At 34.5% G+C, this 144179-nt stretch overlaps 1 protein-coding gene across 1 annotated transcript; it reads right to left on the bottom strand.

Moving 5' to 3' along the window:
* Nucleotides 1-54640: 54640 nt before the first annotated feature.
* LOC147065618 (uncharacterized) lies at nucleotides 54641-122992 on the bottom strand. Its single transcript, XM_085956534.1, has 7 exons — nucleotides 122473-122992; nucleotides 101773-102084; nucleotides 82600-82660; nucleotides 68411-68677; nucleotides 62226-62286; nucleotides 56624-58090; nucleotides 54641-56495 (listed from the first exon to the last, which is right to left on the bottom strand). Exons 1-7 carry the CDS (start codon nucleotides 122521-122523, stop codon nucleotides 56384-56386), a joined length of 2331 nt encoding a protein of 776 aa, XP_085812660.1. The 5' UTR covers nucleotides 122524-122992; the 3' UTR covers nucleotides 54641-56383.
* Between the last annotated feature and the right edge of the window lie 21187 nt (nucleotides 122993-144179).

Raw genomic sequence — 144179 nt, 5'->3', positions numbered from 1 at the left:
AGCTCATAAACATAATACAAAGGCCTCCTTATTATATACGAGCGCGACACCGGTGTCCCGTCTGAAACGGGCGTAAGTCGCTCAATTCTCAAGATATTGATGATCTGTTACGACTGGCCCAAGAGAGAAAGCTATAAGTATTGCAAGTTGGCCACCAACCTTCGATATAAGATGACACCAAAAGAAGTAGTTCTATAGTCAATGAAAAGAAATCAAGCGTCAATGTGATCTAGTTCGTAGCGGAATCGTTCCATGTAATTGCTGTTTAGGTTGACAATAAATTTCTGACGTACGATTCGTCAAATCTGCGAGTTTGGTGGTGTATTTAGACCTTAATTATTACAGTATTGTCACTTAATTGAAAAAGTATGTGTAACAAGCTCAAATTTATACCCAAACACTCATGGGCGTATTGTTGTTTTAATTTAATAAAACGCATTTTTTTTTGTAGCACTTATTCCACTTTTAATCAATAGATTAGGACCGGTTTCGTCCGCTTCAGAGGGACATTTTCAACTTAGCAAGAGTTGAAAATGTTCCTCTGAGGCGGACGAAACCGGTCCTAATATATTGATTAAAAGTGGAATAAGTACTACAAAAAAAATCGTTTTATTAAATTAAAACAACATACAATACAGTTCCACCATGAATTGACAGTTAACAAAATAAAAGACACATGAGCATAGCATGGTATTTTATTACTCGGGGATTTAACAAAAGTATGCCCTTTACGTAATGGAAAATTTGTAGATACATAATGCCGGGTCCACACTGGCAACATGACGCGCAACAACCTCGTTAAATTTTACGATAAGTATGATAATTATTGTAAAATTTCTTAAGCAATTAATAGTAAAATCTAACGAGGTTGTCACGCGACATGTTGCCAGTGTGGACCTGGCATAATATGCACATTTACTACCAGCCTTTAAATATGTATTAAGTTTGATGGTGGTTGGTTACCATCAACAAAATTAGATTACCCATTTTTAATAACTAATAGTATTTTCAAAAATGTATGGCCTCCTAAAACTGAAAAAAAATCAAGATACCCAATTTTTTTGATAGTATAAAAATCATAATTAATTCAGACAGTGAATTTTCAACATTATATATTATATAAATAACCAGACGAAAGACTAAACAATCGATAAACGATAATCAAGAACGTAATATTTAGTAGGTACCAATAACACGACAACAACAAAAATCATGATAATTAATACCAACAAGATTAACTCGGCAGGCGATTTTTTATGATAACATACTACTTACCTTTTATCATAATCATAAGAAGGTGTATTCTTCCATGATTTGGTCATTCTTGTATGTTCAACGAAATCCCACTTTTGCGCCCCCATCCGAGCTGCGCATGAAGCGGCTCCACCGATGTGGCTATATCGGTGGAGCCGTCCTCGGTCCTCGTAAAATAAACTATAAATTTTCCATATTGCTTCAGTGCCTTATGGTTTCTTTAAAAAAAATGTTCATAATTGACAATTTATTGTGATATTATAATAAATTGTTGTTACACCGCACGCCACTGATCAGACGATCGATTTTACACGTTGCATACAAATTAATATACAATTACTTAGTATTTGTGTTTGTTACTACAATGAAAGTTTATGCAATAGCTCAAATAGTCGTTTTCAAAAATCATCTACCCACTAATCTCTCATTATTTCAAATTCCAATAAAATTCAAGGTGTAAATAGATATTGCATTTTGCAGACACTCCAAAATTGGTAAGGTCAAAAAATAAATTCCTGCAGATTTGTATGCCTATGCTAAATTTATAATTTATGTTATTATACCAATTTTATTTATAATACTTATATTATTTCTTGTGTATCTAAGATGGCGAATCTTCTTCGAAATGGAGCCTTCTGTGATTTTCATATAAATATGCTGAATCCTAGTTTGATGAAGATAATACATCTTGTTTGTAGGAAAATTTAAGAAAAAAACGTATAGCTACTAACAATTAAGCGCATCAAAAGCTGCGTACTTCAATTCACAATTTCAAGCTCATAATGCAGAAAAAGGTGATGAGCAGCAGAAACGTAGGCGGATAGAGATTCTCTTGGCTAACAATATCCGTAAACGGCTCGATATCCAAGGCGTTAGCCGGCTCTCACATCTAAACTCGCATCGTCTGCCGCACAGCCATAAATAAAACCTTCCAACAACGTCGATCCGGTGTTGCATTTATGAAGATCGCGCACGTCTACCTAGCGACAGTCGCACGCAACCTTCGAAACGTATAGATATTTGAATGCGGCAATCAGCGAGCCGGTATAGGAATGACCAATTCTTGGGTGTTCGTAAGGAACTTCGGTTCTTCGACCGCATCCCGAGAAGCATGCGACTTGTTGATTGCAACAATAGATTTTTTTAAACTAAAAAGTCGCATTCAACCAATCTGCGGAGCTCCATTTGGCAACGTGTGTTTTGTGAATAATGATGACGTCACATCTACGTATTCGACACGTTGCAGGCGAGACGAGTTTTGATGTGAGAGTAGGCTTAGGGGTGTGATGAGACTGTTAATGGGGAGAGGAGAACTGCAAGTTGTTCGACAATCTTGGATAAAAGGCGGTATAATGTTATTACATAGGTCCTAGAGGTACTGTTTCATATGCTTAGGCTCCGTTGTGTATGTAGAGATGGTTTTCTACAACGTTTTTGTAGTGTATCATATAAAATAGTACCACTGTTGTCAACGCTCGAAATGGAAAATTTTGAGAACCGGAACGCTCGTTAATTTTCTGAAAATATTGACACACCTAGTTATCTAATTTTATGTGCGTTTTATAAAAAACATGAGTTTGTTCATTTTTTGTTATGTGGCCCATCTAGCTCAAACGGTAAAATACTTTTATCCACGAGACGGAGCGATAATTTTGTCGATTTCAGGAACCGGAACGGCGCTCCGGTGTGCTCCGGTCCATTTCGAGCCCTGACTATGTTATACAACCATGTTATATAGATTTATTATTATTTTTTCATAATAAAATTGTTATAATGATGTGTTGCGAGCTACGTATACCTACTAATTTTGTAAAGACATTATTTTATTAACCATAATATTATTATGAAATTGGTAGTCACAAAACAATGTCATTTGTAAGTTTGCTAATAATCAACACTATCTGCAAGCTGTTTTCTTAGATTAGTTAAATGAAAACAATAATACGTATGCCGTATGCCTGACAAAGTTTAGTGTGTACTATTTATGATGGATCTTAACAACCTACCTCGACCCTTCGCCACTGCTATACCCCTATGGATTGACAATCTATCTATAACGAATGATATTGGAGAACCGGTGTACTGAGCGGTTATCAGTCACTATTATTAACGGATATTTTACTACTTCTTTACTATAAGGTATAAACAACATAAAGTAATGCAGGTAGGTAGATTGTAGGTATATTATTTAATTTTCGTGACTAGTTCGAATTTTGAAATATCATTCCATTTTGTATCATTTAAAAATATTTACCGTTAAAAGTTGGGCGTATAATTCTTACATAGTTTTTTGCCGCATTTTTCAAATTTGACACTTTATTTGACAGATTTGATTCGCTTTTTGTGCCACTGATATTTGGACACGAATATCTGTGGATAACTTATAATAAAAATAAATACTTACATTTTTTTTAAATTCTTTTACTATTTGGCTGTTTCGCAAGTTGTCGTCATCATTGGTTCTACAATCCAATGATTGTTGTTCTTATATACCTATTATTTTTTAAACATGGTTGTTCACTATTCAACCAACCTATGATTGTGGTTGAGGTTTTCAAGATGAGTCTATACAGCAGTGGAGAATGGTGGAGGTAGGCTTTTAAGAACCGACATAAATAGTCCACAAAAAACGTTGTCAGTCATACGTATTTTGTTTTAATTGAACTAAGACTTCAATTTACATATTATGATGCTGATTAGTTTTTAAAAATCAAGAACAGAGTTGAGAAACGAATTTAGTATTTTACAACGAATGTCAAAAAAAATAAAAATGAGTCATCATTTTATATGTACCTAGCTAACATTTAGTTTATTAATTATAATATTATATAATAACAAATATATCTTGATTTACATATCTGTAACGCAACTCTCTCTCTCTCTCTGAGCATTGAACACATTGAACGCATCGACAAGAATGTTGACAGGTTGCACTACCACCCGGCATTTATTTCCAGTAAGTTACTACAAGTTAGTACAAAAGACCAGAAGGTTGATTTTCAAGCGAATATGGTAGCAATATTTTAGCTTTATTATGAAAAGTTTTATGTTGTTTGCGTTACCGAAAAACGTTAGATTTAAAGCCATACGTCAGATGCGAATTTTGCAAGCACGAAAATGCTAGAAAGTAAAACGCTAAATTGGCAACGCTTGTTACCAACAATCGCAGAAGGGCTGCATACTTCAGCCATATTTTCCACAGTTATTCCAAGTATTGACGAACTTAGCCAGATCATAACGTAGGGACATGTAGATGGAAGAAGATGAATAGGCAGAAGAATATTATATTAGTACAACATGTGGATGTATGTCTAAGGCGTTGATTATGACTGTAAGGATAGGGAGATGTACTGGAGACGGCACCAAACGAAGAATATTATATGTAGCCATCAATGAAACAGTTTGTTATGGCGTATGCCGTATACCAGGGGTTCACAAACTTTTTCGTTAAAGGGACAATTTTGTAAAAATATTTGGCGGGCCGCCCTTTCTTCTGTAAATATTTTATGTTTTTAAAAAACACAAGGCAAACAAATAAAAAAAATATTAACTAAACATACATTATTATTACTCTTATTAATTACTAAAAAATAATATTTAAATTTTGTCACCTTGTGATTTATGCAATTGTTTGTTTGACACTAAATCCTGCAATATATGCTCAAATTTTGTGTTGTGAATACGTAAAACAGTTGCGATATGATTGTCTGTTAATTTTGATTTTAAGTTTGATTAATTATTAATGCTCATTGTAGAAAATGTTTTCAGAAATCTTGGTACTTCCAGAGAAGCCATTTGATGAGCATGTTTAACTATATTCGGATATACCTCAAGTGAAAGTCCTTTGTAGAATTCAATTAAATTCTTATCACGATAAGATGCTTTTGTTTCCACGTCCTCTTGCAAATCTATTGATTCAAACTGCATATTTACGATAACAGTGTCCGGGTTGCGTGAAAAGGGATCTTGAGAAATATTAAAATAATTAATACAGATTTAACATAAATCTTGCGAGACACATAAAAAGTCACGCGGGACACACTTTGTGAACCCCTGCCGTACCTATACCTACTATATTAAATATAATATATTTGAATTATCGCAACACCTTCGACTGAACAAAATCATACTAGAAAAAATAAAATCCTTGGCATGGGATTACACCCACACAATTATTTTGTAAAAAAAAGATGGCCACCTACTTATGTAAAAAAAAACTGAAATAACTGCTTATCGTAGAGACTTCATAATATTATTATAATAAAATAAAATTAATGGCACAAGACGCGTCAAATCAATTTAGTTTGTATTGCGATCGTAATAATAGTGGGTCGTTTGTTGCAAATGATATATTTTTATTTCATTTTAAAATGATAGAAGCATAATTTAATTATTGTAATATATAAATATGAAGGATTATAAATAATGCAAATTAACTAGTATAGTATAGTTAATAGTATATACCTACCTTTAATATTTAAATTATTTTGTATTTATTATTATAGAATATCGACTATAGAAAGGAAAAAAGGCATAACCCTCATTTTTTTCAAAATAGGGTTTATTGCATAATAATGTTGTACCTACACGACTAAATAAATACACATGTCCAAAGAAAGTAAGCTGCAAATGCTGATTTTTTTATCTAAATTTAGGTAGCAATTTAAAAAAAGAAGGAAGTGACGTGGGAAAAACGACTTAACAATCATCCTTGTAGGTTTTTTTTTTAATTAACTCATAAATTAATATCAGATTAGGGATATAAAACCAAATTATTAATTATCATGCACTTCAAAGCAATCTCTATCTTATATTATTTTAACTTTGACCGAAAACCGTAATAAAACCATTTTTGTACCTCCTGTAACATTTTATTTGTGTGGATTACGCCCTTTTTCTTTTCCAAAGTCGATATAGAGCCTGACTTTGGAGTCAAAAATGAAGATAGTTTGCAGTCAGTGACGTCCCGTGGAGGTAAGCAGATTGAGCGTCGCTTGGGAGCGGCAGTTGCTTGAAGGGCGGCAAACCTATGAGAATCATTAGGTATATATAGAAATAGGTACCTAAACTTAGTATTAATGGAAATATCTTTTCATTAAAAAATTGAGCTCACTGGTTGGAATCAAAATGTATTGATTAACATGAATGGTTTAACAGGACTGTAATTTTTTGTCGGGTTCGCGATGTCTAGTTTACGTCCATGTGATGAAGAACTACAATATTCAAATCACATCCTCTGTGAATGTCCGATAATGTGCTTCGAAAGAGAAGAGATACTTAAGTCGGTGCAATCTCAACTATTGGGCCCATCGTCCAACCTGGTCGCCACAAAGGCCAATTTTGTTGCGTTTAAAAAGTTTGCGACGTTATACTGTCAACGTGAAGATCTCTTCACTTAGATTGTACAGCACTTTTGAATTAGCTTTTGTTATTTACTCTTTTTTATTCTTTTTTCTATGTGTACCTCTCTTCCATGGGCACTTTTTACTTAAAGTCATGTAGATTCAGTCTAAACACACTCGAGTGAATTGTGAACTAAGTATCGAGTAACTGCTTCTTAAACATACCCAGTAATAAAAGTACTAAGTATATTTATAATTATATTTGTTAGTTCCCCGTGCTCCTCTCTCCCATTTGCATTTTTTATTAGATTACATCTTTGTAAACTCAGTCAAAGCACACTTGAATACGTGGCGACCTAAGTCTTGGGTAACTGCTCTTGAGACATTCTTAGGCACATACTACTGCTGATGCTACACATAGGTACAACGTAGGGCCTCGTGGTATGCTTGATTAAGACCGAGTATGGTTCGATGCGGGTTGGTTTGGAGGAGTCTATGATTGTGTTGTTTTGTATGTGCAACGAATTGACCTGTCGTCGCTGCAGGATTGGTTTGTCGAATAGACCAAATGTCAAATGTTCAGGAGACGAAAAACAAATTTGATTATCTTATATTTAAATACATGAAGGTATTTAAATTGTTGTTTTTACAGCATATGATACAAAGCAATTTAAAGTAAATGATGGTTCTGGTCCATTTAGGTACAAAAAATCATTCTGCATTAAAAGGTCGATTTCGACAAAAACGGATATTCGACAAACCAATCTATAGCGACGCGTGTATCGACTAGCTCAGATTTTTTCTCAGATCGGTTTGGGCGACTCAAATTGCCTGGTCCATGATTCCATCGGAATACCGGATTGGAAGTGGATTGCGTAGGATAGGTCGGGCTTGGGACGATAACTTGGAGAGGCCAGGGTCCACCACGGGCTGTTGTACCATGAGTGATAATATGTGATTGTCATTTTTGTTTATTGGAAACGATGAAAGGTACAAAATATAAGTTTTGCACTTATCATAAATTAACCACAGATATGTATACAAGTAGGGAGCAGGTATCAGGAGCGCATTAAAATGCAAGAGATAGAAATCTCTTATTTATAATACCAATTTCACCTCGGCGTCTCCGCGTTTTTTTTTTGTTTGGATTATTTATTCGTATGGTAGGGGTCAAGAGTGGACCGGGGAAATATTTCAATTAATAACCAAACGGGGATCGACAATTACAAAAGGCTTCGTAAGCTCGCTACCCCGCTGGGAGTGGGTAGGGTATGGGATACCTATTACACGGATAAACAAAAGCAACGGTGGGTATGATTTTCGATTAATATGGAACAAAATATTAGTCTCACAAAATACTCTAAATCATTTTGATTCAGCATCTTGCATAAATTAAGCGTATTTAAAAATGGGAATATCCCACGATCTTAAAAAAATTCTAATCGTAAAATAGTTTACACCTATTACGAAAGATGTTGAATAAAATCTTTTTTATCCCAATATGATCACAATTCAGTGGGGTACATTGACAAGTGTTTTTTCAAACTCGCCGAGTTCAAATAAACTCATAATTCAAAGTTTCGCTCAAAATTAATAACCAGCTGCAAATCATTTCGTGTTAGGTTCATTTATAGCAGGCATGTTCAATACGATGATGAAGGGATGGATTTTGATCAATCTCACCAGATAGAAAATGAGTAATGAACATGTAAAAGAACCTTAACTAGCTAACGTAAAAGTCGTTTTCAAATTAACCACGAGGAAGTCCGCATATCGCTTGATTCGTATTGCATCACTCACGGCGTACTGCAGGAGTGAGAGAAAGAAAAGATATTAATCATCTTATTTTAAGCTTAGGTGTAGCTTCCACTTACCGCTACGCAGTAGGCTCTTTAGTAGTTTTGTAGTTTACCTAGTTTGTTCAGGTTGACGTATGACAATGTTGCTCTAAAATATACTTGCTAAGCTAAACAGAGATTCTTCTTTGTATGTGGTATCCGTGACAGTATTGGTAACAAGAAGAGAAAATCGCTGGACTTATTTACTCATTCAGTATTGTACATAGTAGGTGGAAATCATCTGAAAGGTAGATCGTGCCGGATCCATAGGATACTTATATAATTAAGTTCTGCTGAAATACGTGGCAATTCAAGTCAGAAGACAGATAGGTGTGGAAGCTTGAGCAGGCCTTCATCTGGCTATAACAGAATATAGATGGGGAAACTCCACTCCAATGATTCAACCCGCTCTTATACAAAGAAACACACACAACATGTTTCAAGATTGACAATTTATTCTCTTGACATTTAAGCTCAAACATAGGTATTGATAATCGGTTTTTATTCCATCGTTATGATATAATTCCTACATAAAACAAGGAAGGCTTCACACGAATATTATTTCGAAGCAGACGATAAATTTCGAAGCTGCCAATATGTTCGACCTTACGACGGAAGTCTATCGATCGAGCAGCTATGTCAAGGTCTTGACGAACGCAAACAACACAGCCAGCTATCGAACAATCAATTACTCAATTTGTACCGCGAAAGATGATTAGCAAGGTCAAAGATTACCTGATGTTACTTACCTACACGTAAAAGCTGGTATTGTGATTTCGACATCGAAATCCGGCTACGATTTGAATTCGTTTATATTGAATCATGTATGGAATTCGGAGAACATCCTCATTTTACAATAGTTTTAACATGGTTATTCATTTAAGACAGCTAATTTTTCGTGACCACTCTTTAAATATAAATGTTACTGTAAAAGCGCAAAACCCGGTTAAATTTCATTTTAACACGTAAATCCTGTGATTCAATAAATACGTACCAACTTTATTTTAAGAATTATAGATTAATCAAGATTTAACCGGTGGCCGTTATGCGATATAGCGAGCTGAAATTTGGTAGGCATATGATATACACATAGCCCCAATCTCCTTATTAAGAAAAAAATCCCTTATATCCAAATAAGATAGGAACAATTTTGCGGGGCGATCGAGTTCATTAGTTGTTTTATGTTTACGATACATATTTCGTCTATCTTGGTATGAAATATTATAAACAAGCATTATTTCGATTGTAAGATTAAAACTAAAAATTTGAGAAGAAAAAAAATGTGGTTATTTTCATTTACTTACCGTTAAAAAATAGGTAGCGTTCGGAGTATCATTATTCATTACACGTGACTTACATACCCACTAACGAAAATATATTTATTTTGATTTGAAATAATATTCTTGATACATTTAATGAATTAGTATATAATATGATCAACTAGGTACTGATATATGATGCTACAATTCACCGCGTGAGAGCAATATAATCGTCATATTTGGTAAACTCTGGTAAATGCGTGTCTGGAAATTTATATAATCAATGCAGTTGACCGTAACACAGTTCATAATATGCACAATTTACATGTAATCTGGTAAACGTAAAAGATAATCCACATCCACACCTTGAAGTTGACAAATTAACGAGAACGGGAACTCTACCGTACTCTGCAATCTGTAAATCCTGGAATTAACACGTCAATTATATAATTAAATTGATTTCGCACGTTTACCGCGGCATTATAAAATATTTACTGCATAGTTTCGGCCAATAGGTATCTCAATTCATACAGTATTACATGAATTGTTGTATCCGGAAAATCCTTAAGTATTGGTCACAATAATTGTTTGATGAGTAGCCTACATCCATATAGTGTTCTAGAATCTTACACGGTACCTACTACTGCAGTCATTATATACGAATTTTAAATTGGTGATAGGTTATGTGTGTGTTTGATGAGCAGTGATTGATGTGGGAGGCATAAAAGGATCAATGAGCAGTGAAATTATAATCAAAAGAAGTTTGTATAAAGCCCTCTTTAAACAGAACTCACTACTGAATGTGAGATTGCCAAAAAATATGTTAAGTTTAAACTCTACCTACTTATTATATTTTCAAAGTATTAATGTATAGGATCAAAGTATTGTATACGCATACATAATACAATTATCTTAAAATAGTTAGGTACATTCTGTCAATGTTTGTTCGTACCTATATAGTTTTTTTATCCACGGAGTATCATTGTATGTGAACGGTTCATTTTATTCTACTACCTACTATGGGGTGAGGTAGAAACAGCACTTGAATAAGCTTAATGTTCTATTTCATTTCGTGGATCTCAAATCGATCGGGTCAACAACTACGTCTATCTCGGACAACAAAATGTTAATTGACAGTAGAATGTGTGACGGGGTTTCTCGCAGAAACAAACCGGCATAGAGTGCATTTGGGCACCTGCATAGTATCTTCAAAAGTGACTTCCCATTTGAGTCTTAAGCGTAAAGTATTCAACCAACGCTCACGTATGAATGTGAAACATGCACTTTTAATGTAACGCAACGAGTCATGGAAAGGTGCATATTGGGCAAAAGGCGAAAAGATCACAAAATAAACCAATGGATAAGGAAGCAAAGAAGTGCACGCTGTGATATCTAGGTCGCTAAGCACATGAAATATCAATGGGCTTGCATGTACAACAAATACCGTCATATAGTGGTACCCAAGCGGTACTAAACGTCCACAGAAATCAAAATTCAAAATTCAAAATTTCAGTGGATGTACGTGGCAGCAAAGAACTAGGGACGGAAGGAAGAGCGGATGGAGCTGGGGGAGGCCTTCATTCAGCATCAGATCGACCCCGAATGATGATCTGTATTTAAAGTGAACGGTTCTATCTTTCACCTATTTTCTGTTTACCCAAAGATTTAAAATTCAGTCCACAGACGCCAACGCGATGACAATACATTTTAATTACATTTGGGGGCGATCCAGTGCTTCATACACGAAACGGTTGGTAATGTAATGAATAAATACAATTACTCATCTATAACGATGACTTATGTAAGATGTGTTTCTTTATCAATATTGTACATTTAAAATATACCTACTAACTATCTAGCGATTTCGATTCAACTACTAACTAAAACGTCTTGGACTTTAATTTGTACCCTTACTTGGATTACTTGTCCCCATAATATAGTAAGCTTCAGGCAATTACAGTTTCACGTAAGTGCAATTTTTTTAAGTAAAAAAAAAATATAAAATAATGAACCCAATCTTTTCAGAAGTTTGTATGAAAATTACTGCTCTTCGTGGTGCCTTTTTGCACGCATACGTTTAGGCACCGTTTCTATAGGATAAGGATTTTCTTCGACAACTTTGTATTCAACATTGCCAGCACTGTCAGATGGGCTAGTAGGTTCTATTAGTTACTACCGTCGTAATAAATATATAATAAATCCTGAACATCTATCCGAGAGATGAAAAAGTATCAAAAAGCTGGTTTGAAATTAATTTGACCTCCGGCTGACCCCTGCTTCCTTGCTCGCCTCGGGTGGCTGTACTTTTCGTCTATCAAAAGATGGTGCGTTTATATACAGGGCTATTCAATTAGCGGCCATTACTTCTTTATAATAATTACCCTCACGACTAATCAGATAAACGGTGCGAAGAGATATTTATCATGTTCATCAGCCGAGGATGATCCACTATTATTTGAAGGCCTCCAATAACTTATTTTACTTTCTTCACTCCGTAGATTTTAGCGTATCCACCTATTTCCGCAAACATTCATTCGGGGGTTTTTAGGACAGCATTGTAGTAATTTAAAGCCTGAACAAAATCTAGCTATAAGTGCGAGTGAGAAAGAATTCGACACGCGTATAATCTTCGCAATATGCGTTAGAGTAAGATAGAAGACAAAAGAGTTAAATTTTAGGACGTAAAGCCGGTAAATATTAGTTTGACGTATGCGTTTAGGGCTAACATTGCGAGTACGTTTTGCTGAAATATTTATGTGCGAAATATAAAATTAATTTCGTAGAAAAGATGGTTAACTGTGGAGAAGCAAGGTTGTTGTATAACGTTTCATCTTCTTCTTATTGAGCCATCCCCTAGCGGAGGTCGGCCACCTTCAAGGCGATCTTATCTTTGTCGTCTGCTACACTGAACAGTTCGGTGGAGCTGCACTCGTACCAATCACGGAGGTTCTTAAGCCACGAAATGCGGCGCCGTCCTCTGCTACGCTTCCCATTGATCTTTCCTTGAACGACAAGTTGGGGAATGCTGTATTTTTGTCCTCTCATAATGTGGCCGAGGTATTGTAGGTAAGTTCATAGGTAAGTTAATAATAATAAAATTGAGATTTTACTGTGTATCGTATTCAAAGAAAACGGCTTTATATAGCCGGATAATACCCTCTCTCTTTTATATTATTGCTCTGAGAGTGCCACTGTATGAGCGGCATGTCCAGCATATTGCTATTTCATCAGTTTGATATGGGGGTGTTGGGGGTGCAGAGTACCCGAGCCGTAGCTTTCAGAGCTTTCAAATAATATTATATTGAAATATATGAAGTACGTATAACGTATATGTATCATCCACCGTGGACAACATTATTTCTAAAGGGGCGGCAAATCATTCAGTATATATAGTGCAGGATCCCATAGACTTTTCGTATACATAATATGCGGAACGCATTTTGACAGGTGGGTTATAAGAAAAAAAATTAAAACCTCAATAAAAAAAAATTTACCACTAATATCACCTGGCAACATCGACATAATATATATCTTTGTGACCCCTAAAACCTATTCCAATTGTCAGAATGCGTTCCGCATATTATGTATACGAAAAGTCTAATGCCAGCGCTCCATTGGCGAGCCAAAAGTCCGAGGGCAATAAATCGTCCGATTTGTCTATGCTCTGCTACAGATCAACGAACGAATAATAAGGCAGTGAAAACAACACAAGTTTTACGTTTCATTTTATGAATTTCATAAATACAAATTAAAAAAATAGGTAATTGATAAATCTCTCATTTTTTAATGCGTAAATTAACAAATTAATCAACGAAAATGTTTAAAACAATTACAGATTTTTTTCGGTGAGAATAATCGCGTAATTATTTCAAATCGAGTTTATATAGTGACGGCTATAATCGACGGATGAAGTCTGGCAACTCGGAGAGTAAAATATCAAACATGCTTGAAATCCAGCAAGCCTGGTCTGCGGATTAAAAAGTCCGCAGATCTGGGGTGCTCCACGCGAAAAAAAAGTCCGAATACTGTAAATCGTCTGACTTGCGTGCCAATGCAGCGCCGACATATGGGATCCTGCACTAATATTCCTATTTCAGAGTAAGTTTCTGTAGAAATGTGATTATTCATACGACGAAGAGCATTGGTAAAGTGATTCATAATGTCGTAAAATTTGAAAAGACAAGTTTTCTCATAAATTTGTTACACGCATACTAAAAAAATCGCCATTAAATTTGACGTTTTTACAATATACTAGCTGAAGTACCCGGCTTCGCAAGAGGTCACTTTATTGGTCGATATACATTTTTATCTTATGTGAAAAAATAATAATAATTACATTTTTTTAATATTAAAATATCTGTATCTAGGCATACACCATGTCAAAATGAAAATAATTCTGACAGCTAACTTAATCAAAATAAATTAAAATCGAATTCAAAATATTATGCAAACTTATTCTCTTGTGAAAATTCAAAATTGGAATTTGCAAAAAAGGTAATTTTATACAAATAAACATATTTTAATTTTTATAAATACTATTGTATGCGTTGTACCTATTAGCGCGATCATGGCCCCCACATCCTGAAGCGGGCCCCCAGGCTATGATGTTTGGCGGGGCCCCATACCTATCGCTAAGGGTAAAGATAAAGGCAGTGTGACGCACTGCAGTTTTCCAAATAGTGTGTACGCGGTAAAATTAACGTGTATTTTTAGCGATTTTTTGTATTTTTTTATATGTATGTACATCCATTTGAATTATGGAGTTGTCGAGTATCGGCACACAGTTAAATATTTTTAAGCAAATTTGTAGTCTGTGTTTATCTCACTTATCTGGTCGACTCGTCACGCCGGGCCGTTCCTGAGCCCAGGCCCCCAGGCTAGAGCCCTGTCACCCCCCCCCCCCTTGTGTGGGCCATGCGCGCGATACCTACTACGTATATTTTTAAATGTCGATTACAGTTTATTGAAAGTTCTGTATTTTTTATAGATTTATTTATAAATATTTCAGTGAAAATAAAATATGATTTAAACTTTTATTGTGTCCTTTATAGTTTGTTGAATTTTTAAATTTGGGGGTGGACAATTTGGGCTGGTACTTGGGCGTCAACCACTCTTGGTGCGACCCATCTCCTAATCCGTTTGTTTATTTTGTGATCATACCGCGTTATGCCGAAAATGCATATGACAATTAATCCTCGTTTACTCTGGGCAATTTGAAGAATACAAAAATTGCACTCGTATGGTTTATGATTAATGTCAACACTTGCCAATGAAAGCATAATCAGTAGTTTCCAAGACTGTATTAGCTACTATTGAGACAAATGCATAATGCAGTTTCCACGTGGACCTCACGTTAAGGCCCTCTGGCGAAATACCTATGCCTCTAGCCGGTAATTAGGAGAGTGACGTCGGATGGCTCATTATTTATTCAACGCCGGACGTTGATTTATGGTTATATAACGATTCTTTGAATTTGAAATGAGGCGATCGGCCATGAATGTTGGTAGGCCCGATCGGGATTATTGCAAGTGAACCGGCTGACGGAGCTGCATCTGGCCAAGTGTTTGATTGATGGCTACGATTGAGGGAAGACACACACGGAGATTTTAATAACAAATATTTGTTCGGCGCAATGAACAATATAAATATAAATGTTTATAGGCCCGTGAACGGATTAACTTTGTATTAGGTTACCGTTAAATTGTGTATCAGTACAATACCTTCATTTATTATATGAGTATCAATGGACCATTATTTTATCTGGGTGCCTTCATGGATACCCCACGTATACTATCAAGGACTTTGATACTAATGCAAAGGAAATAAGAAAAATGTCATCGAAAACAATTCGTCTACCCGCATCAAGTATTACTGAGGGGTCTATGAAAACCGCCTTTGCAAAAAGCCTGAAAAATTATTTATAGCGCTAGGTGGTGATGATGATTCTGATGAATATTTTTAGAAATAGACTCTTTTATCCAAACTGCGATTTACAGCCGCATTGTTGTAATTTTCTCATTGAATAAATATCACATAGGGCATGGCCTCCACAAGGGGGGGGGGGCTGATAGGGCTCTAGCCTGGGGGCCCGGGCTCAGGAGGGGCCCGGCGAGGCGAATCCACCAGATAAGTGAGATGAACACACAACACAAATTTGCTTTAATAGTATAAAAAGTGGTTGTACGATACAATTTTTAATTGTATATCAATACTCGACATCTCCATAATTCAAATGGATGTATTAAAATATACAATAAACCACTAAATAAACACATTAATTTTACCGCATACACCATTTGGAAAACGCTACTGTAAAGCGTCACACTGTCTTTATCCTTAACGATAGGTAGGGGTCCCGCTAAAGATCCTAGCCTGGGGGCCCCATGACATAGGGACTGAACTTCTGAGCATAATTAATATATCCACTTATCTTAGCCACCCATAAACCATTAAGCGAAAACAGTTGTGTTTTAGTTACAATTTTTTTTATCAATTCTCTATTTACGTTATCAATTCTGTATTATTCAGGACTGCATAAAAACTCAGCACAGGTATAATTCATTCATTTGGTTGCAAAATGAAATTGTTCAAAATTATCAAAAAATAGAACAAACTTAAAGGACACCATCGAATCTGTATTAATAAAAATATATTAGCGATTGAAGCATGCAGGTAATGTTTTGTGGTGTTGCAATGATTATTAATATAGTTTATATAGTCTATTAATATAATATAGTCTTTTAATATAGCAATGAGCATATAATAGTTGTTTTTGAATAAGTTTGTGAAACTCTCCGCACGTGCGACAAGAGTCTGGTACAAACACAGAACAGATAATAAATAGAATACCGATAGGCTATATTCAATACGCCGCACATTGATGCAAGGTTTTGAATATGTGAGTGTCCTACGAAAATGAAGCACGCATTATGCACGTACAATAGTGTGTGTAATTCACCAACATTAAATAAGCGTAAATGCATAAACCGAGAGCAGTTTTCAGTATTCGACGTAAAACGCATTCTTGACATGTGTGTAAGTTTAACCCGGATTCTTCCTTACTCGAGTCGGTTACCTGCTATCGCCTTACCCGTTATGTATTTTAGTTCCCATTATTTCTGAGTTCCCTGGGTACGAAGCTCCGTGTAGGAGAAAGGCTTGCGATCCCTTGCGCTCCGAAACTCTCACGGCATCATTGGATCTTCAGTAATGAATGTACCTATTACTGAATAATATTTTTTACTTTAACGGGTACTCTCGGAAGTACCCATAGAGATTCAGTTTGTCATAGAACTTCTCTTTGAAAACTATAATTTATTAAGACGAGTTGTGGGAATAAGCCCATTTTAAATTATTTCATCATAACTGGATATATAAATAAGTAGGTACATAAATAAGTTTGTTGAACATTAAAATATCAATAAAATTATAAAAAAAAGTTCATCGATATCCGTTTACACTTTACAGATACTCTCTTCAGTCGCAATAAAAGCGTTTATAATGCATGACGTTATAAAATAAAATAAAATACATAGTGTTTAAAGCTTATAATATGTAGTAAGTGTACCTAATACAATGAATCTTATGAAGTGCATTTGTTTACACGTAACTTGCATCTTTTTAAATGCATATGTTTATTTACTACAATTGATTATAAATACACCACACATTCATAGAAGCAAGTGGCGGGCTGCTCCTTTGGTTTTTATAAGTATACTATGTCAGCGTTCTACGAATGTATCCTGTTTTTTATATATATATATACAATATATATATAATAATATATAATATTAATATATAATAATCTATTTACATAATTTTGAAGCCTTATTATCCTTTATATTTATTTTAAACATTTGATGACTGCAAAAGTATTTTTATTACAAAAAATAGTATTCTTTTAAACCGTTCAAACACGCTCGTTATCATGATCTTACTCCCCACTTTATTTATCGTTTGTCAATTTATGGCTACAGCCGTATGTTGTAGCTTAGCCACTGGGAAATGCCAATAGAAATACCTTATTCTTAGGTCAATAATTATTATAAAGCAAACATTATTCGTAGAATGTTTATCACATTTGAATGGTCAAAGACATAACTTATAATCAGTATCTTTAAAAGTATCAATGTGTAAATCTTGCCCATTTTTTGAAAAATAAAATGCCTAATTCTTGTCAAATTTGGGATCACAGATATTATCAATATATTTTTTATTGTAAATATTTCACTATAATAATGTCGACATAAATTTTACTAATGGTTTTATAAATGCTTTTAAAAATGAATAAATATAAAAAATCTTAACACCACTTCACATGGACGTACTGAAATATGACTATATTCTAAAACATTAGAGCGAGAGGTTTAAAAGAATACTATTTTATGTAATAAAAATACTTTATGCAGTCATCAAATGTTTAAAATAAATATAAAGGATAATAAGGCTTCAAAATTATGTAAATAGATTATCTACAACGTTTAAGAAATGTCCAGGATCATGCTTTGAAAATAGCATAAAAGCTCCATTTTGACGTATGCTGAGCATGTCCCCCTTAATTGTAAGGAAATTTTATATGTACATAATTTTCCCGCGCATAATAAAATTAGGGGATTCCTAAAGTTTCAAAAAAGATTAAATTAAAAATGTTATTTATTTTTCAGTAGAGGACGCCTAGTGGTACGTTAAGGGGTAATTTTAACCCCGACCCCCCGCAGTATACCTACACCGCTGAGTTTTCACGGTAACACAAGGGAGCCTAATGAGATTTTACTATTACAGCATTCGATGGAATTTTAAAATGCAATACGATATTTTTTGCAGTTAATTTAATCATTAGTTTTAGCAGTTCTCTTTTTCAACTTCTTCTAGAGATGATTTCCTTCTACGTCCTTGATTTTGAAAAATTTTCGTAGGTAATTATTTTATAATTAACATCAGTCGTCATATTATTATTATATTTAAGAATATAATGGATTTCGAAGCGGAACTTTAGAAAGTATAAATGTATAATCGTGTTTTGGGACACCATATATTATAATTGCACCAAAAAAACTGGCCAAATTTATCAATGTCTTGCAGAAGAGATTTTTTTTAAATATTTTATACATCACCCATAAATCGTCATCATTAATTTATGAGCACGATTGAGCAAGATTTTAGTTTTATTGCATAATAATGGCATATAACGCTAACAATAATATGCACTATTATGCTCATGTTTTTGCGAAGCTCACCTAGATTGCCCACTCAGGTGAATCCATCTCCTTTGGTATGAAAAGATAGACAAAACTGTATTATTATTCACCACAAAAATCTCTTACATTATTGAAATTACAAAAACTCAGGGCTCGAAATGAACCGACGACCGGACCGGAGTATTCCAGGCACTGTGCAGAGTAAAATAAGGTGGCACCAATAAGGTGGTGCGTTCGGGTGAAATATATCATTAAAAAACCATGAGTATCTGTCTAAATGTTTGGAGAGTAATTTTTACACACCTGATTTAGATTCAGTTGAAATTTTGAAATAAGCTATACTATAAAAGAAAGTCACCGTGCTTCAGGTTTGTATGAGAAATTTTATGTTTGCTTCGATGTAGCTTCAATATTTTATACACTAAAAGCAGCGGTGGTTTTTGACTTCGACAACTTGCCGCCAGAGGCGCTAGTTTGTTGCCCATTAATTTTACTATTTTGACCAGAGCGTTGGAGCGGACCATTTTTTGAGTTGCTCCGCTCCAGCTCCGCTCCAGCTCCAGCTCCGCTCCAGCTCCGCTCCAGCTCCAGCTCCGCTCCAGCTCCGCTCCGGGACCTAATACTTGCTCCGGCTCCGCTCCTGGTAAAAAGTTTTAATAAGTATTATACTATGTAGTATACAAATGTTAAAAAAATAAAAAAATAAGTAGTTTTAAAATAATTGTCACTTTCATTATTAATAATTAAATAAATTCTATTAAACAAAATCCGGCAGCAAATCGTCTCTCATTATTTGCGTCTTCTGTCAAAAAAGTGAGGTTATTTATCACTTGGCAGTGTTGCCATATTTCAAATAATTCCAGTGTTGCAAAGTGTCAAAATATACTGTTTTCATTGGATTTTAGGACCAAATTTAATAATAAAAAAAAACATCTTGAGCACTGGATCACTGCAAATGTTGGGTGCTACGGGTAAAATCCAATTGCTCCAGTTCTCCGTGCTCCTGCTCCGTGCTCCTGCTCCAACGCTCTGATTTTGACACTCGCAGTACTCCGTTATTATTTGTTTTTAGCCTATATTATCGTTACAAGTGATATTTAACGATTTATTGTGATTTTTTAATAAATTTTATTAATATAAGGTTTTGAAAGTACACCGGAGAGTTTAACATTGTAATATCGTAATTATTAGGTATAGAATTGACGTAAATAGCTTCTTTAAGGATTCATTTGCTACTGATAGTACCTATAACAGTTACTGATAAAATATGATAATTTCATTGCCATTTTGCCAAGTTTCTCCTGTTGTCTGTTTACATGTTAATTTTAGCTGTCATTGAATCCATAGACTAAAATACATGAAATGTACGCACCCAATCTTCCATACATACATTATCGGACACCATTTAAAATACAATACTTACTTTTTTAAAGCTGACTCGCGTTTTTAAGGAAGGTGATATCTTCTATGCTACTGTTTATTTCAAAAATTCATCCCCTGCAGTGTTCTAGGTCTAGGACACTAATCAGTCAAGAGGAATGCGACGAAGAAGGAAGAAAAGTATACCGACATTTTATATTATGATACCCACGGTCGCCGCGCGGCTTAAGCGTCGGCCTATAGCGTTGTGGGTCCCAGGTTCGAATCCTGGGTCTGACAAGTACATATCGTCGGTGTTTTGTAAAAAGGGCGAATCAACCATTTTGGCGAAATCAAGATTTTAATGAAAATACAATATGTGCCCCACTAGCTTTGTTGTGTAAAAACGGCGAATTTGTATCTCCACAGGAAAGTACTTAAAAACGATAATCGACTAAGATTAAATTAATTAAAATTACGAATAAAAAGCGAATGTGACATATTATTAGGCCTTTTAAAATATTATATAATAATGCCTATTATAATGACAGTATTCTTTCTAAGCTTTATTATAAACTTGTTAGATATTTATAATCATCCACAGGTAATAAACAAAAATAAATGTCAAAAGTTAAAAATCCTCCTCCTGTAAAATAGCATTTTGGTTGATTCGCCCTTTTTACAAAACACCGACGATATATTGTTTTTCCAATTGTATATGAGTCACAGTATGGACCTAATAGGTTGAGCAAGTGGCTGACATCCATTTCTCGTAAAAACAAAATCTTTTAATACAAACATCCACTCTATGGAGGCCCATATGATCGTATTAGGATCGGACATGGTCGAAAGAAAAAAGAAGAAAAGGTTACATATTGTTATATTGATAAGATTAACGATTCACACTTTATATAATATATAGCTTCTGAGGTTAGGTAAGTATATTAATATACATATTTCAATGATAAAAACCTTCATACATATTGACTATTTATATTCATCCATCCAATATAATCATTAAAAAGGAAATCTTTAATTTTTTTTATCTTATTTTTTATAAAAAAAGCTTATAAATGTCGCATTAGCCGCTAATCGAGTTTTTTATAATATCCACTTTTTATAACTTCAATAATCAAGTATATAAATGCATCGATTTCGTATACATATTAATTATATATTACAGAAAATACCAATGCATTATGAAAAACTTGTATCTAAAAAGTTGTGTGTAAAAAAAGCGGTAAGTAACAGTGAAACATCACACGTTTTAGCTGCTTTTTTGTGAAAAAAAAATGCAACCTTATTCCCACAGAATTAATAAGCGTCGTCATTAAAGACAGCGATGACTCTTCGACAGTGCTCACTCACTTGCCACTTTATTTATGTTAACGCTAGATGAACGTTGGTGACGTTGCACTAATCCCAGCTAGTGTTGTGGACGCTTTCTGAGATTAGCGCAGTGTATACCCCACATAACAGATTAAGGCTATTTATTATACTTCAGCTGGGGCACGGTCTAAAACGACCGTGATTACGCGACGCGAAGATTGTGCAAACGACGCGTGCAGAACAAAACATAGTTTGTCATAAAAATTCAACATGCGTTCTTTGCGACATGTTTTCTTTTTCAAGTAATCGGGTAACGTTCTTTAGTCATCTTTACACGATTTAAGAACTAATACCCCCGACGCCATCACAAAACAAATTGACGTGTTCACAGCTCGACTTTCGCTCTGCAATTGGCAGCGAGTCCGAAATTTCATCGCACCTATAGTTGAAAATTGTTTGCCGTCTCACTGAAGTATGCTCTTAATAAATATAATTCCGATATGCTATACCCCAATACACTACATTTTGACGCAGGCTTTTGAGTGTGTGAGTGACCTGCGAAAATAATCCACACACTATAGACGTGCATTAGTGTGTGTTGCAACCTTCAAATACACCAATATTGAATGAGCGTCAGTGCATAAGCCAAGAGCAGTTGTCAGAACTAAGTACAAGCATATTCTTGACACGTGTTTAAGTTCATCCCATATTCTTCCACACTCGAGATCGATTACTGTTACTCCACATCCGTTAGGTATTTCAGTTCCCATTAATTCTGAGTTCATTGGTATCCCCCCCCCCCATATAGCGGGTATCTTTCATCCCACATTCGACCTGTGCGCTTCATATCGTGCAGTTTACGGACATCTAGGCTAGAGTCTACACCCCTACAGCCTAGGGTGTATCTATAGTCTCTATACTCTATATAGTCTATATCTAGACATTAAATTGTTAAATTAGATGAAGACATCATGATTTTATTTTTAGCCGGTTTAAGTAGTTAAATATCGTAATATGTATTATGTTTCAACGTGCCTAACAGTAACGTGTTGTTTAAAAAGGGCGCTTATCTAGCAACGTGCTTTCTCACTTAATCATGATGCTCCATCCTACTCTTAGGGGCTGGGAGCCTTTGTTTATTTCATCCAGAAGAGAAACTTTCTTTTTCAGACATTCGGACAGCCCTTACTCCACACATAATCTGTTTAGCCATATTGTATGCCCACATTAGCCGAGCAGCTTACGCTTCGACTTATAATGTCGTGGATCCCAGGTTCGAATCTTAAGTCTGTCAAATACACATTATTGTATTTGTGTTTGGAGGCAAAGTATGGGTCTAATAAGTTGAGCACATGGCTAACATCCATTTCTGGTAAAAAAAAAAAATGTTAATACAATCATCCACTATATGGAGACCCATATGATCTTATTAGGACCGGTCATGGTCAAAATAATCTGTTGGCTCAATATTTTTTAGGTCAGTTAGGTTAGGTAGTGACTGAATAAATTAACGCGGCACTGCCAAATATAGTGTTTTTATTTTATAATAATCCGTACCTACCCTCAAAACTGTCTTGATTATGAGATACCACCGCTTCGTTCTCTCTCATCCTCTTTCGGAGTGCCGGGTTTAGCCGACAACCAATGTCTCTGAACTAACCCAGCAGATATATTTTTGAAAGATTTATTTTGCTTTTGTCGTGCTTGTTTAGACCTACCTACAATATTAAATAATATATTATAATATCTTGTTAATAAATAGAATACAAAAAAATCTAAACAATTGATGAATTATGATCTTACAAAATGATTGACTAGTTAACTAAATTAACTAGATATTACATTATAAAAATGGTAAAGGTGCAATAAAATTCTTGACATTTTATGACCCCAATTAGAAATTTGGCCTAAGGGTGACACAACGTAAAACATGCTTTCAACCCACATAATGAGGAAGAAATATATATTATTATAATAATATTATTAACTGTAACGAAATTGTATTTTACAATACTCGGTGGGCGACATTGGAGTTAATACCGAATGAAATATTAGTATTATAAAACTACTCTGTATGTTCAGCAATTTGTACGAATATACGTGTACATAATATGTATGACTTTTTGTTGCACATAGACAACGAAATCACATCGACAAATTCGACGTATTGCAGTCGACACGAGTTCGTATGTGCGACCAGGCTAATAATATAATAATATATAGGTGTACTTACGTAAAAAAATGTTCGATATCTTGGTGTACAATATTATTTCTGTTGATAATGAATACATGACTTTGATAATAGTTGAATACAACTACAAAACTATTACACAACTATTAATTGTACAACACTGTGAAACTACATATTGATATATTTAACAGCTAGATGCCATTCGTGCTACTTACAATAAATTTGGACTCTTTTTTTATCACACAATCTTCGATAACTGTTTATGAATGCAAAGAAAAAAGACATTTACATAAACATAATAATATATGCCATCTCCATAATCATCGAAGGATTTAATGTTACGAATGCTTACAATCAGAGATGAGCTTTTATATGATTATACATCGATCAAGAAAAACGGGTCTTGTCAGTATATGAACGATCAATCTCTAAAGAGAAAAAAGATGTCCAAGATTAGATTGCCTTGTAATATTTTGATTGAACTAAAAGATAGACTACAAAACGTGTTGATACAACTTCAACACTTATCCAGGTGACGTTTTTTTGACAGTCTTCAGATATAATTGACACAAATAATGTCAAATAACATAAGAGTTTTTATATACTGCTTCATCAAATTATGCTAAACTTTGTTTACAGAAGCTTAACTATTCTAAATATAACTTCAACACTTATCCAGATGAAGTTTTAGATCTAAATGATTAAAATATAGATAAATAACTAATGAACAATGGGTTGGCATGTCGCTCTGCGAATGGACAACCGCTGGACAAATTCCGTCATACAGTAGTACCCAAAGGGCAGTAAAAGCCCATAGAGATGCCCTAAAACACGCTGGATATACGAGGTCATGAAGAACGAAAAGAGTGAAGAGAGCTAGGAAAGGACTTCATCCAGCAGTGGACCGACCCCGGCTGATGATAATGATAACGATATGACGAACAAAAGACTTATATTCTGTTGTTTAAAAGTTGAATAATTTCCGTTTTTCTTTTGGTGCCGTCTTCTATAGAAGATAAGGACTATTAAAGTAAATGACCTTACCGGACCACAACAATTTGTCATATGACTCATAAGTAATAATAATACATATATTATGTTATTTGAAGTAAATGAAACTAACATAGAAACAAACCAATCTTGCACAAAACGTCATTTTTTTATTATAATACTGAACTGTGGACTTATCGGTTTTTGTAATTAGATACTTCATAGGTATAAGGATTATGTATATTTTGTGTATTGTTTGCCTGGTGTGAACAGTTCTCGGATTGGATTATAGTGTAATAGTGGTGCGCCTGTTGTCGCATGCAAATTATCTCGACTGAGTCAGAAGCATGGGAAAGTGTTAACAGGGTGTCGCCAAGAGGAGGTGTCGCCAACACAATGTCGCTTCAATAATCTCTGTAACATTTACATAACACGGCTTATGGATACACTGTGTTGATACGATGAACGCTTCATCGATTCTACCGTTAGATAGGTTACAATGTAGCGACATGTTATTGACGAGGTAAATATTTGCAATACGTGTAACCGGTGCATAATATTATTTTGATGATAATTAAACCACACAAAAATAATTAGGTAGGTACACGATAAATCATTAAATTTTACAATATGTTGTGTATTATTTTAGTACGTTGTGTATATAGGCAATGTATTACTCATTAAATTGCATTTAATATTGTCGGAATCTTGGAATGAAAATTATAGAACAAATGTGATACCTTGTGGCCACAAAACAGATTTATAAGATAGAAATGTAAAAGCCATCGTCATGGACCAAGGTTTTGAAGCAGGGTACTTTATGACGGTCAGATCGTAAAACCTATATATTTTTTATTTATTTATTTATGCAATACACAGGGCCGCGCAAAGAGTGGTTGACGCCCGGGTCCCACTCCAAAATGCCCCCCCCCCCAAATATAAAAATGTTTTTTAAATGGAAATATTCAAGAAATGAAAATAGTTGAAATCATTATTTTATTATCATCAAAGTATGAACGAAAATTGCGTCGCAGGAGATTTTCTTGCAGTCCATTAAAATTAAACCAATTCGGTAAAATAATGTCCCTGTCATATTATGTACGTTTACATTTCGCAGAAATATTGTATATCTAGGTACTACGATAGGACACTGAACCATTTTATGAAGATTTCGAGAGAACTCTTATCAGTATATTTTATACATTTATGATGCATATCATTAGTTAGATCGAGATCTTGAAGCAATGAATAGGATTATTATTTCTGTATATATTTGAATTTAATATAATATCATGCGTAAATTCTTCGATTTGCCGCCCTTTGATATGTGCCACCCTTCGATAGTATACAATACACGTAGTACTTCATATTTTCAACATTATATTAAGTTTACGTTGTTGAATTTAATATATTGTAGGGTTACTGCCAAAAGTTGTTATTACCATCACAAGAGAAAAGAGAATAAATAAAATAATAATAATAATAAATAAAAATAAAAACATACTAAAGTAGGTAGATACCTACCTACAATTTTATACAGAAAAATAAAATTTCGAATACAAAATATATAGATATATCATAGATAGCACGTCACCGAAAATGTCTAGGTCTATGGAGAGCGCATTGACTAGTCTTGCACCCTTCACTAATGGTGCCTAATAGGCTTGACACGAGGAAACGGTTCCAATCCATAATAAATCATGGCTGCGACCACGTAGGTAATTGACAGGCGCATGTAAATTCAAATTCATTAGGACACTAAGATTGGAAACCAATTCAAGAGAAGAAGAGACCTACGAGATTCAAGAGAGTGAAAAGTAAGCATACCTTGTAGAAAGGCAGTCGGAAAATAATCATTTGACGAATTGAAAGAAAAATAGTTATATATCATAAAATAAAGACATCGAAGAAATTTCTTCTGGACGCCTTCTAAAATAAGTTTATAGGAAACCTCAAGGATTCCAGATAATCGACCCATATTCAAGAATGCTACGATGCTAACCTAAATTATCGACTTGCCAACTATTGGTAGCAACTCTACGAATAGTTTTAACAATGCATATTAGTTATTATAACACATTTTCAGCGTAATTTTTCGCACTACCAACACCCCGCTTGGCGCGTCGCTGAATATACACAATAGTTATAATTTAATACTTTTACGAGGATGAATATTTAAACTATATTTTAATATCATAACAAAATAATTGGTAGATTTTCCAAAAAGGGAGACGATTCTCAATGCCCCCTGGATCCAATTTGCTCGCTAATGAGGCCACCACAGCTCGCTTTCAATAATATAATTAGATACTTTCCAAAAACCTAGTTCAATTGAAGCAAAAACTGTGGAGATAAGAATTTATTAGTCTCCGTCACAGAGTGGTCACGTAGAAGCCATCGTTCAAGAAAAATACTACGCCTGCTTCTGACATTGCACATGAGATATATTACTGAATATGATCATGATGTATTATTTAGAACTATGACTGAAGCACATAACGTCTAGCTTGAATAATTTTCATATTTTAATCACCGTAGCACGTAACAAATAAAAAATAATTATCAATCATGGCGCTTTCCGTATCCTACTTTCCCACTATTCGAATAATTGCGCTATACAATTTCTATATCCATAGATGGATAGGAAAAATAATAATTAAATAATCATAGTCGAAGTCTTTACTACCTAATAGCCATGCAGTTAGTGACAGGCGCGTACACAAGGAGGGCGGGCATTTTGGGTCCTGACCCCCTCCCCAGAAACGAAAAAAATATAAATTATTTAGGTAAATGGAATGGCTACATGTAAATTGTACGTAAAACTTTTCATCGTGGCACACTTCGTCGTGAGCTTTCTATTAGAAAGAGATGATCATATATTATACTAATCGGTCTCCAATTTAATTAGGTTCAATATGAACATTAATTCAATTTTCATAGCTGATTTTGGCAAAACTCCTGAATTCAAGAATGAAAACTTAACCTAACCTAACAAATGATCCAGGATATCGGCTATTGTTTGAAAAACTGTTTGCTGCTGGCTTCCCGTAAAGTGTAAACCGACAAGTACCGTGTTTTATTTATGTCATTAGGGACTATACGACACAAAGAGGTTGTACGGTCTTTAATATACGGCCATATATTTCCTATACAACAATCACGGTGAAGTGTGTTACGGCGAACTGCATACGTACAAGTTTCCGGACACGAAATGGAATATTATTCTTCGTCAGGACCTCATGACTGAAGATCGTGATCTGGGTGATTTGGCTGTCGAACAGCCTATGAATGGGTTCGCTTCACTCCTCTGGCATTCTACGACACCGGAAAACCCATGGCATTCATAAATTGGTGCAACTATCTGGGACATCCAATGTTTGCTTTAATACTCCGATGCGGCATGGGTCACAGACAAGACAGCGCGGACGACACAAAGGAACACTAACAGTCCTAATAATTATGACCGTTAACCCACGCTCATTCGATTAACACTTGTAAATGCGATAATTCGTAAGTGAAACAACCCTTAGTTATATTTGAAGGCCAGGTGTTTAATTACTGTATCTACGCAAAGTGTGTAGTGTCTGGGTATGGTGAATGTATCTGGAAACGTGCGGTATTCGGTATGATTTATATATTATCGATATTACACGCATTTTCGTAATTTTAGATGTTGTCGATTATAAAAAAACAACAAACTTCAAAAGTGCAAACAAAACTTGATTCTTTGAAAGCAAGCGCGCCGACATCGAACGTTAATGTTACTCCACAACGGGTGTGTCTGGATATATCATCAATAAACAGGATTTTGTTTGTGTTTTTATATAACGGACTTCAGGCATTAACGGACACCTCCTCGCCCGCATTACTCCGTTATATAGGATGTTCTACTGCAGGGTTTCCCAAACTATGTTCCGCGGAACACCAGTGTTCCGCCGAACCTGAATAGATGTTCCGCGACCATTTGGAAAGGTTTTATACACTGCAAAAGTAGAAGTAAAATAAGTAAAACTAAAATAATTGAAGAATCTACTTTATATTAAAAGGCGAGTGATGATCAATCTCCATTGATGTTTATGACGTCAAGTATCTAGATAGGTCATGGCTCCCACAAGGGGGGAGGGGGCTGACAGGCCTCTAGCCTGGGGGCCTGGATTTACGGGGGGGCCCGGCGTGAGAAATCGACCAGCCAAGTGAGATAAACACACATCACAAACATGCACTAATAGTAAAAAACTTGTCGCCTGAGGCGCTGTTTCACTTCAAGCATACTAACATTTAATAATATGTTGTTTTGCAATGCTTACAATTTTTGATTATTGTCGATATTTGACATGTCCATAATTGTGCATATCAACATAAAAGTAGATGTATTAAAAATACAAAAAATCGCTAAAAATACCCTTAATTTTACTTAGAACACCATTTGGAATATGCAACTGTAGATCGTCACATTGCCTTTCCTTTAACCATAGCGATAAGTAGAGGGCCCGCTTCGGGATGTGGAGGCCATGATCTAGGTACAGACGGAGGGCCATCTTTTCTCACACCGTGCGCATGAAAAAGATGGGGTATATTGTTTTTAACTGACCGGCTGACAAGTCTTGTCAGTTTAACGACAGTTTCCATAATTGGCAGAACGGTTAGCTGCGCTAATAAATAACCTACTAAGTGTTCCGTTAAAATTTCCGTATTTGCGAAGTGTTCTATTGCAGAAAAAATTGAGGAAACCCTGTTCTACTGTATTATAAATAGTGGTTCAATCTTTTTGAAAATTTTCTTTAAAACTGAATTAATTAAACATAGGAAGTAGGCATAAATTGCTTGACCAAGATATATGTATGAATCAAGAAGTCCATATAGGCAGTATAACGGAATGGGAGAAATAAAAATGTTTCTCGAAGTATCCCACAGCACAGAATCCAAGCAATGGTTTGTAATTTGAAATATGGGTCCAAATATAAAAATACGTGACCGGTCGATGGCGCACTTTAAAAAAACCTGAGTAAGTATATCTTTAAAATTAAAACGTGTGACCTCTGCAGCCGAGAGGTTGAACTACTGCCTGGGATACTGGGAGTCTGGGTTCGGTTACCGACGCACACTTAATAGCCAATAATAACAAATAATAGGCACAAAAACAATAAGTTAAAATTATAGGTCCTGTTTATCTATTCCAACTACCTAAACCAAACTCCCAATAACCGATGTATAGAAGTGGGCAAACGCCGTGGCAAAGGCGGCGAGTGATGGACACAAGATAAAAAATATGATAGTAAACTATCTATGAGTGTCCGGAAAATTGTACGTATGGTCGTCTCCATATCAAAGTTCATCGTGAGCTGTTATATCACTATCAGAAACAGATGGCCGTATAGCATTAAGAGAAAATTCATGTTTAAATAAAACACTTAAAAATATGTAATTAGGTAATTAAAACGTCAGGAATACAGGGGAAAGACAGATAAAAATAGGTAGGTAAGTAAATTTGAAATACAATCATAATATAATGTATGTTTATATAGAATTTTGAATGACTTAAATGTAAGTTAGCAAGTGTGTGCTTGTAAAATGCTCCACGAAAAATGCATAATTTTTGATCTCAATGTTTTTTTAATTTTAACTGTAATACGGTGAACAGGGTTAACTGCATAAATGTACAATTTACATAATATAATATTATATACTACATATTATTATTATGTAGGTACCAAAACTGAATTTTAACGTGGATAATTGAATGGCAATTCGGTAAACGTAAATAAAAAAAATCGTATAATTGTAATAATGGTGAAATAATTTTTTTATTTAATGGCCCCACCAAATCAGATATCCTCCCGGCATCATATCCGATCTTAATCATGCGTATCATGGAACCCTACACCTGATGTGAAGTATCAGTATTTTCTTCTACGACCGTGAATGTTTCAGCGCATCTATTCTATACACAAGGCTGCTATCGGCGGCTATCGAGGGTAGTATATCATATTTATGTATTGAGGTATTATAATTGTTACAATAAGTTAGCCGTCTAAACTGTCCATTTGGAATTAAGTAAGTCCGAGTTGTGGTACTGCAGTCTGCGTCGATCATGTGTCACGGTCTTTAATATAATCATGGCTTTGGGCGTGGGTTGGTTTTTATACTTTAGAATATAGATAGAGGGTAGTCACCTAGATATACCATAATATGTCATTGGCTTTGAATTAAGTTACCATATGTTTTCTTTTCTTTAAATAACTATTTAATTGTAATGCATATTGTTTTGATTCATTACTTTTTTGTAGGTAAGTATATAATTTTGCAATTGAAAAATAATAGATGCATTTTATAAAAGTGTACTGTTATTTTTCCTATATATTTACATTTATTTTTCAGTACCTGATGAAACAGTTAAATAACTCCACGAACCGCTCATAAAAAGGTACTTTTCTATACAGACTCCAGTATTTAATAGCAGGCATTGTGAACAATCGAATAATAATATCGTTAGCATGACTAAAACTGGCATATTATACGAATGTATCTATATTTAAACTAAGTTAGTATTGATATCCATTACATTACACATAAGTATATAGGATTTATAAACGCCTACAAGCTACAAATATTCTGAGGATAGCAAATAACAAAGAAAAATACCACCCCAATTTTAAAAACCTTGTTAAATTTGGGAATTTATTTTAAAATGAAGTGGTGAGACTTCTATAAATAATATAGCGTTCGTTGTATATTGAAAATCGTCTCGCCTAGGATTGGTAAAAAATCATTAGCAGTAGGTAGTAAAACAAATAAAAACGGCGTTGCTGTCATTCATATACGCACTGAAAATAGTTATTAATTAAATTATACCAACGTGTTTATTATATGATATTGTAAAACGTAAAGGTTCCTTAAAATAATAGGGGTCATTTTTTTAAAAACTATGGAAAAGTGGAAGGTTTTAAAAGACATTAATAATTATTATTGATAATGGAGATTGGAGATAATGTTAATTAAAAATTATTATTGGAGTTGGTACAAATAGGGGCAATCTTATTCTGTTATTTTGCAAAGGCCATGCTATCATAAATTTCTTAATAATTAACAATACTTTAGACATTTTTAGTAGATACATCTTTCGATGGGCTTTCCACTATATAAGTATATTTGAATATTATACCTATCTTCTTTTTAAATAAAATGTTCACCACGGCTGAATATCGGCGTATACAGCCGGATAAAAATAATTATAGGTATCTGTTTAATTCTATCAATCGTTCTACAGTGTCGAATCGAGGATGAGGGGGCGACGCATGAAGATTGGGTATAAGACGAACTGATATCTCCCTGAAATCAATTTATGTAGCTTGATAAGAAGAAAAATCGACGGAGAATTAAATAAGATCTGTTCTTTTACAGAAAGTGAATTTAATTGAATTTAAATAATATGATTCCCTTGTAATTAATTATTAAATATCAGAATAGTATAGAATGCATTTTTTTAAATCCGTCAATTAATAATTGTTTACTACAAAGAAAATAATAATATTCCATGACCTAATCGTGGAATCGTCCGACTGTAAAAGCAGATTGCCTCCTGGTCCTTACTGGCCTTCTTATTCGGCCATGTCCGACCCATAGCTGGAATATATGAACACTACACGGCGCCTCAAATAATCCATGTTGTTTGCCAGTCTTCTTAAGTCGTTTCAGGTCATACCAGCATCGTGTAGCTCCGCCGTATGTACTCAATTCTGAAGTACCTCGGTTAATTTATTCTGGATCGGAACCGTTTCCGCCAAGCCTAGCAGGCATCATTATTGACGGGTGCAAGACTAGTCAATGCGCTCCCCAAAGACGTAGACATTTTCGGTGACGTGCTATGTATTTTGTATTCGAAATTTTATTTTTCTGTATAAAATTGTATGTTTTTTTTGTTTTCAAATATGTATTTTCGTGTATAAAATTGTACTTAATAAGTACTTACCTACTTATATATATTTTTTTAAATATTACTTAAGTATTATGATTATTTTATATATTCTCTTCTTCTCTCTTGTGTGAGTAATATTTGTTATAATGTAAATCTCATGTTGTGCACGTCTTGAATTTAGATTTGTTATGTCCACAATGTTTTGTTTTCTTAAATAAAGAAAACAAACGTAGTTATAAGAAATAATTCACACGAATCATAAACGGATCGATAGCTTAGAGCTTAGAGGCGAAGGCATTTACCCGGAAAATGAAAGATGTGTGTTCAAGTCCCACTCGGTCCAACTTTTTGTATGTTTTATCAAAATTATGTTATTTCTAAACATTGAATGATGATACTGTGTGAGTGTGACTAGAGTTTTAATTGAATTTATAGTAAAGGGTCCAACTTAAGTCATAAGACGAACGCTAATGATGTAGTACCACACTATTCAGCCACCTTTAATGGAGCAGCGCGTCTGCAGTGATTGCACCTGAACGATTATTCGTATATGATTCGTGTCTAGTCGTGACGACCGACTGGTACTCCTCAGGACTGTGTGAAACGAACAGATTGGGATTTATAATAATATTGTGTGTGTGAAACTGCTGTGCACCTTATGGAAGCCTAAAACCGCATTTTTTCTCGACGCTTATTAACTGGCAGGCGTGGCTGGCTGGACGGGAACGTGGTTTATCGGTGGAGACTCACACCAATGGCGTATCTCTGGCTAACCAATGTCCAATATCATAGTTCTTCATTTGCAGAAATATAAAAAACATCCAGGTTTTAACATATAGGATTTAAATTAAACATTCCGCAAAAAAATAAGGTACAAGTCGGTTATGGGGAAGCCAGGCGGGAACCGTGCAAATTGTCAAAGCCGATTTTGGCAAAATTCATGAATTCAAGAATGAAAACCTAACCTAACTTAATCTAACTTAAACTAACCCAACCTAACAAATAATCCAGTATATCGGCTATTTTCAAAATGTGTTTGCCGCTGGCTTCCCCATAACCGACTTGTACCAAAAATAATATTTATTTAAATGGCTTCAAATCAACAACCACGTTGACGTGTAGGTATATCTCGATATAGAAGCCGAAGTCTAGTTCCAATGAATCTCAACAAATTATAGTTGTTAGTCATTCGACCGATTTATTAATATCTAGGTTTTATGCTGTATCAAAAGATACACAATAAAGATGATTGAAAAAACAACATTTGATTTTTGCACAGTCATATAGGTAATTAGAATCTACGGTCAGTAAAACAAAAGGCTGCCGCTACAACCTTTAGGCCCGTTTCAGACGGGACACCGGTGTCACGCTCGATATAATATAGGAGGCCTTTGTATTCGAATAAAAGGGCATTTCTATTATGTCTATGAACGCCCCATAGCTAATGAGTTGACGCGTGTCCGGTACACTTTTCCGTCGACCGCTACATTCTCAAGCCACCATACACTTGTTTTTATTACCGCAGTGAGTTTTATGTTCTAATTTATAACGCGAAATTATGCGTTGACTTATTAGTTCTGGGGCATTCATTAACATAATACAAATGCCCCTTTATTCGAATACCTCCTATATTATATCGAGCGCGACACCGGTGTCCCGTTTGAAACGGGCCTTACTGGGGGACAGATACAGATCCCTCTTCACCCACTAAGATTATCTTCACTCCACCAGAGCGATTGTTAAAATTGTACCGATTAGAAAAGTGTATACTTTTTTGTAGTATTGGTTCTTTGTACGCCACTGAATGAAAAATTAAAAAACGTAGATTGAAGCGATGCCTGCATTTTTATTTATTGTTTTGAAAATAATCGAAACGGAACCTTTACCTACTTGATTTGTTATATTATTATTTTAAAATACATCCCAACTAACTATATTATAATATTATGCAGGTACTGATATTGGATATGATTAAATTATTGGCTAATTTTCATAGATTCAGATTGGTGGAGTTAGAAATATTGGGCGCCTATATTTCACGAAATTACAGTTTATGTCACACCAGATATTCCAATTGTACCACGTTTTTCTTAGCTCGTATTCTCGTTTGTCCGGTGGTTGTTTATCCAGCAATCCAGCAACAAATCCAACTATCCAGCAACAAATTTTGCAATCGATTTTTAACTAACTTCCCGACTAGCTAGACATTTGAAACTTTTAGAATATATCAGAACACGATGCCAGTGCTTTCTTTTAATACTTTTAGCCATATTTAACTAGAATTGAATTCATTTTCAGTTAATTCTGTTTTGTATGAAAAGTTATTTCGGAAGAAATCCGTAAAAAATAAAATACTTTTATTGGTTGCTACGGGGATGGTCCTAGCAACTAAATTATTAATATATACGTGCGTTACTATGTAAATCAAAATGACATTTCAGTATTCTATATTTGTTTTTGTTTGTTTGTTGCAAAATAGCAAAAAAATAATTTGGTGGCACTGGCGTTATTTGTCCTAAATTATTATAAATAATGAACATCAGGTATGATGAATCTCTAAAAACTTTTCACTGTATTGAAAGGGATTTTTTTTTATTAATACATAGAATTGTCAAGTTTATATGATTCAACAGAAAATTTGAAAACGTGGTATATAAAAAGTTCTTTTTATCTTGTAATTATTTAAATATAATATTTCTAATTATACTGAATGACAAATTTACATTTAAAAAACAAATGTATTTAGAATGTGCGATTGCATTGCGCAATGAAAATATAGTTTCTAGTTACATATATGTATATAACTACATAATATGTGTATCGGTGGCAAAGGGTGGAGGTAGGCTGTTAAGATCCGCCATAAATAGTGCACATTAAACGTTGTCAATCATACGGATTTGTTTTCTATGAAATAAGACTAGGTACAATATTTTACAAATTGTGTTGGGTAATTTTTCAAATTCAATTAAACCCTGCGAAAACCAAATCATAATAAATAATTGTCAAAAATACTAGTCTATCTATAAAATATCTAAAATTATGCAATTAAATTATACATAACTTTGGATATTTTATAGATAGAATAATACTTTTTATGTATTACTTATAGTTTGGCTTAGGCAGGGCTTAATGAATTTAAGAATATGAACTAAAAACATGTGTACCTAATATGTATTCTTAATCCAACAAAAACAAATAAGTATGAATGAAAAAGTGTGCACAATTTTGTCTTAAAAAGTAAAAATACGTACAAATTTCCGCTCGGTAAAATGCTGGACGAAGATCGTGTCATCTGGTCTCTATGCTATTCTGCCATTTGTTATTTGAATAAACATTCACGTTCATATTGCATACGTACAACTCTGTTTCTGTACAATTCACCGGACACGGTGCCAAGCACCTTTCCTTATGTCTATACAGATACACTGAACACTTCTATTGGCATAAATATTAATTACAAATTCATTATAGTATTTAGAGATTAATGGTGAGAATGTGTTTAAAAGGTAACTCAACTCCGTTTATTTGAAAACCAGTGACCCTATTTTATAATTAAAGGCATCGCCATAGTAGAACCAACCGGCATTAGAACCGCGAACCTTTTGACCTTAGCTCATCTTATAAACACTGTCGTATAGATTGTTTCACAGGAGGATTCAAGTTACTCTAAAATCCCATACAATCTGTGACATAAAACACTGATTTGAAAGAATCCGAAGAATTTATATTCATTTAAAATATCAAACTTTATTATGATTCTCCGTTCACACCGCCATAATTATATACTGACAGAAGTTAATGTGATAGTTCTCGAAATATATCTGAGATTACTTAGTGAATCTGTGTATATTCTACACTCGCAGCTAAGGATTCTGCCATACCCGCTTTCTTTATGCACCTCGACACATAATAAATAGATTGATACTGAATGTAGGTCTTCTTATTTGATAAATTGAAATTACTGCATTTTATTTTTTAGACTGTCAAATTCGCGAGTATGTTTTATTTGTATTATTAATTACACTATTTATATGAAACTACTTTTCAGTACGAAATAATAAATTTATGTTGAATATGTTCTATATAATAATATCAAATAAATGGCCGAGATAAAAAAATAAGTTAGATAATATTAATACGATGAAAATATCAAGGGTTATTGTTATTATAATATGTTATCAAATAACAATAAGTGTTTAACCCATGTGTGCTATAGTGCTCACGTATGTGTGTTAGTATGTAGTATGAAGTGCATGTTAGTCATAAGGCGGAAAGACCAAAAAAGAAACCAATAGAGAAGCAGGCAAGAGTAGGCGATGTGATAGATGTCGCTAAGCAGATGGAATGTCAATGGGTTGACGTGTCGCTCGGCAAGTGAACACACGTTGGACTGTTGCTGTCATATAGTAGTACCCAAGGGGCACTAAAACCCGCTGAATAAACAAACTCACAAAGTACTTTGAAGTTTAATTGTTAGCCGGGTCGCACATACAAACTTGTCTCGACGTCGAATTTGTCTACATGGTTTTGTTTCTTTGTCAGATGACTGAGGCACTGTCTCGCTGGAGCCCCCCACGAGGAGAAGACAATATAAACCATTAATTCCAACTACTAACGCAACGTAAAATAACATTGTACCTCTTTTCAATAAGTAATCACATCCTATAACTAAAACTAATAATTATTAAAGATGACAGTGATGACGCATAACAGTGGTATCTTTTTGTGTGCGCGTACGTATCTGCGTGAGTGGATAATATGTTATAGGTCCCTTTGACGTTACTTGAATTTTTTTAAGAATTTAGTATAATTTAATAACTGGATAGTACTGTTTCGAGACCTCATTTTAAATCATCTGATGAATCGAGCGCGTCCTCTGCATCAGATGTTCAATGACGTTTATCCGTTTTTTATCTCGGGCTGTGTGTGCGAGAGGTACTTGCAACATTACGGGCAGGAGCGATTTATGGCCATATTCGTGTTGAGTCGAATTTAGGTGTACATTGCGGCTTAGGTTTCTAAGTAAACTGTTGATGATCGTTAATTAATGATGCAGGTCATGGCCCCCACATCCTGAAGCGGGCCCCCAGGCCAGAATTTTTGGCGGCCCCCCTTACCTATCGCTAAGTTTAATGGCAGTTTTGCGCTCTACAGTGACATATTCCAAATGGTGTACGAGGTCAAATAAAATTCAGTTTATTTTTAACGATTTTTAACACATCAAATTATGGAGTTGTCGAGTATCAACACACAACATCCAAAATAGCATCGCATAACCTTATAGTTTAAAATGGTAATAACCCCGAAATAAAATAGCCGTGCAGGCGACTTTTTTACTATTAGAGCAAATTTAAGATGTGTGTTAATCTCATTTATCTGGTAGACCTGCTACGCCGGGCCCCCCTTAAGCCCGGGCCCCTATGCTAGAGTCCTGTCAGCATGGCCCCCACTTCCTGAAGCGCCCCCCCAGGCTAGGATGTTTGGTGGCCCCCCTACCTATCGCTAAATTAAGGTGTATTTTTAGCAATTTTTTGTATGTTTAATATCTACATCCATTTTTTTAATTATGGGGTTGTCAAGTATCGGCACACGGTTAAAAATTGCGTCGTAGGTTCAACCGAATATTTTAATTATTAACTCATTTAGTACTAACACCGCGACTGGCGCGTTTGGAGTTGGCCATTAGATATAATTAACGTATTTTTTAAATGTGGTAATTAAAAGGTTAGTAGTGATTGTGTTATAATTGAAGGAAAATAGCACAGCAGGCAACTTTTTTTACTATTAGAGCAAATTTGTGATCTGTGTTTATCTCACTTATCTGGTCGACTTGTCACGCCGGGCCCTTCCTGAGCCCGGGCCCCTAGACTAGAGCCCTGTCAGCCCCCCCCCTTGTGGGGGCCATGCCTATCTGCCATGATGCAGGTAATATTGTAATATAATGTTATTATCCACAAGCTATCAATTCAATTATTTTCCATCGTTACAAAACAAAGCCTCTTTAAAACGAAGAATTTTCCGTCGGTAGCGTAATCAATGGAAAAAATAACTGTATTGGATAGCTTACGATATGTTCGGCTACTTGATAAATTATAATGCAATTAATTTGTTTTGTAAGCAAAGATGTACATTCCTCGAGTGTTTGGGCTGTCAGACGTTTAATTTGACCATTGTGAAGACGCGGTGGGCGTATAAGCCTGGGCGGACGAATAAAAATATCGACACGTTTACCAAGCATCTGAGGTCTAGAGAATTAATCGTCATTTGTATTATCTTACTTAAATATTTAGCAATCACACTAATAGGTTAAAAAAACATTCAAAACAAAAAACCTAAGTATATACATAATTTTGAAAAAACTTCTGAGAAAATGTATTATAAACAATAGAAAAAATCTTTTTGAAAAAAGTGAGACACCCCGCAGGAATCAAACCTGCATGTCTTGGGTTTCGCGCCCGTGCGCATTGACCACAATGCTAAAGGCACCGTACTTAATTGCGACAAATTTTAACTAATACAAGTTTCTTATAATACTCTCTGAAGCGATTTTCAAAATTGAGCTACATTGGCTATCTACTTTGATTACTAACCGACGTCACGGATTACTATTTTGTGTTGTAACTAACTTGAACTTCCTAATAATTTTTAATTAAGTTACTATTTTTTTTATTCAACGAATAAATCGCAAGATTTAAGAATGTAATATTCTAAAGTATTGAACATATATACTTTTGAAAACACTTCTTTATGGCGCCTTTAGCATTGTTGCCAATGTGCACGGGTTCGATTCCTGCGGGGGTGTATTACTTTTTTCAAAAAGATTTTTTCTATTGGTTATAATACATTTTCTAGAAGTGTTTTCAAAATTATGTATGTTCAATAGGTAGGTAGGTACTTAGAATATTACATTCTTAAATCTTGTGAATTATTCGTTGAATAAAAATATGGTTAATTAAGAAAGGGTACGTTTAATCTTCTTTGTATGGTTTGCATTGCTAAGACCTGAGGATCGTGGTCACTGATATTCAGTGACGTCCGTATTCAAAGTGCCGCCTTTAATTATATGCAAAATTGACAGGTATATATACATACCTATTGTAATATCTCAAACAAATGCAAGAAAATTACGTAATTAGATAATTATCATCTATCAAAGATTTGAGCATTTCTATGAAACTCTCAAACAACATGTTTTAAGTGCGTGGAGATCTGAGGCACTGACAAGTTTGGAGGCCCATTATTATTTCTTAGAAGTTGATATGATTGTATTCATTCCCTAATTTGCCGCGTCTAAGTGACGCATAGCCTGCCTTCTTCCACGGGACGTCACTGCTGATATTACAGACGTTGCCAACGGTAGGGACGAGAGGGGGGGGAAATCCCTCCCAAGGAACGGAAAATATACAAATTACTTAGGCGAATGGAAGAATATTTCTTTTTTCTCTTCATCATGATCTCATAACTGAGAATCTTGAACAGACTTCTCAACGGGTTGGCCTCACTCCTCTCGGTATTCTACGACGCGCAAGGTCCGGAGCCACTGAAAGACCTGTGGCACTCATCCATTTGTACAATTATTAGCATGGCTATTCTAACATATCACTTATCCACAAAACCAATAAAAAATGCTAATATGATAATATGTTGTATACATGCAGTTAATTATTATACCTAGCGTGATATTTTCTAACAAGGCCGCCTATGATCACGTTAACCGCGAGCTGTCAAAAATATCACTGAGTAACACAATTAACAAGTTTTACTTGCTTCGAATCTGATACATTTGGAATTAAGTAAAACACAATGGTGTTAACATTTACTGTAGGTAACCGCCTTTTTATCGAATTGCTCTGAGTGATATCAGTGTTATTTTAGACTATTTTAGAGCTATAAAAAAACGGTTACCGAGTTAACTATTTAGAATAGCTGGTAGGTTACAGTTTGTATTACTGTAGTTTAACTGTTTCTTCAATAACAATACATCTTTATCAAAATAGCCATTAGCCAAAATGTTAATTATTTATATTTCCAAAGTAATTACTTAATAATTGTCAATAAGTATTTAAAAAGACGTCCGTTAAAATTGTATTTTGATAATAATGTAGCTTGACTTATACATGACAGTTTTATAACATCACGCCTGCGGAATACGTAAGTGATTTTTTTCCTGTTTCTATTTAAAACCGATAACGTGCAAAAATTTAATTAGCATAAAATGTTTTCATTTTCTCACAGGATCAACATGCCGGAAATAAGGCGCCTGATATACCTACGCAAGTAATATTGTTTCACTAATACATCGTGTTCAAAGGTTTGCATATCAGAATTTTAAAAGCTCGCGTCGTTAAAGGTTAACATGGTATGTACCTACCTGTTATTGATGTGTTTTTATTGATTTATTAATGAAATCCTGGATTTGATACCTGTTATGACATGATATAATTGAATCTATAACCATTGAGGTAAACAAAACAACTTATAAAATATGGTTACAAGTAAATTGTACATAAAACATTTCACCGTAGCACAGTTTGCCGTGAGCTTTCTTATCGGAAAGAGATGACCGTATGTATACTTACTATTCGGTCTCTAATTTTATTAGATTCAATATGAACTATGATTAATTCAATTTCCATAGTTGATTTTGGCTAAATTCATGAATTCATTAATGAAAACCTAACAAATAATTCAGTATATCGGCTATTCAAAATTTGTTTGCTGCTGGCTTCCTGTATAGGGTAAACCGACAAAAACCGTGTTTTATTTTTGTCTATACTATACGATCCAAAGAGGTTGGACGGTCTTTGTTATATGGCCATATATTTCCGATACAACATTTCACGGTGAAATGTGATACGGCGAACTGCATAAGTACAAGTTTCCGGACACGATACAATATGTACTGTTCACGCTCATTACGCAGGCTAGGCGCTGAAACTCGACGCAACGGCCTGTCGGTGGGCTAACCACCAAACGTTTTCGACGCAAAGTGGTCCTCTCATAGGTTCTTACCTCACCTCATTACTTTCACTTTACCCCACTTCACTTCTCTTCATACCTAGACAGTATTCAATCGGACACGGACTATACACGGACTGCGTGTGGTTATGCTCACCCACCGGCCATTGCGTTGAGTTCCACCGGCTGGCGATGTCTTAAAACCGGATCATAATTTTATTTATTTTGCATTCAAGACTGAATAGGTATAGCTATATAATATTTATGAATGTAGCATTCTTTATTGAAAATACATAAAACTTTTAAAACTGATGGGTAAATAATATCTATATAGTATATATTGCTGTCACCTAGTAAGCGAAAGATGTTTGTTCGAATCCTATTCGGTCGAAGATATTCTTTAAGATTTCTCTAATCAAGTCACTTTAAACAATTTACTGACGAATTTACTTTCCACGAATTAAAAATAATGTAAATAGCGGAAAAATCTATTTTATCCTGATACATAATAATGATAATGCAAATACAACATGGTAAATATTCCTCCAAGAAAGACGAAGCTGAGTCGTCGCGCTGGAGCGACCGCGTAAAGGAACTTGCTTGTGACAGCGATGAAACCCTGAGAGAAACAGAGAACCGTAAGGGGTGGAAACTACATTTCAGGGTGGTCACGATTCACAACCATGAGACAACGACCAAGAAGAAAACAGATGACATTATAATCTAATTTAAGCATTCGAAAATGAATTTTCTCCGCAAGATATAGATTACTGGGTAATAAATGGATTACAACGGTTTCACACGCACGTATGTTGTTCGATTTGTGCAGAACCCCTTATTTATATTATTATAATCTACTAAAACTAAGCATACATTCAGGGACGCGCCAAACGTTGAAGTATATGAAGTAACTTACCTACTTACTAGGTACCGAAGTGTGGCAAATCTAAAAAAATAATGTATGATTTCAAGATCTTCGATCGATGGTTAATGACATGCACACATACGTATAAAAATATACTGATAAGCATTGTCTCTAAGTCTTCATATAATGGTTCAGTGTCTTAACATGATAAACATAAAATATTTCAACAAAATGTAGGTACATATTCAGGATATTAACAGAGTCATTAAACTGCAATAATGTGAGGGGGGGCGGCTCTCGTGGTGTAGTGCGTAAGGCGCTGTTCTTCCATCCGGGAGCTCTGGGTTCGATCCCGGTGAGGACACAATATATTTATGTGATTGATTTTCTCAAAGCTTGGGTGTTTGTGATTGTTCAAAATTACTAACAATCACCTTGTACGAAAAAGCAAGGACATGGTTATTAATAATTCAAAAAAAATGTGTGGGGCATTGTTATAATGAATTCGTTTAATGAATATCAAAAAAATTGCTTGCGGCGCAATTTTCACTCATGTTATTAAACACCGTAGTAAAAAATGATAAGTACCTAATATATTTTTTGTCATATTATAAATATTTCGATGAGAATAAAATAATGATTAATTGTTGTATATTACCATTAATTATGTATATATTTTTGGGGAAGGGTGTGTCAAATTTTGAGTTGGCACCCAGTCGGCAACCACCCTTGGCGCGACCCAGCATACATCGTCCAATAATCCAATACCTCATTGAAAATTTGGCATGGCGCATTTTAGCAGTGAGTTTATAATATACCTAATAAGTTAAAATTATTACATAATATTCATGACTTTATAATAACGTAATATTATAAGTAATGCGCTTGTTAAGTCATTTCATATCCTAATACGGTTTTAAACGATTATCTCATCTCGCAAATTGCTTAGTTGGCGAAATAGAAGAACTCGCGAGTATTCAGATAGAAATTGATTACACGAATTATTATCCTTCAAAACGAGTTTTCTTAAAGTGGTTGCTAATTTTGCTAATGCTGCCCCATTAATTAGTGCTAATTTATCGAGGTAATACGTATTAAGCGATGCCCATAAAAATAATAGGTTAATTGCTGTGGTAAAAACATATTTCACTGAAAACTAAATGGAGGATATTTTATTGGAATTTAACTCGGATTAATATTACATTTCTGTACGACATCATGGCAATAATAGTTAATATTTACTGTTATATAAATATAATATGCAAATATTTTTGGCAACATCTTATTTAATGTTTAAATGTTAGTATTAATCATGTCAGTAATAATCATATAATAATATAGTCCAGTAGCGAAGACTCCTTACTAGTACCTACCTTTATAAAATAAAATTTTATACATTTTATCAGTAATCGGTCGACACCAGTGACGTCCCGTGGGGGTAGGCAGATTGAGCGTCGTTTGGGGGCGGCAGTTACTCGAAGGACGGCAAATCGAGAAGAATCATTAGGTATATATAGACATAGGTAGATACCTAAACTTTGTAATCGCGGAAATATCTCTCCAATAAAAAATCAGCTCACTGGTTGGAAACAAAATGTATTAATTAACATAAAATGTTTAACCGGAGTGTTTCTTTGTCGGGTTTGCGATGTCTAGTTTACTTCCGTTGTTCTTGGACGTCACATCCTTGATGACAAGCAATGACACGTGCAGATTTGAGAATTATATTTGAATTATCGGTAGGTACATACTTACCTAAATAATTTATCCAAATATTTTTGCCAGTCACTCGCGAGTTTTGAAAGTTGTCAGGTGTATATTTAAATGTATCTGAAAACCGTGGACTCACAATATTGTCTATTGAAGTAGAGATGATGTATAAAAAATGGGGTGGCATTTTGGCGCTGCCTAGGGGCGGCATTTTGGCTATGGACGTCACTGGTCGACACAGTTCCATATTCAAAATCACTAATTTAATGATTTCAGAGACTGCAATGGGAACTAGCCTCAGTTCAAATGACAACACCATAAGTGCGTGTAAGAAAGAGATCCATGAAATAGGAGAATACGTTATTTATAGATTGGTTAGAATATGGCTAATCCCAGATTTTATATAGTCTGTCGGGATCACACAAAGTAAAGTACTTCTAGTACTACGCAACTTCTTCAAAAATGTTATTGAAGAGAGGCGTAAATCTAGAATTGAGAACGCAAAAGATTTCCAGATATTGATGATTCATTTCATGATGATGATAATGTAAAAAAGAAACGTTTGGCCATGCTGGATTTGTTATTGCAGACAGAGTCGGAAGGAAAAATTGATGATGAGGGAAAACGATAAGAAGTAGACAGGTTTATGTTTGAGGTATTGCTTCATTTAAATCGGGGATTCCCAACTATGCCTCGCACCCCTAGGCAATGTTTGACAGATACATCGATATGTGATAACATAGTATTTACCAATAATACTCATGCGTTTAAAGGCTGTAATAATCCGTTCGGAAATCTATCATATTTTTTTACTGAATATCGTGGCATCTTATCGATATCGTAACAGATTTGCAAATTATTGTATTAAAGTTGAAGGCTCTTCATCATCAGTCCTCAAGGAAATCATATTTAATTTGATTTTTTTTAAAGAATTAATGTCATAAATAATGACAATGATATCAATCATGACATTGATATCAATTATGACATTGATTTACTTAATCAAACCTATTTTTGAAAGATTTTTTCTAGTAGGTATGTGCTATTGAGGTGTTTTGTGTTTTCAAATTATGTATGTTCCATAGAGAATGTTACATATGGAATCTCGTGAATTATTCGTTGAATAGTTTATTAAACTAATTTGGAGTTATCTGGCAGTCAGTTATTAATTAAGAGCACCTATTGATACCTTGGTTTAAAATACAACAAACGATAGCCAATTAACGATTAACGCAATTATTTGATAAGCATCTCGTGTAAAAACTGCTAGTTAATTTCGTCATAATTAGATAATATGTCGCTTAATATGTAAATCACATGCGAATCCAGTGGTTAGAGGTTGTAAGTCTAGTCGGTCGGATGCTGTATTTGTTATAAAAATATTTTTTCTTGTTATATTATGTATGTTCAATATAAATTATTATTAATTGTGTATTGTTATGTGCACAGCAATGTAATAATATGTATTAACTCATTCGTTTCGTATCACCATTTAAAACACCATTTAATTCACCATTTAAAACTGTTCAATCACCTGACAAAGTATTAGGGCGGCGGGTTGAATGAAGAGATATCCTCGCTGTTTTTTAGTCTTTGTTGTATCGTTTGACAATGCCTCGCTTCCCGTTGTATGCGTGGGACGAAAAAGCCGGTGTGTGGCATAAACCAGCGAAGGCGGGAGGACGCGGGGGGAAAGGGTTGGGACCTTTACACCTGTCCGGTGGAAACTGCACAGATTAAAGGAGGGCCCGGAAGCCATAACTACAAAGGAGGTAGCGTTTTATTAGCAGTAGTCGGGCTGTGTGATAAAGTTTTATGCGAAACTGCTCGAGCGATACGAGTAACTGCACCTGCCGAATAATACCCACTTTCGGTTGCCTCAGATGTTCTTGATAACAAACAGGACGGTTTTATGAATATGCCTATGGGACACAGGCTTTAGCAACAATTGTGGAGAAAATGAGGTGATTTACATGACATACTGCAACAGACTAAGAATTTTGAGTTTTTACTATACATAGATGGAGCCTCATACATACGTAAATTCTGTTATGGTATTTAAATTGGTTACATGTAAATTGTACGTATTACATTTCCCCGTAGCACAGTTCGCCGTAGCTTTCTTATCGTTGCCTCAGATGTTCTTGGTAACAAACAGGACGGTTTTATGAATGCCTATGGGACACAGGCTTTAGCAACAATTGTGGAGAAAATGAGGTGATTTACATGACATACTAAAACAGACTAAGAATTTTGACTGCACATAGATGGAGCCTTATACCTACCTACGTAATTTCTGTAATGGTATTTAAAATTGGTTACATGTAAATTGTGCGTATTACATTTACATTTACACCGTAGCAAAGTTCGCCGAAGCTTTCTTAATAGAAATAAATGACCGTATACTATACGGACTCCAATTTTTTTAGATTCAATATGAACATTAATTCAATTTTCATAGCCGATTTTGGCAAAATTCATGAATTCAAGAATGAAAACCTAACCTAACGTAACAAATAATCCAATATATCGGCTATTTTCAAAATTTGCTTCCTGTAAAGTGTAAACCGACAAGAACCGTGTTTTACTTAGAGTTGAATTTTATCTCAGTACTATACAACCCAGAGAGGTTGAACGGTCTTATACGACCGTATATTTCCGATACAACATTTCACGGTGACGTGTGATACGGCGAATTAGATACGTACAACTTTCTGGACACGTTTAAAATTATCTAGCAAACGCATGAAGCATTCATTGTTAAGTTAATAAACTCCATAAATATTCAGCGGAGATTTTATTTGAGGTAGATAATAGAATCGATTCGTCAGAAGATTTTAAAGCGGGCCTCGAAATAGTTCATTCAAACGCATCATTCAGTTAATAAATATTATAGCAATATCTTCACAATTTATATACATATATTTAGCAATAATTTTATTATTGTGGAGAAAATGAGGTGATTTACATAAAATATTAAAATAGGCAAAGAATTCGGATTATACATAGAATATACTTAATTTCTGTAATGACATTTGAAATTATTTAGGAAATGTATAAAGGGTAGTGTAGTAAACTCTATAAATATTCAGCAGAGATTTTCTTAGGCGCAATCGAATAGTCGGAATATGTTTTTTTTCAATGAGTGTAAATGTAATTAGATATGACGCACATTGATCACTTTATGAAGTACATTGGTGCGAATCCAGTGGATGCAGGTTGTGTCCTCTTGGGCGTTGTAATTTTTTACAATCTACGTACCTTTTCTGCCTTGAATAACAAATATACAAAACTAATCAAATTACTTTAAAGTTTCGAATTGATTTTACAGTTAAAATGTTGATGCAGCTGACTTTATGAAGGATTTCTAAGTATCGAATGACATAATGTTGTGTATATATTTTTCATGCTATATTTTAATTTACCAACAGCAGATTTTGTCTTCTGTAAATTACGCTTTGCATTTATCATTATTTGGCCAAATAATGATGCTATGCAGGCGTAAGAAACATGTAGTGTTCTGCAATAGCTATGTAAGATCAGGATCGGTTTCGCAAATAACACAATATTGTTTACATATTATTATGTTGTGTAGTTACCAGTTACCACGTTAATACAAAAATACCGAATTAACGAATGTGCAACTTCTGTGCCACGTTGCATCATGCCTCGGCTGCAAGAAGATGCCCCCTGGCATGCGAGCGCTCCGAGCGAAGACAGGTTTGGCGCCCCTCTCTTCCTGCGCCCCGTGCGACCCGGCCGATGTAATTGCGGCCCTGGATTTTTCACCAAGACCACTGACGAATTAAAGGAATTAAACGATTCTCGATGTCTAAATACTTTGCTCACGGTATTTATTCACTGATTTCAATTTGAGGAATGTTATTTTATTGCTGCCGAGGCCGTGATTTGTTGCTGTTACTATAATACCTACTCTTTAAAATAAAATTTATTGCATGATATTCATGCCAAAGTATTTTGTATTATAGCCTAATTAATAGTGTGTTGGCAACTTTGGTAACTGTGTAATATAAATTGGTGGTTAAACTATAGTTTGAATCCTTTTATTCACATCGTTTCCAATAATAATTAAGTACCTATAAATGTCTGTCTTTGAGAAAACGGAGGGAGGGACTGATATTTAAATTAACTCATTTGGTGCTAACACCGCGACTGGCGCGTTTGGAGTAGTTGGCCATTAGGTATAATTAACATGTTATTTAAATGTGGTAATTAAAAGGTCAGCAGTGATTGTGTTAAAGAGATAAATGAGAAAAATAAATCCAGATGGGAGACGGACATGAGAAAAGTAAGCAAGAGACAGGGATAAAGAAATAAATAAAAGTTGAAAAGGGAAAGCTTATTAATTATCAAAGAATATATTCGCCTATTAAATATTCCGAAAGAAAAATCGATCATTAGAGACAGCTATCAGAACACGATCCATGGATGAGTCGACCAACCATCAAACCATTATGTATATATTGAGAAATCACCCGGAATCGAACCCGGAGAACCGTACGGGATTGGAATATGCCTAAGGAGTGGCTGCTGATTATGAAATATGTCCTCTTTTTATCATCGTCAAATATGGGAACTCTAGTTTTGATTGCTTTTTTGGATGACATAGCCTGATTGACCATCTTCATTTTAGCACACGTGTACACATACTAAAGTTTGTTAACCTAAACTAAACGAACTCCAACAAAACGGTCTGATATACTTAGCCTAGAATAAATATGAAGAAAATGGTAATTTCAACTTATCTGCACGAATCAAAATCAATCGGATGGAAATAGCTGTGTTTAGATAGGTATACGCTTCCATAAATCAAGAAACATTACGGCATTTAATGTGTTATTTTAATTATTGTTTGATAAAAATATTTCAATGATGAGGCGTAACATTTCAAATTATTTTGGACCAAAAGCACTCGCTGAAGATATTCTTAACGTATAAGCTGCGTGAAATAAGTTACCTCCCGTAAGTTCCTTTGTTCGTTCTACATTTTGACAAAATGGTCCACTGTGAGACCTTTCATGCATGCAGGATATAACAGACAACACATCTTCTTCTTTCTTGTATTACTCGTTCTTCATTCACACCCTTCCCATGTTTTGATTTAAAAAAACTTAGACATCTTCCTATTCTCTGTTAATAAAAATTAAAACCTGGTTGATAGATATTTTTTTTTACAACATTTTTGCGTTTGTACAGTATCCACAGAATTAGAATCCTATCTCAACACTTTCTCACCAGTGATTTTCTTTGATACAAACGACACAACCGATTCGTCAAATTCGGTCTATTTTGGGTGAAAGCTGTTTCTTCATATCAGGCTCACCAGGCACCAATAGCGAGAGCTGTGCGGCTGGTCAATGCACTTCCTAGATATATAGAAATTTAAGCGATGCATTATGTATTTTGTTTAAATTCTATTGTATCGTTTAATTTGTGTTTTTTTTTAATTTTATTTCTTTTCCATAAAATTATTTTTTGCTTTATTTTTTTCTCTATTAAGTTGATTTACCTGTACTTTTTACTCTAAATGTCATGTTGTGAACGTCTTGAATTAATAATTTGTTATGTGCTCAATGTGTCTTTTCTTAATAAATAAATACAAATTTAAAAGGTGTTCAGTTCACAACAGTCATTGAATTACTAAATTGTACCACAATCTATAAAAAATGCGTATTTCTCACAAATTAATAAAATGTATCGATTTAGATTTCACTCTATTCTTACTTTCATTCAACGATGTTAAATTAAGTGACTTCACGTGATAGTAAACAGATTACGCGTTACTAAGAGACACCAAATTTAACCAGAAATTGCAATTTATATATATGTTACGCCGAATGTGCGAAATTGACTATTACATGAAATGGGCAAAATTTTGGCTAATTCATATAATAGTCAAGCCCGTTGCCTTATTCATGAATTAGGTAAATTATCTGCCGAGTACGTGAATTCGCCAGGGTATGGAATTCTTAAACTGTCAACATGACAGTTGAAAAAGTAAATTTAATACGGATGGTTTTATTAGTTATACTTGGACATAATATAATATTATTATTATTAGGTTAGGTTAGATTTTGTAATTCTGAATTCAACCGAATGTCCATTTTGAGGTTAGCTATCAAGTGTCAACAAACTATCACAAACATACAATCGACCATTGCACGATTGATACCCAAGCACGAATCAAATCGCGAAAATACCTTTTAATAAAATTCTTCCGTTATCGTATTATACCTAGTTCTAGATTTTTTTGCGCATAGTAAATAGATATGAACGTCATTGTAGTTATTGATTGGTATATTTTTATATTATAATCAAAGACATTAATTGACACATTTGGTTAGTTTGATTAGTTGCAAAAAACACCACCGGAGCGCGACTATCTATTTTGACCAATACATGAGCATTTGACACATTTGGTTTAGTTGCAAAAACACCACCGTAGCGCTACTATCTAATTTATCCAATGCATGAACTGGGCAGAAAAATTACTGCCGAATTCGTGCACTTGGCAGATATTTTGCCTAATTCATGAATAAGGCAACGGGCTTGCATTTTCATGATTTAGGCAAAATTTTGCCCATTTCATGTAATAGTCAATTTCGCACATTCGGCGTAACATATAGACAAATGTATGCACTATTTTATACATCAATAATCCTACTACAATATGATGCCCACATTTATCCATTAAAAATTATTTTGATTGATTCAAAGTACTCTCCTAAAAAAAATCAAATGTAAGTTAGAATAGTTCTACATTCAGCTGACGATTGTATACTTGACGTGATTCGTATTGGATACATAAAGTAAGCACCGACCCTTGGCGCCGAAATGGTTACACCATACAAACTGGTTTGCTAAATCGACTTTGGTTATCCCATAAACTTTTACAGCGATCAATAAAGAGTATAATATTATGAAAAATTGATGTTCACAGGTTTTTAAAATACCGAAGAAGCGGCTAACAGAAAACATCGATGGTACAAGACCATTCAACAGTCGAGGAATCTCATCCTAATGTCTTCAGTCTTCAATAAATTTCAACTAAAAAAATTGAGTTCATAGCCAATTTGACTTGTATTACAATTTATGTCTACTCTTTAGTTTTTACTGCTGAATATTATTTATTTTGTATATAATATATTTTGCCATTTTAACGACTCTCTGTAAACATTCTTTGAGAATGTTAAATGTGATCCAACTCTCAAACCATTTCAATTAGATACTTACCTAATTTATCATCCATCCATACATACTCCTTGGATTTTGCTGTCTTCTTTTGATCTTGGGTCAGCAATGCACCTCGGTCGCCTCCAGTAGCCAACATTCTACTTAATTCTCCACTCTAGGTATCCAAAACCCGCAGTCACTTAGGACATTATTTTCTTATATAAGAATATCAGTGTATAATAAATTTGTCTTATAATATATAAACTAAAAAACCGGTACAAGTCGGTTATGGGCAAGCCAGGCGGGAACCGCGCTAATTGTCAAGCCGATTTTGGCAAAATTCATGAATGAAACCTAACCTAACCTAACAAAAAATCCAGTATATCGACTATTTTCAAAATGTGTTTGCCGCTTCGACTTCCACACCAAAAAATCTTCCACAAATTACTCATGACAATACTGAATTTCGAATAGACATTGGAGAATCGAGACCATGAGATCTTGCTCTCTCAACCCTTTTCGATGTTATGGCCGCTAAACAAGTGGATATCATGGAGAGTTGAGGCTTTCGTAATGTGGCTGTATAGACCAGGTGACAAAACAAATGTTGACATTCTCAATCGAATAGGAAATGACCAAGAAGTTCTGCGTAGTATCATAACCAGAAAACTACAGTACCTCGGCCTCATTATGAGAGGACATAAGTACAGCATTCCCCAACTTGTCATCCAAGAAAGCATCCGAAGGAAGGATGCCGCTTAAGAACCTCCGTGATTGGTACGAGTGCATCTCCACCGTAGCAACTGATAAAGCAAAGATCGCCCTGATGGCGACTGACCTCCGATTCCCTCATAACACTACAAGAAGTCCCCAGGCGTTATCCTACAATTTCTCTCAGAAAAAAATGATTTTTTTGAATTTAATTATTTTGCGTAAGCAGATTTTTGAATGTAGGTATAAGCTGCATTTATTTAGGATTTCTCTGAAGAAGTGGATGTGTTTGTGTGTACAGAATACAAACATATTTCCCTAATCTTTTGTAAATATCTGCCAATTTTATTGTTTTGTGTTGGTACCTAATAATCTTTTGAGTAAGGAAACATTTTAATTCAAGTACAATTCGGTCAAATTTAATTTAGCACGTAACTTCTCCTTTTTTTATAGATTTTTGTATTGTTTTTTTGTTGTAACCATATAATTTGTTTATATATAAGACTTACTTTAATTATGTGTTTAAAGGGACGTTTTTTTGGGAATTGGATGTAAAGGTCTTTTGAATAAAAGATTGTAAATTTTAATAAACAATGTTTTTTTATTAACATTTTGCATTAATACCGCACAGTTCAATCAATAATGTAGTCGTATTCCGAAACAGGAACAATCACAAATACTCGCCATGTTGTAAAGGTAATAGGAGGGGTAGAAAAAAACTCTACCCCTTCCATCCAACCAGTCCAAATTTTAATCCCCTCAAAAAATATCAAAATGATGCAACCCTCGCGGAAAACTATGCAAAGCATCCGAAGGAACGACACAAATTTTTTAGACAACCAAAGATCATGTAAAACACTGAATACATGGAAATAATAAAAAAAATTATACAAATAAAAAAATAGAAATTTAGTCGAAAAATATACATAATATATATAAATTATAATTGTATAATTAAGTAGTAGTCAAAAACTAATCATTATAATGGACAAAAAAAATCGGTTTACAAAATTAAATAAATTGTAAATTTTAATAATAATAATATATAAAAATAAAAAAAGAAATAAATAATTATTAATTGTTTATTGGGGTTGCATGATTTGATTTTTGGCCAGCGAGGGGCACAGATATTGAATATAATTTTTTGATCTGTCGTAATATTTTTTTTACAAGGCTTTGGAATCGAGAATTTCTACAAAAATTAACAAAATTTATTCAACATGATGACGTCTACTATTCATATAGCTATATTTCTTTTAATTAAAAGTACTAACATTATTGGATTTCTCAATTGTGAGTGTGTCGAAATTATATTTACATTATTTAATACAAACTTTTACATCGGGTATCTGGCCATTATTTTCTTTACACAAGTACACAGCTTCGATATATCTTTATATACAAGATTAAAAATGTCGAATCTATGTCATGAGAGGCCAATGTCCACTGCATCAATCTCATAAATACAACATAATATTTGAATTATAATTGTGTATTCTAAATTTTAAATGGTGACAAGACAGAAATGCGAAAATCAGGTGTATCCCCATGTCATTTAAAAGGAAGATAAGTCAGCATAGTAAAAATATAACCGATTTTGACTTATCTTACTGTTTCTTATAAATACACATAGTTAGAATACGTTTCTTAATTTCATGTTGTGTTGATTTGTCTGCCTTTTCTTTAGATTACAGAATTATTCAGTACGTACATGATATACATTTTGACATATTATATTATGATTACACAGAACACTTTCATGGCATAGATTCAAAAAATATCGAATTCAGTCTGTTTGGAAAACCAACCCGAACAATCGTATCACATTGTTTTTTTTTTATATTAATTATTATTAAAAATCAAATCTTTATATTATTCTTTTGGGCTGTTTTTCCAAAAAGATACCAAATTTCACGTTAATATTGATCATTTTTTCTTGTAAAGTCTTTTTCAAACATTTTAATAATTTAAGTAGTAATTAATATGAGTTATATGAAATTCACGATTATCAGTTTTGCATATAATTTTTTTAACAAATTATGTAGTTCAAACGAACAAAATGGTATACAATAATATTTTAATTAATAATTTGGTCAAAAATAACAGAATTTAGACATGACGGTGTTTAAGTACAAAATTACAATGTGAATCAACATATTCTCCAATCTGACCAAAATCAGTTCGCCCAGTCAGTGGATGCACAATATTTTGATTAAAAAAAAACTGTGAGATCTGTAATTTGAGTACATATAAAAAAATATATTTGATCAAATTTAGACCTACTAATTTAGTTTGGCCAGATTGATGAAACTGAGGACTGGGCGATGTGATTTTAGTTATAAACATTCTAGATATATTTTTGATATAATGACTTAGTTTTCATTAACTTATCTAATCGTATTAAGTTACTTAATAATTATTAACAGGAACATGGTATCGCTACAACAATCGTCCGTCTAAACAAGGCTTAAGGTTTTAAGTCCGAAGAAAAATATAAAGTTTGCGCCGTTTTTTTTATTATTTTTTTTATATGTATCATGGTTAAGTTCGATAACCTCGCAAATACGTTTTGTACAAAACTAAAAAATAACAATTTAGAAATGTATAAAAATTCTTTGAAAAAATATTCGTTTCAATATGATAATTATTATAAAAAATGAGTACATCAGTCAAAAGGGTGTACGCGTACAATATAAATAAGGGAGAACAACATCTTGACGATTTGACTTAGTAAAATAAGTTTAAAAAAATTAAGTGTACATTTTATAATCTTAAGAAAACATGATCACATTTTTTTAATTTTAATTTCTTTTTATATTCGTCAGGGCTTACGAAGCCGGGGGCTGGGCGGGCTCGCGGGCCGAATGGACCGCGGCCCGCCGGAGATCATAGCGCTAAGTGCTCCCCTTCAGAGCTGGTATGAATCAATTTCATAAATCACTCCAGGATGCATCCACAACACCTACATTTATATATTCATTAAGATTGCAAATAAACATAATCCAAAATATAAAATAATATAAATCAAACTATTAGAATTATGAAAAATGTTGAGAGAAATCTTTTACATATTACATTATTTAGAGAAAATTTAAAATAAGAATTGAAAAGTTATAAACATGAGTTATTTGATTGACAGTAAACTGGTATATTTCTAAATTTTAGTAATTTAGTTAGTTATAATGTCAGGTACTGTGGAATGTGGATGCACACACTGGAAAAATAGTGGAATACAATAATATTAATAACAGTATTGACGAGATTTGTATTGTAAAACTGATACAATTCAAAAAAAGTTTTTTGTACGCACATTTTTATGGTCAAATCGAAGTATGGATAAAATATCTCTGAACTTTTAAACATGCATTACGGCAAGATGCACAGGTTTCTATGCATTCTGAATGCGATACTGTATCCAAATTTCAAGAGACAACTATATAAAATTCAAAAAATCAATCATAAACAAGTTTCAAATGTTAAGAAGACCCACCAAGGTATCGATGATGAGGAAATGCTTCATAATTTCTTCGGATCCTTGAGGAATGGCAGATCCTGTGCAATATGGAGACAGTCAGCGAAGAAGGAGACGGCAAAAACGATGATGCCTTTGGGCGCTAACGGCAGTCACCCCCGGCGACGGCGTCCTGCACCAACCAGTTTGCGGATGGGCCACAGTCGAAGCCTTGTGGCACACCCCTCAGTCGAACTCGATTTTTATTTACACACGCAATTTTATGTACACACGAGGCACTGGGCCGCACAGCCCTGAGTTTTCTAATAATTCAATCTTGATCACTTCAAGACTGGAATATTACTATCGTCGTGAAAAACTACAGCTAAATACATGCATAATAAATTAGATATTTTAGTCTATGGGCAGCTGTACATGTGGATATATTATTATGTCCGTGGATCGGAGCTGACGATTTCGAGCGCCGAAACACAAAGGTTCAAGTCACACAGTTTCTGGTATTGCCGACGGTTCTCGGCATAAATGGTTGTTTCGCACTTGAACAATGTCATAGTTCACAATAATATTGTCACAATTTTGTTATTTATTGTTCGAAGACAACGTCACACACTTTCGCACTCGGAGAGGGTCAGTCGGCATTCGGGAGTAAGCCCTTCGTCAACGCGACACCGCGGCAAATTGTCTCTAATTTAAATATATATTTATAATATTCACAAGTTGTTAATTACAAGATTGGCGAATTTGATTAAAATGTCTTTTCGTCGAGTCTAATCGGTGAGAGATCGGGTAGGATCGGTTGCTACACTTGCGTAGCGAAGATGCCAGGGTCTGGCCTGGGGTAATTGTCTTCTATTAAATACACAGAGCTGGGCGCCTTCTCGCACGTCGGTCGCTTCACCAATGAGGCGTCACTGCAAATAAAAAAAACAATACGTTAGGAACATCTTAAGGAATATGAAGTAAATTTGAGTTCAAATTAACGTGACAAGATCACGGAAGAAAACGGTTGGAATATTTTATAAATTTAATGAATAATTACCTTGCTGTGCATAGAGAATCCGCCGAGAGTAGGCTGAGTCTCGCTGACAGTAGTCTAGCTGCACTCTCTGTGTTGAGCTGCTTGTGCGACCGCGCTCTGGAGAGTCCTCCGCCGCCGTTCGCGCAGCCTGACACGCTGCCCGTTTTTCCTGAGCACTCTGACTCCGCCACACTCACATTGTGCGCGTTCTGGCACTCTGAAAGTTCTGCCGCATGCCCAGCGGACGCGGCCACATTGTTTATACACTTTCCCCACGTATTTTTTATAACGTGAGTGTCCCGTTTCGCGAGCGACGCGTGGGTGTTCCGCTCGTTCTGTTGACGGGCTTCCCTGTCAGCAGCCGCTTGGCGTCGTTTCCGCCGTCGGTGGAAACAAGCTGCCACTCCGGCTCCTATTAAGATTAAAGCGGGAACACCCACAGCCAACGCTGCGATTGCTGCAACGTGTTGCGTCGACAGAGCGCCGTCGGTGGCTACTCGTCTCGACAGACTTCCTGCATCAGCATTCCCCGCGACCACTCCATCACTTGACTCATCGCATCTTCTCCCTGCCCATCCCGCAGAACAAGCGCACGTGAAATTGTTCACTCGGTTTATACAAGTTCCCCCGTGAAGGCACGGAGAGGAATTGCATTCGTCGATATCAACACTGCAGTCTTTTCCTGTGAAGCCAGGTCGGCACGTGCAACGATAATCATTGTCCAAATCGGTGCACTCCCCTCCGTTGGCACACGGAAGCGTTAAGCACAAGTTCACTTTTGTCTGGCAAAGATGGTTGATATACCCGGGCACGCACTGGCAACGGAACTTGTTGACGAGGTCTATGCAGGTGCCGCCGTTGTAGCAAGGATTTCCGCGGCAATCGTCTTCATCCGTCTCACACCGATCACCGACATACCCGATCGGACAGCTGCATGTGATTTTTTCGCCTGGGACTTTGTTGCAGACGCCACCATGGAGGCAAGGGTTGGATGCGCATTCATCGATATCTCTTTCGCAATCTGTTCCTGTATGACCTGGCGGACATGCACATGTGTAGCCTCCGGGACGTTCTCTGCATGTACCTCCATGTCGGCAAGGATTATCAGTGCAAGTTCTCGCTGGGGTTTCACAGTGGACTCCGAGGAAGCCTTCAGGACATTCACAGCGGTAGTGAGATCCACCTTCTAGGCAAGTTCCGCCATTTTGGCAAGGCTTATTGGAACACCCGTCGACTTCTTGCTCACAATCGGTACCGGTGAAACCAGCTGGGCAGGCGCAAGTATAGGATCCTTGACCAGTGTTGAAACACGTACCATTGTTATGGCACGGACGATGATTGGTGCAGTAATTGAGGTCCTGATTGCAGAATAGACCACCCCAGCCTTCGTCACAAAGGCATTCCCACGAATTATGGCATGTTCCGTGCATGCAGCCTGGATACCTCTCGCACTCTCCACATAGACGACCAACATAGCCAGAATGACACCTGTGAAAAAAAGAAACAAAACAAATTTAGTAAGAATATTTATTTGAAATAGTAAAATATTTTTTTGGTAAGTACCTACGTTTCGAAATGGATTGAACACGGTTGGTTATTTCAAGATAATGAAGAAAAGTGTAAAATTAAGCGATGCTGAATCTTGAAATTTCTTCAAGCCCACGGAGGAGTAAAGAATCGTGAGGAATGCTCGCAAGGATCGAGCTCCTCTGAAACAAAGTGAAAAAAAGAATGACCTATAAATAACAAAGTCCGTGCGCATCTCGGGATGCGCGCAATAATTTAGCATTCCACTATATTGCCGTCCCGCTTTCCCGTGAGGCGGTACTTCGCGGGGCAGAAGAGGACGGAGGCTCCTCCGCGTCGCGCTCGGGCTGTTCCCACGGCGAGCGGCCGAGGTCAAGGCGAGGCAGGGAAGCGTCCGACATCGATCAATGATCCAGCGATCGGCGATCGAGAGCCGCGGCGACACATTGCATTGCAATATTGAATCAGAAACATACCAACGCTGCCGATCAATGCAAAACCTGATCATAATGTAACCTTTATGTAACATTTATTTAACCTGTCGACGGTTAAATATTCTAAAAGATGCGATTCTATTCAAAGAATATAATTGATTTGGTAGTTAACTACCTGCATTAAACTGGCAAAGGTATGCATTGGAGCAAAGGAGCATCAGTTGTTTATTGTCCCAAGGTGCAGAACCAACTAACTATGTTCAACCAAATTGCTTCAGGTGTTGATATATTCCACTTGCGTGAGTTGAGTTTTGGTGGACGCTATTTTATAAATTCTTAAAATAGGGACTCCTTAGTACACTCGGTGTACTTCTATACTTTTCTTTTCATTTTTATCCCTTTTACTACTTTTGTTTTTCTTTCTTCTTTATAATAATGTTTCATGTCATGTTGTGAACGTCTTAAACTTATAATTTGTAATGTTCACAATATGTAAAAAAATAAATAAATTGAATTGAATTGATAAATAAAATAGACACGATGCATTTAATGACATTTAATGTCACTTGAACTTTTTAAATGATCGAATATTATGGAACAATTTATTGAGTAGGGTAGACAAGGGTTAACTTTAAAATCAGAATAGACCACTGTTGTCATGACGTAATGCTCAATATATAATTTATTTATGGTAAAATTACCGAGAAAACGATCAGGCATTGAGTAAATGAGAAATCTTAAGAATGATCGCGTCAATTAAGACGGTGCATTAGCCGGGGTAGGCAGATAATTGGTTCACAGGATTTTTGGAGTGCTTAATACGTTGTCTGGAGACGGTAAGTAGTATATTGCATGAAGTGGCCGACCCATAACACACAAGTGGCACGGAAGTGAGTCAAGTGGTGCGGGGCGCCGCCGAAGACCGTTTTGGATGATCACCGCTCCTGATACACCGACAGGTAGGTATCAGACACTTTGCATGCGAGAAGAAAAATAATCAATTCTGCCGTAAAAAGTGAGACAATCGGTCAATGGAACATTTCATAGTCTTGCTGTCATTGATAACACAATGACTTAATTTTATTCAATTGGCAACACAATAAATTTGATATAAATAAAACGAAACTATTTTTGTAGATATTATAATATCTACTTCTGTACGAACGTCGAAGTGTAAAATAATATTTACAATAACGTGATGACAAAATCATTTTTGCGAACGGTGAAAAGAGGAAGATAGCCAAACCAAAAATATAACCAAATTGACTAATATCAACATTTCGATATTGTTGTCTCAGTTAGGATTTGAACTACGAAAATCCTTCAATAGGTATACACATCCAATAGTGGGCAGCATTTGAAGCTAGTGAGACTACGCAGTATTTGATTCTATAACCAGAAGCCATTACAACAATCATGTCATTTAACGCTTCATTAGGGTTTAATGTCGGGTCGGAGGGTTGTCTTAGACCACCCCTTTGAAGCCAATCGATCAGGCTAACAGAAATTAGAAGTGACATCGGAGTCTTGGGAAGGGCGGAAGTGTTATTCAGTAGAGCACGTCGTAGACAATGATGGTTGGCCGCCGCAAGCCGCGGGGGACGATATTTGATTGACGGTTGCGTGTCCGCGGTGTTAATTTACTAATCACAGGTGTTAGGGGTTGTCGATAAAATCAATGTCCAATACTAATCGATGCCATAGAATGGAAAAGTTATCTACTCGTCAGTCGTCAATAGCGAATGTAGTTTATTAATTGATGATGGCCAGTTTGTACAATTTTGGTAGGACCTACCCAAATATAAATACTCACCTGAAAGGTAGGTAAGTACATTCTAATCATGTTTGACAGACAAAGTATATTTTACACTAAAGTGTATAAATCTATTTATAGTATAATTGACAGATAATATGCGAAACGCAGAGTAAATGTTAATGTAAGAAATCGATACGTTACGGATTGGATAACATTACATTTACAAATGCTGAGTTAATGTTAAGCGAATGGCAAACTATCATTCCTCACAAGTATGCTACATCAAGAAACGGGGATGATAGTTTACATTTTTTTTAGAGTTTTGATGTTATCTTACGTATGATAAGAAACCATAGAATGACAATTATTGATGGATGTGGTGGCGATGAGTCTCCAGTAATCTTTAAAATAAATTAAATTAAAAATACGGCCATGAGGCCAAATGACAGTAGTGCATTGGTAGAAGTGAAACGATCACACAACACCCAGGGGTTTGAGAAAACCACATAAATATATTGTGACCTTGTCGGGAGTGCCTTGTCCAGAATGAAAGCGCAGTGCCTAAACGCATATCTATTTGAAAAACAGATGTAGGAATAAAAATACGTAACTACGTAGGTATAAGTAATATCTAAAATGTGCACAGATGAATGCATAATATGTTTATAACATAACACCAATAGTGTACTTATGTCTTTGTCGTAATAAGTCTTCTAATTAAAATACAAATGTAGTAATTCTCTACTTTTATTATTATATGGTTGGTATCTGGACTACCTGGTACTTAGGTACTAGATAGCTTGCATGAGTACCACCATGAGTTGCATTTATAAATAAAAACTTTACAATTTGTATGAGAGTGAATGTAAAGAACATACATATTGTGATATGTAACAACATAGATACGCACACAGGTGAAGGATTGAAAATAATGCGTTCGGCCGCGGGTTGAATGAAACTGCTGTCAATGTGGATGCGCTGAGTCCGATCAATGGAGCAGATACGAACAAAAAAAACCGCAGGAGAATCGTAAGACAACGCGCTCTAAAAACTATGCAAGAAGAAGTCATGCCAGTACTCGCCCCGGCAAGATGGCCGACAGCGCGAGAACGGACGCAAAAAGTTGGCGCCTCAAAAACCGACATATACGCACGCATTCTGCACGAGCATATTTCCCGCGAATCGCATCGATAATGATAATATAAACGCGATAAATATTGATTGCATACACACACATATATATATATATACACGATTGCAACATTCACTGCAGCGGCATTGGTTGCAGAAAAAATGTCCAGAGACATGCGACGAGGTATTACTGCTTTGGAATTAGAATGAGAGTTATGGACTGCAGATAATATTTACGAGACCAATCGACTGGAATGCGACGGCAGGTGACTTGATCAAGCTTTCGTTACCTACGACTAGTGGAGAATGCGTTGCCACTGGACAAACTAGTTGGTTAGTTACCAGCTAGCTTATAAAAATGCATATCAACAACAATTACAATAATTCATTATTGTTTCGTGTTAACAAAGTGAAATCAGATAGGTATACAGAAACTAAACAGTGGTTAGGTACTTGAATACTAGCATGGATCAAAAAATTGTACAAACGAAAGGCATTATAAATTCAAGCATTTCAGAAAATGCGTGTTCTAATTTTGAATAAATCTGAAATATTCAAGTGAGTGATAAATTAATGTTAAATCAATGCGAGTTCTAAATTTGAAAATAATTATAAATTCAAACATTTAATAAAATTAAACATGTTCTAATTTTGAAAACTCACGTAATTATAATTTCAAGCATTCGATAAAACTGAGTTTGTTCTAATTTTGAAAAAAATACTGTTAATGCAAATCAATAGAATTTATATTCGATGTTTGATAATGGTTACTTACGTGCATTCGTCTGGCTTGCTGCAGTGTCCATGGTCCGGATGACAGCCGGGCAGGCATCGCGCTGGTGACAAGAGAGAGAAAAAAAACAATTAGTCAAAACTGCCACAAAAATAAAGCACATTAATGTAAAAAGCAGACATAAAAATAAAGCACGAAAACGGTGGGTTAAATTTGTAGCACGCGTGTGGCAGACGTGCAAAAGAAATCGCGCTAAAAAATGAACTGCATTTCGTTTCACATATTGCGGCGTTATTATAAAAAGAATTGCAGCATCTTGAGTGTATTATTTTGTCACATAACCTAACCCACTGATGCTTTGATTATGTATATTGTACAATTCTCATAATAAACATATATTTGTTATTTCTAAGATGTTTATTATAAACCAAGTGCCCCTAGGTCAAAGTACTAAGAAGTGTTCCAGGCATTACAAAGTTTACGTTTCGTTTTAGAAACATTTAGTTTGTTTATATTTGTTTACCCAAAGAGGAATTGGAATTCATTGAATGAGGTAAAAAAAAGCAGTGCATTATGTCCGAATGTATTTCAAATGCATCTTCTGTCACTTTCTATAGCACCATAGACGATACGATTTGAAGAAGATAGAGATAGTAAACTCGAGCGAAAGTGTACGTATTATTAGATGATTTTACGAAGGCCAGGTTTGATCAGTAAATTAGTGTATCTGTAGGAATGGCTTGTTTGAAACTCGCGCCCCTCTTGTTTATTTTGAATTTTGTCGTGTGTCGTCAATTAAGTTATTCAAAAGAATGCCTAAATTTAGGAACCCATATTATTGAGAAACGCCAACAAAAAATTATATAATTTGTTAAAATTGACAAAAAATTAATGAGTAGATATCATATTATTATCATGTGACAAGGATGCTGAAGTTGTGAAATTCAAAAAAAATAACGGTTGTGATAACACGAAAAAAACCGTTACAAAATACAAATCGCTTTTGGATTATGCAGTGTTCCCCTTCGCCATTGATATCAAACAAGGGGTCTTGCCAGAGGGTTATTGTGTCAACGCACCGAGGCACAACTAACTGGCCGACTTGCTCAGCTGTACGTGTGTGCACGCGTAGGTAAATTTCATAGCGAAATGTAATCGACAATCGTAAATATTAATTTACGATAGAATGCTGTTAATTATTTAACCGAGAAATGCTTTTGATAGGAAATAAACTTGGAAAATATTATAAATTCTAATAATATAAGTAAATGTGTTGTTTGGTCGATACAATTAATTTAATATCACATTGCTTGATCAATTTAGGAGTAACTTAACGTAGAATTTAACGCGATATTAATAATTGCTCTTAGGCTGTTCCAGTCATGACTAGAGCCGAGGTCTTTCCGCGAGGTCGTCAGACCAGAACCATGGCACATCTGCCATTTAACCCCTTGCTTTGCACGGAAAGAGCGGCACGCTTATAACATAAACAGGCGTAAGCGCCATTGAATTAGCTTTTGATTGAAACGTTTTCGTTATTGGGAGACCTAATATGCGGGCCACGTGCGGTAGGGAGGGTGACGTCACGGGAGAGGGACCTCCTCATTGGTTGTGACAAGTGCTAGGTATGGAATATTGTTTGTCCTCTGAAAGGTTATAACATCGTTAGAATATTGACCTAAGCACGTAAAATTTATAATAAAATTGTTTTCATACTTGCATTAAATTGGCTATTTACATATTATATACTATAAGACATGGGTACCTATCTAAGTATCGTTAGGTTGATGATATTTCGTGTTGTTAGAAAAGCGAATGGATTAAATTAAATATATGAATAATGATGTTGCCACAAAATTCGTTCGTATCTTTACGGAATGAAGTAATGCCGATGCTATCTGATGTTAATTGAGACCTGACAAATGAAGACTCAGCCGGAAGACAAGATGTCGTTTAAATTGAGAGATTTTCGATAGCGCGTAGAAAAATAAACACGTAAGAATGATGCGAAGGACCTCCTTGATGCAAAGGGAGATTTCCAGGAATCGGGAAGAAAAAACATCGAAATAAATGCATCGGGGTATTAGAGCAATCAATCAGTGCTACACAACAAATGAAGATTGTAGAAGATTGGAACGAGATATTATGAGAAGTGAATTTATCGGGATATAATAATATGTACCTAGGTATAGCTCTGAAAAAACAACACTTGCAGTGTCGAAGTGTATTTGGTTTGTATTAGGGGAGCAGAGACGCGAGTCGTTCTAAAATTAAATGCGGTTCGGAAGACAAAAACCAAAACGAGCAATTAAGATCCGGGGGACCGGGCGAGGTAAGAGGGGCATTAACAGGTAAAGAGTTAACCACCGGATGGAGGTTTGGTTGCTTCCTTTTTATGCGTTTTTTGAACTCTTTTGCGGTTGAGAGAAAGAAGCTTTCGCGGTCCCGAATTAGCCGGGCGCGTTATGGATTTTAATCGACCGCCGATAAAGATCGATTCGATTACTTACTTACTTTCATTGTAATATTTAAATATAAAATTATTTATCTACTGTTTTTATAAATACTTTTAGATCGTTTCCGTAGAACTGAGATTTTTTGTCGTATCACCCGGGTATCAGCAGGTAGAGAGGATATAGGGAGGGTTGCGCGACCTTCCCACGCTGCCGCTGCGAGCTAAGGTAGTGTTGCTTACTACCACAATCTTTTGTTGCCCGCGAAACACCCGGCATAATATACGCGCCTGATAGGTACTCCCTGATGAAATCTTTGTTTGGGCCATTTTTTGTGGTTGTTTCTATTTACACCCACCTATATAATATACTATCACAGAGAACGAATGTTTTTGTTATGTTTTGTTTATTTACTTCCGTAGCTAGACATCTGAGACATATCCGATCGGAATTTGATTCAAATATTTCTGATAATATTATCTTTGTAGGTATATTAATTATTATTAAACTGACTTTATTTGAGAAAACGTAGGTATCAATTGAAAATTTGGTACAAGTCGGTTACGGGGAAGCCAGCGGCAAACACATTTAGAAAATAGCCGATATACTGGATTACTCGTTAGGTTGGGTTAGTTTAGGTTAGTTAGGTTTTCATTCTTGAATAATTCATGAATTTTGCCAAAATCGGCTATGACAATTAGCACGGTTCCCGCCTGGCTTCCCTATAACCGACTTGTACCGAAAATTAACACTGCACTTAAACTTTATACTCTACAGGATACACAATGGTAACGTAATGTGGTTATTGTTTGGAAATTCGATAAAAAATAAGTATCCCATTCAATTTGCTGAAAACAAAACGCGAAAATTTTAATGTAAAATTTGATATTGTGTGAATACACGTAGTTATAAAATACAATAATCGAGATGAATCGAGCCTATGCCGTGCTGTGCTGTTATTACAATATGCAAAGCAAGAGAAATCTTTCGCACGAATACAAAACAAACAGAATACATAGAGGGCGGACGGCAGAGAGATTTTAATGCGATCAGATCACGCCAAAAGTTTGCGAAGCCAACATAAACAAAAACATCGGGGGAAAAACATCCTCAAAAAATGGCTCTTAATCACGGGAGCGACGCACGGTGGTGCGGCGAGTAATGGGAGCCTAATGGGCCGCAAACAAAGTGTGGGAACCGAGTGGAACAGCGGCTGCAAACGGTGGACCAATCGCGATCGAGTTTGAAGGGCTAACGCGCGTCCGCAGGGAAACGGATTGCAGGTGAGAAACGTAGGTACTATCACAAAGAATAGACACGCTAAGAAACGCAGAAACGAATGTATAATAATATACAACAGACTTTCAAGATTCGGGAGAAGACATTTGAAACTAGGATAAGGTAATATTTATTCATCATGACGTGATTGAGTAGTCTCAGCTTTCTCCAAAAGATCTGTCTGGTCACGTGTTTCTATTCACACTTCAGAGGGCCGGTCTTTCATAATCAATTTAAGTAAATTCTAAAAAGCACACTACATACATCTTACACTCTTGCATCTTGCATGCATCTTTAGTGAACAAATAAAATATAATCCTCTTAACACAAAAACTACATAATACTTTTGATATGAGCTATTTTACAGTAGCGAAATTTTCACTGCATTATTACGTTTATGTATATTGTATACGATATTTGGTGGCTTTTTAGCTAATTTACTTCAACAATCACTGTTTTTACTGGTACATGGTAATTCATAGCGTCTTAGATTACATAACCAATGCTTAATTATTGATTGTACACGTAGGTATGATGTATATACGCCATGGCCCCCACATCCTGAAGCGGGCCCCCAGACAAGAATCTTGGCGGCCCCCTTACCTATCTGTGGGACGCTCTACAGTAGCGTTTTCCAAATGTGTGTACGCGGTAAAATTAATGTTTATATTTAGTGTTTTTGTATATTTTAATACATCCATTTGAATTATGGAGTTGTCGAGTCACAATTAAAAATTGTATCGTATAATGTAATAAAATAGCTTTTTTTACAAGTGAAGCAAATTTGTGATGTGTTTATCTCACTTATCTGGTCGACTCGCCTCGCCGGGCCCCCGGGCTAGGGCCCTGTCAGTCTCTCCCCTTGTGGGGGCCATGATATACGTCATACAAGACATTCTATAGATATATCTATATTAGAAATTTTGTTTGAGACAGTATCCAATCTGAATTGTTTAATAAAAACTCTTGTTAAAATAATAGTACATTGCACGGAAAGATTAAAAAAAAAAGTAAAATGCAGTCTTTGTAAGATTACGAATACACAATAGCTGAGAGGATTATCGTTATTAATATTTTCTCAGCTAATTCATTATGGTGCAAGAGCGCCAAAGAGACAGGTGGCTTTTATAATAGTCGTGCGAAATCTGACAGATACTCATCTCCATAGAAAGCCGTACGGATAGTGACGGGAGAGACGGATAGTGAAAAAAATACTTTTTGTCACGGTTAGAGTAATCGCGCGGGCAACGCGATCCAGGGAGACCGGTAATGAGGAAGAGAAATTAAGAATGTTCACACGATCGCGTCCGGAATTCATTAGCGCATATGAATGAGTGTCGAGACCTCATGCGCGCTGTGTAAATGATGCTCCAATTTTATCCATTTGCACGATTTTCGGTCAGCAAACAACTCAACTTTTCTAAGGCCCACGATACACGGATGAAAAAAAATATCGCATGCGGACGGCAATCGACCGGCGATCTAATTGCACTCGCTGATTGATCGCGTGAAATTTAAAATGCACTCCGATTCTCACAGACAATTATTAGAACGGGGAGAGATTTTAAGATTGCAATAAGAAAGAGTTTTTCGAGAAAAGATTTTGCTGATTTTATTATATTACGAAACATATTATAACACAACAAAATTGAACTTAGTAGGTAGGTATATTTAGCCGAATAATAAAAAGTAATGAAAATTTTGGATGTCGCAATTATTAAGTAATGTATAGCATGTTCATTCGCGATCCATCAACTGAATATGAAGTTAACCCGGACATAAAATGTATATTTCTATAAAATGTATACAACTAACTGTCACGCATTGTTTCCGTTGAAATTAATAATTTAAAATGTATCTCACTACTAATATCGACTGATAAATATTATAGAAATAGTTAGCATATCTAGTATATTAATTAATTGACCATAATAATACTATGTAATTATACATAGTGCCTGAAGATGCATCAAAACTATAAAATGTGGGTGATTTTCTTTGATGTGAATAGCGCAACTGATTCGTCAGAAGATATAAAAGGGGACCTCGAAACAGTTTAAACCAGCCCAAAAAAACAAGCCTGGTAAAGCTACGTTTTGAATGGAATCGTGTTCGTGTTAACAATGACGAGGACAAAAATGAACTCTCATTCCTTCTCAGTTATACAAATTTGTGAAGCCGATGTTATTCACTTTCACCTTGGCGTCCTTTCACGTCTTGTTAAAACGGCGCGAATTTCAAACAAAATGGGTCTGCTTTGATCAATAATTAAATTAGTCTTGATTATAACAATAAATCGGTTCACATGTCTTAACCGATGTGGCATTACGCCGGTAACATATTATATAAAAACCTTAAATATTATTTTAATGTGATCTCAATACACGGAAGCTCATCACTCACTGTTTTATTAAAAGGATTGAGTCTTCTTGTGAGGAAGTTGATGCCGATTTATAAGTTAATTAAATAATTGAATGAGAAAAAATGAAAACTTACGTTTTGAGCAATAGTCGCCTTGCCAGCCGCTCAGGCAGATCCTGTCGCCCGATTGCGAGCAGGTGTAGTGACCGAAGCTGTCGTCGCGTGGCCTGCAGAGGATCGTGCACCCTTGGCCGTAGTGATTCGCGTCACACGTCACCCGGTACTCATACCGGAGAACCCGGTGCGAATCAGCTGATCGGTGTTCGCCAACCTGCCACTGCTCTGACACTCCGAGGTACGACTGCTTACTCATCCTGGAGATGAGAGTTCCCATCCAACCACCTGGAAGAAAAGGGTTTACTGTGTTAACAAACTGAAAGATATTTAACAGTTAAAACAGTTAAATCAGTTAAAAAATAATACAGTATCTGAAAGGAATTTATAATGTAAGAAATGTTAACTAACGCGAACTTTTAAACCTTTAATGGCGATTCTGCATCGGTTTTCTTGTTAGTTGAATAGCAATATAGAAAACAATAATATTCAGTACGTTGATACACTGAAATGTGACGGCTTAAAAGAATTGCATCTATGACATACGAAATCTTCGGTTATTCTGAATTATCTAACTAAATAATGATAGATACTGTTATGCATTTGTCTGCCAGTCTGTATAAGTATATACAATAATTATTGACGAGGTGTCCTTTCGCAAGTATGCAAATTTTAAACGTTAATTCTTCAGAATGGTACATTTGGCAATATTTTGCAATATTATTTTTGTTTAATACGTTTTTGACAGATGCGGGCGATAACAGTGTGAAGTTTTCTATAAGCACACGAATCTCCATTAAAAATGTAGTTTTAAGTAGCCAGCACACTGGTTTTGATGATAAAAAAATCTAAATAAAACTATGTATTCGCATTAAAGGTCTTTTAATATCTGATCTTAATATCGATATTCGACTACTCAACTACACCGTGTAATACGTACCTAGGTTAATGTTACATCGCCGCATTGACATGAGTAACAGCCCAATTTTGATAAACACGTCTATTACTGGCTTCTGGGCTATTGGTAAAGTTTGACGGCTGAATCGCGGAGTCAATAGATCAGGCCATTATAGTTTGTTCGCCTGACACGCCCAGTTGGAGTAATTCTGTCAGCTAAGCGCCGTGTTACGCGAGTCCGCCTCGGGCTACCTGGACTAGAGTCGAGCCGGTATGACTGTGATTGTCATGACTGAACATAAAGTCATAAACAGTGTTCCGTTCTCACGCGGTTTCCCTTCCTGCAGCAGCGAATCGGTAAAAAAACCAACTAGTTGACAGTCTTAAACCATATATCAAGACGTAGGTATATTATAAATAATTATCTTATGATTGATTCTCGTCTTCGGTTTCCTATGAGACCGTATCAAAGTAATTTATCGATACTACATCATATTAACGAGAGAAATATTTTCATATCATTAAAAAGAACTTTGATTTCCATCTAGATTTTTGTTAACAGGTTTTTTTACTCAGTTTTAAATAAACGAAATATGTTAGTATAACTAGTTCAATTCAACAGTTAAACAAGTTAAATTGTTACTAAGCATCCACATTGACACGTTCATAATCTTTATCAATTATCAATGATGGAAAATGCCTAACCTAACCTAACTGTAAAAAAGGTGAAATCTTACACGAAAGTAATAGGAAAACGTAGAAGGTAAATTTTAAAATTAATAATAGAATGGCATATAGGTACAACTGGTAATTTGTGTTTCGTATCTACTTATTATGTTTAAACGGTAAACATCACCAAGTAGGTTTGTATGATACTGAAAAAATGATAATCTAAATCACTTATTACTCAATATTATATCTGCATTCAGCCCCATAACGACTGACTCTTCCTCAACTAGGAGCGACGCTACAAGAGTGATCTACGCGATCCATGTTAAAGATGGTAACAAGCACAGGACGTGGCGATGACCGAGTGGAATAAATCGACCTTGTATTATTATCATGTTTCAAAGAATACGTATCGTTGTATGACGTGAAATAAAATCTGATCGAAAGCCATGTAGTTATTATTTCATCGTCCTGTCAGCCGGATGGAAATGAGACGTCGCTCCGAGAGCGCACCGGCGGATTTGGTTTTATTCCTGTTGCTCAATTAAACGTGCGGTCGGATGCACTTCACCAATCCAATATGCAAGGGAACCAGCCGCGTATCAGATCACGATTGAGACGCGATCGACCGATGACAAAGTATCCATCAGAAGTACATGACCGATTCAATCAATACGCACAAGGCTGAGATCAAACGAGTGGGGAACGGTGGTCGGATGCGAACGTCAGATCTCTATCACAGTAAACAGACTCGCAATGCGATAAATAAGAGGCTTTCAGCAATGTATATGGGAATCTGGGGACACCTGAACGGAAAATGAAAACGTTGACGTCATAAAAATACGCCTTTAAACGAGTCAATGAAGGACACAAAAATAAGTTGGAACTTAGCAAACTTTCAAGCTCGTTTACATCAATATGGGCACATTTTTTTTAATCGGTAATTAGTATTGTCTGCATGCCCGAACACAAAGGTTCCGAAAACGATGTCAACTGAGGCTCTGTTGGATCAATCGAAACGCATTGGAGCTGCACGGTGTGCAGATCAGGCTAAAGAAAGGATAATCTTGACAAAGCCAAGGTTCGATTTGAACTATATCACTATCGGAAGATGGTTTTAAAGAGTTGGAAGATATTCACTGCTTTAGATGGATCTTTGAAGCTAGCAACAATAAAAACGATGGTAACACGTCAAGATACAAGACACCTCAATCAACCAATTTTAGATCGGTACCAGATTGGTAGGTACTAAGTTTTTTTTTTAGTTTAAGTCATTTAAATCAAATAAATAACATATAAAATATCTGATTGCCGTAAGTATGAGTAAAGTAATAAATACTTGTGTAAATTTTGATTTTCAATATTGTTTATATTTTAATCATTTACATTTACAGTATAAAGAGTAAGAAGGTCGGTTCTGCGGTGATTGCTTGAAGCGAAATGTATCTCTATAAACATAAAACATGACGGAGAGCGCATTATTATGCCATGAGAGGTAGTAAAGAAGTAAAGGAATACCGAAGAAGATACGTGTAAGCCAGTGGCTCTCATAATATCGAACAAGTTAGTAGACAAACAAATTAAAATGTATTAAAAATTCAATGTGAAATTACGCGAATTATAGGCAAATACAGATAGACAATCGGGACATTAGGAAGGTATTGTGAGTGACATTTTTTATTTTATTTCCGTTCACCTTTATATTTTGTACTTAACACTAAAACAGATATGTACCTACCTACTTGTAATAATATTAAGCGTTTTAACTGTCATCTTCAATATTATTAGATGGAGTAGATACAGATATAAGTAGGTATTGTTATTTTTACTATGTAGAATTGAAATTATTTATGGTTTCAAAATCAGTGCCTCAGGCCTCCAAGTCCTTAACTCCATTATTGTTTATGTCGTACAAGTTGAATTATTGTGATTAAGCAGTGTATGAAAAAATATATGGAAATTCGCAAATTTAATAATATTATGTGGCGTAAATATTGAAGTGATTGGTTTGAATAAAAGGGTTCGAAGGTTCGACGCGCCAAATTAATAGTTGCGGTCGGATTTGCACCGCGATGTTACCTGTGGGTACATAATATTGAGGAGCTGTGGTATATATGGAACACGGACTGTGGGATAATATGTAATTATGAGCCGAGATGAGAAATCGCCGGGCGGGGTAGGTTAAAAATAATATGAAAATAAATAAACAGAAGTTTGAACGGTCGCCGGCAGTAGGAGGGAAATATTGAGGGCGTGGCGCGGTCCGATCCGTTGGATGAGAAACAACAGACGATATGGATGGACCGGCCCGCCAAACTCACGAATACTCGGAAAAATATAATGAAGAAATCTTCAAAATATAATAAGGATCAAAAATCACACTTATAACCTTAGAACAACTGTCGAAAACACAGCAGATTGCTTGAGGAAGGTGTAATTAAATAAAAAAACTAATCGATTGAAAAAATATATTGCACTGATAATGTAGAAGTATCAGTGACAGGAACAAAACAACTATGAATTCACATGCAATATTTTTTCTTTCATATGTATCTGATTACTGTGATTGTTTGGATCTTATGCACATTTTAAATGGTTCAGTAATTAATTGAGAATTCAGTCGCTTTTTTGGTGATATTGTTCCACCCGGAAGGCGCATATCCTCGCCAGATACTTCCTAAGACGACATTGAATTTCTTCTAGTAATGTGGCCAAAGTCTATTAAATAACGGAGTGTAAATATGTGTTGGTTAGTATAATGCAGCCTTTAAATATACGTGGACACGCTGGACACAGGATAAGTAATGATTCTTTTCAGATTTGATGTGGAGCAGAAAGACAAAACAAATAATAGCATATTGATAATGAAGAACCTGTGACTATATATAAAGGTGACAGAGAAGATTTATGTATTTGCAGACAGGGAAGTAGTTAGTATAAAATTTATATACACTTTAAGATGACGTAAGGTAGAAAAAAGTAGCCGACGCTTTGGTGGGCCGAATGAAACCGGTGCCAGAACGAATTATATAGAACACGTTATAAAAAGATGTCTGTTTGGCATTTATTGTTTTCATATTTAATACCAAATAAGCAATTCGCTGGAGATCATAAATTAAAAAAAGATTTTTTTTTATCATAAAAACTGGCAAAGTGGCTTCGCTTAGTATAGCGTGCCTAGCTGTGGCAATATAAATCAGTAAATAAAAATTTATGTCTGATGATTATGTAGCGAAAAAAACTGACGTATTCAAACCTCATATACAGGCGTATATAAAATATAACGTATTCATATTTAAACCTTTTATGCGATCCTAATACAAATCCAAAGTGTTCAGTGTTAAAATTGAAAAACAATCCCGTACATAGAGAAATACTTTTAGATAATTATTGAAACGTCAATACAATATGAATCCACGCCTTTTTATTCCGATTAAATCAAACATGAATTTGACATACAAAAATCATTATTTAAATAGACCGACATATTCATTATGAATTATGTATTCTACGATTCAATTTAAAGTTAACTTTCATATAACCAATACAGTCTGCTTATTTAACATTTTGCGTTCCACCTGTAGATAATATTGCGGGCTAAAAATGAGAAAACTAGTTTATTAATCTCTGTGAGACCATCTTCTCTCATAATGGCGTGGTCGAGAGAGGAAATCGTTGCCTCTCGCTCAGTTTTCTCGGAGCACTGTCTGCCGTTCACGTCAATCTCGAGTAAGTAAAGGATTAGCGAAATAGCATTAGATCATTAAAAGTCATAAAGCCTAAATTGCTAAGACCACATTTACCTGTACTTAATAATAATAAGCCATAAATTAATTATACAGAAATAACCTCCCAATACCTACTGCAAAAGAAAACCCAGATCCAGAGATCTACCTAGGTACCACAAATATTGAAGTTGACCCTGCAATGTCAAAAAAAAGTTCCCTTATCTAAGCCCTATCACTGCTAAGTATCGTATTATTCTACATTCGCATCGAAATAAATTTAAATAAAATCATCCAATTATTATATGCCTAGCTAGCATACATCATAGCCATCAATTTAATTTTGATACGAGCATTTTTACGAGTCTAGACCAGTAGCGTAAATACCCCTAGGCTTTGGTTCGTGTAACGAGGCACATTAAAACACGAGTTAGATAATCACTTACCATTATTAATCGTATTATCACAATTATTGTTCAAATTCAAGAAATTAAATATAGTTTAAAAAAAAAGTCCCCCATGTTGTCTTGCATGTGAAAGTGGGGCAACTACGTTAGGGGAAAGACGGAAGACACACAGTGACCCAATATAATCTTCAATAGACTGGAAAGTAAAAGGAGGATCATGAAAGGAAAGACATGAATGCGGCAGTGGAAGAAGCTTGTGGCAGGCAAAGAGGAGTGAAGACGTTTTTTGGGGGCGACTAAGATGTCAATGATGAATAATTAATGCCTGATTTCCGATTTCAAGATATGAATTGAGAAGAAACATTAAACAGGGTAATGAGAGTATAAAACCGGAAAATATAGTAAGGAGGATTAGTGATTAACAGAAGGGAAACGACATTTATTTAAGCTTAGGTATAGATTATGGATAACGTTGAAAACTGGACAACAGATTGTGAATATTAATTGGACAGTTAGTAGCCAATCGAATGGATTCGCGGTATCGGAGCATTGGGCAGTTTAATTCGATGGCTGAGCGGATACGATTCCGTGTAAGAGATGAAGGTACCCCCGTTCACGCAAGCCAATTTGAATATTATTAGAGTTTAATCACGTGTGCACAAAAACATGTTCCGTCCGGCCGCCGATTTGTTTTGCTGAGCTAGTATTATCTTCATTAAATTATTATTGTTCTCGTATGAAAGTTATGTGATGGCCGGGGGCTAGGTTCCTCGTTCGCTACTGTCCGAGTGAGCTTTTTACAAAACGATAGGCCTCCTCAATACACGAAACACGAACAGCGGTGTAAAAGATCATTTATCAATCATTTAATTATTTTATAGCGTTTATACATCGATTCACACTTATTATACGGGGTCTACATCTAGTTCAATAACGTGAAATGTTAGTGTAATGATATTTTTTTTTAAATTTCGAATGATCCAATGATTGTCACAATACCGTATTTTGACTAGATATTAATAACAATATTTAAAAATTTAAAACACTTTTATTGTCTGCAAGATTTCACACTTTATTTTAATTATAAAACTAAACGAAAAATAAGTAGTAATAAGCTGAAATCTTCGAACAAACTTAGACAGATACGCACTCAAGATAATATATTTTCAGTCAATAATTGTATGCTTCGTAATTCTCTCACTTGCATTATACTATTATATTATATTAAAATTATTACAAAGACTGGAATTGGTTTAATTGTGTATTGCTGTACATATTGTAAGAATACTAGGCACCCGTTTAATGTTCAAATAAAAAAAATGATTAAACTAAGATTTAAAAAAGATAATACTATGAGTGTAAATACAATGTAATTACACAGTACAAAATTTAATTGTTGTAATCAGAAAACGCAAAAAAAAACAATGAAGTAATAAATCATTCACTGATTTTGTTAGACTGAGTTTTTGCTGAAGAAAGTTGATACAATTGTAGCATTTGCGATAACAAAATAATATACGTTGTTATTAACCTGTTCACTAGGCGTCGAATTTAGGTGGTAGCGTGCGAGCCGCGGTTGCTTGAGCCCTGCCCATCTCGATAATTCGAGTTTGGCGCCTTGGGCCATGGTCTGGCCCGCCACGGAACCAAATCTGGCCCCACACGCAACGGTACCGTTTGTGCCTACCGAATCTTCGCGGGCTGGATCCCGATCGTTATGCCACAGAGGCCCAAGGCGTTTAGGACGCCTCCTCAGTAGACGAGGCCGTCTTCATTCACGACCCGTGCGTTATTGGGGATGCGAAAACCCAACCACCTCGAGGGATACTATCTTAGACACGGACACAAGTTCATTAACCCACTATATACATGCTTCTAGATAATTTGATGCTAATCCGGCAGATGAAATTGCCGGAATTAGCATTTAGAAATGTATATGATTATATAAAATCATTATGCAAGAAAAAAATACACGTTACGGTTAAAAAAGCTTAACACGATACGATCAATTTTTTCCGCACAATATTCGTCGATCATGATTTTAGCTTTCACATAGTGCATACATATATGGAGGTAATAGAAGATCGTCAGGTAATTAATTATTATGAACAAACTAAATCTCACGATAATAAAGCATATTATTCTTTTAATCAAGTATACTTAATAATATTAGAACTTAAAGACGATATTTTAAATCGCTTACTCGTTCCAAGATATTCTAAGTATTTATATGAATTATTCGATGTCCGTCCCCCGTCGTTTGAATTTAATGAATTCTGTACAAAAGAATAAGCGACGAGTGATATATGTTTAAATGATTATGGGTTTGAACACAAAACGATAATTCATTATTCCTAAAACCAATTATAACAAAATCTGATTCCGAGGATGCTCACATCCAAAGATAAGTAGTAAATACATTAAAGGTATGAGTAATTAAGAAAGGCCGGGTTGCGTCGGGAGTTTTGGGAGGGGCAAATGCTTCTGAAGCCAGTTCGATACTTTAGACAAAGCACCTTTTTTTGAGTTATTGCCCCCGTACAACGAACGATCAGGGGCTCATAATAATAATGAGCATATCCCGTCAGACCGCAATATTTTTCGCCGATCATTATCCAAGTCTGCGGTAAGAATTGTTATATCTCAAGAGCAGTACGAAACGCTGTGTATCGATTTGCTGGAGCAATATGAAAGAGCTTTTTTGTATTTGTAAATACTTGTATGCAGATTAAATAAAACGATTATAGCTTAACCTTCAAACAGTGCCTGCTTTTGTTCTCGAGTTCTTCTCATCGAATTATAAAACTATAAAACAGACAATGTAGGTAGAAGCGTTGCAAGCTTCTTGGTAGATCTGACATTTTAATGTGTATCTAGCTTGCAAAAAACATATGTATCTGGCGTATGGGCGTTAAATCTAGAATTCAATAGATTAAAAGTATACCTATATACTTTCTTAATAAAAAGTAGAATTTTCTTAACAATAAAATAAATAAGATTCAATTTATGCAATGACTAACTTACAAGTCGGTTATGGGGAAGCCAGCGGCAAATATATTTTGAAAATGGCAGATATACTTGATTATTTGTAAGGTTGGGTTAAGTTAGGTTAGGTTATGTAATATTTCATTCTTAAATTTGATGAATTTTGCCCAAAATCGGCTATGACAATTAGCGCGGTTCCCGCCTGGCTCCCCATAACCAACTTGTATAATCTACCAATTCATCTTTAATAGGTATTAATTAATTTTTTTACACGGTAAATTGTTGACAAAACTTTTTTTTACAACGCGTCAGAAAGCACTGGCTGTTTTCATTTCAATTTTTAAGGGTGAATTGAAAAAGTGTGACAGAAAAGAAGACGGTTTCTGAAGAGTACGTAATATATTGTATAATATCTAGGTACTCAAGATAAGAAGTTACCGTTCGTGATTAGAGTCTTTTGAAGTTTAATGACTTCGGCGCACCAGTGCAGCTGTCTTCGGTTGTATTCAAGACGCATTTTTTGCAAACATTTAAGATGCATCTACGGCACAATGCATTTGAGCGCAGGGAGAAGAGATGGCTCGCAATTCGCGATGTGCCTGGCAGGCGTCAGACGAACAAACACACAAAAAAACTACAGTACAAGCGTAAACAATCGCGAAAGAAAACGTTATCGGCACAATAGAAAATTTACAATTGTCATAATGGCAGAAGTCTCGGGCTGGAATTCCTTTGTTGGGCCGTGGATCTTGCGCAAAAGCATACGGCATGGCAAAACATCTCACACCTGGCTTTTCGCTAGACCAAACACAACAAAATAACCTACACAGGACCTTTGCACAAGATTGAATATTGCTTGAAAGATAAACGATGCAACCAAAGACTCCTATCTAGCTAGGAAAGGGAGTTACCTTTGCTTGCTTAGGTACTTACCTAGTGTTATTGAAGAACACGAGTCTTTCTAGTCGGGCAAATGAAATGTTTGTCGATGTTATTATAATGTACGGTATTGGGTCGCTAACGTCGGCAGATGCATGAAATCTTGCTTCGGATCTTTATATTATATAAGTTTCTTTTGACTGTGATAAATGATTAATCATTTCCATACAGTGAACTTGGAATGTAAACGCCAAACAAAGAATAAATTTTAAAGCGACACTAAAATATTGTCCTCCTCGATGGTGAGCTAACATTGTAAATAGGCAGACGCTAAGACACTAAATTATATTATGCAGATATATAGGTAAGTATATAATAATATTATGTTGCTGACTTATACATTATACCTATGACACGCATTGGCATATTGTGTAAATTCTGAATTCTGTAAAATCTTAGAATTCGCTAGCATCAGTAGTTATTTTTCTCCGAAGAGCAGAAGTAACCTGGCATTATCAATGTCAATTGGAAGAGCAATAACTGAGTTCAACTAAGTCCGCTTCGGATATTGATATGAATATTATTCCACTTGCATGAGGACGAGTTTAGGTGGACGTTGTTTTATATAATATTAAGTAGGTATATGAAACGTCACATAACATTAATTTAAAAAATATATATTGTAATAAGTAATTAAGTCATTTTTCGATCGCTGTAATGCCGTAATATGTACCTACTCTTTTTCTAAATAAATAAATAAATATTTTAAAAATATGATCTACTTAGCTCATTTGGTGTACTTCCATGTACTTTTTCTCTACATATAACCACGTATTCCGTTTAAATAGTGTTGACTTCTCTGACTAGTTTCTTTGTTTTCTGTCTATTTTGTGTAGACACTCTAATTCATAATTCACCATAGTTTATACTGTCCATAAAATAAACAAATTGTAATGTTAGAGAAATACTACGAAACAAATTGTAAAGATAAATTTAATATTTGACTGTTTTATTTAATTAAATCAGTCTATAATAATTAAACAAATGAGTGACTATGACAAGAGGAAACCACGTGTGTTCAATTATTATTAATTATTTATAATATGATCTTCTAATACTGCTGACGAAAAGTAGGTAATAGGCGCTGTAAGTGAGCCAATAGCTAGTTGCGGGGAGATACGCCAGTGGGCGCAAGGGGAGGGATGCATCCGGAAGAGGGATGCGGGAAGACCCGCCGACAGATGCCGCGCGCATGGCCTGCACACGTGAAACATCATCACATCCCACGTGGCGCGTTACGTCACAGAACGGTAAACACCGGCGAGGAACTTAGGCATCCGCAGGAAGTGCTTTGACTGCTCACATCACGACAGGTTGGCATGTATCGAACAAGCCAAGAGCACTAATTATTATTCACTACGCTAATTTTAACCGCACTAATTGATGGGAAATCGCTAGATTTTATGACAGAAGAAATCTTGAAATCGTGGACCACGTATTTTTTTTTTACTTGATCGTATCCGTTTCAAGACATGTGGGATTTTATTTCATCTATTCACTTTTATTTCTATTATGTTACGATAGAGGAGATTGAGAGTACCAATCCGATCAATGGTGGATGTATAAAATTGTAATGTTGGAGATAACTGCATTAAAATGAATCGTAAGATAAAATTATTAATTATGTGTAAATGACCGTGTCCGGAAACTTGTACGTATGCAGTTCGCCGTATCACACTGCACCGTGAAATGTTGTATGTATTGGAAATATATGGCCGTATATTAAAGACCGTCCAACCTCTTTCGAGTCGTATAGTATTGACATAAAATTCATGTCTTAATAAAACACGGTTCCTGTCGGTTTACACTTTACACTTACAGAAAGCCATCAGCAAACAAATTTTGAAAAATGCCGATATACTGGATTATTTGTAATGTTAGGTTAGGTTTTCATTAATGAATCCATGAATTTTGCCAAAATCAGCTATGAAAATAGACTTAATGTTCATATTGAATCTAATAAAATTGGAGACCGTGCTAATAGTACCTATACGGTCATCTCTTTCCGATCAGAAAGCTCACGGCGAACTGTGTCACGGTGAAATGTTTTACGTACAATTTATATGTACTTAACCGTAATTGACAGCATTTTTTTCTATCGAAGTTTACAATAACGTCGAGTGTTTCAATTTTAATTACATTCGTAGCTTAGTTATTTTGTGCTAACGTGTGAAAAACTTCATTAGTTTGTAGTTCGATGATAAGAGGTCCGGTGGAATATAATATTGAGGCAGGTACGGCACGAACTTGTGTGTCGATTAATTTAAAAATTAAGTGAAAAGATGTCGACCGTCAAATATAAAAATACACAATGCCATGTGGTCAATGGCGATAATAGTTTTCGTTTATAGTTAAACCGAATTGTGGAGCGGATTCTTATTTTGAAACCATTTCTTTCGGCGGCTTCGCGATCAGGGACGCATAAAATTGTGTCGGAAAAGCTGCCGCAAAAAAATCGCAAGTCCGCGCGAAACTAAACGCCGGTCGGATTCGGTTAGTTTAATGCGATAATTGCTACACGGCGGTCAATCTTCGGATGTGTGTTTCGGGTTGAGACAAGACGTTCGGCGTCTAAGGAGGCCACCATGGCCGCTGCTTCGGGTGCGGTGGCAGTAACGGAAACTCGAAATTTTACGAGAAAAAATTACACGAAATCGACAGAAATAAAAAAAAAAATTATCCGGATCTCAGAAACCGCAGTGGAGAGAAATGAGTTTGATGCTTGGGAGAAATATACGTGCTCGTATCCGCCACGCACCAGTAAACGGAGTAACTATTGCTCCAAAACGCGGAATACACGTACAAAATATTATTTCATTCTGCCAGGGTAAGATATTATACAAATAGGTATTAAGCACACATCTTTATTATTATGAATGATGAATCTATTACGTAATACCGTAATGAAAATTACACACCAGTCTAGCGAGTACGATAATAAGTAGAGCATGTCAGTCATCATAACATAGGAAAGGTAATAATTATCTGCCGTTATAAAGCAACACTTTTATCAACTGAAGATTATTTTGTGTACGTTTGATTGACCGAATAATTTCAGGATCACATAACATCATCACCACACATTTAATGAGACACAATCGCGGAGACAACCCTGTATCGCCACCGTTCCACTTCTCGATCTGCGAACAAGTTTGGGCCGATTGTCATATTTCATATTCTGTAATATTCTACAACGTGTATAGCCAGACACTATAATATAAATAAGAAACTAATGTAGGTATTGTATGAGTTACACTACCACGTAACCTGAAAGTTGATCGAGTTTCGTTATAAAAGGAATGTTACATATGCCACGGAAATTATTACCAAACACAAAAGGTAACTTGAACATTACTACTAAGTAGCTAATAGATTCCTTGTTAGTTAGTATACAAACCATAAGTTATAGTTATAGACATAGATAGAGGATAACAATACATAATATGAGTGACAATGTATACCACCTATGTATCAATCTATGCATGATTATAATATGTCATTGTAAAAAGTACCGTATAGGCATAATGAATTAAGGAAAGATTGTAGGCTAATAATACCATAAAACAATAACATTTAAATACAGTATATAGAAAAGTGATTCAGGTATCAGGCGCACATAACAGCGAGTCGTTCTTTCCTGCAAGGGAATCAATTGCAAAGAGGGAGACGGTGCTACGCGGTGCAATGAGCAAGATGCAGTGGCTTGCATGCATCGCGATAATAGTGTAATATTCTGCGCTGAGGACGAACTCTGAATACGGAATATGGCGGATCGTCCACGACCGTGCGACCGCAGCAAGGACCGAGGACAATGGCGTGGCATCCTCATAAGGACGCGAGGGACGAGTGGCGAATAACAAAACGAATTTCATTCAACATTTCTGCTCGCTTGTGACGCAATTTGCCGCCCAAGAGGAAGCGGAATTCATTCAAGGAACTACTACTTACTACTCTGTCACTCTTCCGACATTGACTATTTTACAACTAATCAATTGACCACGTCTACATACCTACATATTAATACACATTCAACGATACAATACTTAAAGCATACGGGGATTCACAAAACAACACGCTCGAGTTTGTCATATCGTTACCCAACCTAATTTAAGCTAGTACTCTTGAAAAGTAAACTGTGTGGTTAAAATCACATTCAAGTTACTTTCATAGAGCAACGGATTTGAATAGTAATACAACAATTTCTGGAAATAGAAGTTGATATAGGTACTATATGAACGTGGGAAAATCGACTACCGATTAGGAACACATAATTTATTCTCTTATGATAGAATACGTCATATGACTAACTAATAAAATCCTATTTGATCGGTCCTTAATCATTATTTTGTAATAGTAACTCACAGGCTATCAAATTTATTAACCCGAAATAAAACGGACAGTAAAACTCGGTGCACTATAATTTGTTGTAAGTTAATGGGACAACCGAAACAGTATTTTAATTGAAGGCGGGGTTTTGTAAGAAACCTTTTTGTGAAGAAGTATCCGGAGAGCAGAAAAGAGCTCAATAAATGCATAACCTTAAATAATAATAAATTAAAAAAAAAATGATAATAAAAAAATAACTTACCACCGGATCGTGAGGTTTCGTTCGAGTCGTGCCAGGCCTCCACGATGAGAGAAAATGTACCCTGCGGAAGAGAGACGAGATATTAGCGAATGTTTTAGTGGGAGCACAGAAGATATAGTAGGTCAGTGGGGTTAAGAAGTGTCGGCGGCGCGAGGCACTCACACAGAGAGAGTTACGTACTCGTTCTTGCAATCGGATTGCGATGATCGATTGTGAGGATTCGGTTGGTTCGGATGCATCGTCAGGTCTACTGACGCATGTAATATCGACATCGGCCAAACATAATAATACAATTTTAAGTAGATAAATTATCGTTTCCTGCAAATATTGCTATTTCAATTGGATCGCTGTTTTCTTGACTAATCATGTGTATTTTATCGGTTGTGTACAACTGAAGAAGGCTTAATTACATTGGCAGACGCGCAGCTCCAACCAGATCCAACGATCCACGCCGACCGTCGTGACCAACGTCTTTACACTATAAATTACACGCAACGATTCGATCGCGTTGGTCCTTCCTTGCTTTTGATTGGTTTAAAATAAACATTATTAAAAAATATAGGTTGACCGAAAACTATTTCTTCGTTAGATTGGTGGCTACACTGAACAGTTTTCCCTCGCAATTTTACGTCAAAACTTAGCTGTCAAACCTAACCTCGCAAGCGGGCGGTAGCTTCGGATATTTTCGTACGTTCTCGAGAATCTTTGTGAATCGTGGCAGACAGAAATAGGATTGGTTCCAATTTGCTCACGATCGTTCACGATCCCGGAACAACATAGATAATAGATTTTGGCAATCGTGGCAGACGATCGGGCCAGACGCAATCTGCCAATGTAATTTGAGCATGACACTAATCGTTATTGATAAAATCCATAATGGTTACGACGGTGAAAAGGATGTAGTCATTGAAGAGTTAGCTAGTTAGCATGTCTTTTATAATGGAGTTCTAGTAGGTAAATGTCAGATCAATGAATAGCTTCATTACGAGTTAACTAACGGTGAGCTGTGAGTGCAGTTCATATACATATACAGTATATTGCCCATATTACGATGAATGAAATATTTACACGTATTAAATTTTCGTGGAATCCTTTATCGACTAACCGACCCGAAGTATCAACGTGATCATTTGCCAAAGAAGACAAAATGACATTGGCATGTAATAATATTAGCAAAAATCGACTGGTTTAATAAGTAATAGGGCAATACAAAAATTTGAGTTCTATCAAATCACTCCTTAACAGAGAGGACGTTCACATTAGTAAAGAAATTTATTCGATGGATATTGTTTTGGAATCAATATAAAATATAGGGTTGTGCAGACTATCGTTTTAAGAAATTCCTCATCTCACGTTGGTAGAATGCTGTCCGCGTTACAGGCAGAGTAAGCGAGCGGGCCACATCGCTGGACTTTATGTATGCAAACAAGAACCAACAACACTTGAGATATACATTCAATATTTACACTTCGCCTCACTTAAACCGCCGAGAGACATCATTCTCATATAGATGCTATCAACAGGGATGCCAAAATGACCGAAGCATTCAACAGTGATTTTATTCTGCAATACGGCATTTAAAGAATTTTACTGCTCATAAAAACTAGCTGTCCTCAATATCAGGAAAAAACGTGTTCAATCAATATTTAAAAAAAATGTGTCTGGTGACACGCTGCCAATTTTATTCAGCTACAATTTTTCACATTTTAAAATCAAAATAATTTGTACATGAATCAAATAGATAACGATTGGATGTAGGCACGCGTCCATATATCCCCCCTCACCATTCCACCGTTGCTATGTGACAATAAACGAGATAATGTGTATTTTATAAGCTGTGCAAGTTTCATTAATATTGGTCGAGTAGTTTTTGATTTATCGCCGAATGAAATCGTGACGCACTCGTATCAGATGCATCTATTCCCTAGCCTTAAAATTATTCAAGATTCATAAAATTTACGTGGAATTCGAAATAAATATCTACATATTATTATGAATCTATGGAATTTCACATAATATGCGGGAATGGAAGCACCAATAAGGTGAGGTTTGAATAGATCGGCAGAGTGTCTGATAGAACGCGCAGCCCTGCACTTCAGATTCAAGAGTTAGATTTAATGTGTTGTTGTTTTTCCTCGAGTGGGTCTTCGTTTATTTTAAATAATTTGTTTGATCAACGTGCCTTGTTAGCTTTTCGGACAGGTGGTGCAAGAGTGGACGGACGACGTAAACGTGATGCAAGATACCGCAGGAATGACCCGTTCGAAAATGATTCATTCACGATTGCAGCCAACAAGTGACTCAAAATTATCTTCAGTGAAGAGGCTGACTGTATATATACAGGTATACACTATATACCAACAATCAAGTTATATTAATTGACGAATCGAAGCATCGGAAAATCCGCTGGAAAATTAGTCATCGCGGGAGAAATGAAGTCGTGCGGATATTTAGAACGCGAACTTCATGCCAGATAATGAGAAAATTAAGCAATAGTACTAGTAACTGCCATGAAGTTTGAATCTGCCTTTCAGATGTCATTCGTGTTTTGTTATTTGTGAAATTTTAAATAAATAAATGTTTGTTGATAAAGTTTTTATCGTTTAGAAATTAGTAACGTTTATCAACATTACCAGAAGTACTTATCAGGAAAGCAAAATTTATGAGGAGGTAGTAGATATAATTATTAGTTGTTACGTACGTTATTTGCAAATTGCATGCTTTCAATAAGCAAATCTGGCAATGCTAATGTTTATATGATCAGCTTTCTGTGGATATTTCAAAAATGATCAAAATTGCGTAATAATTTAAATTTTAAGCTTAGCAAATGTTTTTGTTATTGGTAGAAGTATCAAGAGAGCAGAATCTATGAGGAGGTAGAGGATAGTTAGTTTGTTATATGCGAGTATTTGTGAAATTTTAAATAAATAAAATAAATGTTTGTTGATACAGTTTTTATCATTCAGAAATTAGTAACGTTTATCAATATTACCAGAAGTATCAGGAAAGCAAAATTCATGAGGAAGTAGCAGATAATTATAATTAGTTGTTACTTTTTATTTGAGAATTGCAGCAAATCTGGCAATGATGTTTACTATTATCAGCTGTCAAATATACATTTCAGAAAATATCAAAATTGCGTAATAGTTTAAAATTTAAGCTTAGCAAGTGTTTATTGTTATTGGTAGAAGTATCAAGAGAACAGAATCTATGAGGAGGTAGAGGATAGTTAGTTCGTTATCTGCGAGTAATCGTCCAGCAACAGTTGTGATGGCGGGGAACAAGATGTGTTCACACGACGTTTTCCATTTTAATGTCAAAATGGCGACGCGTTTAGCATAAGTAAACCGTTCCCGCGGGCAGTATTAGATGCTTGCTTCTCCGAATCGCCGGCCGTGTCACATAGCTTATCAATCTAATTCGCGAAACGGAAAACAATGAGAATGGGAAGGCGTGAGAGAAACAACCCTAGCTGCCGAGGTCGCCGCGACATGCGCCCGCGCCATTCAAACGACGACCTTTTACTAAAAAAACATTTTAAATCAATTAATTGAACATTGTAGCACATTGCATCTATGCTGGTTTATATTGGAACGTCTCCGCAACAACTTCCTACTATCAAGGTGTACTTTAAAATTTTTGAATTTGGAATAAAAGAAAACAAACATTACATAATTATTATTTTTCGTATGTGATTTCTTGCTTCTGCGCCACCTTGATAACACAATTATATTAAAAGAGTTAAGACAGAAAGATTTGTATCTAAATATAAATAAGTAGGTACCTATATATAGCAGTAGCGAAGGGTGGAGGTAAGCTGTTAAGATCCGCTATAAATAGTGCACATTAATCTTTGTTAGTCATACGTATTTGTTTTTATTGAACTAAGACCAAAATTTACAGATGGTATTGGCTTATTTTTAAAAATCAATTAAACCCTGCCTAACCAAACTATAATAGATAAAAAATATTATTCTACCTATAAAATATTCAAAGTTATGTATGGTTTAATTGCATAATTTTAGATATTTTATACATAGACGAGTATTTTTTGACAATTATCTATTATATTATGGCTTGATTTTCGCTCGGTTTAATTGAATCTTAAAAAACTAACCAATACCATCTGTAAAATTGCAGCTTATTTCAATGAAAACAAATACCTCTGACTGACAAAGTTTAGTGTTCTCTATTTATGGCGAATCTTAACCGCCTACATCCACCCTTCGCCACTGAAATATAGACGTATGTTCAAGCTCCATCTATATATAGGAGAAGGGTTTCTTCAATATCTTTAGTTATTTATAAACAAAAAGCCTGTCTGCAGCACACTTTTATGTTATCAAGATACCAGAAAAATCAGTCTAGAAAAAGAAAGCATAATACGGTGAAAACAAAGCTGATATTGAGTCATGGTCTGAATACGATGTTGAGGTAAGCAAAGAAAATAATAATATAATAATTCTTAGCGTAATAATTATATATGTCCATCTTTCATTGGCCATCACGTATTTCTGCGGCGCTCCGTGGGTTAAACCCCGGCCATTTTATTCAAAACGGCTCGCGGAATTTTCGGCCATACGAAATTTCAATTGGAATTAATACGTTAATCGAATATGGGGGACGCATTCCTCGCCAGCGGCCAATTCCCACGGCAATGAATGGCTAGTATGCGCGGGCCGTGAGCGAAAAAAACACGTAGACGGGCGACCAGGTGAGAGGGGAGGGCGAACAGGCCGGAGTATTATTAGGTGGTTGTTTAGTTTGGACTATGAATCGGAATTGCACCGATATAAACATATTATAACTCGGTGGCAGGTAATTACATGCTTCAAATTGATTTATTCGGAAGTCTGGCGTTTGCCTACCACTACCAGCAGGTGTACAGTACGTGTACATGTGTATAAATGCTATTCAACATGTTTCACTTTGTTCTAAGTGTCTTATTTAGGGCAATATGTTAATCAAAGCTATCTATTAAATCTGCGATCGTTTTTTTTATGTAATGATAACTACTTATTGAAATAACATTGGAAACCAGAATCTTAGGGCGTTATGAAGTCCCGTTAAAGATAACTACCAATGAGTTTGAACTAATGAAAAGGCAGCCTATCCGTAGTCTCTATTTTTAGTATTTTTTTCATCTTAATAACGATAGATATTAAATTTTATAAAAATTTATTTTAAATATTGTAATATTAAAATGCATTTTTTTCTTAGTGCAGTTCTGTGAAATACACCCCACCCAAGATCGCAAGTGTGAAGACAGAAAATAATGACGTAATCATTTGTATAAGCTTTCAAGTCTACATTTAGCTAGTATTTAGTACCTACACATAGATAGGAGGCATGCCAGGTTAATTTTAAATCAACACGACAATTTGTTGACAATCAATAACGATTCAATATTGAATGATCAAACTAATACGATGTTTCGAATTTATTCCCGTCGACTGCGATACATCTTTATAGAAGTACGAAATAATACAAGGTACCATTCAATACGACAAATATATCTGTCTGTAACGCATACGAGAAAACATATGTAAATGTGTAGGAAAAAGCGAGACAGGGAGAAGACGTCTTCGAGACACTTAAATGCAAATTCTAAATTTGAAAAATAAACTGACATAATATAATAGAGGAATCGTATCGAGTAGGTATATAGAAAGTATTAAAAAGTATTGATGGAAAGATGGAAGGAAAATATAGTATACATATTTAGGTATTCCTAGTTATAAAGTTATTTATTAGATGCTAGATATCAAAATATTTATTTTACTAAGTTAATGGTGAATACGGAAAGAATGTTTCGAATTGACCAAGGACGATTTGTTTACTTAGGCAATCAATGCCTGTATTCGATCGATGAGATCTTGATTAGTTGTGTATTTAAATTGTTTTTTTATTGATGCAATGATTGCTCGGTTTATCGAATTAATGATGTATACATAGTTGTAGAAGAACGGATATGTAAATAATAGTCATAAGCTCGTTTTTTATAAAAACATTGACAGACAAAAGGCACCAATAAAAGTCTAAAATGAAAGGCGCACGGATTGTGCCATTTGCAAGTCGTGTGAACCAATTCATGATTAATGCAAAGCCGAACCACAATCAAGTGCATTTTTACAGTTTATTATTCGCGAAATGCATTCATATCATGAGAGCGCATCTAAACGAGAGACGCCATTGAGCTGTGGAAATGCAATTTAAATACTACAATGCAATAAAAGTGCATTGTATAGGTACTTTGTGTGCGGTTGGGCAATAATAAACGCCATAATGAAGGCGGGCGTTTGGAAATTTAGGCGTAAGCGTTTCCACCAGACCGAGAAAATATCCGCTCCGAATAGAGTAAGATAAAAAGCTCGCACATTTATTAAGCACTTAATTATAAGTGACGAACAATCAAATTTATCGTTTAAAATACAGTCCTGTTGCGAAATTAACTCAAGTAGGTAGGTACCTAACACTTAAAAGGAATATAATTGCTAATTTCAAAGCTGTTTCGAACCGTTGAATACAAATCAGGTAAATAATACTAGAGAACCGACATAAAATAATACTTTTTAATGTGAATCTGACTAAAAATTAATGCATACGTCATAATATTATTGAATGTGTGTGAATAGTATATTTCGTTGTATGTAACAGAGTTCTAGAATCTAGATCCTATTTATTGTTATGAATACCGTGACAAATAAAGCGTTAAATTACGTGTAATAATATGGTGTGATAGAACTAGCGGGTGTCGTATACGGCTTTAAAAAAAGTGTTAACGTTTACTTATAGAGTATGTAATGATTTGTGATGCTGTGGCTAGTTACAATTTTCGGTTGATATAATATAAATTGTTTGACAGCTCAAAGATCCAACGTAAAAACAAAGCGAGATACGCCGGGGTAAGCTGAGAAATGCGAGAGACATGACAACCGGCAGGTTTAAGAATTAAGTCTCCCAGAGAGATATAAATACTCAAATGAGAGGAGAGATAAAGCGAGAGGGACAGAAGAGGGCGAAGTTGTCAAAAAGGTATACGAAAAAAAACATGAAATACCAAGAGTGGAAATAAAAACCCATCGTATTTATCGCGGTACGGGATCTCGAATTCCCGACTGGAGATGCATCTTCCAGCGCGACAGACAGGTGGGGTAAAACACCTGAGACATTTATGCATCCGCAGCGAAGACGAAACCAGTCGCACCAACATACCGACTCTTGTACACATGTAAAGGATACTCGACGTGTCGCCGTCCACTTTGCAGATTTAAGGAGCTTGTCCCTCGATGTTTGCTCGGTATCACTGATAATCTCCGATGTCCACAATATTCCGGTGTTGATTATTCCAAGCGTTTGGCTTATTCGCGATAAATAATGACTACTGTCTTCTGCGAATTGAAAATACTTCGCCAACTCGCGACAACAAATAAATCAGTGCGAAAAATATGCATTACGTATTGCTCTTAACTCGCAAACCATCTATGTCCAAATTTAAAAAAAAAAGAAGATTCATTCACATAGATAACATTGAAGGATTTAACAGTTATTACAAAACGTTATGTATTTTTATAACACCTAATACGATAATTCACGTGGAAGCGTTGAATAAAAACCACGTAACAATATTGTAAGGTATTGTTTTCTAATCACGTTTTAAAATTCGGGTCAATAAGCTCTCTTGCGTGTGACTTTGTGTATTGACATATCCTGGGAAAGTTTGGATAACATTGTCATATTATCCTCACATACCTACAAATAGGAAACGTCCACGATGTTCAAACTAGGCAAAACGATCTCAGATTCCATTAATCGTCAAATAGGTATACAGATCTCGGGTTACGAAATGAACTAAGCAAATTATTGCAGTCACAATTTCAAAACATTTCCGATCACTCGTTTCATCATGGCGGCGAATACATTAGTCACAGACAAATGAACGTGGAAAATCTTTTGTCTATGGATGATACAGATCGCGAAGTGATTTATCAATCAGAAATCAAATTGATTCAAATCGCATTAAGATCAAATAAAAGAGAAAGTGAATTGATACGTAGCTGTCAAGATTGTGTCAACTTGTCGACATAATCTAAAAGTTACTGTACATTTGCATTATATTACTTAGTTATCCGACAGTAGTTAACTATATCAACGATTGTAAAGATTGTTAAATATGTTCCATATTCGTTTAAACATGCGTTTGAAATTATCGCGACATTGTACATAGTGCTGACGATTTTAATTTTGATTAATAAGTAATAAGTAGGTAATTAAAATAGTAGAAATTACGGGTGAAGTTATGTAATAATATGTGCATGTCATTCATGCCAATGCTGACAGTTTAAACTTTAAATTAGTAAGTATGTTTCTGTATTTTGTAGACTTTGTTCTGATTTGGGACCTAGGTATGTCATGGAAGTTGAAGGTACAGTAGAAAAATCTGACCATGGTTGTGTCATCCATGGTGTATCACTATATCACGCGTGCGCAGTGACCATGTCGACGAAATTTAATGGGCATTTTCGCCAAAGTTTGTACATGTTTGAAATTTGGGTAATATTATTTTTTCACTCAAATTAACCATTTTTATATAGCTAGCAGATTCCTTGTTCTATTGCTGAATTGGTGATAGCAATTTTTCAGCAAAATATTGATTAATACAATATTTATATCATTTTTATTATGAAATTGGGCATAATAAGTTTCCGTTCCGTGACTACGAAACTTAGCTTTTAAAACATGAATGAAACACTTTTTATCACTTAAAAGAGCTCTATTAGATTAAAAAAACCATACACTTCAAAATAAAACTACAAATAGTCAAAAAATATTATTGAATTTTAATTCTTGGGCACATTTCGTTCCCCTCCGTTACCCTATGTCTATAATGGCAGAGCATTTTTCCTTTAGTATTTGAAAAAACCAATCAATGTTCGTTCTGCTATTTTTTTAAAGACAATAATCACTTTTACTAAATTTTATTGGAAAAATAAATAAGTTTCGTTATTTAATAATCAAATGAAAAATAGTTAACGTTCAACTTTTTTGGGGACATTTTCGGAATGGAACGAAATGGTAACGGAGTGTAATTTGTAAAGCTTAAGTTACATGTTACCATAAAAACAAATTTTTGTTTTATGAAATTTATTTGAATTTTTTGATAGACAGATAAATATTCAACGTGCGTCAAAATAACAAAACAAATCAAACTTAATCACTAAAATAGACATATTTTATAATAAATTTCACAATACTTGTAAAATAAGGTAGGTAATAATTTTGACACACTATACATTACCATAACTTTATTTGGCATTTATATTATTTGTAACTCAGATAAAAAATATTTTTAAGCAAATTAACAATATATGAAAAAAAAAATCAGCAAGGGATTCAGACGCGAGTTCCTAGCGCGGCACGGAGTATATAACTTTTACGAAAATAATTATAGTCAAACTCGGTTATTACGATCTCTGACATAGCGAGATCTCGGATGTAATAACGAAACATTTGTTGACAATTGGTTTATGATTTTCGCCATACATTTAATTCTTTCACTGTTATAACGAGCAACTTATCGGATATACCGAGCTAAAATACTGTTAATGTGTCGACCGTTTTAAAACATTTCGACCCTAAGCAATAAAATCCGATTGGACAGGATGCCGCCGGGGTCGGATTACGTTTATGACACTAGTAAAGTGTCTAAGTACCTACCTTATTGGTGTTTCACCGACAATAATAAAAAAGTATCCACGCATATGGTTGAAAAATCCAAGGTTTGTGAAGTCCGTAGGTACCTACCAGCGTTAATTACAATAAACAACTTCTTTTGTAGTTTATGAATGCCATGCTCGTTTCGGGGATTTTTACGATGGTTTCCAAATTTTTTATTTTCGGCTTTTTGTGTAATGTGACATGCTCATTTAAAAATACCTATTCTCTGATATAACGAGTAACGCTTATAACAAGCAAATTCAGTCGGTCCCATCTTCCTCGTAATAACCAAGTTCGACTTTATGTTGTCTTGAAATTTAATTGTATTCATCAACATAAAATGTAGCTATACAGGTTGATTGTAATCAAGACGTACTTTTCTGACATTTCGTGAATACCTACAGTTCTAGGTATTAAATCTAATCGAGTACACATTTCTGTTAAACGTGACAAAAAAATACTTTTTCATACATTTTTATAAATTTCTATGCCTAAAATGTATGGAGAAGTTTTAAAATTTTGGTGGCGTATAACAGAAAGAGTATGACAGAGCCAGTGCCTGTCTCGCAATTATTTCAGTCTGGTGTTTTTTCTTTTCCTTCTGTTGTTTTTTTTTATCTCCATACTTTTATGTGCGCTATTTTTGCGTATTCAGACATATCACATACTTTTTTAATCTTTATTATATTATTATATTATAGTCAGGTTATTTTTTATATTTTTTAATGAAAATATTTTTGTTTTTCATACGAACAGACAAAATAATTTTTTTTATAATCTATGAAGAACTAAACACACACTGTAAACCCAACTTTATGCATGCCATTTCGTTACTTTTACATTCCACATATACGTTACCACCAATATAGTTTCGGAGTGGAAGTAACGGATTCTGTTTCAGAAGTGTTTGAAGCCAAAATTTAGCTTAGTTTTATTGTTAAACCTGCGATATGTTTTATTATATCTGTAGTATGAAAGATAAGCTCCATATGTGTAGTATGTGAAATAGAAATATGTGTTTTCTTACCTTATAAATCGTGGTAACAGTAGTGGAACTTCTTAAATGACCAACCCAGAAAGCAACCTGTTCCGATAGCGATACCGACACACACCAACAATTTAAAGTGTACATGGCGATCAGTGTTATACAAAAATGTTGCTACATTAAAAAAAAACATATTTATAGTGAAAATTTTTCGCCTTCATGCTAAAATCGTGGTAACGGAATGTGGAGTTCCACTTTTTCAAATATCCTGGGACACACTTTAAACGTGATTTTTTTTCAATATTGGTACAAATTTACGAAAAAACTATATATTTTCCAAAAATATATAATGTAAGCTGTTGAAAACACTACGAATTTAATTTTACACACTCAAAATTAATGACGAAATCAGACTTTGTTTATTTGAATTTATGGGTGGGACATGGTAAAAACGCACTACCTTTCGATCTAAATAATCAATTAAAAATATATACAGGTCAGATAGTTGTATTTAACTGATTGAATAGAGTAAATTAATAAATTTGCATGTTAAAAGTACATAACTTTCCAACATTTTATAATATAATAACTATGAAAAAATCAATCAAAGTCATGGGACATGCCAAAAACGCAATGTACAAACTTTGGCGAAAATGCCCTAATACGGCCGGCAGACACGGAGAGAAGATAAGCGATTCCCGCCTTCTGAGAGATATACGGCTTTGACAAATTTAATTAATTTCATTCAAACCATACAAAGGCACCTACATCTTATAATAATATGGGAAAGCAAACGCCGACCGCTCTGTCTAAACTCGAGAGAAGGATCAGGGGAACATAATGTGTGTAATATCGAAGAGGTATTTATTTATAAAGCTACGCCGAAAATACCTGGAAAGGATTGGTATTTTTATGCAATGGTTATTTTAGTTCTTTTTTCAAAAATATTTTTTATTTGGTATAACAAGTTTGCATAATGATCAATAAGAAACTAGGTATTTCATATTATGTTCCAATGGTAGTGAATTAATTATACATACTAAATTGCTTATACATATTATAATGCAATAATTAGGTTCTAAATAAGTACAAATAAGTAGATAAGAATATACATATCTACGTAAATGATGCTTATTTTTACCACTGTGTGTGTATGTAGTAAATAATATTATAATTTCCATACATACTTAATGCATAATGAAATGTAACGATGTTAATCTAAGTGGGATTAGAATATAAAATGCACGCCATGTTACAGCACTTTTAATGGTGAACTAAGGAACCCTTTAGCTACTGTTCGGACTTGATAAAATCATTATGGTTGGATATGATTGTGTTAAATTAACACGACACGCGCTCGGAAGACGTCTGACTTTTACGTGATAAATGAGATAATCGCGCATTATATACGTGAGATTTTTCCGCAAGATTTCACATTTAATGTTTAACTTTATGGACGGTAAAAAAAAAACAAAACGTTTAATAAGTGACTCCGCGTTGGGTCTTATTTTTTAAAAGAGAATCATTGGGCGACTTCTCTGATTGGGAAACAAAAATGTCTTGTAGAAGAAATGTTTTTTTTTTTTTTAAATTTTGACGACTATAATTGATTGACACAAATGATCAGCATTGTGTCCCATCATAAAAAGAAACAATGCTATTCAGGTAAGCTACCTGGAAATCAATAATCCGAAACGAAACGTCAATTTGGAAGTGAGAAACTCACGAATTATCGACGCCATAAAGGTAAAAAAAGATTCAGAGCTTATTGAATATTGACTTATTTACGACGTCATATAATCATCAAGATTTTTGACTTTTTATGAGTAATAAGCATTGTGATTCTTCATTTAGTATTTTCACGATGCCTTCGTCACTCTATTATTCTTGAGCAAACTGCTACTGATCTTTGACAAAGAAATTTTTAATGTGTTATTTATTATTTTATGACCAGGAGCTTTTCATGGTTTGAAAAAGGAATCCGTACTGGCTAAGTGTCTTCGAGGCAGGCAGGGGAGAGGAAAGGGGGCAATAAAACTGTAACAAAAGGTCGTAAATTCTGAGGACAGTTCCGGGTAAGAGCCGTTCATCACTGCTAACGACATGATCGATGGAATTTAACATTTTCGTGCAAAAAAAAGAACGTTTATTATTACTACATTGCCATATTTTAAAAACAAATGAAAGAGCTTAGAGAGTTGAAAACATGACAGACTGTTATGTTACGTACTCTCTTGGGATATAAACCCTAAATATTTAGTCATTAAAATTCGTAGTAATAACAATGAAACGTTTATGTCATGGGACGACATAGATAACGGAAAGTATGTTACATCGGGACTATTCAGAAAATTATACACTTAATTTACGATAGTATATTTAATTGGTTTACTCCAGTACCTATGAAAAACTAGCATCAGAAACAGGTATTTAATTATTTTCAATTCATGCCGTAAGAATGTACCTGAAATGGTCCGCCTTTTCGTTTCTTTCTTGAAATGAAAACAATCCAGTCTGGAGGCAGATGACCGGAAGAAGTTGGGCATTCCGACAGATGGCATGGCCTGTCTTCAGCTAACGATCCGATGCAATTAAGCAGTCAAGAATGTCAAGATGTCTTTGAAACAGCAAATGGCGGGCATTATAATTACACGTATCAATTAAAAAGTTCTACACGCGAGCAAGTTGCAAGTTCAAATTTGGAATGATTTAGTGACAGCTGACGGTGAGAAAAACCTAAATACAATCGTCTTAATATATTCGTCTTCCCATTGTCTTCGATATTCAAACAAGCATCTGCATATTCTTATAATGCCCTGATAACTTCAACGCGTTTCATTTTTTTTGAAAATTATCTATGGCGTTGTTTTATTTATACTACCACAGTAGAAACATACCTACCTGCAAAGCAATTGAATTTACCATACACAATACTACAACGGAAAAATGTGCAAATTTTAAATTGCATAAACTTGCTGAATTAGATGGCGTAAGGTTAAGTATTGCTCAAGCAGTCTTAATCATTCTTGCCCTTAACTAATGTTATGTTTATATTCTTACATTAAAGAAAGTTTGTGTTAATCGACATCATAACAATCAATCGCCACGTAGTTATGTACGCTTCTGGTAGTATTTAGATGCCACTTATTAAGCGAACAATGCAGTATGTACCTATAGAGTATCACTCGAATTTAATATATGCAGCAGCGTTCTATAAATTATTTTTAGAGCTGCACTGTGTTAGTTTCGTGTGACATTTTGAGCGAGACTATGAGCTCGTTTGACGCGGCGCCAAGCGGAAGGCTAGCGGCGTCACTTCCGGTGTTGGCCGTCGCGACGTCGGAGGCTGTAACGGACAAACGACGTCTAAGTAAAATAAAAATTAAGTACAACTCAGGCACTACATTATGCATAATATTCACGTTGACTACAGGATATTGTTATATGTAGTTTCATTTTAGTAAGGGATCGCTGGTAAAATTAGCCACTGATATGTAGTGGTGTGGTATATTATTTAAGGTCATTACAGCTTTTGACCAGGCCATTATTTAAATTATACATTCATAGCATATCGGATATTACAATGTGTAGAGAGAGATTAACACGCCGTATGTGCGAAAATGGTAATGTCTCCCAGATATGAACTGTCACTTCTCTGAAATAGAGTAGGTAAGTGCTAAATATATACCTGGTCTTTGAATAAGATTTGTTAGATTTAAATACGTGTCGTTCAAATTGAGTTTTTTTTTTTTTAACAAATGCATGAATTTAATTAGGGATAAAGCGAGGCACGCACGCAAGCCTGACAATTGAGACAAGATTCGCCGTTATGCCGAGGACCGCGATCAGACCGTGTGAAAGTGGCTTTTTGTGTCAACCGTGGTCGCGGCAAAAAAACGTAAACATTTTTCTACGCCCGAAACTAAACGAATATTGTGACGAAGTCGTTATCTCTTTATAGGTAGCATGGTTCGAGAATGACGACTCTGAAGTGATAATTCTGAAATAACAATTTTCATTGTCAAAAAAAGTATATCGATGGATTTATTAATGCACACGTTATAAAATTTTGTATGTTTTGAGAAAGGCGAATTTGAAATGGACAACTACATATTTATTGAATTAGACAATTTCTTTTCACAGATATGTATACTATATTTGGACGTAAATTTTTTTAAATCACAATTAATTACAAGTTTGATGCAAGCTAGCGTTTTTCTTTATAATAAGTAACTGAATTTCGTAAACTAACCCACCGATATTTTTGTCTTATCCCTCGAACTATGAAAAATTGCAATTGCAATGTCTAGGAATCATGGGACACAAAATTAGGATATTCCCTGTCAAAACTAAAGTAGGTTTTATTATTGTTCGTCTAGCTGGTTTAGATACGGTAATAAAATTAATTTAATAGATATAAAATATTATAAAAATGAAATAGGTACTAGGCGACTTATGAAAGTAAGGTATTCTATCTAGAAGTCTAAATTAATATCTATATTAGGTATAAATCTACTATAAAATGTGATGAAATACCAGGGCAGTATGAGTTAGTGATGTAATTCGGGTGTAGGTAGGTACAGTATTATATTACTACTTATCTTATACTCGTTATCTTATGCGAGATATTGAAATATATTTACGTAGGGCTACTGTCCGGTCATCCCTATTTGCGAATCGTCCCACACGTATTGAATTACCATTCACCCCCGAGGAAACATCTGTACAATCATTAGATTGTATAAGAAAAAAATCTTCCCATTTCAAAACGGATATACCTAGGTCTGCCTCCGAATTGTTTGCCGAGGGGGCATTGAAAATTGAGCAAATAAAAAGGCAAGGAGAATAATAATCGTAGGAAGATACAATTTCAAGTGGCAAACATGTTTTATCTCTCGTTGTTTACATAGTAAAGTATGCAGTCTCAAAAATGGATACACTACCGAGAGCGTTCATACTTGTGAAACCGTGGATTAAAAAAAATGTAAAATTCTCAATATGCATAGTGATTATCGCGTGTAAGTATTTGTGTGTAAATGCTCTGATTACTCGCAATGTTATATTAAGCGTTCATTGTAAATATTTATATTTCACAAAACACGTGAAAATTCTTGAAAAAAGAAAATCATCCGAAGACCGGGGAATCACTGTGCTATTTATTATGTATGTATAAGAAAATATTTGGCTTATTTACACGGCTAAATAATATTATATTATTATAAAAGTATGTCAAAATAATCGTTATTCACATAAACAAAATTGATATGCATTCAGGCAAACTCTGCACGCGACAGTCCAATAACCTGACATTCAAAAAGGTGTGTTCATAACACAGACATGGGGGACATAAAACTATGTACCTACTAATACGTAGTTTATATTTATAAACATTACAATCATTAAATAATACAACCATACTTGCGTTACGCAATTTACAGGTAAGTAATGTATTCAAATAATGACTTTAGCAGTAGGTATGGCTATTGGAAAACACTGTTATTTAATGTATGTCTATAGGTCCATTGACTGGAAAAACAAACTATCCTGGGAAGTATATTATTATTGAGTTTACAAAAGTAAGAATTTAACTGTTAAATCTATATCTATTAAGTTTTTCATAACATAAACAATGATAGTGTTACAAACGATCCAGCCGTCTGACTAAAGTGAACTTTTCACCGATAAATTACAATTGAGACAATGAGATATTATCATAATGATGCACTTACCTGAGACAAATACAATGAAGTGGAGAAAAAGGTGCGCAATTTATGTTAGTACAAGGGGCTCTCCGTCCGAAGGAAATACAATGCATAAGAATCCTAGTAGTTTATTAAACACCTTTGATGCGCATTTGCCGTTGCAATTAGCTAATTAATTATTGTATAACAGAGTGCATTGTTAAATAATAACGCTCATCTACCTAATACAAAAAATGAGAGCACAGGCAAACCTGTTGCTCACAATATAAAAACTGGTCGATATGTTTGTAATGCTTCCATGTTAAAAATTTGGCTTTTGATTCAGTACGGTAGACACCACGGATTGAAATGTTCGCTGGCGAAATAGATCGAAAAGATTTCGTATTTGCTATTTTTTATTTATTATATACACTAACACTTCACTTTTCAGTGAAGATATTTTAGGTTATGTTTCGTGGGAAAGTGATTTAAAACAATTTCATGCTGGATTCTAAGTCACATTAAACCTTTTGTAGAGTATGGTATTGTGTTTCGTGGATTCAAATATCTTATTCGTGTACCGGTTGGTTCATTTTTTGCAGGCATGATAAAGTTTATTATTATTTTTATGTGAGAAATATTTAACATGAATTGAAATGTTTACGCTAAAATCGATGCGAAATGGTGAAAGTATCGAACTGTGCGATCACGAATGATTTTAGTACTGTTTGCATAGACCTGACAATGAGAAAAATTATTTTTATTTAAACGAACTGTCAAAATATGACTTTCTTTAGACATTATGAATAAGTACTAATATTATATTAGTTTAACAATAAAGCAGTTAGGTATGTATACAATTTGTGAAGCATTTTTGTTTTATCTACTTCTAATCACCAGTCAAATAATTGGTGACAGACATGCATCTGTCAGTCTTTCAAAATTGAAGACGATTTGCAAGCCATCTGAAAGTCGCTCCAAGGGATGCACGGGGCAACAGTTGTATGCGGATTTATACCGTATGGCCAAATCAATTTGACAGGTTAATCCTTTTCCTGACAAAAAGGTTGCGAGTGAAGCCCGAAGGTTCAGTTCCGCCTGACAGCTGCCATGCGGCCGCTTTCGGGATGGATGCAAAAAAGATATCCGTTTTTAAAACTAGGTAGGTACCTGTGTCAAATAGCCGGTGATCAGAGTAATTTAGTTAATTATACATAATAAATGACTAAATATATATAATTCAAAATAATATTTTATATTATTAAATACAAAATGGGTAAAATATATTTATTTACACGACAATATATTTTAAGATTAAAGCCACACTAAAAAACAAGGAAACGGCGCTGATGATTCCAAGATGCAAAAGAAGGTCGCCACTCGACAGACGTAAAACTAAATAATGTCTATTAAAGTACCAATAAACTAGACCAATAAGTAAAGTACCAATAAATAGAAAAAAAATATTATTAACTAGGAAATCGTCTACTCACGCAGAAGAAAGATTCACATTGGTAAGTAATAAATATGAAAATTTCAGAAAAATTAAAAAAAAAAGAACAAAAATACAATCTTGTCAGGTTCATTTACCTCAGAATCGAACACCTAATGGCATATTATAATGCTGTCCAGTGGGTCTATTCTATACTTATCGAACACTAAATTGATAAATAGTATCAAACTTAGGGTAGGTTTGTATCAAAATATTAGCACTTATTGTAACAATTACACGAAGCCGGTTTTTATTGTTGCAATAAGTGCGATATTTTAACAGCAGCAAGATAGGTGCTGTTAAAATATAGCACTTATTGCAACAATAAAAACCGGCTTCGTGTAATTGTTACAATAAGTGCTAATATTTTGATACAAACCTACCCTAAGTTTGATAATATTTTTCACTTTATCACTTTAGCGGTCGATAAGCATAGAATAGACCCACAGGTACCTAATGATATTATATGACGAATTTTGATTTCTATTTTTTTTCTTACAGGCGACTTTCCTTACAGTTGCATAATAGGCAATATTATGATTTAATTGAGTACCTATTGAAACATCATGGTATGTCTAATAATAGATCTACACATTTTGTAAAATGGTAGGTAAGTACCTAAAATTTTCATATCATTATCTGATACACTGTGAACTTGCATTGATTTATTAGTGTGTACTTGCATAGCTGATAATATAACCAACTGTTGACAATTTCTGGTTGGACGTATCGTGCACCGATGCAGTTCACGTCACAAGAAGGAAGTGCAGTCATCAGTGGCTGGATATGTTTTTTTCCAAAACAAAGCCAGCAACGGTAAGGCAAGGATCCAAGAGAGCGAGACGAGAGCCATCTGCTGTGGACTCGGTGCGACGAGGGGGTAAATTTAAGCCCGAAGGGCGGGGGATGGCGATATTGACGTAACGAACACCTCACAGATATATCCGGAACAAAAAACATATTGGTGAAAACCATCTGCCGTTTCCTCTCCTCTTGCTTGCCACACGAATTAGCCAAAAGCATAATAAGCTTCCTTTATTTTATAAGATGTCGCATGGCTATACACGAACAATTTCAATCATACTTATAGACGTTATAGAAGTTTGAGGACATCAAAGATATTTTTTTTAAATTACGATTACTTTATTTTGTTTGCATAGGTGGTACCTCATTAGTTCGAATTCTTATCTGTTAATTACTATATTATTGTTGACCAGCTTTTCACAATTCATTAAAAAAACCACCATTGTGTTTATGTATTAGGAGTTAATAAGTTTGAAGAGATAACAATAACCTACCGGCCAGGTGAAGTCGAAGGGGAACCGTATCGGATTGATGAAACCCTCTACGCCAGTCTCCTGCAGGTCGATCGAGTTGTCGCCCAGCACCGGGGTGGTGACATCGCCGAACGTGCAGGGCGACGTCGTGTCTATGTTCGCCTGGTAGTGCTTGAGGCAGACCCGGAACCTGGTCCTGCAGGGTAGTGCGCAGGGGGTGGTGGGAGTTGATTGGGGGGCGCGCCCGCCTGCGCAACAAGCGCCGCCCCGCCCCCGCCCCAGGGCGTTGGTGAAGGTCTTCAGCCGCAGCTCGAACAGCCCCGAGCACGATACCTGTGAACAGGAGCACATCACATGAAATAGATAAATCACACGAAGACGAGCATTCTACTATCTTCCAGGCGACGTGATATTAGCGATATTCCATTATTCGATAAATTTCAAATAAGAAAAGACGTTTGAAGTAAAATTGCCTTGATGCGAAGTATTAAGGAAACATATTATGTAGGCACAGTGTAAGCATTGTTAAACTAGATAAATAGTAATGATAATAATGTTATTACGAGAGCATGGTGTAGCTGTAGGTAGGAACACGTCATTAACTTCTTTTTTTGAAATGCAGAGATCGATTATTAATTAGCGATATAAAACAAAATATTAAAAAAGAAATGTTTAGGTATATTAATTCGCATATTGGCGATAAAAAAAACTGTTATTAATGGTCTAAGACGAATCAGGTGCTCAGAAATATTTTCAAATGTCATCAAGGCGTGGTGGATGGAATGGAATTTGGGTAGAGTAGGTACACAGAGTGCATAGAGACAAACATCGAGACGCAACCAGTGAAATATTATTAATACGGACAGATCAGATTGTACCGTGTAATTGAGTGCCAGACATTAAGTTTAATAAAATACGACGGGAAAATCCAACAGACGAGAAAGAAGTGAAAACGGTTTACTAAGTAAATTAATTCTGTAATGTTCCCAGTGAAAAAAAAAACTGAGGTTAAAATTATTATTCATTTTTCGTGTCCCACATCAAGGTATGCTATACCCTGATAACATATTAAAATTTAGCGCAGTCACTTTGTAAAAGATCGATAACCTTGTATGGAATAATTAACTAATTAGGATTTTTTTTTAAATACGGTTTAGCAGGCTACATGAATAATTGAAAAAAAAAAATATATTACATGTAAATTTTTGTATGAGTATGCTATATTATTAATGTGAAAATTATAAGTTTTTAGTATTTATAAGACGTACGATGAATATATAAATATTTTATGCGGCGTTTGGTGATTTTTAATGCACAGTCGAAGCGTAGATGGTTGCTGTGTTTGAATGAAATGTAGCATAAAAGTATACTGTTGTTTGAACAAACTTGTTTTTAAACGTGGGGGGTTGAAAAATTCACACATTCCCTTCGCCGATCGAATACAATGTGGAAGTTCTGTTTGCGCATACATCCGTTAAACACAGAACACCCCCATGCAAACAAGATAGTCGACTGAGAAAAATAATTGTTTCTAAACAAACTGTGGCAAGTAAAGAATATGCTCACGTGGGTAAATAAATGTAATGTATTTTAAGACACTGAAATTTCAATCAAAATTGAAATAATATTTCTTCTTCTTGCATCATCGATGTGCAAAATACTATAGTATGTCATTCTCTACTTGTGACTTGTCACCCATAAAATTCCTCAGTGTTTTCTTCAGTGTGGAAAGATTCAATAGCAGTCTCGGGTTTGAACTATTGGACACCGAAACGTTCGAAACCTGCATCCAATCACTGGGAGAATTACAAGTAAAAGTAACGCCAAACTTTAGGAGGCTTTTCAATGTATTTTTAATAAAAAAAATGCCATATTATATTTTATTCGACCATGTCTGATCCTAATCAAGGTCAGATCAAGGCAACACCATATGGGCCTCCATATAGTAGAGGTTTGTATTAGCAGATTTTGTTTTTACGAGAAATTGATGTCAACCTATTAGGTCCTCATACTCATACACAAATTGAAAAACAATGTGTATTTGCCAGACCCAGGATTCGAACCTGGGATCCACGACCATATATTAAATCTCGTGTAAAGGAAAATAATTTAATTAGGTACCTACAGATATAAGATTATTCGTAGACAATACTTTGTAAATTAAATGACATCATCAAATAAAAAAAAATCACTAGATTGCATTTTATCAATGGCATTTTGGATGCTGTAATACTTACACATGGTTTAAACTTTAAATTAGCCAGACAGATATAATACGTGGATATAGAATATAATATTGTCTATATCTTAAAATGGAAAGGTGGTTTTATTTTGCCTCCACGAAAGTTTTAAGAATTTTCGCACGGTATTGTGCAAAGACTGATCATATGCAATATTTTATTAGCCGATTTCGCAACCTGTCAAAATGTAACATTTTTAATCGAAAAAAGAACCGGATTCTCCGCGCGCTATAAAAATACTCGAGAAAGACTAGACTGGGCAGATCGACGAATATAAAAATCATTTAAACTGTACTTTGTAATATTAAATTTATTATATATGTAATATTGTTTGCGGTGAGCTGACGGGGTGCAATTTTCCCCAGTGTCATTTATATCTAGTTGGGGTTAATCAAAATGCATTGTTGGGTGGTTATGAATACTGGATGTTACTTGTTAAATGCGTAAAGTAAAATATCACTTAATTTGTATAAATTTAAATAGGAAAGTCTGTCACAGTGAAATGAAACGTAGTGTCCTTACCCCGATTAAAAGAAGGCAAGCAAATCGGGCCAAGTTAAGGCTTTATAAACATAATATGTAAAAAAAAATATATATATATATATTATAATGTCAACGATCGATGTTATGAATTTATGAAAATACGAAACTTTAGAGCCACTTTTTATTATCTTATCTACTAATGCATAACGTGACTAGATTCTCTCTGCAGTAACCTGTCTTATTATATAATTCGATACTGTAATATAGAAATGAGCGCTGAATGAGGCCTTTACCTGTCTAGTTTTAAGGTAAAGATATGTAGGTATAAGAGCTGTCTAGCGTATATGCAACACTGTAGGTATTATTGTTTATGGTCGCTACCAATCAGCAATGGGTTACTTTTGCATTTAACAGCGAGAATTAGGTGTGATAGTGTTACCGTAGCATGGACACTTTAATCAGCCTCTATTCATAAGTTTAGAAAAGGCTTGTAGCTACTGAACAATATTCTATTAATTTTTCAGTTCTCGTGGGAAATGGCAGGTGTATTTTAATCAGCCTAATGAATCGATGGTTTGCGAAAGTTCATTATTCTAATGTAATGCCTTGAAAGGGGAGTGTATTTCACGATCGATATTTCACTGCAAAAGGGAAACCGCTGTAACCAAACACCTTCCTTTGACAGTATGCACAATAGACACCATTTACTATCATACAAAATAAAAAAAAGCTTTCATAAGTAGCCGTATAGCTTAATAATCAAAGTTACCAGACTGCATACGGTGATTTCCCCAACATTTGTTTGACAATATTATAATAAGTAACGATTGAGCTAGTAGATACCAAATTTCGTATGGCTTATTAAGTGAATTATATTACAACGGTTTTATTGAATCTGCCAGTTAAAAAGACGCTAAAAAGATGAGACAGGTGGTGGGTAGTTAATTAGGGTTGGTGAAAATAAATAATAAAAAACAATTTAATATTTCTTATCTGTGACTATGTCGAAAGAAAGGGAATCGATACCTGGTATCGGTAACGCGTATTACTTGGTAAACGTTAAAATAATATAAATTCGATCTAAAAAAAGAGTGGACATGTAATATATGGGCATTAACACATCGATATTGTCTCAAATCATGCATCAAAGTACACGCCCACTTGTAGCGATATTTTTTTATTAATACTTATGTGTTATTAACAGTAAAAGTGCGTTAAGAAATTAAATGAACTTAATAAATTATATAAACTTAATAAATTATATAAACTTAATAAATAAAATAAACTTAATAAATTAAATAAACTTAATAAATTAAATAAACTTAATAAATTAAATAAACTTAATAAATTAAATAAACTTAATAAATTAAATAAACTTAATAAATTAAATAAACTTAATAAATTAAATAAACTTAATAAATTAAATAAACTTAATAAATTAAATAAACTTAATAAATTAAATAAACTTAATAAATTAAATAAACTTAATAAATTAAATAAACTTGATAAATTAAATAAACTTGATAAATTAAAAAAACTTAATAAATTAATACTTTGGAAGCTAAAGATGCACCTGGCGCGTAATGAACAGGCGGCCGATCGATGTAATTAACGTGCATTTTAAAGGTGGTAATTTAAAAAATCATTATCTAGTCAGCAGCGAATGAGATAAACGTTAAAACAGTAAAAGTGCGTTAAGAAATTTTCAGAAATATATATTTTTTTATCATTTAAATACCGAGTAATTGGCGCGCATAAATCACTCGCGTCTGGCAACACTGTAAAACATTTTACATGAGTGGCATCTGTAAAATATCGGCGTTATAACGATTCGATACGCAATTTTATTAATTAAAACGATTTTGCGGCCAATTACTAAATTGCCATGCTGTAATACATAATGTATTGGGATTCACGTTGATAAAAAAATCTACCCAATATATTCTATACTGCGAGCGGTATCGAACTATGAATAAACAATTAACGCTGGGCTTATGGGTTAATGTAAAATTATTGTAATTGGATGATTGATAGTGTGTGAAAACAGACAATTAATCAAGTTGAAATGGTATTTTTTTCATTCGTTTTCTGTTACTATTAATGTGAACGTTTAATTTACAATTAACAGGTAAAATTGAAAAAAATGAACAAACCATTCATAAACTATTCAAAACAAAACTCAAATTCACTACCAAATTCCTATTAAGACACAATAGAGTACTACGCAGGAATAGATTTTTTTTTTTTTAAAGTTCAATTTTTCTACCCTTTCAATGCCAATGACCCAACGGTAAGTGACCTGATATTTGAAATATGCACATTACATGACGTTACAGTGGTAACCATTGTGGGAATAAGGTACGCAGACGCCATTACATACATCATGTAATGAGTTTAGTTCTAAATTCGAACACCTGACGATTTATGATGGTATACCTATCTATACTAATATGCAGTACCTTCTCAAAAACGCATACAAAAGATAACAAAACAACAGAGCCCTTGAATGGTCTTGGTTAAAAGGGCTCTATAGGCAGATTTGTAAACGTGTTTATGACGGCCTTCATGCAGAACTGTGGTGAACGTCTCCGGCGTCTAACGGCGTATAAATAAATATTGACACTGTCGTTTTGTATTTACAATATATCATCCATATATGGAATAATCTGAACGCCCGAGTGTCGTGTCGTCCATACAAAATGTATGCATTTATATTATGTCAGGCGTGCGAATGTCCACGGAGCCCTATTATGCACAACTGTCGTTGTTTAGCTCGTTCACTTAACTTAGCACATTGGAGTGCGAGGGAACATTTTTTCTATTATCTATTACTTGTATGTTTCAACTAGTGATAGTAATTATTTGTAAGCACAGGACGGATTAAAAAGATATAAATGTAACAGTCGCCATGGACAAAGGTTTTGAAGTAGAACTTAGTTTATTATTTTATTACAGTCACACCATACGTCATATGATACATATTATTATACGTAACTATTGATACTAACATATTATTTGAAAAGTTTATCCTATATTTCTCCACATTCGAGATTTAAACCTTGTTACCCAGAGAGCGACCGATTTTCCATTATTTTTTCACTACTTACTGCAAGATTTATTCAATCCAATCACATAAAAGTTAAAATAATGAATTACATAGTATAAAAAACATTACCATTGATTGCGTAAGGTATAAGCCTCAAAATAATTGAGGTTTTACCAATTATAAACGGGTTGCTAACCATTCGCCCAACCAATTGAATCATTACCTACTCTGGATCAAACACAATTAAGTATATTATCGGGGTTAACTTATTATGACATTGAGTATGTATTACGCTGTCTAAAGTATAATTAAAATATTGATAATTTTAACTTGGATGCACCAATCTGCTCGTCAGCACGCCACTGCGTAGACATTAACAAAATAAATAATAGCGAATAATGTCATAGAATATTAATTCAATGACAAGGATCTAGTTATATTCTTATTTTTAAATATAATATAATGTCTACATGGCCAGTAGTTTCAATAAATAAAATAAATGTGACTCATTTACTAGACACGAGAAAACAATGGATGACATAATAAAATCCCAGGATATTCTCAGTTTATCTCGTCGTATAATTTAAACTTTAAAGTCTAATCCTAATTAGGTGCTTAAGTAATAACCTTAATCATAAACAACAGTAGGTTCTATGTAACAAGTATTTTTTATTTGTACTATGTAACTACTTGTACTTACTAAACAAACTTTATCTACCACAGTACTGGGTGAGCTAATTTTATTATCATGTTTGTAATATAGAAGTGACATAATAAATACTAGTATTATTTATATATTTGTAATATTACATATTATTACGTAGTTATTAATGAATCATATTGTAGTAAACTGTGAATTTCGCAACATTTCCAACACATTTAAACATATTATTGAAACCTTAAAATTCCACACTCAAAAGAGGCACGACCAAAAGTCGGGTCTTCTGACTGACTCATCGCATGTTTTGGTTGTTTGTATTTTACAGATCTGTTTTTACAACAACTAGATACTCACACCTTCGAAGTTTCATGAACGAGGCAAGAATAATCATTTTGTAAAAGCTCTGACGGTTGATAGAAAAACTGTGCAGAGACGAACGGATTGAGGATAAAATCACTTTATTAGTATATTTATGTACCTAAGTATTTACTTTTACTCAATATTTTTAAAGTATGTTTGCAAATTAATAATATCTATGAAAGACTTGTATTTAATTAAATACAAGTTAATGTATTGTATTTAAGTTGCGATGTTGCTCGGTTAATTATTTAGTACCTAATGATTAATAATTATCGACGGTTGCGTACCTGTTAAATGTCTTGCAAGGCTTTTATAAATAGATGTGATATATTTAGTATAATAAACAAGCAAAATGTGTTAGTGAATAATAATAATATGTAATTAATATTACATAAGCGGATGGATAGTGCAAGCAAATCAAAGATGGCAAAAAGGATTGGTTTAACATGATGATGTAACTATGATGATAGTATTACAAGGCGAGAGTCTGAATACTTGAAGCAAGGAGTTGGTTACATCTTATGACATGTTCAGGCGTGGGTAAGTATTGGGAAATTCTGACTGTAACGAAGTTAAGAAATGTAACTATGCAAGTATTATCTATCATCTAATCATCAATTTTAAAGAGTGGGTAGCAAGGTAATGCATAAATGCAATTAACTAGTAAATGATTAAAAAATATCTAGTTAATTTTACATACTTTATTGGCTATTCTATCATACATGCATGCATTTATACATAATAAATGAAAGTGATTCCAAGCAGGTAATTCAAAACGTTTAAATTGTATAGTTTGTTATAGTACATAGATACTCGAATTATATAGTAGTAAATACTTGCGTACATACATGTTTTGTAAGGTTTCTTTTCCAGCAATGACCAAAATGTTTGGATTAGTTAGAAATGGGAAGCTTAATCGAATTATTTATCGAAAAAATAGAATTGCACTGGTAATTCCATTTTTGAAGCCTGCATTATCATAAAACACAGTAAAGGAGAACTTATTTTTTTTAAAATTTGAGCGGGAATTGTTTTAACTTTAAGAAGGAGTACCGTCCACAATAGAGATGTGCAAATGACATACAAATAAAAAAATATGAGTAGTTTTTACGTCACCAAATAAATATGTACATATTAATACGTGAGTTGTATGAAATGTATACATCGTTTTCTTTATTAGCTCGTCAATAAAAAAAAAATTCATGCTGAATTCATGCTGATGCCAGTTATCAATAATTAGTCGTCTTTATTCAGAGTTCAACGTATAGCTATAGATAATATAATAATTTATCCGAAAAAATATTTTCAGTACTACCTAAACGCCTGTCTTAACGTTCGATTTTTGTATTGTTTGAATATAAAGAAGCGTTCTTACCATCTATCAAGACGTTAATTGAAAAATCGTCCGTTTTCCTTGGCATCTAAAAGTATGCATAGAAAGAAAGTTATAAATTGATCGAAGAATCACGACTGAAGCTCACCTGTCAAATCATAATGCTGCTGCTCAATTTACGAAAGTGAAGCGATGTCCATATTATTTTTAAATAAATTAAATTATAATATTAAGTACATACCAAAAAAAAACAAGTTGCCATTTCGATACGATAATGATATTTAGAAAAAACTTTTAATGAATATTGAAAGTATTGTAGTATTTTATTTAGTTTGGACAGTTAATTAATACAGCTGTTTGGGTGGTAAAAGATCAATGCTTGCGAAATTTATTCAGTTCTAATTTCAGGTAGACGAAACTAATCAAAATGGTTTTCATACATACTGGTAGTATATTTTTGGTATACGTATTTGCATTAGGACGAATAAGCGATGCAATAGGCGTTTGTTGTTTAACCAGTTGCTGCGGAAACGACCCAGGAAATAAAGATAACGACAAAAAAGTAAAGGACTTGTATTTAAATATCTGTAGATATTATATTTCGTCGGTAGCATGTTATTTTTTTTTTTGTCAATCGGTTAGTATGCGAACTGGAGCATTTTTGAATAGTCGATCGCAATAAATCTTCATAATGATTTTCGGAGCATTAAAATCGGCGTTTCCCACGCTTAGGCAGGTTCCACGGTACGGTACCTCAAAAACGACAGTGGCCAAAGACAAAGGTGCGATTAAGCCGGCAATTGGACACAGCGAGCCATAGTAACTGCACTTGATTGCATATTAACTATTCATTTCGGGTACGACCGGTTACCGCAGATAATCGCATGCAAAATAATGACACCAAATGTTCTAGTATTCAGGAGACTCTCTTGATCTGTTTGTTTGTTCTACGAAGAGTAAAAACAGTTACATAGCAGATACCACTATAAACTGTCTAACTGACTTATCGGTTTTTCTAAGGACAAAGGCGTGTACATATTTACTTTAAAACATATAAAACAAGCTATCCGTACAAGTATTTTTATATTAATTGACTACATGTTACAGGTGCTATACATTAATAGAGCAAAATAAATACAATTATTCAGGAAGCAAATTATATCTTACCACATAATGTTGACTAGGCGTATTATTTACTGTACATAAATCATTGTGATGACCTATCTTTTCTCGTCATACCAATACTAAACATATAATTAGATTAGAAATAAGGCTATATTTTATTTATAGAGTATTACAACTTTAATATTATTCCTGTCAAAATATGGAGTATAAGCCCATTTTAATTAATATCGTCAATATTATAGCTATCATTAGATTAGGCGTCGTGAATATTGGATACAGGATGGCTATAAAAAATGCTATAATTCTTCGTTAGCATCGCATGTTACGTCATTCATTTAGTATAATTCTGATGGGTGAGGTAATCGTGTTTAGAGGAAGACAGTGAAGTAGCATCGTAATTAAAATTATAAAGACTGCTTACCTGAGCGTGAAATCTACAAAGAACGGAGGCTCTTAATTAAGTGGGACCGAACTGCTCATTGTATGCATTGCTGGATTCAAACCAAGTATTTAAAACAACATGAGTACTGATTTGTGGCGAAACAGGGAGTGGAGTAGTTTGTGAGTAGGTATACAATACTTATGATTTCAAGCGGGTAGGCCAGGTGGGGACAGTAAAATTGTCTTGAATCAGAGTCTAAGTCCTAAATAAAAAGTTAAATAAATAAATATACATGTAGATAAAGACAGAATGTGAGAAAGTTAAAATTATTGACACAACAATAAGGAAGCATTCAGTAAAAAATTGATTTCGAATAGGAAATCAATAAAAATTTTAGAGCAAAATTTCGATAATAAATAATATAATTTTTGATTAGGCAAATAGGAAATGACTTATCGTTTATTTAGTTTGTTGTATGTTAAAATGATCTAGTTTCCTGAGACGACTGGTTTGATCCGATTATTAAAAGTAAAAAGTATCGGGGTGACAGAAGAATACACGGGTAATTTTAATCGTAAAAGTGCGGCCACACCGAAAACAAGTCGCGCGACAACTCGTTAAATTTTACGATAAGCATGATAATTATCGCAAAAATTTAACGAGTTGTCGCGCGACTTGTTGCCGGTGTGGCCCCACTTTAATATTTATATCTTGCATACGATATCCGCTTATGCGATGCGGCCTGTGTTCAGGTGCGCCTTCTCACAGGGAACGTCGTACACAGGTAACCACACCAACTGACAGGTGAATGAGGTTAGATCAAAGACACGACAGTTGCGTCACTCCGAGGAGCAATAATAATGGCCTATTGTTTTTTTTTCTGTTCCTCTTAAAGGTAATTGGTGGCCACAGAATCGCAATGCCACCTTGATGATGGTGACTTTCTAAAATATCAGAAACGACTGCGAAATTGGTGCACTCGATTAGTGGCAGATGACATAACGGCAAAAAGACAATCGTAACCATTGTATATTACCATTAAAATAATATCAAGACTGTATTTAATATTATGGTGAAGTAGCAGAAGCCAGTAGCAAATATCTTGAGGATAACAGACCGTGAACCGGGAATGATTTGATTTAACTCGAAATGACTCAAACACTTGATAAATACCAAGAATTATTCTTTTAGATCAAGCACTATAAAGTACACTTTGATTTATGTTACATAATCAAATTATTTTACAATATAAAACTATAATATTATTTTGAATAATTATTTAATTTAAAAATCCAGTGTAATAAAATAATTCTGTTATCAAATATCGATAAGATGTCAGTATTAATTGGTTTATAATTAAGCACATTTGTATCAGGAGCAAAGAACTGTAAGGATGTATCGAGTTCCAATCGCGGGAGATGCTATTGCCCGGGTCTTGTCGCTGATCGTATCAGCGGTATATAAAAAAAACTGGGTGTTGTTACAGGCAGGACTCGTGGTACTGTTCCGAGAAATCTGCAAGCATCTCTGCCGCGTGTCTGCATTGCAGGATAAGCAACACGCGAGAGTATCTCGGGACAACTGAATGGTAAGACAGCGGACAGTGAAGGGGCTTCATTCATAATTTATAAGGAACGATATCAAGCTCGTGGCCTCGGGCTGTTTCAGCCATGCGAGATGTTTCTAATGAGGGTGGAGATTTAGAGAAGGTATCAAATAGAATATATATGAATGGACGAGGGTTGATAACGGTTTAAGACTCGGTTATAATATATTACTACCCACCCCAAGACATTAGCAATGGTTCTTAGATACCTACCTCATATAATACATACGTACGTAATTAGTATGTACCCTATACTGCTCTGGTAAAAATAATTATCCAAAAGCTGTTTATAAATCACATACGCCTATAAAATAGTCTCACAAACATGTAGTGATATAAATAATAGCAAAAGGATTAAAAATGAATTCTTTGAAATATTGCTACGAGTTGCATTCTTTTTTATTTATAACAAAGAGATATCAGCAAAATAAAATGCATCGAGATGAAAACCGGAATGTCGACAGTCAATGGTAACTACATCAATCATTGAATACAGCATTGATGCAGTTAAAACGGCCATGAAACTAAATAAAAGAATGGACAAATAAGTAGATACCAATTCTCTTCAGCTTAAGTTAGGTAATTTAATACTTTGTTAAATACACAGAAATCATTAATTTATACTTTATTTTACTGTAACCTGTACTGGAGCATCGGACGTGTCTTTCATTATTTTCATTGTTTCATGAATGCAATGGACTGTTGTAGAATCCGAATGGACTCGTATACGTCTCAAATAAAATAATTTATCAATAAACTGGATGCGTTCATTCTTATACAGGCGGGCGCGGTAAAAAGTGGTTCTTATTTCCTATCAGCGCGTCCGAGCCCGTTTGGGAGGGCGATGTTCCCTCCAGGAGTATCAGGACAAGAGAGGAGAGAAGGCTCTTGTAATTGCGAGATTAATTAGCCGATACGACGGTATTTCGGACATGTCCGGTCGTTGAACCAAGTATATTATGCACACTCGCGTTTTTAGCACGATTGTTTCATAGCCTAATAATATATTAGATAGTAAATGAATGGAACATTATAATAGATTTATTTACATAAGAATAAGATTGAATTGCGTGAAAATAGTTGCATGAAAGTCGTTTTTTTGAACATTTAAAACAATTTGATTGTACTTACTTGGTTACAGATTGTAAGAAAACTAGACATTAAATCTAATGAAATAAAAGCTAGGAAACTACAAAAACTAGATAAACTAGGAATATCTTGTATCGTAATCAATATGATTGCGACAGAGATGCTGAATAAAGAGTAAGGTACATTTATTTTAAACATCGTATAAATAAAGGTACCTATTGTCATCGTGATATATGGTGTCTGCAAAATTCTACGTATGCAGTTCGCCGTATCACATTTCGCCGTGAATGTTGTATCGGACATATATGGACGTATACTAAAGACCGTCCAACCTCTTTGGGTCGTATAGTACTGACATAAAATTCATGTCTAAATAAAACACGGTTCTTGTCGGTTTACACTTTACAAGAAGCCAGAAACAAACAAATTTTTAAAATCCTACTGGATTATTTGTTAGGTTCATGAATTATATTGAATCTAATAAAATTGGAGACCGTATAGTAGATATACAGTCATCTCTTCGATAAGAAAGCTCACGGCGAACTGTACCTGTTTTACGTACAATTTACATGTAACATGAGGGATTTGCCCTCAGTGTACCACATGTGCACCTAAATATTATTACAGAGCCCGAAAAAAGTTAATGTAAGATTAGTAAAAAAATACATTCCTTTAAAGTTTAAGTAAAGATTTCCTTTTAATAATGCGATTAGTGCTAGGGGCACATGAATAGCTTAACAATAATACCCCTGTCGGCGGAAATATTTTCCATACATTCAATAATTTCCACACAAAAACAACGCCGGGGGTTGTCATTCGTTACCCAAATCTTCTAATTCCGTTAGCTAATGAGGCAGGCGCCTGCGAGGAAGCAAACTGGCATAACTAAATGGGACAATACACTGCGGTAAGTGGTCATAACCGACCCACCAAGGCTGGTATTAGGGATTATGGGATTATAAGCCGAAGTCCAATGATGCGTTCTAAGTAATCCTACTGTGACAATGCCGAAGGGACCTCGGCTAAGCCGTAACAGATCCATGCATCTCTGCAAGATGTAAAGCAGAATGTCGCTAGTACTATTTACTTAGTTGGAATAACCACTGGGTTATCAGCAATTTGGATGTGTTTATTAAAGAATTACTGCATATTTAAGTTATGAACACGTGCGGGGTTTGGCATTTCCAAGATTTTGTATTTCCCAGTTGAAAATTTAATTAGGAAATTGCACGTGTGGGGAAAAGGGTAAGTAACGTCATAGTTATAGCAAACGTCAGAAAGGGTTTACAAATTATCATAAGTACGGGTAATTAATACTTCACATATCAGTTTGCCTTTGATTTGGCTATATTTAAAAAAAACCGTTCGTTTATAGCAATAATTGATCTCTGCTTGTAACGTAAATATGGGTAGAAGTACCTATGTACGTATAGATTGCAGCATCTCGCAGCCGACAAAGAACAATAAAATGCATGTAGCTCGGATGCATTTTCTTGGCTTATTATAATACGTAGGTAATTGAAGTGTTTGGATTGGTTGGGCGGTGCATTATATCCTTTTTTGCATAGGCAGACGAGGTTGCATTAAAACCACGGACCGATATGACGGACTAACGTTGCAATTTCGTGCATGCGAATTCGGCCCTGGCGACCTCTGACGGGTCCTCGTATCAGAAATGCGTCATGGATGACTGCCAGATATTGAAGATTGCTAGCAAGTATTTTAAATGATTCTTTTTATCGGAATAATCCGGTCTAATTAAAAACAAATCGTATGATAATCTATACGCTCATAAATATTTGCATATTTATTTACATTTATGAAAATATTAATTAGCAATTTCCACATTCCAAAGTGATATCTAAATTTCCTTGATTTACTAAAACGAATATAAAATACATACATAATTGGAAGAACTGTCCTAAAACGGTGCATTTTGTCAGGTTAAATTTTAAATAAACCATTAATATACACATGTGCCTACTTATTTAAGAATATTCGATTTAAGCAGATTAACCTAATTAATATTTGGAGATATCCGTTTATGTCAATAAGTAAAAGTTAAAAGAATGTAACACAAAATATATTAGCTACACTCCTCCAATAATCACACTAAAATACAGGATTGACACACAAAACATTAATTTGTAAAATAAAAAAAACTCTTGGATTCTAGAACTGTAGTAAATGTTTGGTTTTGACGTGGAAGGACTTGGATACATAGCAATAATTGCATTCTGTGTGAGTATGTAAGTGAGCATATTGCAACGGAGGAAGATGCACCGTGGTCCGTGAACATGGTTGGTAGAGATCACGCTTTGTACGTGATTGCGCTTCAAGGAATGCAACTCGAGTGTGTAGGTACTTGAATAGGTAGGTACCGACTTTACTGGGATTCACTCGCATACCTACTGCTTTAATGCAACAATGTAATGAAGCTGCAGTTTATTGATTAACCTTTGTGCCACAATTGAATGTAGGTAAAGTATTAGATTATCATGACGTGTCATAATTAATTCTCTACCTGAAAGTCGATATATCAATCCAAAAAGAACACTGAGAGAAATGTAATGTAATTTTGATGAGCTCAATGTATAATTTATAATAATATAAAGCTCTGGGTTCAAATCCTAGTGAGGTCACAAATTATATGTATGTGATTTTCTAAAAACCTGTTAGTTGTAGTGTTAAAAATAATATACATAGTCATGTATATATATATTTTTAATAAAAAAATCTTATAAATTTACCATTAACCAGAGTTTTTGACGACGACCTAATGTTATTATGGAGGTGGGACCTAAATAGACGAAAGCGAAACTGAAGAAGGGGTTATCTCTTACTAATATGTAATTTAACATTTTCTGCAAATCAATGAAGATTCATTTGGAGCATAAATAATTTCGTATACTTATAGCGTAATAATATGTTTATAATAATAGTACGTAAGTAAGGCACTAAAGATATTAATTAACACAGGCTACCATTTCATGATTCCATATAATATCTATGTATTAGTCCAATTTCTTATTTTACAAATATTATTAATTTAGTCAATCTTTATGCAGAATAAAATGCTTGATTTCAACAATAAATAAATTGACACCGTTTGTCCGTTTGAAGACGAGATATTCGCTAAGGTAATCAAACAAATCGCTTAAAGGATTGTTGCGAGCAATGTGTCAAAATAATTAGTTTTAACTTTTAGCTGGAAAAAAAAAAAATTATGCAGTGGAGAAGTAACTGACGCGAGGTTTTTAACGCATTTCGAAAGAAACGTCGCGCTATTTGGGAAAGGAATGCAGAATTCTTCCACCAGACAGTCAAACACAGAAGACATCCCAGATTTAGATCGATTTACACGATAAAATAAGAATTCTGTCGTTCGGGCTTCGAAGTTCACGATAACTTGAAAATATATTGCACTTGCCTACTGGGTACATAGTCTTTTTTTAAATGCACATTATATCTATGCACTTTTATATTAGCCTGATACATTTACATCGGTGATTAAGGTTGAATAATGGTCTTCCTATTTCTCATTGGAAAGCTAATGGGTTTGGACGTATTATACTTAGGGCAGGATTACCATCATATTATATACCTACCTACCTGTCATAAGAAATCAAAAACTGTGAGATCCTAGCTCAAAGCGAATGACAGCGACTCATTGGGATATAGGTAAGTAATACTTAGTCAAGTTAAGACCGGTTTAAAGTTTAAATATACCATCAATAATATGTGTAACTAGCAGGTAGCTAAAATGCAGTTTAGTGAATGATTCAATGGGAGAATAAAATAATGATTTATTATCGTAGTCCCCAATGCAGGCGAGAGTTCAGAGTTGGCAAATTTGTTTGAATTCATCGCGAATGTGAATGATGGGCGATTGCAAATTCATAAAATACGTTGCGATTATCTTGGAAATGCATATTCAGTTAGAGTTTGATAATAAAATTGATGGAATTTTATGACAGTTAAAGCATGGAGGAAATAGAATGAATAGATAAATGGGAAGACTCAAAAGCAATCACACTAAACCGAGTAGACATTCAACTTGTCCAGGGAATGAGATTATTTACTGCTTGTCAAGCAAATGCCACCTTTATAATAACTGTTTAACCTCAAATGTCAGATTTTAATCAACTACAAAATATTCAATGTCTTGCAAATTGAGTACATTGTTATAACATAGTAATGACTAAGAATAATATGTAGTTTTTTTTACAGTAAGTACCTAAATCATAGTAGATGGTAATAAAATATTGTAGCATGATTTACGGATTGGCGGAGATGGACATAAAATTTATAATTACATATTTTTTTTTATAATCGAAGAAAGTATTCACGGGTTTTTTTTTTAACAATTTCAGATTTTCTAAAAATTAGTAGGCGCACAGTCAACATTGATTCGCAAGATTTATGACAACATCTTTCTCTGGTGGTGTTTTTTGTCAGTTTTATGACATATGGTAATTTTTTTGTATCAAGATGCTGGATGAATTTTAAAATCCTGCACTCGTTTGTCCGTAAAACTGCACAAAGGATTACAAAAAAAATTTGTGCGGCACACAAAATACAGAAGCGAGATAATGAATTGAAATCGGTTATCCCTTTTTCGCAACAGATTGTAAGCATCCAAAAGAAGCGAGAGATTTAAAATCACTCAAAAACTTTTTTCAGCATAGAAAATGCATGGATAACCAAAGAAACAGATGACTGTACCAAGTGCAGATGTTTCGAGCAGAATACGAACTAAAGGTGTAGTCACCTCAGGTAAATATAACGGAGACAGGTATAATAAAGCAGAAGGTTAGAGGGAGATCGGCGATCAGGATTCAAGAAGTATTGAGGAGGTATTTTAAAATTGATTCGGTGAGGTTAGGCTTCGCAAAGCTGGGCCCGCGAGCGTGGGAAAGTGATGATCGTGTACCGCGTTTCACACACACAGACGCGGGCCGCACACCTTGTCTCGCACACACGCGAGAGGAATCATATACACACACTCCGTCGAGAGTACGTACAGGTAGAAGTTAGGAATGAAATGGTAGTCGATTGTAAATCTCGGCAATGCACCGTCAGAGGAGCGCAACTACATTTTATGGATAGCTCAATAAAACAAAACGATATTGGATAATTACGCGGTTTTATTTTTGAACGGACGCGGTTGGACCACTTTTATTGATACCTGTACATGCACATACATTATACTTCACAGGGACGACACACGTCATAATTGTATACTTCAAAGGGAGGACAAACGTACCAAGTAAACGAATCAAAAACATAATTAATTATACGTACTCAATCTTAAGAAAGTTAGCCAAACGACAATCAACAAGAGTTTTAACTAGACATTGATTATTTGAAAAATTCCATATTGCAGCAGTAAATTTGTTTGTTTGTAAGTCGTATTATTTTAATCGTTTTTGAAGCAAGCGATTCGTCGCAAGCTTCAAATTGGTGCCTCGAAACAGTTCAAAACAGTCATACACAAAAACTTAAAACTATGCGTATTTCTCACAAATTGAGAATAGTACATGATATCAAAATAATCAACAATTAAATGATGTGATTCTAGGAATGACATAAAATGGTATTTTTACCAGATGCGTTCGTAGTTGGAATTTATGATTGTTATTTTATTTGTTATTGTGTAAGGCATTAAAATCTCAAAATTAGTTAGTGGCTCGGGCCTCCAAGCCCATGAACGTACCCAACAAACGAAATATTCATGGTTATATTATAGAAGTCAATAATATAAAAAATATTCAAATTAAATAGTTGAAGATCTACTAAAGGTTTTTAAGAATCAATCTATGCTTACAACATAATATTATCTATCTATTAAGAAATCTTTTCAAAATATCAATTCACACATTTAATTTGACATAATGACAAACGGGAGGTCGCTATTACTATAATGTTAATAACGTCAAATAATAACCTGGACGAATTTGAATACATACTTAGTAAACCATTGGGTCGCGTATATTATGACAGATAGAATAGTTTAACATATGATTTTTGTGTCACCTAAATGGTAATTAGGATAACCATGAATATAACAATATGTGAGATGTTAGAATTTTTTTATGAATTATAAATATATTTTATAGAACGAACACTGTGCTGCACGACTGGATTGTGAGGAAGGAAACTTTTTGTTTTTCGAAACGTTTTACTTCGCTCCCTATAAGTACTAGTTGGTTGGGATATCATCGTATCATAATATATTATACAAGTAAGCATAAAACTCTTTGAGTAGGTAAGTATATCACCTTGTTAAAAAAAAACATTTAATTAAACTAGGTACTTACCTATGTATAATATTATGAATATTTACCTAAATAATAAAAGGCTCACAGAAAATCATCGTGCAAAATCAAAACAAGCTAGGTATCTTAGTTGATTTCTAGTTTACTTATAACCTACTGAAATAAATAAACACTTCATACATAGGTAGTTAATATTCATAGACAATGGTTGATCTCTTTGAAAGGTACGGAATATTTTTATAATCGTTAATTAAGTCATTAATAAATTACTGACCGATTGTGCCATTTTCCTTGACGCAGATGATTTGTAATATAAAGGGGTCTTGAAACAGTTAATATCCGTCATTACAATGATCAAATTAAACCAAAATCCTTGCAACTAACATGTAAATAATGAACCATAACATAACCACCCAGATATACGTACCTACATGATAAAATAAACTGTTTACATTTGTATGTGCCATAACTGTTATTATCAATGATAATTATGTAGTTGGGGGGGGGGGCTTAGAATTAGTCAGTTTGTCGGGTGTCCGCACCCCTAAATACGACACTGATAACCAGCTAAGTATAAGTAGGTATAGTATATTATTGACGAAAGATTATGAAACATTAATCCGTGTAAAAAGCATAGGTAGGTATCAAAATCAACATACCTACTTATTAGAATTTGATCGAAGAGTATTTTTTAGAAGCAAACTTAACGATATTAATATTATTGTAATCTAAATCCATTGCTATGGATTCGTAAGTTGATTGACCGATCAATTTGCACTGCAAAATGGTTGCTTCCATACTAAGTAGTATGGAAAGAAAAAAAACTACTTCAAAGTACAACTAAGTTTCAACTTACATAAACACCGAAAAGTTCTCACGGTAAATAATAATTAGTTTTGCTGAATGTAGAAATTAACCTGAAGCTTCAGTAAACGAATGAATCATAAACGTGTAAGATTTCGCTTATTCACTAAAATGCTTATAGATATTATTTAGATAGTAAATATTTTTCTACTAATGAAATGAGTTATTAAAATTCGTTTACATTTTACTGAATGGTAGGTATACTAATTAAGCAGGCAATTATTATTCAAAAATGTTTACCACTACCGACTAGCTTTACTGAAGACTTATAATTATTTATATAAAATTATAAACGCTGAATATTTTGTGTTAACTGAATATTATAACTATTCTAATTAATTAGCTTTTTCAAAGAAGCTATGTATATTAATCAATTCTACCTTTGCCGGTTCTTATTAGAAATGTCACAATAGTTTTGCGTTAACCTAACATTTTTTGACGGATAGTCGTAAACTGTGAACGAATGATACTATAATTTATATTATTATATATACTAGCTTTCAGAAAGTTGTGTTAATATATTATTATGGTTATTGAATTCTGTAGCGGGTTGTGGGTAAAAAGTTAAATCGTACCGCGTGCGACATGAGGGAAAGTACCTACCTTCCAATTTTAAAATCGGAAGTGGAATTTTGTAAGGATGTGAAATTAGCATGGGACGCTATTAAATCCGTTTTTTTTAAGCAACGCTTCCAGTATCCGCACGCGGTCGCCTAAATTTTAAATCTTGTAATGATATCCCTTCGTGGTCCTAATGACAGAACGTTCACTTCGTTTGTCAGAATATTAATTGTGAAATATGTACTTTATGTTTCATGTATCGGTTGATAATCGAAATAATATATTTCTAGTTGAATGAAAAAAACATGTAAACAACAACTGTCTCAATATTCGAACGAACGCTTGTCGCGGATTACATTCGGAATAAGTCGGTTATCCTGGATACAGCGGCAAACACATTTTGAAAATAGCCGATATACTGGATTATTTGTTTGGATAACCTAACCTAAACTAACCCAAACTAACAAATAATCCAGTAGGTATATCGGCTATTTTCAAAATGTGTTTGCCACTGCATCCAGGATAAACGTATAGAACCACTGTCTCAATGTTCGTAAGAACGCTTGTCGCGAATTACATTCATTCACACGCGCTGATCAATTTTGTTTAGGATGTTTGTATCACTTCTGTCAGGAAAACGTCTTGGGAGCTTGATAAGTAAAGTTGGTACTTGAGAAGTTTTGCAGTAAGTACCTGGAGAACACATAATCCAAGGAACGCGAGACGCAGCAACCAGCAAGCCATGGTCTCTCCTCAGCCCGTTACCTCCTCAAAGATCGCGCCATATGCGGCAGACGAGGACACGGAGTCTTCCTCCTCGTCAAACAGCCCCCACTTAACCAACAAAACACAAGCCAATTATTCGTAAGGATTAAAAAATTAAAACCTCAGAAAACAAAACATGAATCAGATTGGCAAGCAAACACTGGGTTTCTACCGGGCCTTTATAATCCAAAGGCGACCCGAGTATAATAACAATACTAAAAATTCACCAAATACTATTTAGTTAATAATATAAACACACGAAATAATTTCCAAAAAGTGTTGTTATCCATAACATCCTCTGGCACATTATTTTCAAACACAGAAAGTAGCCGGCTTAATTTACCGGTAAAATACACAATACACACTTGATTATTCGATTTCGGTTCGGAAATATCGAATCGCTTCGATTACATGCCGTACGTAACCGATCGGTTGCTAGCGATAGACTGACGCGGGCCGCGGCGTTTCGTTCGTTCACGGTGCTCGAGCCGCTAGTGCTAGTCAAACAGCGCCTCTGGCGTATTAATCTTACATCTTCGCCCTATTTTTTGAATCCACAGATGGCGCTTATGCTTCCGAGCGAAATTAATTTATACGAGCTGTTGAGAGATTATACTGAAAAAGCCTTCAAATCACCGTGCGTAAAGAGTTCATTCGCTTGTTTACTTGCCAACTAAAATTTGGATTACACATTTTATATTGTATGTAAAAAAAATGTTTTTTACCCAGAAAAGTTTCTGACGATCACATCTCTTTTGCGCAAAAAATGTCTTTTCATTCGATAGCTGTCCATGGAGGAAATCTGAAAATAAAATTAAAAACAAAAAGTTAATAAAATCATACAATAAAAAATAATATTGGTTACTTTATAACTTATGTAAATTGATCATATTCAGTGTTGCCTTCTTTTTGTCACCGAATTATTTTCCGCGGTCGAAGAAATTATAGTGTTTTGTATAGTACAGTAGTAAAAATTATAGTACGCGTTCTCATTGCGTTCTCATAATATTGAAAATGTATAGATGTTTTGCTTCTCAACAAAAAAGTAACGGAGAAAATTATGGGAAATTCTGAGACCCCTTTTTATTTAGGTAGGTACCTCTTCCGACCAAAAACGCTTAATGACGAATTCAAGAAATGTCATTTTAAAATTTAAACCAAAGTCAAGCAAGGGCTCTTTTTTACGTTTTACGAGCAAATTTTTTCCAGGTTCTCCAAATTTTCTTATATTGCTAAATTATAGTAATTTATAATAGGTACCTACATATTTTTAGAAATTTTAGTACTTTTTGCGTATTTTTCCGATATTCAAAATTATTATAGTATTTTTGTCTATTTTACATCGTACCTATTTAGTATGCAGACGAAAATTATAGTACACAATATACTTTAATAATTATAGTACGGTTGGGAACACTAAATTAATATTGTCCTTTTTTAAGCCGCTGTCTCAACGAAAACGTGTTTAAAAACTAAATGATGCCAATTAGTTCCTATAATGAAACTCTACTTAAATAATAATTTTAAAAACATTCATTTGAATATAGTGTTATCTATTAAGTTTAGTATGTTATTTATAACAAATATGTATACTTTATCAATACGTAGGTATACGCTCAAATTGAATTGCCATGCGAATATTATTTTTGTTTTGTTTTTATTGTAAACGTACCACATATTCAAATTGTGGGTTGTCGTATGGACTACGCCGACTACTCGTAAGTTCAACAATATTGTTTAGTGTAAGTATATTAATTTTTGACTAAATCCGAAAATGATTGTAACCCTTTTCCGTGTTATTCAAATTCATTTATTTATTTTACACATAAGTAGTGAACCTACAAATTATAAAATCAACACATTCACAACATGGCATGAAATACTAAGAAAGAGAAGTAATATTAGTAAGCGAGTAAATAAGTAGGTACAAAACGTACATACATGTAAGTACGCCGAATGAGCTAACTTCTAAGTAGACCCTATTTTAAAAACTTGAAAACAACGTCCATCTATAATTCCATTCTCACGTAGGTGGAATATATCGACATCCGAACAATTTAGTTGAACAGATTTATTGCCTTCCCAATTAGCATCATCAATGGCAGGTTAGCTCTGCAAATTGGGAGAACAAACAACTGATCCTCCCGATTTTTGAGATAAGCCTTGTCCAAACAGAGAGATTTGACTCGCACGTAAAAACTCGCACGCATTCCAGGTACATTTGATCTCATTGAGCCGTCCACATGTACGCGTGTCACTTCTCGCGCGCGGTCGAGGTACAGGTGAACTCACTGAGCTGTCCACATGCACTCGCGGCGCATCGCGGTGAAACGCGCATCATCTGGGCAAGTTCTAAAAAATGGTATTAATAAATTTAGTATAAATCAGTTTGAATCATTAAGCTTGGAAGATTCGCTTTTTCGTCAGTAGGTACAGCGAATGAGGGATTAATTTTTTATAGCAAAGTTTGTTTTTAATTCAATAATTTAACTTCCCAATGGTATCGTTCAATATATTAATCGTGTTCTAAAAGTTTTATTAGGTGGTGTCCGCTTTTTGTAAGAGGCACGCAAATCGGTATGAGGTGGTTCTGTCGTGTAAGGAAAAAGGCAGGTGTCCAGTAAAGTTGGTAAGGAAGGCAGCTGCTATGTCGCGTCACACGCTTTAAGGTGCAGTGGACAGAACGAAAATGAGATAATAGTCATATTGTTTTTAATTACGAATGGATTTTTATTATCTTCTTAATATTAAATACATTGTATCGAATTTTCCAATTAAGGTACTTCACTGCATTTATATTATTTTTCTCCTGAACTATTTTATGCACATTGTATACCTACTAGAAAAAATCCTTGATTGACCTGAATTGGTAAAGCACATTGCCGCAAATCCAATGGATGTGTATTCGTGTCCGGAAATTTGCATGTATGTATTTTGTATTATGTATTTGTATGTATATTTGTATGATGTTCGCCGTATCACACTTCACCGTGAAATATTGTATCGGGATTATATGGTTGTATATTATTAAAGACCATCCAACCTCTTTGGGTCGTAGGTATAGCCGATATACTGTATTCTTTCTTAAGTTAGATTAGGTTAGGTTAGGTTTTCAATCTTGAATTCAAATAATGATAGCGTAATTATCAGATATTTGAAATCAAACAATATGAAATTAATGTTCATAATATTAAATTTTTACATATTGTAACCGTTTTTATTATGTAATATTCAATAAAGAATATTACAACCTCAAATGATGTGAATTTATTATTTGTTGAAAAATCTTTAAACTCTATTAAACTTGATCCTAATAAACCGCACAGGCTAGAACTAGGGCTATGATGTCTTTCTTGATTACGGCGTCCTGAGAATCGCTAAGGCCCGTGTCAGACGGGACACCGGTATCACGCTCGATATAATATAGGATGCCTTTGTATTCGAATAAAGGGGCCTTTGTATTATGTTTATGAACGCCGCAGAGCTAATGAGTCAACGCGTGTCCGGTACACTTTTCCGTCGGTCGCCACATTCTCAAGCATACACTTGTTTTTATTGCCGCAGCCAGTTTTATGTTCTAATTTATAACGCGAAATTATGCGTTGACTCATTAGCTCTGGGGTGTCCACAAATATAATACAAAGCCCCCTTTATTCGAATACAAAGGCCTCCTATATTATATCGAGCGCGACACCGGTGTCCCGTCTGAAACGGGCCTAAGAATATCGATAATTTCGTCTCTGACTCATCCATCGAATAAAAAAGACGTTTGTCCTAATTAATTTAAATACAAATTGATAAAAAGGGAAGAGGCGGCATTTTGAGTTTGTGTGGTCTACATAATGGTAGGATTTTACTTAAGGAAGTCATCGTTGATGGGTACCTACCTAGTACCTACCCACATAGTTGACTTATATAGACTCCCGATTTATAACAATGGCTGATAAGTTTGCAGAGTCAATGACTCTATTAATTCTAAAAAACAGTAACTCTGAATTATTCAAAAATCTCACGAATACAATTTAAAAGTGAACGATCACTTATTCGGATTTATTGCAACGCACACGGAAATCATTAACATTAAGTACTGAGCCAGAGAATTAATTAGAAATTAGTGTTGTCTTGATTAAAATAATTACAAAATTACTATTGATTTTGCACACGATAAACTAATCAGTTATGTTTTGCAGTGTGGTGTAAATTAATGGCTTGTCATACAACATAATGTGTTATCAACAGATCATCTTCTCCCGCCATGGAACAATCTAGCCCAGAGGTCTGTAACCATACAAATTTTATGTAACAAATCTTGAGATAAATACTATATCTACTAATATAATACCTACCAGAGGCACATAGTAGAAAATACGAAACTTTCAATTAGAGATATTTTTTTGATAATTTACATTTTAAAGTGTTTTAATTAATAAATGGGTAAGTACCTCTCTAAAACATTAAAAAGAAAATATTTTATAATATTTAACACAAGGATTCCATCTTATTATTTTGTTATCATGTGATAATACAAATTTGGTTTTCGTTTTCCTAATGTATAGAAAAGATTTTTGATTAGCTCATAGTTTTAATTTTTTTAAGTATAAATTTATTTACAAAAAAACTTCGATTTTTATAAAAAAAAAAAAAAAATGTATAACATGACATCCATTCTCTCTCAAATTGAACATCAACACTATGCGTTGTGGTCTTACTGAAATTCCCTATTTCCGATTCTAATTCGCATACATAACGAAAATAAATGTGAAATTTTCTCCGGACAACAAAAAAAAAGTTTTTCACAGAAGATTTTTGATTTACGGCAATTTTTTTTTATGTAAGACTTATAATATTAATTATAGACTAATATTAAGTACCTATAACTTACTCCTTATGAACTGAAATACCGATAATTTTCGAGCATCTCGAGAAAGAATTTTCTGAAATAGCAGCTTCGAATATGGGTGCCGCATAAAGATTCCTTAATATAAAACATTGCGAAATTATAATAGTACATTTGGAGCATTGCTTACAAGAATTATATTTTTCCTACTATGTAAACATAAATAATCCAACAATTTATTATAATGTAAAACTTGAAAATGCAAATTGCATGAAGTGTTGACAAAAACGTGACACTTTCGTGTGACACCTACGCGACACAATTTTTTGAGGTGGGTCCTGCCAAGACGCGTAATCTATGTTAAATAAATTGATTTCAGGTTATCTATACTAGGTAATTTTATTTGAAAAAAAAATGTAGTTCGGTAGTGTTTTGTACACCTCACCTATTCTCAAACTATCCTGACTATCTAGTTTGATAGACTGGCAAAATTAAATACTTACTTTAAAATATTTTTGTTCTAGTTTTCAATTCCTGGTTCGAATCCCATCACATCGCAAATTACTTGGCCAGTGCGCACCGTCAGTTGCACAATTTGCATAACGGCGATGACTTATTGCATCGAGTGCATCGCGCCTAACCCAACCATCAATTACCATGCGCTGTTAATGGGGTCCGGGGCGGTCTTCACTCACGATGTATGGATATCACCGTCGACATAAATTACATCAATTTAACTTCTCCAAACTGCCAAATTTATATTTGAAAATTGATAATTGAGTCCCTAGCTAAAATAATTGCATCTGCATTCAGATCACTAGCCGATGAATCCACCAAAAATTATTTTGATATCACAGAAACGAAAAAAGATCAAGCGTCAAACGTTTAATACATAATGAACAATAATTAAATATTTATTCAAATTTTCGTTAGTATGTTTCCACGGTGTTCTAATTATGTTTGTACTTATGTTCAATAACGAATGCTACATTCTTAAATCTTTTATTTTGTTAATTTATTAAAATATATGTATTATTAAAAATTATTAGCAATTGCAATAACCTACCACCGTTCAAATTTTATGGAGATCCTGACGCCACCTAAGAGTCGATGTATAATACCTTAGGAATCACAAATATATTGTCGCCAATATTAATGGAATTTAAAATACCTCGGATGCATATTTTTTAGTAAATTTCGACGTGATTAGTATTATACAAATAGGAATAAATAAATGATTAAATGCATATTTTTTTCACTGTATATAAGTATTTATTACTGTCACGCAGTGTAAGCGATTCCCATATCGGCTGTAAAAGGTAAAACGATTTAACCCTAAGTTTTTTCAAATGAGGTTTTATTGGATAATGGCGATTGTGTCAAAAGGATGTATGCTGTATTATTATCACAATTTAGCTTTGATTTATTTATTTTTAATTTGGAAGCGAAGTGGGGAAAAAGACTTAATCATCGTTTTTACTGTTTTTTTTTCTTTATTTACATCGTTAGTTAATTTATATTGGGAAAATAAACCACGAAATTATTAATCATAATGCACTTCAAGGATTTTGGGGCCTTTTGTAAAATTTCATTTGTGTGGGTTAATTCCTTTTGTCTTTTAACAGTCGATAGTATTACGTATTAGTTAGTATTGCTTGCTGCAATGCCTAATATTAATGATAGCAATAATTACCAATATGCATCTACGAGTCATTTTTGCCGTGTCCATGGTCCCACTGTAGAGTGATTTACCTATACCTACCCTAAATCAAAACCGCAACACGCAGACCTAGAATTCCGTCCGCATGCGGGACTCGCTTTGATATACCTGGCTTCTTTGGGGGCAGATGTTGGCGCGTGCCTTATGGTGCTCTCCTGTCTATCTAAACTAAATTCTAAGGAGATGCATGCTCCTTATCGGGGGCAGGTGTAACTATTACTTACTAAATTGTAGATAGGTAGGTGCATTATCTACCTACCAAAATAACATGCACATACAGTCTGTACCTATTACGCAGTATTCAGATGAATGTAGATAACTCAATTATTTGTAATGCATACATAAAATTAGGGATTGCAATACCGGTATTAGTTAAACATTAAAAAACAGAAGAACTTATCAGTAAATTAAAATCTCTTTATTTAAATATATTTTTATAATTATATTAAAAATATTTTATAGCAAAAACTTACCTACATGTTGACATTTAAAAAATGTTTTGTAGACCTGGTGAATTTTACAAATAATTTCAAAACATGCAAATAAACCCAGCTGAATTATAGAATAATTGAACATTTTGTCACGGATGTTTTCTATTTCGAAATAATATGATAATTCATCACGACAATTATATACTTAAATAGGTATAATATTATGTGATCGATTTTGTCTTATTAATCTTTCACCTCTGTTGGATGCAGTCAATATTTACATTTTATTTTATTTGTAGCATATAACTTCATTTCCAAAAACGTAAACGAGTGTGCTTTCTCAATACCAAAAATTCCGGTATTTTGGATTTTTAAAACCGGTATTTCGCTATTGATAAATACTGGAATACCGGCTTTTTAATACTGGTATTGCAATCCCTACATAAAATATAATATAATTAAGCCCTGTCTTAACCAAACTATATTAGATGAAAAATATTCTCTTATCTATAAAATATCCAAAGTTATGTAATATTTAATTGCATAATTTTAGATATTTTATAGATAGACTAGTGTTTTTTGACAATTAATTATCTGTTATGGCTTGGTTTTCGCTGGGTTCAATTGAATTTTAAAAACTAACCAACACCATCTATAAATTGTAGTCTTATTTCAATGAAAACAAATACGTATGACTGACAAAGTTTAATGTGCACTATTTATGGCGAATCTTAACAGTCTACCTCCACCCTTCGCCACTGGTTTAGAGTATATCATAGAATTTATTCAATAAAACCAACTCGTCCTGAAAAGTTCCCGTGGTTCACTTGATAAATAAGTCGGAGACTTGGGCGTAGAACGGCGTTTGTTAGCGATGTCGATTCTGAGAGATATTAGCGAGTGAAATGTTTTTGTTTGTTCTATGAACGAATGGTTTACAAAATATTCTGGATTGTTTGAGATTTCATGAAGTTGTTTGCATCAATTATCAGCATCAGTTGTTTATTCTCCCAAGGTGCAGAACCGACCTGGTAATGCCAATTGGGAGGCCGATAACTATGTTAAACCAAATTGCTTCGGGTGTTGATATATTCCACTTGCGTGAGGGTGAGTTTATGTGGACGCTATTTTATGAATTCTTAAAATAGGGTCTCCTTACCAAACTCGGTGTACTTCTTTGAACTTTTTCACTGCTTTTGTATGTTTATATTATGTTCTCCATTTTATATTGTCATTTTTATCCCTTTTATTACTATTCTTTTTCTTTCTTCTTTATAATAATGTTTCACATCATGTTGTGAAGCCTTAAACTTTTTGTAATGTTCACAATATGTTGTATAAAAAAAATTAATTGAAATAAAATGGCTACCGGAACGTGGTCGTCGAGACTTGCTTTCCCCCATCCGTCTCGCTAACCTAGGATATCCGACCAGTTTAAACCAATAACTTCTAAAGTAAATATTTCTTTAAAAGTTACATAAATTTATAATATACCAGACGGATCTTTGGATATCATTACCGAGCGGTGAGCTATCTACCTTCCGAATACGAACGCTATACGTCAAAAACAATTTAACTATAATACAAAAAATAATAATCTCCATATCGCTGGTGTATTAGAAGATGTAGTAATGTAGCATCTGTCGTTAGCGCGAGCCATCTTTTTTCGCTACAATATATTTTCTTAGATCTTCTAAAGTATTTTTACAATGAATGGTCCATTGTTAGTGTTATTGTGTGAACGATTCTTCCGCAGACATGTGCGCGCGCATTTCAATAGTTTAAATTTCAAGATAGTGCCCAAAAAATATCCGAAATGTGTATATGATAAACGATATAATCAAAGATCGTATAGAATTTAAAAAAAATGCCGGGTGGGAGCATAAAATGCAAATGCTGTTGTGGATTCAAATGGTATAAATAGTATCTATATATCTATACCAGTGGCGAAGACTCCATACTAGGCGATTATTCAAAGCCTACCTTCATAAGAAAAATATTTTTAAATTGCATTTTGACATATTTATATACTTAATCACTTGGTTATTTTATATTCTCTAAACATAATTTCATTTATCAACGACAGATGTCGTATAATATGTTGGAATGTATTATACAGATTATAAAACAATCTGCAAATGTTTAAAAAAAAAAATACCACAGCGGACCATAATGTCTTCATGTTAATAAATGTCGGATTATTTCTCAAGGAATTGTGATATTTTTTCGTATGGACTTTACGTCACGTAACCTCAGTCAGTCTATCGAATTGTATAAAATACGGTAGGCTCCTATCGTAACGTAGAGCCTAAAACCTTCGCGCAATAATATTCTTGTCATGCCTGCACTTTGTCCAAAATAATAATTAGATAATTTAAAAAATATTTTCTATGTCATTTAATCGCATGTTAATAAATATAGATTGTTTTTAAAAATAAAATGAAATCTACTTAATGATTTTTGATGTGTATACCTAAATGTTTTAAAAAACACGTAATTTAAACTCATCGCTCAATAATTTATCAGTGAGTTTTTGAAGTTTCGTTGAATTAGTGTGTCGTTGTCATTAGTGTGTACCTATTCATTAGTAGTTATATTATTACATAGTATATAAACAAGTTGTAAAAAAAATGCGAATATTCATAGCATAATATTCAATTTCAATGTCTACATGTCTACAACCAGATCAGTAGGTTAGATACCATAGAACAGATTAATAAGATAGAAATGTCAAAGCCAGTCGCCATCGACCAAAGTTTTGAAGCAGGATCGTTATATTACATAAAGCCATAAAGCGCGCCGACTGTCCTCAAATATTGAATGCGAGTTTCGTTTAGGTGACAAACTATAATGCATATTATGGCACCGATATAACTATTGAAAATAACATATTCTTTAACATAGATTTAAGTTTATGCCATATTATTCCACGTTTGAGATCCGTACCCTGTTAGATACCTACCCATAATATCATAAGTTCAAAAATATTATTTAATCACAGTGGCCGAATTTTTCTCTTAAATATGGCAATTGAAAAAATGTACAGAATGGAACTTCCCGATTTTTTCAATTATTAAAAAAATGGGCATTCGGTATGTTTTTGGAGTTGTTCCAAATTATGGATGTACATTGAAAAATGTTACATTCTTAAAACGTGTGTATTATTATAAAAAAAAATATTTAAAAATATGTATTTTTACCTACGTCAAAACTAGAAAAAAATAAGGTTCTTACGCCTTATATAAATCAAAGTTATTGTGAAAGGTATCTTTATTTGAAATTACAAAAAATAGTTTCTATCCACAGAACCAATCCCAATACAGTACATTTGAGGAAGGGAAAATGAACCACGCATTACAGACGTGCAAGAGTGTGTCTTGCAACCTTCAATACACCAATATTAAATGAGCGTCAGTGCATAAATCGAGAGCAGTTATTAGTATTCGACGTATGACGTATTCTTGACACGTGTTTAAGTTTATCCCGTATTCTTCCACGCTCGAAATCGATTGCTTGCTTCTCCACACCTGTTAGGTATTTCAGTTCCCATTATTTCTGAACTCCCTGTTTCTAACGTTTTCAATAGATTCAGCGTTTACTTTGTCATTAAAAATGTGTTTATCTCTTGGTATACACCATACCTCACGTTTTTCGCTCACATGGTATAAATAGGTAGGTACATAAATAAGTCCCACCCCCATACTAAATTTATTGTAATTTTACAAACTGGAGTCCTCATTAATTTTTCTATTATAAGTATGTTCGATTTTGAATGGGAACTCAGTCGTAGCTCCGGTCCGTCCGCCTTAGGCCCGTTTCGGACGGGACACCGGTGTCGCGCTCGATATAATATAGGAAGCCATTGTATTCGAATAAACGAGCCTTTGTATTATCCCAAAGCTAATGAGTCAACGCTTAATTTCACGTAATAAATTAGCACATAAAACTGGCTGCGGTAATAAAAACAAGTGTATCGGCGGCTTGATAATGTAGCGGCTGATGAAAAAGTGTACCGGACACGCGTTGACTCATTAGCTCTGGGGCGTTCATAAACATAATACAAAGGCTCCTTTATTCGAATACAAAGGCCTCCTTATTATATACAAGCGCGACACCGGTGTCTCGTCTGAATCGGGATTTAGTCCATTTCGAGCTCGAGGTATTGCGATAATCAGACATGTTTTCAAAATGTAACGTGGAAGTACATTTATTTTCGCGGACCTATTTGGGAAACGCTGCTCTATATTGATGAAATGATGGATGATAGTTAATCTGCAGACACTTCAGGATCTGCTGGCAATAGAATAGCGTGCAGACGAAACGGTTTAATTTTATTTAAAGATAGCCATTATTCGATTGCGTGTTTGATTTTGTTTTTCAAATTATACTTTGGCAGTTTTAACTGTCTGATGATTTTTTTTTTTGGTATTGGATATGGGCCTATAATAATATAACCCATGATTATAAAGAAGCCGAAGCCTTAAAACGTTGAAAGGTTATTAATCTTCTACTTTCAACAGTTGAATGCTCTTTCCGGAATAATATAAATATAAAAAATACAATGAACACGATAGCTATACCTAGCTACAACGTATGTACTGACGGTATTACATTATATATTTGTCTTGATTTAACGCATACGCTGTCTCTCTCTTTGACTCACGTAAATTTGCATGTGAAAGAGTTTGCGTCTTTGTTGCACGATCGCATAGACAGAAGAACCAAGTTTCATCCCTCTCATGCACGCTGCACTTACTGTTACGCGATGCCTGGTTTACTTCCATTAATCTTCAACGCCATTGGAGACCAGCAATGGCACGTGCTATACAATATTAATGTTTTAAAGAGATTTACTTATATATTTATTGGTAGATAGCTTTTCCATATCGAACATGGAAAGGAAAAAGGGTGTAATCCACACAAATCAAATTTTACAGGAGGCAAAAAACGTTTTTGTCATGGTTTTCGGTCCAAGTTAAAATACAAAATAGACAACATTGAAGTGCACGATAACTAATAATTTCGTTTTTATGTCCCTATTATGATATTATTTATTAAGTTAATTAAAAAAAACAACAAAAATGATGACTAGATCGTTTTTCCTACATCACTTCTTTTTTTTAAATGCTAGCTAAATTTAGATAATAAATCAGCATTTACAGCTTACATCCTTTGGACACAATTTAGTTGTGTACAAAATTATTATGCAATAAAACCTTTTTTGAAAGAACTAATGGTTACTCACTTTTTCCTTTCCACGGTCGATATATTTCACGAATACCGGTATTGTTTTTGTCATTCTGTATTACAATCCCTAATTATAATACGCACCCTCACATTAATTATGTAATTTTTTCTGCTAGTGAGAAAAATACGATTTTATCGTCCTTGAAATTTAAAGTATTTTTTTACCACGTTTTTATTAGCTCGTATTCTTGTTTGTCCGGTACAGATTTTTTCTTGTTTATCCAAGATTTTTAACTAACTTCCCAACTAGCTAGACATTTGAAACTTTTAGAATATATCAGAACACGACGACAATGCATTCTTTTAATACTTTTGGCCATATTTAAGCAGAATTGAATTAATTTCAGTTAATTCTGTTTTGTATGTTTCGGAAAAAAATCGTTAATAGTAAAATTTACTACTCACTATTATTGGTTGCTAAGTGGGTCCTAGCAACTAAATTATTAATATATACGTGCGTTACTATGGAAATCAATATGAAATGTCAAAATGACATTTCTGTATTCTATAATATTTAAATATAAGTACAATAAAAAGTTTTTATTAATACATATTATAATTGTCATATCGTCAAATTTATATGATTCAACAGAAAATTTAAAAACGTGGTAGGTACCTATATGAAAAGTTCTTTTATCTTGTAATTATTATAATTTTCATAAAATTTGTATATTTTATCGGTAACTTAAACACGTTCCAAATGGTTACTCTGCATTTTAACGATCATTAGATATTAAGTTTTTCTTCTACCGCACGAGGAGGCCACCCGTCTGTTCTAGTGCTATGCTACTGTTTGCGAGGATTAGCAGACTGTAATTTTATGTTTATATTGTTCAATAGATAGTTTTATTTACTACAGGACAGGACAATGTCTTGGAAAAACATTCCTATTATTTACATAAATGACTAGATCAGGGTATTGAATACTGCATTACTGTAACACCTTGTCAGCGATGCTTGGTTTAAGTTTCAGTTGCCAGGTTTTCGGGGCACATCAAAAAAAGGCAGGTGAGCTGCGAGCCTGCGGTGCGGGCTGGTTTTTTGACAATAATAATATCACTGCACGCTGCCGTCATGATGCACCTTGAAGCCACCAAAAGTTTCCACCTATCCACGTGTCGATCGGATTTTTTTACGCGCCATTATGTGTGCGGACAATAAGATGATTTTTGCATCTGTTGCACTGTACCATTAGGTGTAGATATTTAGAGAGAGGTTGTAAATGCAGAGTTTGGGGACCAAATAAGTATGTATTAAATATTAAACACTTAAAACTAGGTTTTACACAAAATGTGAATATAATTAATTGAAAATGGGAAGTTATTAATTTAGACGACTCTGATACAATGAGTGATGCGTCTATCATTGTGTAATATATATTTTTACGTCAGCGTCATATTGTTTTTTTTTTTTTTGATAATATTTTCACTATGAGACTAACGAAAATCGATTAGATATAAATAAAATAGATTTCATGTTAAACATTTTTTTTAGAAAAATCAAACAAACGCTCGTTTTGTATAAGTACGAGTATTTGTTTAAATGTAAGTACTTTAATATAAATTTACAATAAATTGTATGTTTCGTAATTCCGTCATTAGATGTACCAACCAACAATAATTATTTAGCTCCACATAATTAAAAAAAAATCAAACGCGCACACAGAAAAAATGTTTTGGGGAGGGGGTCCATTTCAAACAAAATTTAGCGGGTGCCACTACTTATAGCTTCTCGCCGCTTCACCAGCAGAGTTTTCCGGGTTCATTCCTCATACCCAGACACATTGAGTCTAGTGATAAACGCAACCTACGAGTTATTGCGAGCTATCACATATAGCTACACGTAGTTATTGAATTTGCGTGGCCTAATGGACATAATTATTAGGATCGTTAGTGTTCGGTTGTATCGTCCGCGCTGTTTTGTGTTTTAGACATGCCACATCAAAGTATTAAAGCAAACATTGGATTTCCCGGATGATTGCATCAATTATTCATAAGTGCCACTAGTCTTCCAGTCGCAACAGGCCTTGCGTGTCGTAGAATGCTGAGAAGAATGAGGTCAACCCGCTTAAACAGCCAAATCATCCGATCCCGAAGAACTAATATTCCATTCACTTATATAATTTGTATTTTTTTCAATCCTGTGGCGTCCGGAACCGAAACCACCCTCTTTCTTGTGTGGGCCCCTGATATGTGTACCTAACACTGTTATATGGAAAAATTTAAAATAAAAATTAAACGATATTAGAAATAGCCACGTTAGCTCGTTAGGATGAGCACATTGAGACCACGCGTCGTTCCCGAGAAGCCTCAATCAAAAATATCAGTAGCAGTATGTACCAATCTATTTGCATTTTTTTTAAACTACAAGGAAATTCTCCCAAAAAAATTTGTGGAACTTACGTGTAATATCAATTGGTTTTGTGTTTACACATTTTTGTATAATAATTTAGACATTATTTTCTTTCGAAAGCTTACCTCTCAAATAGTTCCCAATTTATAAAGTAGTTAGTAAATACATAATTGAGACATTATTTATATTTAATAACTTAAACAACAGTTAAAATTGCAATAATTGAAAGATCGCCTTTGAGAACGATTGTTGAGTCGCCAACTTGTAGGCTTTCTTTTAAAATGAAAAAAAATCGTGCATTGTGATGGCTTGCAAAAATCGACATGTGTTTAAAATAAAATCTTTTGTATGAAAATGATCTCTCACCAGCCGCCAGCCGCAGGATTCGATTGCGGTGTCGCCGCATCGCTGAACAGGACCTGTTATCAATAGACCGCAGTTTGGTTAGCGTTAGCACATGCTATTTTCTTTAAACTATAAAATGATCAAGATTAAGAGACAATGTTCTGTAACAATGGTCTACTTATAATAAAAATGGCTTCCTAATAGTTTTTTTTGCAGAGGTCGTAGAGAGTTTCAATAGTAAAGAAGAACTGATATTTTGGATAAAAAGTCAAGTACCTACTAGAAATATTATATAACTATTATAAGTAACACTAATAGATGGGAATTATGTATAATATTATGTAACATTGTTCAAATATTCACCTCGGCTTCTCTGACAGATGATCATTTTTTTGGTCATGTTTCCTATAACTTTTGCACATCAATTCGCCTCTATTTCGCCGATGAAGTTCCGGATATTATGTTTCAGCGTGTCCGCAAATTTGTACGTATGCAGTTCGCCGTATCACATTTAACCGTGAAGTGTTGTATCGGAAATATAAAGTCGTATATTAAAGACCGTTCAACCTCTTTGGGTCGTATAGTATTTAGATAAAAGTCATGTCTAAATAACACACGGTTCTTGTCGGTTTACGTTTACAGGAAGCCAGCAGCAAACAAATTTTGAAAATAGCCGATATACTGGATTATATTTTAGGTAAGGTTAGGTTAGGCTTTCATTCTTGAAGGAACATTATTGTGCAGATAATGCTCCACGAACAACGAGTATTTTGTTATCTCTTTCCGATAAGAAAGCTCACGGCGAACTGTGCTACGGTGAAATGTAATACGTACAATTTACATGTAACCATGTTTAAGATCAGGAATTTATTGTTTTTGGCTTATCAGCGTAGGTTTTAATTTAAAAAAAAAACTCCAAAGGAAGAAGTTTAACGGTGTTAAATCACACTATCTTGGAGGCCAGTTAACGTAGCCAAAACGGTAAATAACACGACCAGGAAACATTGTCTACAAAAACTCATGTGTTTTGTTAGGTTACCATTGCCATCTTGCTTAAACCATAATATATATTTTCTGTATCCACTCGGACTCCGACTCTCTGTTTGCTGGGAATAATTTATAAACTTGTACGCTGTAATTGTACTTTTGAATAAAAACTGTTATCCCTTAGACATCGTATGATTCCTGTACCAGTCCTCTCAGCATTTACCTAATCATATATTTGTAAGAATATACAAAAGTAACGAGAAGAATTATTTATAAAACGTTGTCATTAAGTCTTTCTTCATTTAGTTGTATGGACGGATATTTTTTGTTGTACTCTCTCAGTTTTACCGGTTAATAAAAGCTGTGGCAGTAAATAATTAATACATACTCATATTATGTATAGGTACGAATGTCTCCACCAAGGTGTATGTGTGTTTGGAGATGTATGAAAAGAGTTGGATTTGTCAAAGCATTGTTCAGAATAGTCTACTTCCGATTGTAAAGGTGTTTTATGAAAGGGCATCTTCATATAAAGACTTCTTGTATTCTTTTGTATGACATGGTGAATCGGTGAATGAATAACATGCCTTTGATTTGTATTATGTAGGTAGGTATATACATGACATTTAATCTTCATAAACTTGCACCTAAAGAGTATATTTTATAGATGCGAAATATTATGTATTTCCTGTCATTATTATATTATTGATTGCCATTTTAGAAATCTATCTATGTAATGCCGCATTTAAACTCCACATAAAGTTAACCAACCATTATTTTATTATTATATCCATAATATTATAATCAGGAGAACCTTTTCAGGGAGGGGGGGGCATCTGGCAATTAATATCTATGGCCTAACAACATCTACTACCTATATAATGTAAAAAAAGATAAGCTAAAAAATCTGTTAATTTTTCAGTGACGTCAAGCTCAATTTTCGCCTACTTCCCGTAAACAAAGATTTCAAAATTCAGTACACATGTTATAATGGAATGAAATTACATTTTTATTACGTTGGGGGCGTTTCGGTACTTAAAACCTGGGGTCTCCATAAAATTGTATTTAAAAAACTTCCTAGCTCTTGTTGGAGAGTGCTAGTGCAAGTTAATGATCATCTTCGAATGCACTGTAGAGTAACAAACAAATTTTATATTTTGTTCAAATTATTACGATTTATTTGAATATGCAAAAATCGTAATTTTCTATAAACCGTTTACAATATTGCATTCTAAGTATCAATAACTAGCACTACGATCCATGTTTGAAGTTTCGTGTCACGGCCTTACTGTATTAGACCTTGCTCTACGATACAATTTATTATATCCTTTTGCATTTGCAAACATCCCATTTGTGAAAATTAAGTAACATTTTGTCACAAGAATAATATAGTTATAGGTACCTACTTACAAATATACAACATTTTTGTTATTCAGTACTGAATATACACAAAAATGTATTTTGAAAAATTTTATTGATTGATTCGAAAAAATATTCGCCTGCGCCCCAAATCGCTTGCCAAATAAAAGTTTAAATAACATTTGGGTCTGAAATTTATTATACAAAGATACTTACAATAAAAACATAAATATACAATAAATACATGGGTAAGTACATTTTTTAATGTTTGTGAAATATGTATTAAGAACAATGTATAGGTAACATTGTGATCAATACAATAAAATGCAGACGATTTTCTTACATAAAATTTGTTAGTTTTCCTGCTTTATTAATATTAAACAAATACTTTATACTAAAATGTTGGTAGGTAATACAATTAATAAGAATACGACTAGCATGGCAGTACAGTAGTTATTACCACTACCTTGCCAGGATAAATAATTCGATTTGGCCACACTGACGTAACAGGTACGTAGGTAAATGCTTAAAAGTCAACTTTTCAAAAACAATATGTTACTCGAATCGAGAAAACAATGGTTTTTATTTTTAATGCGGGCTGTTGCGTACATTATCCGAATAAAAAAACACACGGCGTCTTTTTATTCCTCGAGGCGAAAAAATTTGAAGACACGCGTCCGTAAATATGCGAAGTGGTTCGAAAATAAACGAAATCGATCGAGCACTTGCGAAGATCTCCGAATGACCGGTGGATGAATCGCGAGGAGACAGAATATGTGAATGAGATTATTAAAATCTGTAATAATAAAGAAATTTTATATTGTAAGTACCTATGCATGCATGTACGTAGATATTAATTTTCACAAACATTGGGAAACAGCTAACGACAGTTTTATAATATTTGCTGAAAGGACAGTAAATTCGTCTATTTTATACCTACTTAGTGATTATTTTGGTATTTTCATTTAGGTAGGTACATTAATTGTATCTTCATCGGTTCATAGGTCGATTAGAGTGATTGGATCCTGGGACAATGGGGACCTCTCGCCCTAGGAAATATTAAGGGCCACAAAAAATAAGTAGTAGGAGAAAAGTTTTGAATTTAAACAATAATTTGATTGTAAATAAATATTTTTATTAAAAAGCCAGTAAACTTAACCAGTAGAATCATAGAGTTCTTGGGAAATCTCAACTCTATTATTAATTAGTGTCCAATAAAATATTCATGAAAACACATTTGAAATTAGTTCATTAGCATCATGGAAAATTGCGTATGAAACCTTACTGTTGGGCGAATAAAATCAGTCAAGTATTTTGAAATTTTCTGAAATTTTTTTCTATTATTATTAGGATGTAGCAAAGAATTTAAAATTTGATAACACTATTATGGAACGGCGGGATCATTTCCATATAAACGCCTTTTATATTTAAACTGATTTTATTAGAAGCTAATTAATATAATATATACATATTATAGCAGACGTGTTCCTATGAGAGATGCATCTGGACTAAGTTGAGGGACCATTTCGCTGAAGCAAGTCTCAATTCGTCATACGTAGCATTTTTCTTTGCAACAATGAGCTTCTTTTTCTCTTTTCAGATGTTGTATGAAAATTAGTTTACCAGGGGACCTTTTACTACTTCACTTTCATATCGTGTTTTGGCTTTGTAGAAGATCGTTTTCTTCATAATTTTTGGTATCACAATCTTGTGCTTTAGCAAGTGCCAACATTAAATTGGTTAATTATTGTCTCTGCATCCGGCGATTAAAGATTTACCTACTATGAGGTCTTGTTGGACTCATGGATCATCCAACTGTAATACTGAGCGGAATCAGGGTTTCATCCTGGCAAAGAAAATGAGATGCATAAAACCAGGGCAGGCACACATAATATTTGTTTTTCCCTCACGTTCAATATGATTGGAAATGGGAAATACTATGGGTACTTTTAATTCAGTTAAAGTACACGTGTGTACCCGGCGACTTCAATTTTGGATAACTAGTCCTGAGACATTCCCATGTATAAACAACACTCTGGTGATACCATCCAACGGTGCCCACGTTGCGGGTCGCGGGTGCAAATGACGAATGCCGACCGAAATATAATTTATCATATAAATCCAACATGCGTCCATTTAATGTTCTATTAGTAACAATAATAATATATTCATTGACATGTTTTCTTTTTAAAGTAAATGGGTAACGTTTTTATCTTTACACGATTTAAGTAATAATACCCCCGTCGCCATCACGAAACAAATTGACGTGTTCCCAGCTCGACGTTCTCTCTGCGATTGCCAGCGAGTCAAAAATTTCGTCGCGCCCATAGTTGAAAATTATTTTCCGTTTCACTGATGTATCGTCATAAGCGTCGGCCTATAGCGTCATGGGTCTCAGGTTCGAATCCTCGGTCTGGCAAGTACACATATTGTTTTTCAATTTGTGTACGAGTCAGAGTATGGACCAAAAAGTTTGAGCAAGTGACTGACTTCCATTTCTCGTAATAACAAAATCTGTTAATATAAAACCTGCACCTGTGGAGGACCATATTTGATCCTATTAGGATCGGACATGGTCGGAAAGGATACCATCCAAGCATAGAACCTCGTGATACGCCTGAGACTGGGTGTGCTGTGGGTTGGTTTGGAGTGGTGTCTGTGTGTGTTATCTTTATCGAATATGGATTTCAATGTAATTGATAATTAACGCTAACGTGACATCTCTGTTCTCTCTAATAAAATGAATGTGAACATTCTAATAATATACCATTGTGAACTTCTTATTAATTATAAGGACAGGATGAACGAATTAGTACTACAAGCAACACAAGACGTTCGGTGACAACATAACGAGTAATAATAAACAAGGGGCAATTGCTCGAGCCAGCCACATATTCAGTTTACCACCTAACCTAATGAACAGCGGAAATTGATAATTATTATTATAGATGCATCGCCATCTTGGACGCGAGTTGTTATTAATGCTGCATGCTGCAACATAATAAACATGCATCTGTTGAGTTGGATTTAAGATTGTACATTTTGTAAATGCATTAATTGCTGCACTTTATTTGTCATCTTATTTTTATGACAGTGTCACGGGTTAATGCGTTCGATTTGATTTTGCGTATGACAATAACGATGATGACGTCATTCAACGGAATGAGTTGGTTAATCGTTCATGGAAGATAATTTTGTAGATTTGCAATAAGAAGTCATATCGGTATTTACGTGTGCTTTCAATTTTTCATCACTTCTATAATATGCAAGTACATTTATTAGTACATGTATCACAGTATGGAATGTTCAAATTACTCGACATGTTGTACAGGAAAGTTGATTCGCTGTAGACTGCGGAGGTTTCTCGTGATTTATTTTATGGAATTTCGGATACTCATTTCTCGAGAAATTTTCTCCACATGTAATTGGTGTAATAAACCGGTTACGAATTCTCGAGAATCAAATATTTTCTAATACATACCTACTCGAATTCTCGAATCGCGATAATCGATAAATCACGAAACGAAAAGCATCAATTTGTGTTCATCACTTAATAAACTGATTAAATTTTAAGGAAAGTATATCAATGGTTTTACATAGCACACGCTTATAATGTCGTGGGTCCCGGATTGGACTCTCGGGTCAAATTCACATGTTCTTTTCCAGCGTATGTTTCCAGAGTTTGTACCGGGGAATCGACATAATAGGTTGAGCAAGTGTAGGTAGGCTGTTTTAGACATAAATAGTGCCCACTAAATTTTGTCTGTCATACGTTTTTGTTATTATTTAACTAAGACTATAATTTACAGGTGGTGTGGTTAGTTTTTAAAAATCAATTAAACCCTGCCTAAATCGAGCCATAATAGTTTTGGTATACTTTTGGCGTTACGATAAAATTGTGCTCACTTTTTCATTCATACTTATTTGTTTTAGTTTGCTTAAGAATACATATTACACATATTGTTTGTTCATTTTTTAAATTTCATGTATGATATTTAGATATTTTATAGATTGACGAGCATTTTGTGTCTATTATTTATTATGACTTGGTTTCGCAGGGTTTAATATTTAAAAAAAACTAACCAACACCGCCTGTAAATTGTAGTCTTATGTCAATGGAAACAAATACGTATGACTGATAAAGTTTAATGTGCACTGTTTATGGTGGATCTCAACAGCCTACCTCCACCCTTCACCACTGAAGTACACTGATACGACCTCGTCACAAACATTCGTGTCGGTGGTAGATACGAAGATGAATCTTGTGATTAAATCCGTGACTGAGAGGTGTGTTATGTTCTCTCAATTCTTTTCTATGGTATGGAAGTATGGACGTTAAACCAAGAGATGTCACGGA

The sequence above is a fragment of the Rhyacophila brunnea genome, unplaced genomic scaffold (genome assembly GCF_057557595.1).
Source record: "Rhyacophila brunnea isolate RB1 unplaced genomic scaffold, BYU_Rbru_1.0 scaffold_6, whole genome shotgun sequence".
NCBI lineage: Eukaryota > Metazoa > Arthropoda > Insecta > Trichoptera > Rhyacophilidae > Rhyacophila > Rhyacophila brunnea.
The sequence above is the reverse complement of the archived record's forward strand: the minus strand, read 5'-3'. Positions and strand labels throughout refer to the sequence as shown.

Coding starts and splice junctions, on each gene's coding strand:
- LOC147065618 (XM_085956534.1), bottom strand. CDS start 122,523: ATGGCTTGCTGGTTGCTGCGTCTCGCGTTCCTTGGATTATGTGTTCTC. Junction 102,085..122,472: donor TTGGATTATGTGTTCTCCAG/GTACTTACTGCA, acceptor TCCTGTTCACAG/GTATCGTGCTCGGGGCTGTT. Junction 58,091..62,225: donor AGCAAGCCAGACGAATGCAC/GTAAGTAACCAT, acceptor TTTTTTTCACAG/GTGTCATTCTGGCTATGTTG.